At 37.6% G+C, this 133,054-nt stretch overlaps 12 protein-coding genes, 4 long non-coding RNA genes, 1 other non-coding gene and 1 pseudogene across 23 annotated transcripts; 5 read left to right on the forward strand and 13 right to left on the reverse strand.

The window, feature by feature from the left end:
* Positions 1 to 3,267: 3,267 nt before the first annotated feature.
* Positions 3,268 to 6,788, forward strand: LOC131026190 (uncharacterized). Its single transcript, XR_009102210.1, has 3 exons — positions 3,268 to 3,881; positions 5,985 to 6,044; positions 6,560 to 6,788. It is a non-coding gene; the product is annotated as an uncharacterized LOC131026190 (long non-coding RNA).
* Positions 6,789 to 7,353: 565 nt separating this feature from the next.
* Positions 7,354 to 10,874, reverse strand: LOC131026191 (uncharacterized). Its single transcript, XR_009102211.1, has 3 exons — positions 10,261 to 10,874; positions 8,098 to 8,157; positions 7,354 to 7,582 (listed from the first exon to the last, which is right to left on the reverse strand). It is a non-coding gene; the product is annotated as an uncharacterized LOC131026191 (long non-coding RNA).
* A 5,734-nt stretch (positions 10,875 to 16,608) lies between these two features.
* On the reverse strand, positions 16,609 to 18,792 carry LOC131026192 (uncharacterized). Its single transcript, XR_009102212.1, has 2 exons — positions 18,150 to 18,792; positions 16,609 to 17,211 (listed from the first exon to the last, which is right to left on the reverse strand). It is a non-coding gene; the product is annotated as an uncharacterized LOC131026192 (long non-coding RNA).
* A 1,165-nt stretch (positions 18,793 to 19,957) lies between these two features.
* On the forward strand, positions 19,958 to 20,076 carry LOC130987231 (5S ribosomal RNA). Its single transcript, XR_009089624.1, has one exon. It is a non-coding gene; the product is annotated as a 5S ribosomal RNA (ribosomal RNA).
* Positions 20,077 to 24,023: 3,947 nt separating this feature from the next.
* LOC131025725 (uncharacterized) lies at positions 24,024 to 24,830 on the reverse strand. The gene has a single exon (XM_057955516.1). The coding sequence runs from the start codon at positions 24,828 to 24,830 to the stop codon at positions 24,024 to 24,026; it is 807 nt and encodes a 268-aa protein (XP_057811499.1).
* A 3,333-nt stretch (positions 24,831 to 28,163) lies between these two features.
* On the reverse strand, positions 28,164 to 29,813 carry LOC131025726 (uncharacterized). The gene has a single exon (XM_057955517.1). The coding sequence runs from the start codon at positions 29,811 to 29,813 to the stop codon at positions 28,164 to 28,166; it is 1,650 nt and encodes a 549-aa protein (XP_057811500.1).
* A 707-nt stretch (positions 29,814 to 30,520) lies between these two features.
* Positions 30,521 to 36,341, reverse strand: LOC131026195 (novel plant SNARE 13). Its single transcript, XM_057955972.1, has 10 exons — positions 35,573 to 36,341; positions 34,834 to 34,926; positions 34,438 to 34,531; positions 33,860 to 33,897; positions 32,595 to 32,692; positions 32,183 to 32,262; positions 32,050 to 32,106; positions 31,874 to 31,966; positions 31,395 to 31,469; positions 30,521 to 30,931 (listed from the first exon to the last, which is right to left on the reverse strand). The coding sequence occupies exons 1-10, from the start codon at positions 35,650 to 35,652 to the stop codon at positions 30,824 to 30,826; spliced, it is 816 nt and encodes a 271-aa protein (XP_057811955.1). The 5' UTR covers positions 35,653 to 36,341; the 3' UTR covers positions 30,521 to 30,823.
* A 349-nt stretch (positions 36,342 to 36,690) lies between these two features.
* On the forward strand, positions 36,691 to 39,602 carry LOC131026194 (pyruvate dehydrogenase (acetyl-transferring) kinase, mitochondrial). 2 transcript variants are annotated; one of them, XM_057955971.1, is made up of 6 exons: positions 36,691 to 36,933; positions 37,987 to 38,245; positions 38,367 to 38,547; positions 38,723 to 38,870; positions 38,964 to 39,177; positions 39,322 to 39,602. In XM_057955971.1, exons 1-6 carry the CDS (start codon positions 36,691 to 36,693, stop codon positions 39,378 to 39,380), a joined length of 1,104 nt encoding a protein of 367 aa, XP_057811954.1. In that variant the 3' UTR covers positions 39,381 to 39,602. The 2 variants fall into 2 exon arrangements, with proteins under 2 accessions (XP_057811954.1, XP_057811953.1); XM_057955970.1 differs by having other exon boundaries at positions 38,964 to 39,602.
* Positions 39,603 to 39,911: 309 nt separating this feature from the next.
* LOC131026193 (uncharacterized) lies at positions 39,912 to 44,471 on the reverse strand. Of its 2 annotated transcripts, none has more exons than XM_057955969.1 (7): positions 44,162 to 44,471; positions 42,389 to 43,807; positions 41,595 to 42,281; positions 41,400 to 41,483; positions 41,213 to 41,288; positions 40,820 to 41,136; positions 39,912 to 40,377 (listed from the first exon to the last, which is right to left on the reverse strand). In XM_057955969.1, exons 2-7 carry the CDS (start codon positions 43,703 to 43,705, stop codon positions 40,165 to 40,167), a joined length of 2,694 nt encoding a protein of 897 aa, XP_057811952.1. In that variant the 5' UTR covers positions 43,706 to 43,807; positions 44,162 to 44,471; the 3' UTR covers positions 39,912 to 40,164. The 2 variants fall into 2 exon arrangements, with proteins under 2 accessions (XP_057811952.1, XP_057811951.1); XM_057955968.1 differs by having other exon boundaries at positions 43,953 to 44,367.
* Positions 44,472 to 55,201: 10,730 nt separating this feature from the next.
* On the forward strand, positions 55,202 to 57,007 carry LOC131026197 (pectinesterase-like). Its single transcript, XM_057955973.1, has one exon. It carries the CDS (start codon positions 55,263 to 55,265, stop codon positions 56,898 to 56,900), a length of 1,638 nt encoding a protein of 545 aa, XP_057811956.1. The 5' UTR covers positions 55,202 to 55,262; the 3' UTR covers positions 56,901 to 57,007.
* A 105-nt stretch (positions 57,008 to 57,112) lies between these two features.
* On the reverse strand, positions 57,113 to 60,900 carry LOC131026198 (50S ribosomal protein L3-2, mitochondrial). The gene is made up of 5 exons (XM_057955974.1): positions 60,411 to 60,900; positions 59,572 to 59,781; positions 58,761 to 58,865; positions 57,642 to 57,755; positions 57,113 to 57,519 (listed from the first exon to the last, which is right to left on the reverse strand). Exons 1-5 carry the CDS (start codon positions 60,744 to 60,746, stop codon positions 57,346 to 57,348), a joined length of 939 nt encoding a protein of 312 aa, XP_057811957.1. The 5' UTR covers positions 60,747 to 60,900; the 3' UTR covers positions 57,113 to 57,345.
* A 1,492-nt stretch (positions 60,901 to 62,392) lies between these two features.
* LOC131025727 (uncharacterized) lies at positions 62,393 to 63,810 on the forward strand. The gene is made up of 3 exons (XM_057955518.1): positions 62,393 to 62,477; positions 62,704 to 62,921; positions 63,205 to 63,810. The coding sequence occupies exons 1-3, from the start codon at positions 62,393 to 62,395 to the stop codon at positions 63,808 to 63,810; spliced, it is 909 nt and encodes a 302-aa protein (XP_057811501.1).
* Positions 63,811 to 66,600: 2,790 nt separating this feature from the next.
* LOC131026200 (late embryogenesis abundant protein D-29) lies at positions 66,601 to 67,822 on the reverse strand. Its single transcript, XM_057955979.1, has 2 exons — positions 67,033 to 67,822; positions 66,601 to 66,957 (listed from the first exon to the last, which is right to left on the reverse strand). Exons 1-2 carry the CDS (start codon positions 67,523 to 67,525, stop codon positions 66,764 to 66,766), a joined length of 687 nt encoding a protein of 228 aa, XP_057811962.1. The 5' UTR covers positions 67,526 to 67,822; the 3' UTR covers positions 66,601 to 66,763.
* Positions 67,823 to 68,032: 210 nt separating this feature from the next.
* LOC131026199 (uncharacterized) lies at positions 68,033 to 71,444 on the reverse strand. 3 transcript variants are annotated; one of them, XM_057955975.1, is made up of 4 exons: positions 71,268 to 71,444; positions 70,663 to 71,092; positions 68,510 to 70,372; positions 68,033 to 68,446 (listed from the first exon to the last, which is right to left on the reverse strand). In XM_057955975.1, the coding sequence occupies exons 2-4, from the start codon at positions 71,016 to 71,018 to the stop codon at positions 68,359 to 68,361; spliced, it is 2,307 nt and encodes a 768-aa protein (XP_057811958.1). In that variant the 5' UTR covers positions 71,019 to 71,092; positions 71,268 to 71,444; the 3' UTR covers positions 68,033 to 68,358. The 3 variants fall into 3 exon arrangements, with proteins under 3 accessions (XP_057811958.1, XP_057811960.1, XP_057811961.1); XM_057955977.1 differs by having other exon boundaries at positions 68,033 to 70,372; positions 71,268 to 71,412; XM_057955978.1 differs by lacking the exon at positions 71,268 to 71,444 and having other exon boundaries at positions 70,667 to 70,807.
* Positions 71,445 to 73,815: 2,371 nt separating this feature from the next.
* LOC131026201 (protein TRIGALACTOSYLDIACYLGLYCEROL 4, chloroplastic) lies at positions 73,816 to 76,807 on the reverse strand. Its single transcript, XM_057955980.1, has 5 exons — positions 76,198 to 76,807; positions 75,915 to 76,128; positions 75,485 to 75,836; positions 75,055 to 75,368; positions 73,816 to 74,322 (listed from the first exon to the last, which is right to left on the reverse strand). The coding sequence occupies exons 1-5, from the start codon at positions 76,473 to 76,475 to the stop codon at positions 74,128 to 74,130; spliced, it is 1,353 nt and encodes a 450-aa protein (XP_057811963.1). The 5' UTR covers positions 76,476 to 76,807; the 3' UTR covers positions 73,816 to 74,127.
* Positions 76,808 to 78,371: 1,564 nt separating this feature from the next.
* Positions 78,372 to 95,463, reverse strand: LOC131026202 (uncharacterized). 3 transcript variants are annotated; one of them, XM_057955982.1, is made up of 18 exons: positions 95,059 to 95,463; positions 94,879 to 94,976; positions 94,073 to 94,192; positions 89,591 to 89,680; positions 89,400 to 89,515; positions 89,003 to 89,102; positions 85,955 to 86,026; positions 85,830 to 85,877; positions 85,676 to 85,753; positions 85,444 to 85,563; positions 85,062 to 85,167; positions 82,324 to 82,487; positions 82,106 to 82,240; positions 79,063 to 79,193; positions 78,908 to 78,970; positions 78,741 to 78,819; positions 78,577 to 78,658; positions 78,372 to 78,526 (listed from the first exon to the last, which is right to left on the reverse strand). In XM_057955982.1, the coding sequence occupies exons 1-17, from the start codon at positions 95,327 to 95,329 to the stop codon at positions 78,590 to 78,592; spliced, it is 1,860 nt and encodes a 619-aa protein (XP_057811965.1). In that variant the 5' UTR covers positions 95,330 to 95,463; the 3' UTR covers positions 78,372 to 78,526; positions 78,577 to 78,589. The 3 variants fall into 3 exon arrangements, with proteins under 3 accessions (XP_057811965.1, XP_057811964.1, XP_057811966.1); XM_057955981.1 differs by having other exon boundaries at positions 78,372 to 78,658; XM_057955983.1 differs by lacking the exons at positions 78,372 to 78,526; positions 78,577 to 78,658; positions 78,741 to 78,819; positions 78,908 to 78,970 and having other exon boundaries at positions 79,061 to 79,193; positions 82,082 to 82,240.
* Positions 95,464 to 98,426: 2,963 nt separating this feature from the next.
* On the reverse strand, positions 98,427 to 101,324 carry LOC131026203 (uncharacterized). Its single transcript, XR_009102213.1, has 3 exons — positions 101,193 to 101,324; positions 99,272 to 99,338; positions 98,427 to 98,667 (listed from the first exon to the last, which is right to left on the reverse strand). It is a non-coding gene; the product is annotated as an uncharacterized LOC131026203 (long non-coding RNA).
* Positions 101,325 to 111,609: 10,285 nt separating this feature from the next.
* Positions 111,610 to 112,630, reverse strand: LOC131025728 (uncharacterized; annotated as a pseudogene).
* Between the last annotated feature and the right edge of the window lie 20,424 nt (positions 112,631 to 133,054).

The following is a 133,054-nucleotide window of genomic DNA, read 5'->3' on the forward strand; positions in this document are numbered from 1 at the left end:
AGGAATGGACTGGCTAGCCAAGAACTATGCCACCATCCTATGTAATGAAAGACGAATATCATTCCGATCCCCAGGAAGGGAGCCGTCACATTTCCACGGAATTAGCATGGGGAGAAAAAAGATGATCATCTCCGCTCTGCAAGTAACAAAAATGATGAATAAGGGATACCCAGCTTACCTCGTATACTTGCACGGAGAACTGGGAACTGAAAGGAGCATAGAAGATGTAGCAATTGTACGGGACTTTTCAGATGTATTTCCAGAGATTCTGCCAGGGCCACCGCCGGACAGACCAATTGAGTTTACCATTGATTTGGAGCCCGGGGCAGCTCCCATTTCGAAGGCATCGTACCGGATGGCTCCTAAAGAGTTGGAAGAACTCAAGATACAACTGCAAGAACTTTTGGAACTTGGATTCATTAGGCCAAGTGTATCACCTTGGGGTACACCCGTACTTTTCGTGAAGAAAAAGGATGGCACATTACGAATGTGCATAGACTATAGGGAACTGAACAAAGTGACACTGAAGAACAAATATCCTTTACCAAGGATAGATGACCTTTTCGACCAGCTCAAGGGAGTAAGCGTGTTCTCGAAGATTGATTTGCGGTCTGGTTATCACCAGCTGAAGATTCGACCAGAAGACGTACCTAAGACGGCTTTTCGAACTAGGTATGGCCACTATGAATTTGTAGTTGTGCCATTCGGGCTAACTAATGCGCCAGCCGTGTTCATGGACCTCATGAATCAAGTGTTCCATCCGTACTTAGACAAATTTGTCTTGGTATTCATAGATGACATCCTGATATACTCGAAGAATGAGAAAGACCATGAGGAACATCTGAGAATTGTTCTAGAAACGTTGAGGACGTAGCGCCTTTATGCCAAATTCAGCAAGTGCGAGTTTTGGCTCAACGAAGTCACGTTTTTAGGACATATTGTATCATCAGAAGGGATTAAAGTGGACCCTGAAAAAGTGCAAGCGGTGCGTGAATGGAGATCGCCTACTAACCCTAATGAGATAAGAAGTTTCTTAGGATTGGCAGGTTACTATCGGAGGTTTATGGAAGGATTTTCCAAAATTGCAAGGCCAATGACGCAACTACTCAGGAAGGGAATAAAATTTTCTTGGACAGAGGAGTGCGAGAAGAGCTTCCAAGAACTCAAGGAAAAGTTGACTACGGCACCAGTGTTAGCCGTCCCAACAGCTGATAAGGAATACGTGATCTACACAGACGAGTCCAAAAATGGACTTGGTTGCGTGCTGATGCAAGAAGGAAGAGTGATAGCATATGCGTCACGATAGCTTAGGCCACATGAACTGAATTACCCGACTCATGATCTGGAGTTAGCTGCAGTGGTGCATGCGCTGAAGATTTGGAGACACCACCTATATGGAGTTAGGTGTGAAATATTCACAGACCACAAAAGTCTGAAATACTTTTTCGAGCAAAATGACCTTAATATGAGACAAAGGAGATGGCTCGAACTAGTGAAAGATTATGACTGTGGTATTAACTACCACCCAGGCAAGGCCAACGTAGTGGCTGATGCATTGAGTCGTAAGACTCAATCTAAATTGGAAGCTCTCATCACTCGAGAGACGGTGCTCATAAGGAAATTTAGCAAAATGAGCATAGAAGTGGTTAAACCACCAGGGACGATAGCAAGCGTTGTGGCAACGGTACCTAACTTGAGGAAGACGATCGTAGAAGCACAAAGAAAAGACGGGAAGATGGAAAAACTACGGGAAACAGTAAGGAAAGGAGGCGTCAAGAATTATCAAGAAGCATCAGATAATGCTATCCTCTTTGAGGGAAGGATATGCATCCCCCACGATGATGAGCTTAAGGATAAAATCATGAGTGAGGCTCACGATACCCTTATACTGCCCACCCAGGGAGTACTAAGATGTATCAGGACCTAAAGAAACACTTTTAGTGGGAAGGCATGAAGAGAGACATAGCGTCATTTGTGGAGAAATGCCTGGCATGCCAACAGGTGAAGGCCTTACACCAAAGGCCATATGGAAAACTACAATCGTTGGAAATTCCAGAATGGAAGTGGGAGCACATCGCAATGGATTTTGTGACCAGTTTGCCCAAAACAAAGAGAGGAAACACTGCCATTTGGGTAATAGTGGATCGACTCACAAAATGTGCTCATTTTATACCAATACCGATCACACACGGGTCAGACAAGCTAGCTCAGTTGTATGTTCGAGAGATTGTACGCTTACACGGTGTACCCGTGTCAATCACATCAGATCGAGACTCGAAGTTCACATCTAGATTTTGGATGAGCTTACAGAAGGAGTTAGGCACGAGGCTAAATTTCAGCACCGCCTTCCACCCGCAGACAGATGGGCAGTCTGAAAGGACAATTCAGACCCTTGAAGATATGTTGAGAACAGTGGTGTTAGACAGAGGTGGAAGTTGGGAAGCAGTGCTGCCGTTGATTGAATTTGCCTATAATAACAGTTACCAGGCAACTATCGATATGGCACCATATGAGGCATTATATGGAAGAAAATGTAGATCACCGCTTTATTGGGATGAAGTGGGTGAGAGAAAAGTTTTAGGACCAGACATGGTCAATGAGATGGTTGAGATAGTCCGCCAGATCAGAGGGCGAATAAAAGAGGCACAAGATAGACAGAAATCTTACGCTGATGCACGTCGAACTGAGTTATGTTTTGAAATAGGAGACAAGGTCTTCCTAAAGGTATCTCCTACCAAGGGGATAACTAGGTTTGGTGTCAAGGGAAAACTTAGGCCCCGATTCGTAGGACCTTATGAGATTTTGGAGAGAATAGGCCCAGTAGCCTATAGGTTGGCGTTACCGCCAAGCTTTGGAAACGTTCACAATGTTTTCCACGTATCACAACTCAGGAAATACGTTTTCGATCCAAAGCACATAATCCACCAAGAAGAGATGATCCTTTGTCCAGACTTGAGCTATGAAGAAAGACCAGAGGCCATTCTAGATCGAAAAGTACAACAACTCAGGAATAAGGCAATCACATCAGTGAAAGTCTTATGGAGACACCACGGACAAGAGGAAGCCACGTGGGAGCTTGAAGACAAAATGAAGGAGAAATACCCCGAACTGTTTTAGAAGAAATATGCAAATTTCGGGACGAAATTTTTGTTAAGAGGGGTAGTATGTAGTGACCCGCTCTTTTATATATTTTAAATCTAGTAATGAGTGCTTATTTTTGTTCATCAGTGAATGAAAACGGTTTTTATCCTAATATGAATTCAGCTTATGATCCTGAATTTATATTGTTAAAGCAGTTAATGATATTATTTGAGAGTTATAACTGACTTAGCAAAGTCACGTTATTTATTTAAGCAAGATGAAATTAGATTTTATCTTTATTCAAGTCGTGATTTATTTCTGACTCGTGAGTTAATTAAATCTGCGGATTTAATTTAAATATTAGAACAACAAACGAATTAAATCTACGGATTTAATTTAGATTCATTTTATAATTTATCGATTTAAGCGAGAAATCACATGTCGAAATACGAGATTTATTTAAATAAACAGTATCAAGCATATACGAGCACACGATCCATCTTACAGTTACAGAATCACCGAGACAGAGAAAATACATCAATAATTCTCCTCTACATTTTTTTTCCTTTCTTTTTCTTCTCTTTTTCTTTCCATTAATTTTGTTCCCCACTCCATTTTACCACTAAATCTACTTTTTGACTTTCACCACCATTTTCCCCACCACTTTCACCACCAACTCAATTATGCAACAACACATATTGTTCCAGCCATCAAGTCTTTTCTTCCCTCACCAAAACGTGTAGAAGAAGTTGAGAAAGGGAGAGAGAGTTTCCTCCAACTCCAAATTGTAACTTGAAGAGGTATATACTAAGCTTCTTTATTTTGAATTCAGTTGCATATCATCCAAACGGTTCCCAAAAATTCTCAAATTAATTGTGTATCATCTTTCATACATTTTCTATATTTTGGTAAAATTTCAGAATATTTAGAGCTCGCATGATTTATTTATGAATTTGTAAACATCACTGCCCATCTGGAATACATTTTTGGTAAACAATCTTTGGGAGATCATAAGTAAAGTTTCAATCGGTGAAAACCTTTGAAACTTGAATATGTCACTCTAGACTCCCGTATCTTTCTTTTGACATCGGCCTCACCATTTTTGAGTAAGGGAAACAACCGGTATAAATTCTTGAAATCTAGTTCTTATTCCATGTACCATCCAGTAGATTTTACAAACCTACGACTTTGAGGTGGAAAAGGCCGACTTAAATATTTGATTCTCAAGCCTATCTTTCTACTGAATATTCACTGACATGTTGGGAACTTACTTGTTCAGTTTTAGAATTTTTGGTGAAGCTTAAAGTGGTTTTTCCGATTTATGTTCTGAATCTGCCAAACTTGAACTCTTTTTGTGCACTGAACTTTAGATAGTCATATCTTCTAAACCATGAAGGTTCTTAGAGTAAATCCAACTGGAGAGTGTTATGATCTCTCCCTAGTTTCCAGATTGACCTTTGGGGTTCCCAGTGGAGTTTTGTAAAGGGAGATATGAATTTTTAAAGAAAGCCCACTGACTTGGTTGTAATCTGGAAATATGAAATTTACAGATTTTTGCTTGTTAAATACCCATCTTTGAGAGGACATATCTTGCTCGTTTGAATTGTTTTTCATTCGATTCAAATTGGAGAATGATCCTTGAAATGTCTAGTTTCCAGAATGTCTTTTGGAGCCTCATTTGGAGATCCGAGGTAGATTTGGTGTCTGTTGTAAAACAACCCCTTAAGAGCTCAAGTTGTTGAATTATTTTCTATGTATCAAAGTTTATTTTAAAGGATGTTTCGTGAAAGATTTAGTATATGTGCGTAACAAGTTTGGGACTATTTATTTTAAATGAGGTCCGTTCTTTATTTAAATTAGGATGGACTTTTAATGGATATTTTTGGGATTAAACTATTGTTTCTTGATTTATATAAATTATTTTTAAGGACTTATAAATATGAATTTCGTAGGCCTACTGACCTACTGTGATCGACGGTTTGTCGATGCCTAACAGCTTTGAAAATTTTATAGCAAGTCCCTACATGAGTCTTGAGTACCCTGGTAAAATTTCAAGCCATTCCAACTTCGTATGATACTTCTTTAAAATGCAAAACCTAAACTGCACATTACTACTGAGAATTTCAGAGAACAGAGAAAAGAGTCATTTATTTCAGTAGCTTCCTGGGTGATCTAGCTTTCCAATTTTTTATGGTATTAACCTTATTGTGTTATTTAGATATCCACCAAAGTTGAGCCCAGTTTGACAACGTTTACTATTTTTCAAAAATACAAGTTTTCGATTGTTCAAAACTGCCGAACATGGTAGATCGTGGTAAAAACGTCATATCTCTCAAACCACTTGGAGTTTTCGACTCTATTTTTTTTTTATATGAAACTAGACTCGAAGATCTTTCTTTCGGTATGAGTCTCGAGTCCAGGAGATGTCGGACTCAGAACAGATTAAATTTTGAAGTTGAGTCAGTGTAAAAGCAGAGCATGTTTTGATGATGTTTGATTGTGATTCTTATGTGCCTTAAGTTGAGCCTTTTTATTTTATTTTATTTTATTTTATTTTTATAACATTACTTGTTCTTATTTATTAAGCCCGATTAATTATGAGATTATAAAGCGAATAAGTTGAAGTATTTATTTTCTATTGACTACGAGGAACGGGGTTTATTTAATTGACGGATTAGAACACCCGATGAGAACGGATTGATTATGATAATCTATCCGACCTCATGTGACGAGCCTTATTTAAATTATTTTATTTCGACAATTAGGATTTATAATAGAATTTCCTAGATTATTATCTCAGAATAATAATTATCGGAATATGAGTCATGCATAGTTAAATTACGCATTCTCATTAATTGAGGATTTTATTCGAGCAGTATCTTATTTATATTCTCGTAATAAAGGTCAAACACGAGATTAATAATCAGTCAAGGAGCTACTGTACCACAGAAAATTTCTATCAGGTGGGTTACTTTCATATATATCAAATGAGTTTAATGTTATGTTTGAACAGTTATTTCATTGCAAAATCTTTGAACTGAAAATTATTTCAACTGTTGTCTTGCCATAAATATTTCAATGTTTGGTATGATATCTATCTGATGTGGCTTTGCCAGTTATTATGAAATCGAATTCGGGTCCTGAGCAGTTGATAGCTATCCTGCCAGGGCTAGTGTACACCAGTGACCGTGAGTCATCTAGCGGGTTGGCCGGTCAAGTGTCCGTGAGAGGTGGCCACCTCTCCGGCACACAGTTCCAGATATGATAGATTACAAGAGAACTTCGTCTGCAGACGAACTTTAAGAATCACAAATGAATTTAGTAAGCTTGGGCCTTTTTAGCGAAAAACTCCCTTGCTGTACTGTTTATGATGGCATGACAATTTACAACTTTACGAAGCATGTTATATTTCATAGTAGGCATATGTGTCCACTGAGTACTTTTGTACTCAGCCCTGCATATATTTCTAAATGTGCAGGTTGAGCAGCTGCCGATGGTGATGAAGTGACGAGCGGGACTCTTTTGTCTTATTATGTATTAATGAACTCTAGGGTTACATGTCTTCATACATGTAATCAGAACCTTATTCCGCTGCGTACTCAGAAGTTGTATACTATTTTGGATAAGTCGGAGTTATCCGAACTTATTAGTTATTTGAATCTATACGACTAAAACTTCGTTATATTATAAATATTCCTTTTGTTAAATGATGAAATGTGATTCTGTCACGCGTGAACAACCTGAATGAAGAACTATGCCTGCTTCAGTGATTCGTGCGTGGCACTCTGCTTGCACTGCTTTCATTGGATTCTCTTCCTCTTTCTTAGCTCTTCACCATGGCTATAGTGAAATATAACTGAGTTTCTAGCTTCTATTGTTCTGCTCGTAACAGTGATCATGCATTCTTAACGCATCTAAGTTCATTGAGATATCTAATCAATCAATAAAGTATAAAACTTGAATGTAAGCATCAGTACATTCATATAAAACGTGAACTTCTCAATGTTTTAAAATCATTACCACCTTCTTTCTTGCTGAGCATGACGATGTGATGAAGTGATGAGCTTTGGCTGACTGACTCATATATACTAGTGATCATACTAGAAAAATGGGCTAACTCTAGGGTTCAGAGCAAATGAACTGCTCTGATACCACTCTGTCACGACCGAACCTAATTAAGGATAATTAAGCCGGGAAACCGTGACTAATGGAGGGATATTAGAAGCGGGGTAGAAAGGGGATAATTAAACAAAGAAGAATCACATTTCATCATTTAACAAAAGGAATATTTATAATATAACGAAGTTTTAGTCGTATAGATTCAAATAACTAATAAGTTCGGATAACTCCGACTTATCCAAAATAGTATACAACTTCTGAGTACGCAGCGGAATAAGGTTCTGATTACATGTATGAAGACATGTAACCCTAGAGTTCATTAATACATAATAAGACAAAAGAGTCCCGCTCGTCACTTCATCACCATCGGCAGCTGCTCAACCTGCACATTTAGAAATATATGCAGGGCTGAGTACAAAAGTACTCAGTGGGCACATATGCCTACTATGAAATATAACATGCTTCGTAAAGTTGTAAATTGTCATGCCATCATAAACAGTACAGCAAGGGAGTTTTTCGCTAAAAAGGCCCAAGCTTACTAAATTCATTTGTGATTCTTAAAGTTCGTCTGCAGACGAAGTTCTCTTGTAATTTATCATATCTGGAACTGTGTGCCGGAGAGGTGGCCACCTCTCACGGACACTTGACCGGCCAACCCGCTAGATGACTCACGGTCACTGGTGTACACTAGCCCTGGCAGGATAGCTATCAACTGCTCAGGACCCGAATTCGATTTCATAATAACTGGCAAAGCCACATCAGATAGATATCATACCAAACATTGAAATATTTATGGCAAGACAACAGTTGAAATAATTTTCAGTTCAAAGATTTTGCAATGAAATAACTGTTCAAACATAACATTAAACTCATTTGATATATATGAAAGTAACCCACCTGATAGAAATTTTCTGTGGTACAGTAGCTCCTTGACTGATTATTAATCTCGTGTTTGACCTTTATTACGAGAATATAAATAAGATACTGCTCGAATAAAATCCTCAATTAATGAGAATGCGTAATTTAACTATGCATGACTCATATTCCGATAATTATTATTCTGAGATAATAATCTAGGAAATTCTATTATAAATCCTAATTGTCGAAATAAAATAATTTAAATAAGGCTCGTCACATGAGGTCGGATAGATTATCATAATCAATCCGTTCTCATCGGGTGTTCTAATCCGTCAATTAAATAAACCCCGTTCCTCGTAGTCAATAGAAAATAAATACTTCAACTTATTCGCTTTATAATCTCATAATTAATCGGGCTTAATAAATAAGAACAAGTAATGTTATAAAAATAAAATAAAATAAAATAAAATAAAAAGGCTCAACTTAAGGCACATAAGAATCACAATCAAACATCATCAAAACATGCTCTGCTTTTACACTGACTCAACTTCAAAATTTAATCTGTTCTGAGTCCGACATCTCCTGGACTCGAGACTCATACCGAAAGAAAGATCTTCGAGTCTAGTTTCATATAAAAAAAAATAGAGTCGAAAACTCCAAGTGGTTTGAGAGATATGACGTTTTTACCACGATCTACCATGTTCGGCAGTTTTGAACAATCGAAAACTTGTATTTTTGAAAAATAGTAAACGTTGTCAAACTGGGCTCAACTTTGGTGGATATCTAAATAACACAATAAGGTTAATACCATAAAAAATTGGAAAGCTAGATCACCCAGGAAGCTACTGAAATAAATGACTCTTTTCTCTGTTCTCTGAAATTCTCAGTAGTAATGTGCAGTTTAGGTTTTGCATTTTAAAGAAGTATCATACGAAGTTGGAATGGCTTGAAATTTTACCAGGGTACTCAAGACTCATGTAGGGACTTGCTATAAAATTTTCAAAGCTGTTAGACATCGACAAACCGTCGATCACAGTAGGTCAGTAGGCCTACGAAATTCATATTTATAAGTCCTTAAAAATAATTTATATAAATCAAGAAACAATAGTTTAATCCCAAAAATATCCATTAAAAGTCCATCCTAATTTAAATAAAGAACGGACCTCATTTAAAATAAATAGTCCCAAACTTGTTACGCACATATACTAAATCTTTCACGAAACATCCTTTAAAATAAACTTTGATACATAGAAAATAATTCAACAACTTGAGCTCTTAAGGGGTTGTTTTACAACAGACACCAAATCTACCTCGGATCTCCAAATGAGGCTCCAAAAGACATTCTGGAAACTAGACATTTCAAGGATCATTCTCCAATTTGAATCGAATGAAAAACAATTCAAACGAGCAAGATATGTCCTCTCAAAGATGGGTATTTAACAAGCAAAAATCTGTAAATTTCATATTTCCAGATTACAACCAAGTCAGTGGGCTTTCTTTAAAAATTCATATCTCCCTTTACAAAACTCCACTGGGAACCCCAAAGGTCAATCTGGAAACTAGGGAGAGATCATAACACTCTCCAGTTGGATTTACTCTAAGAACCTTCATGGTTTAGAAGATATGACTATCTAAAGTTCAGTGCACAAAAAGAGTTCAAGTTTGGCAGATTCAGAACATAAATCGGAAAAAACCACTTTAAGCTTCACCAAAAATTCTAAAACTGAACAAGTAAGTTCCCAACATGTCAGTGAATATTCAGTAGAAAGATAGGCTTGAGAATCAAATATTTAAGTCGGCCTTTTCCACCTCAAAGTCGTAGGTTTGTAAAATCTACTGGATGGTACATGGAATAAGAACTAGATTTCAAGAATTTATACCGGTTGTTTCCCTTACTCAAAAATGGTGAGGCCGATGTCAAAAGAAAGATACGGGAGTCTAGAGTGACATATTCAAGTTTCAAAGGTTTTCACCGATTGAAACTTTACTTATGATCTCCCAAAGATTGTTTACCAAAAATGTATTCCAGATGGGCAGTGATGTTTACAAATTCATAAATAAATCATGCGAGCTCTAAATATTCTGAAATTTTACCAAAATATAGAAAATGTATGAAAGATGATACACAATTAATTTGAGAATTTTTGGGAACCGTTTGGATGATATGCAACTGAATTCAAAATAAAGAAGCTTAGTATATACCTCTTCAAGTTACAATTTGGAGTTGGAGGAAACTCTCTCTCCCTTTCTCAACTTCTTCTACACGTTTTGGTGAGGGAAGAAAAGACTTGATGGCTGGAACAATATGTGTTGTTGCATAATTGAGTTGGTGGTGAAAGTGGTGGGGAAAATGGTGGTGAAAGTCAAAAAGTAGATTTAGTGGTAAAATGGAGTGGGGAACAAAATTAATGGAAAGAAAAAGAGAAGAAAAAGAAAGGAAAAAAAATGTAGAGGAGAATTATTGATGTATTTTCTCTGTCTCGGTGATTCTGTAACTGTAAGATGGATCGTGTGCTCGTATATGCTTGATACTGTTTATTTAAATAAATCTCGTATTTCGACATGTGATTTCTCGCTTAAATCGATAAATTATAAAATGAATCTAAATTAAATCCGTAGATTTAATTCGTTTGTTGTTCTAATATTTAAATTAAATCCGCAGATTTAATTAACTCACGAGTCAGAAATAAATCACGACTTGAATAAAGATAAAATCTAATTTCATCTTGCTTAAATAAATAACGTGACTTTGCTAAGTCAGTTATAACTCTCAAATAATATCATTAACTGCTTTAACAATATAAATTCAGGATCATAAGCTGAATTCATATTAGGATAAAAACCGTTTTCATTCACTGATGAACAAAAATAAGCACTCATTACTAGATTTAAAATATATAAAAGAGCGGGTCACTACAAGCACAATCACCAACCTTATAACATTCTAACTCAACAATCATCCACCTATCACAAAAACCAAATTTCCAATACAAAATCCATCACAACACAATAATTAATTCTCATGATATTATGACTTTCTAAAGCATCCTATGTACCCATTTTTTTTTTCAATTCTTTTCTCTCTTTTCTTTTCTTTTTTTTTCAACGACTTGTAGGGTACTAGGATTTTGTCAATCAAGATCAAAGTACATAATCCATAAACACACATCTCCACAAACCAACTACCCCATAACAACAATCTCCAAGCTCCCACCCACGGCTAAACCAAATAAAATGGAAAATAAAAGGCTCAAAGGGGTGAACTAGGATCATATATAGTAATAGGACAAATATGGGATATATAGGCTAGCAAAGACGGCCTTCTACCATCTCAAAGTTATTAAGCACACTATGTGACCTCGAGGGAGAAATCAAGACAAGTTCTAGTGAGAAACATGCATGCTCAAACAATCACTCAAGAATAAGAAATAAGACTGTAAAATGGTGACAGTCAAGGCTCAAATCTCACAGCTTATTTCATTGATTGCAAACACATAGAGACCACGCTTATTATTTATCAATCATGCTCAATCACAACAATATCAACACAAATGCATGCAATTTCACAAGTTTTAAACAGAAATCATCATGAACTAGTTATCCAACAAGACTCTACACAACTCGCATCAGCATCAAGGTATCATCACAGAGAAACCACCAAAGCAAGACTAAGGGAACTCAACGACACAACAAACAAGAACAACCAAAAAGAAAAGTGCACCCACAAAGACACATCCCCCCAAACTTATTCACCACTAAGGAGAATAAGTTTGAAAAGGATTTGTGGGGCACAAAAAAAAAACTAACAAACGAAAAGAAACGAACTAACCAGAAATTAGGTTGCCTCCCAAAAAGTGCTATTTTTAACGTCGTTAGCTCGACAGAACAGCAACCCCTTTAAGGTGGCTGGTACAAGCAGTGCTGCGAACAGCTGCTCCCTGCTCCACTCTTGCCAGCCAAAATGTCTCCTTTCAACTTCTGATCACTTGGATCCTGCCAAGAAAAATGATTCTCATTAAAAGTATTTAGAACATCAACTCTACCCTTACCCGGATCATTTGCTTTCTTGGGCACTTCATCCTTGTGGATGCGGTATGGTTCATAGACATAGAAAGTTTGGCTCTCATCATGAACTCGCAGCGTGAGCTCTACTTTCTCCACATCAATCAAAGCTCTTCCCGTTGCAAGGAACGGGCGCCCCAAAATTAGCGGGATTTTGTTATCATCTTCAATGTCCAGAACCACAAAATCGGCGGGGAGAATAAAATCCCCCACCTTCACGAGCACGTTCTCCACAATTCTACGAGGATAAGTGACCGACCTGTCCGCCATCTACAGCCTCATAGATGTCGGCTTCAACTCTCCAATCGCCAGCTGCTGAAAAATAGATAGAGGCATAAGATTTATGCTCGCCCCCAGGTCGCAGAGTGACCTTCCGAAATGCTGGCCTCCAATAATACAGGAAAGTGTGAAGCTGCCCGGATCTTTGACCTTCGCCGGCAGCTTCCTCTGCAAGATTGCGCTGCATTCTTCATTGAGATTCACCGTCTCAAACTCTCCCAGCCTCCTCTTCCTCGAGATAATGACCTTCAGGAATCTAGCATACTGCGGCATCTCCTGCAGTGCTTCCACCAATGGAATATTAATATGTACTTTCTTGAAGATCTCTAAGAATTTGGAGAACTGCTCTTGCCCCCTCTCTTTCTTCTGGCGCTGAGGGAGAGGTGTAGTCACAGTTGCTGGCGAAGTAGCTTTTTTGCTTTTCATCCTTCTTTCTGCCAGAAACCTCAACAGTGACCTCCTCAGCTCTTTTTTCAATCAGCTGTGCACTCTCATCTTTTGACGTCATGGCCCCTTCCTGCATAGTTCCGCTCAGCAGATCAACCATCTTAAAATGACGCTGGGGAAACGGCATCCACCCAGGAAGACACAGATGAGGTTGAAGTCGTCGGCCTTCCTCATGGACTCTCCACGATAGCTCTCCTCTCTCCGTCTCACGAGATCCATGGCTACCTTCAGAGGTGGCTTCATTCATCAACCCAATGGCCATGCACTGCTCATTTGCATTCACCTTGGCATTGTTTATGAGATTGCCCGACTGTTGGAGTTTGTTAACGGCGGTGGCTATTTGACCCAATTGGGTCTCGAACATCTTCATTTGAGTCCCCACAGCAACGGCATTGGACTCTAGCTTTTCCATCCTCTCGTCGGACTTGGAGATAAATTTCATCAGCAGCTCTTCCAAATTAGGCTTCTTCTCCTCATTGATGACTCCATTGGTGACAGAGAAGCCTGGTGGAGCCTGAAGCGCGTTATTCGGATTCCCATAAGCCAAATTGCGATGTGGACGCCCTCCATGATGAAACTGTTGTCCACTATTGTATCCACCCTGTTGCCCATGCTGAAAGTTCCCATAGTTTCTGCCATTGATGTAGTTGGCGTCTTCTACGCCTGTTGGGATCTCCACAGCCGGCTCAGGATTGCCAACAGTCATAGCATTGATCTTCGAGTTCATCTCTGCCAGCTGAGTCAAAATAAACGCCATAGGGTCCGAACTGGAGGTAGCAGCAACTTTCTTCAAGTGAACTCTCTCGGATGGCCATTGATAGCTCATGGTGGCCATGCTCTCGATGATCTCCATAGCTTCAGAACTCCCCTTCTTGAGCAATGAGCCCCTTGCAGCTGTATCCATGAACATCCTGGTGCGCTCTCCACAAGCGTTATAGAACATGACCACCAGAGTCCCCTCATCAAAGCCATGGGACGGGCACTTTCTCAACTTCTCCTGATATCTCTCCCATGTCTCTGCTAGTGTCTCTCCATAGAATTGTTGGAATTGGAGAATCTCCATCTTTAACTTCAATGTGAGCCCGGGAGGATGGAACTTCCGCAGGAAAAGATCCGCTAAATCCCCCCATACCGAATTAGCTCCCAGCTGCAAAGTTTGATACCATGACTTTGCCTTATCCCGGAGTGAGAATGGGAAACAGAGTCGTATAATGTCATCAGGGACTCCGTTCATCTTGACAGTGCTGCACAACTCCAGGAATTGCGCCAGATGCGCATTTGGGTCCTCCACGGCTTTACCTCCATACTGGTTTTGCTGCACCATGGTGATCAAACCAGTCTTAAGCTCGAAATTATTCGCGTTGACACTTGGAGGCTCATGACACTGATACTGCGGAGTGAACACCTCATTGATGTGAGGCTGCTTCTGAGCCTCGCGGTTTTCCTGTGCCTCAATCAAACGCTGCAGCTGCTCCTTGAGAGCAAGGACTTCTTCTGCGGTAGCCATAGAACTACCTAGCAAACTTCAGAACCAAAAATCAGGACCACATGAAAAAAAAACAGAATTTAAATAAACAGAAATAAAAATCCAGATTAGTATCAAATAATTAACAGATAGTACTGATAAAAATCAGTCCCCGGCAACGGCGTCAAAAACTTGTTCGCTATTTTATTTAACACGCCGCAAGTGTACGGGTGCAATTGTGTACAGTATCAAGCAAGGTCGTATTCCACAGAGACTGATTTAACCAATTCCTATCCTAAATTATTCTACTCTATCTGGAAAACCGGAAAGATGAGTTTTTGTTTTAAAAACTAAATAAATAAACAACAGGAAAGAAAATAAACCAAGCAGCGAAGCAGAGAAACAAATAAGAGAATATTTCCCAAGACAGAGGTTTCAACAGACTCTCCTATCTAACATGTTCAATTCAATTATCAAGATAATCTCCTAAGGCAATCTCAAAACTAGTCTATACCCACTCCTGTGGCATACAAACCGTTGATTACATGCAAGGCTACCGTCCCCGGATTGCACTTCTAACATGCAATTCATAAAAGCTCATAGGATTAACGCCCTCACAGATATCAATTCCCTTTAGAATTAAATATATGTGTTCTATGTTCTTAGTTCAGGTAAAAATTATCATCTCCCGATATCAAATTAAAACCTATGATTATCCTAAATTGGTGGCCAATCAATAAAGCAAACAATTATAACAAGAACATAAAAATGAATAACAATCTCAATTAATTGAATCAAACAGTCAGAAATTCAAATCATGTCTACTCCCTAAACCCTGGGAAAAGGGATTCTAGCCACACATAGACATATGACTAGGAAAACAATATCTCAATAAAACTATAAACATTCAACAATGAAACCGTAGTAGAATCGAGAATCTTCAGTTCTTGCTCCAATGGTGTTCTCCGTCTTCTCAAAGCTCTCCAAAAGATGTAAAATATGATAAAAGGTCTTTAGAAATAAGTTCTTGGGGAGTATTTATATGCCCTAGGTCAAGTAGGACTCAAAAATACCCCAAAATCGTGTAAAAGGCTGAAAAATGGACTTTTGGGCGAAAACTCGGCGACTCGCGCGGCCGCGCGCCTAGACTGCGCGGTCTTCCAGCAAATTCTGCTCCATCGCGCGGCCGTGGCATGCGGCCGCGCGAGCTCTGACGCTTTGCGCAGTAATTTTGTTTTGGTTCATTCTCCTTCGTCCGAACTCCGATTTACTATCCGTTTGCGCTCACGAACTCCTATCGAGACGAACTAAAACTTGTATTTCAGCCAATGCTTCCAAATTCTGCTTCATTATATCTGAAAATTCGTTCAAACAACAAGCAAGTGACAAGTTCTTGACCATAAACCAATATAAGCTCAAATAAACCAATAAACACACAAAATCCTCATAACTAAACATCAAAAATGACACACCAAGAGGTAAAAATGCATGTTTATCACAAATGAAGACTTGTCTTCATTGTTTTTCACGTCAGCAGTTGTAGAGCACCAGCTGAAAATCCACCAGTCATCGTGACTGTTGAGGAGATCTTTAAACACAGCATCACTCTTCTAGGTTGATGAGGCCGATCCTTCCACACAGATCGTTGAACCTTTCTTCTGGAAGAGCTTTGGTTAGCAAGTCTGCTCTCTAAACTGCGGTCGGAATCCATTCAACAGAGATATCATTCTTTTCGACGTGATCACGAATGAAGTGATGTCGAATAGCAATATGCTTGACTCTGGTGTGATGAACTGGATTCTGGGATATTTGTAACACCCTAATCTAATTAAGGAGTTAAATATAAAATTTAAATAAATATTTAATGCGGAAGTCTTTTAAAATAATTTAAACTCACTTTTAAAATAAATATTTTTGAAAATAACTTTAAGAAAAGAAATCTTTAAATAAAATTGGTTTTTAAGGCACTTTTAAAACGATTTATAAGATATCAAAATTTTCAATAATGTATTCAAATATAAATCTTGATTTTTGAAATCATAAATTTAATAACTTTATTTTCAAAGCACGACATAAAGATATCAAAAAAATAATTAACTAATTAATAAAACTTGTACTAAGGAAAAACTCTAAATATGAAATAATATCTTTTTAGCAGCGGAAAATATAACAAAATAAAATCTTTATATAATTAAAAATTATGTATATATCCATATATATATTTTTTTTTGTAAAGATATAAATTCTTAAATAAATATTTGAAATGAATTTAAATATAAAATCAACAAGTCATGACATTAAAATAATATAACAACATTTATTTAAACAAATCACACACAAATCTCAAATAGTATAGAATTTCAGAGTTTACATATCCAAAAGATATCACATGAAATAACATAATATGTTTTAAGAAACATTTATTTTTAAATAGATGCGACGCGCCCATTCGACTCTCCACGCCTCCAATATCATTCACCTGAAACTGTTGAATATGGGATGAGCATACATGGTACACTCAGTGTGGAAACATGCAATAGTTGTCCATGTTAATAAAATGGTAACACATATTGTCATAACGTAACATAAATTCCATACGCACTGTGGCAATCCAAGGACTTTAATGTCCCGGACCCTATATATGGGCCCCTGGCGACAATATAATGGTTGCAACCCTGTAACATGAAATCGCATTGTGGCATACCAAGGACGGTGAAGTCCTGGACCAATTATGCTGGCCCCTAGCGATAAATATTTTTACAACACATACGGTAAACACATAATATTAAAATGGACAAATATTAACCACGTGCATGTACTGAAATAAATCCCACACCTGTAACTTGAGCTTTGAAAGTTAACTGCGATAATTTAAAGTTCACGTCCTAATCGCGCCGCACCTAGTCAGATAAATTTAAATAATAAGACATGAGGGCCTAATTAAACTTTAGAAAATAATTTAGATTATAGGATCATATAAAAATAATTGATCTAATAAATTTAAGTAGTAAAATATATTTTCTTATAAAAAAATTTGGGTTGATATTTAAAATCAAGTGTAACCTATTTATAAGAAAATTTGCAGCCCAAAATAGTCCATTAATCAAAGTAAAAACTTTAGCCCAAACATTTAAATAACCTAAGCCCATGCTTTAAGCCCAATACCCATTTTCTTCTTGCTTAAAAGCCCACTCTCTCTAACTCCACACACACACACGCCAAATACCCACTCAAACACACGCACACACACACTCAGCACACACAACTCACGCACACCACACACACTCAAACTCCCAGTCCCAGTAGCCCCCATTTCCCTTCTCCCTCTCTCTCTCGGTCCCTCTCCATACCGCGCCTCCCTCTTCTCCGGCGTCCCTCGCCGCCTGCCAGCGCCTCCTCCTGGCCGACAGCAGCGGCACCCGCACCCTTGTCGCCGCCGTGTCGACAGCACAAGCCGGTCAAGCCGCCTTCTCCCTCTTCCTGATCAGAGACGCACGGTCGAGACCATAGCACCGCCGCCCTGCTCCTGTCTCCTTCCGCCACCGCCCCTGCTTCCGTCCGCCGGCCGCCGCCCTCGTTGCCGCGGCAGCACCCCATCGCCACTCTTTCTTCGATCTACTTCTTCCTCTATTTCTATTTCCCCCCTTTTTCTCTATCTATTTCCTTTTTCCATGTAATTATAAGATTTATTCTATTTGATTTCCTTATGGAAATTACAGTAAAAGGATGTGTGCATATTTTGATTTGAAAACAAAATTCTGTTGTAAAGTTTTGATTTTTGGCAGAAATGAGAAACCATGAATGAAAAAGAAACTTTGCAAAAATAATTAAAATTTACCAGCTGGGATTCGTAGGGAGAATCTGCAGATTTTAGTTAAATGAACAGATGAAGAGGTGAGTTGGGGATGAGGAATTGAGGTTTAAATAGATTGATTTCGTCAAAGATTTGAATGTGAAAGAAATCAAAAATTTGCTGCCTGTGAAGAAAAAAATCAAATCTTACGGAAAGTGAAATGGTGAAAGCGTTGAATGAATAATGGGAGTTTGAAGCTGAATTTGATTTGGCTAATCTCATAGAAAAAAATGGGCTGGATAAAGTCAAATAGCAAAAATATATGCTAAATAAATTCTGGAAATGAAACGTGTATGGACATATTACGTGGCTGGAGTATCAATAAATTTGTGAGATGATATATGAAAATATTTATGGATCTGAAGAATCATGTTGAATTCAATCAGGCCCAACACGTAAAATTATATAAATATTTTATCTAAGGCCCAAATTCATATTAAAAGAATATTTGGAAAAATAAATTTCTATTTCTATAGATATAATTTATAGTTCAAAGTCACATCTAACTAGGGGCGCGATTAGATAATTCATGACATAGACTAAAATTTTAAATAACCTCACAATTTAAATATGAAATGCTTCAAAATAATTTAAATATGAAAAACAAAAATTTAAATGAATTATTTGGTTTCGGGCTGTCACAATATTGCAATAGCACTGGAGCTGTCGCAATAGATTGGAACTTCATTTTCTTCGATCCTATAGTCCTTCAACTGTTGGACTAACCATAGGAGTTGTGAACAGCAGCTTCCCGCAGCAACATATTCAGCTTCAGTCGTGGAGGTGGCGACTGAAGTCTGCTTCTTTGAAAACTATGAGATGAGCTTGTTGCCTAGGAATTGACAGGTTCCAGAGGTTGATTTGCGATCAATTTTGCATCCTGCAAAATCTGAGTCTGAATATCCGATGAGCTTGAAGTCGTCGTCAGCTGGGTACCACAATCCCAAATTAGGTGTGCCTTTGAGATATCGCAAAATTCATTTTGCAGCATCCATATGAGCTTCGTTTGGATCTAACTGATATCTTGCACAAACCCCGACTGCAAACGCAATATATGGTCTGCTAGCAGTCAAATACAGCAATGATCTAATGATTTCTCTGTATTTGGTTGATGATACAGATTTTCCTTCTGAGCCTGGATCAACTTTCCAGTTTGTGTTCATTGGGATCTTGACTGATTTCATGTGCTGAATACCAAACTTGTCGATCAGTTCCTTGGCGTACTTGGACTGATTGATCAGTATTCCTTCGCTGGTCTACTTGACATGTAATCCAATAAAGAAATTCATTTTTCCCATCATGGACATCTGAAACTTATTGGTCATGATATCAGCAAACTTCTTGCACATGCGTTCGGATTTGGATCCGAAAATTATGTCATCGACATAGATCTGAACAAGTAGGAGATCTTCTCCTTCTTTGAGAGTGAACAAGGTTATGTCCACTGATCCTTTCTTGAACCCTTGTTCTACAAGATACTCAGAGAGAGTATCATACCATGCTCTTGGAGCTTGCACGGATTCCTACGTAGGGCCCACTAGCCAGTGCCGTCGGGGTGAACTCCTCAAGCATGGAAAATAGCCCGAGAAAACTCGAAACGCTCGATTTTTTTGCCGCGCAACGCGCTTTCGAGCTACGCCAACTGCTCAACGGCGTCGGGCTCGACGGGAGCTTCCCGGGCATACGCCGTGGGTACCGTTGTTTTGAAAAAGTAACGACCATTCTATCTTTGGAATCACGCACTTACGCCTGACCGCAACAGCTATAAGAGAATAAAACACGGTGTTACTAATGGGTGCGATCATACCAGCACTAATGCACCAGATCCCATCAGAACTGCGAAGTTAAGCGTGCTTGGGCGAGAGTAGTACTAGGATGGGTGACCACCTCGAGAGTCCTCGTATTGCACCCCTTTTTGCCGCCCCGCGGTCCCCTTATGTTTTTTATTTATTCTCGCTCGTTTTTTTAGCTTTGTCGCGAGTACGGATCGAATGAATTCGAATCGCTATGCTTTACGCGTTGCACGGATTCCTACGTAGGGTCCACGTGCCAGTGCCGTCGGGGTGAACTCCTCAAGCATGGAAAATGGACCGAGAAAACTCGAAACGCTCGATTTTTTCGCCGCGCAACGCGCTTTCGAGCTACGCTAACTGCTCCACGGCGTCGGGCTCGACGGGAGCTTCCCGGGCATACGTCGTGGGTACTGTTGTTTTGAAAAAGTAACGACCGTTCTATCTTTGGAATCACGCACTTACGCCTGACCGTGGGGCAATTACTGTAGATCCGCAAGCACAGAGCGGAAGTAATTTTGCCTTACGGAGAGAGAATTTATTCTCGCCTCGGTTCTGCATCTTTTCCATTTATCGTCATTCTATTTTCTACACTACCAAATAACAATCGTAAGGTAAAATTACTTCCGCTCTGTGCTTGCGGATCTATGCTATCCATGTACTTTGTAATAATGAAATAAAGGACAAAGTTACCTACTTGGTTGAGTCTCCTAATTTATGGCATGATAGATTAGGACATGCTAATCTAAACACACTATGTCGTTTAGTGAATTTAGATTTATTGCCAAAATTGACTTTCGACCAACAAAAAAAATGTGAAATCTGTGTTAAAGCTAAAATGGCAAAATCTCCTTTCCATTCAATGGAACGATCAACAAAACCTCTTGAATTGATTCACACTGATCTATGTGATTTAAAACTTGTGCAAACAAGAGGTGGAAAGAATTATTTTATAACATTTATAGACGATTGCACAAGATTTTGCTATGTGTATCTTTTGAGAAGCAAAGACGAAGCATTCGAAGCTTTCAAAACATACAAAAATGATGTTGAAAATCAACTTAACACCAAAATCAAAATGATTCGAAGTGATCAAGGTGGCGAGTATGTTGCACCTTTTGAAGAATTTTGTTGTGCAAATGGCATTATTCATCAAATGACTGCACCTTATTCTCCACAATCTAATGGTGTTGCAGAACGAAAGAATAAAACATTGAAAGAAATGATGAATGCTATGTTGATAAGCTCAGGCCTATCACATAACATGTGGGGGGAAGCTATTCTTTCGGCTAATAAAATTTTGAATAAATTACCCCAAAAGAAACAAGATAAAACTCCATATGAATTATGGAAAGGAAGGAAGTCGTCCTATAAATATACAAAAGTGTGGGGGTGCTTAGCAAAAGTTGAAGTACCAAAACCCAAACAAGTAAAAATAGGACCGAAAACTGTTGATTGCATCTTCATAGGATATGCAAACAATAGTAGTGCGTACCGATTCTTGGTACACAAATCGGAAGTACCCGATATAAATGCAAGAATGATTATAGAATCAAGAAACGCCATATTTTTTGAAACTATATTCCCTAAGAAAGAGAAGAATTATACAAGTTCGAAAAAGAAAACTTATGATGAAATTTTGCTTAAGGATAATGGACCAACACGTGAACCAACACCGCAACCAAGACGCGGAAAGTGAACAAAGACTGCAAAAACCTTTGGTCCGGATTTCGTAGTTTATACTTTAGAAGACGAACCAAAGACAATCAAGGAACCATTGTTTGGTCCTGATGCCGATCTATGGCGTGAAGCTATCAATAGTGAAATCGAGTCAATCTTATCCAATCACACTTGGCATATTGTTGATCTTCCTCCAGGAAATAAACCTTTGGGTTGCAAGTGGATTCTTAAGAAGAAATATAAAGCCGATGTATCTATTGATAAGTACAAAGCATGTTTGGTAGTTAAAGGCTACAAACAAAAGAAAGGGTATGATTACTTTGATACATACTCTCCAGTCACTAGAATTACATCCATTAGAATGCTACTTGCTATAGCCGCATTATATAATCTTGAGATACACCAAATGGATGTAAAAATGCCATTTCTAAATGGAGATTTAGAAGATGAGATATATATGGAACAACCCGAAGGGTTCGTGATTCCCGGCCAAGAAAACAAAGTTTGTAAACTTGTCAAGTCTTTATATGGACTTAAACAAGCTCCCAAACAATAGCACGAGATATTTGACCAAGCAATGATGTCAAATGGTTTCAAAATCAATGAATGTGATAAATGTGTGTACATCAAAGGAACATCCGACAACTTTGTCATTATCTGTCTTTACGTTGATGATATGCTAATTATGGGTAGCAATAATAAAATCATCGTAGAAACTAAGGAAATGTTAAAGAAGAACTTTGACATGAAAGATATGGGATTAGCGGATGTGATTCTAGGAATTAAGATCCTTAGAACATCCGAATGAATAGTCTTATCACAATCTCACTATGTTGAGAATGTGCTTAAGAAATTCAAAGCTTTCGATCTACCTCCGGCTAAAACACATGTTGACTTAAGTATACACTTAGCCAAAAATCGAGGAGAACCTGTATCACAATCGGACTATGCTAGAATTATTGGAAGCCTAATGTACTTATCAAATTGTACAAGGCCAGACATAGCATATTCTATTAGCAAATTAAATCGGTTTACAAGTAATCCCGGAAAGGATCATTGGACCGCATTGATAAGAGTGTTGAGATACTTAAAACACACAATATCTCATAGTATACACTATTCGAGATATCCCGCAGTTTTGGAAGGGTATTGTGATGCCAATTGGATATCCGACACTAAAGACTCTAAATCCACAAGTGGGTCTGTATTTAGCATTGGTGGAGGAGCAATATCATGGAAATCTTCTAAGCAAACATGTATAGCCCGATCTACAATGGAATCGGAATTTATTGCTCTAGACAAAGCCGACAAAAAAGCCGAATGGTTAAGAAACTTCTTAGAAGATATTCTCTGTTGGGAAAACCTTTGCCTCCGATTATGATACATTGCGATAGCATGGCTGCCATAGGGAGAGCAAAGAATAGTTTGTATAACGGTAAATCTCGACATATCCGTCGAAGACATAATATCGTTAGACAATTGATCACTACAGGAATAATGTGCATTGACTATGTAAAGTCAAAAGACAATATTGCGGATCTGTTTACTAAAGGTATTAATCGTGATCAATTATATAACGCAATAAGGGGAATGGAATTAAAATCCACACGTTAAAGAACTTTCATAGTGGTAACTCAACCATGATGACTGGAGATCCCAAGAACATGGTTCAATGAGACAACTAAATTATGGAAGTTCAAGTTGAGCACTTGAAACTTTCAAAATTCATTCTCATAGATGCGCAAGTGCAAAACCTGCAGCTTGTGGTAAAAGGTAAGCCTTTTAAAAGCTTTTAATGATTCCTATAGCCTTAATAGGTGGAGTATGGCAGAATACTCTTTTTAGGAGATCACCTATATAAGTGAAGAAGTGAGGCCGCTTCAATTATCGATAACACTTAATTAAAATAAGTGAAGATGGAGTTGGGGAAGGGGGCATGTCATTGTGAGATATACTTTTTTTTCCTTTTCTTTTTGAATAAAATTATACAAGGTTAAAATTGTAACTTAATTAAATCTAGAGTACCAAATAACTGCATCATGATATCTATATTTTATATCATTTTTACTAAACACATAAATACTACATAATAAATTTCGGTTATATATAAAAAAGGAAAAAAAGGAACCCTTGAATGCACAGAAGAGCAAGCTAAGGGCGGAGCCTCGTTAAAACCTATATAGGAAAACCCTTGCGGGAAAACCCTATATAGGAAAAAGAGTGCTCTGAACAACCGACCAAGACGAGAAAAAAGAGAGCGGAGGACAGCTTCAGGAGCTCCGGCCTAACCATCGCCCCCAAGCTGCCAAGCTCGAACAACACAAAACCAGAAAACAACAAGAACAAGCGAGAAAGAACTCGCCACAACCCACCAAAAAGCCGAAGACACCTAAATACGACGAGTGTGACTATGAGAAGACATATCCACTCGAACAACATCTTTGATTTCCGCGATTTCCTGCGTCCACCAACCTTCATGGCGAGACGGATGAGCCATAATATCAGCTGCTGCGTTCCCTTCCCGATAGATGTGTGAAACCTTGAAAACCATGTCCTCAAGACGACTAAGAGTATTAATCCAGTAAGCTCGAAAACGCCAAGGTACCTCCATGCTGCGTTGTTGGAGAAGTCTCACCACATAAGTCGAATCCGCTTCAAGCCAAATCCGACGCCAACCACGACCATGAGCAATGGCAATTGCTGTTATGACAGCTAGAAGTTCCGCTTCAAAGGCAAACCCAGAACCACCTTTAATATGAAAACAACCGCACACAAAAGCACGATGGTCTCTAAACACACCCCCAGCCGAAATAAGCCCCGGAGCTGCAGAAGCCGAACCATCAGTGTTAACCTTGATCCAGCCGATGTCCGGCGGCCACCAAAAGACCGAAACGAATTCCGGAGGAGGAGCAGGCCTAGACTTCACCTCGAGGCTGCGAAGAGTGAGATAATCGCTCCAAACATTGCTCATGAAGCCAAGTTTCCGAAAATTATCTGTTTCCTTATATGTCGTCTTGACAACTTTCATTACTTTAACCGCACAAAACTCCTGGTCCTCAAAAACCGCATTATTCCTACTTGTCCAGATCATCCAAATCAAAGTGATGATTCCAATCTTCCAAAGATTCTGCAAAAGGGTGCTGAAATTGGAGTTCCAAGCAATAACCAAGAATGAGATAATGTCCTGACAGCTCATGAGCTCTTCTTTTCCAAACCAAGAAAGGAGGGTTCGCCATATAGGGGCCACCCGCTGGCATTGCTAAAAGAGGTGATCGATGGATTCAGCCTCGTTCCAGCAGATCGAGCAGACGTTAGGTGTAGTGAGACCTTGGCGCCGTAAGCAATCAACCGTTGGTAGCCTACCATGAATTAGACGCCAACAAGTCAGGGATCTGCGCACCGGGATAGCAGAATCCCAAAGCCACGAACCCCAAGAAACCTGCGGGTAACGATGAGAAATATTCGCAAAAGCAAGGGCCGAAGTGACGTTACCTCTGAGAGAGTGTTTCCATAAACGAGTATCAGCGTTATGTTGCATCTGAAGAAGAAGAATGTCACCGACGATATCCGGAAAATTCTGAACAAAACTCTCTGTGAAGTGCCAAACCCCCTCAAAAAAATAGTCAGCAACCGAGTGATTGAGCGCCTCCCACAGAAAACCCGGAATTCCCATTCTGTCACAAAGCCTATAGCCGAGCCAGTTATCCGTCCAGAATAAGGTCGAACGACCATCACCAATAGCAGAGTAAGAGCTGCTCACCAGATCAGTAATCTCATGCTTTAAACCCAGCCAAATGGAAGAGTTAGCAACATTTTTCCTAGCATGACCATGTGGGGTTAAATATCTTGAGCGCAGGACATCCGAAGCAATGTCGCCTCCTTTGATCACATTCCACGCCAGTTTCATTAAAAAGCTTTTGTTCATGAGGGTGAAAGACCTCAAGCCAAGACCTCCCTCTTCCAGAGAAGCGCAGCAACGATCCCATTTTACCGCACAAGAAGGCTTCTGATCAATGTTACCTGTCCAAATGAAATTTCGACATTTCCTATCCAGCTCATGAAGAAGCGATTTCGGCCATCTGAACACCATCATGGTGTGAACAATGGAGCTCTGAATCACCGATTTAACCAAACAGAGCCGCCCCGCCATAGAGAGATTAAGACCAGCCCACCGCGAGAATTTCTGAACAATCCTGTCTTTAATCCCCATAAACTGAGCAGCCTTGGGACGACCCACAAAGAGGGGGGCCCCTAGGTAAGTGACATGATCGCTACCCTGCGTAAACCCTAGAACACGATTGATACCTCTCTTCATCGGAGTTGCAACCCCTTTCGCAAAGTAGACGCGAGATTTTTCAAGACTACACACATGCCCCGACAATCTGCCATAGTACTCAAGAATATGCTTAATCTTCTTAGCATTCCGAACCGAAGCTTTGCAGAAGACCAAGATATCGTCCGCGTATAAGAGGTGCGTTGGAAAGTCCATACATCGACTATAACTCATAGGGACGAGGTGTCTAGAGTTCACGCAATTGATGAACAGAAAGCTGAGTAAATCCTCTGCGATACCAAACAAAATGGGAGAGAGAGGATCACCTTGACGAACCCCTCGAGTGCAAGCGAAATAGCCACTGAGACGCCCATTATAAAGGATGGATATGCGAGCAGATCTGAAAATAATGCTAATCCAAGCAATGAAAGTGTCGTGATATCCCAAAACTTTGAGAATTTTAAGAATGAAGTCCCATCTCATAGTATCAAAAGCCTTCTTGATATCGATCTTACAGGCCATGTTAGATTTGCGGTTCGTCCTGTTCATACAGTTGAAACCTTCGGAGCCCAGCGTAATACAATCATGAATGGAGCGCCCGCTTATAAATCCAAACTGATTGGGAGAGACCGTGACAGCAGCAATTCTATTCAATCTAACCGCCAAAATCTTGGAGATGATCTTGAAGAAAAAGTTAGAAAGAATGATCGGTCTCAAATCCGACACCGTGGAAACCGAGTCCGTCTTAGGGATCAAAATCAAAGTACTCGCGTTGCAACCGTTCGGAAGATAAGAATTGAGAAAGAAACAGCGAACCGCTCTGATGATATCCTCCTGAATAATATCCCAACAGGTGTGAAAAAAAGTTCCCGAAAAACCATCGGGGCCCGGGGCACTCTGCGCATCCATGCTACGAACAGACGCAACAATCTCTAAGTCCGAAGGGATAGCGGTCAGCTCATTATTCTGCTCCATAGTGACTTTCATATCAAGGTTAGCCTCCAACTCAACAATATCCACATCCTCCGCCGTTCCTTGAGAGAACAAGCTCGTAAAGTGGTCCACAATATGCCTCTCAATACTAACTTGATCATAAACATGCGCCCCACCAATAATGAGATGACCAATAAGCAAGCCAGACTTGCGATACTTCAACATTCTGTGGAAAAAAGTAGTGTTTCTATCGCCATCTTGAAGCCAAGAGATTCTGCTGAGCTGCTGCAAGTGGGTATTCTTTCGAGAAAGCAAAGAATTGATCTCTGCCTGCTTCGCGATCTCCTCATCAAACAAAGCATCAGTATATCCTTCTCTAGAAATGTGGGTTTGAGTGTTAAGTAAGCCCTGCTGAAGCTCCGCGATCTTGGTGTCCACATTACCAAAGCCCGTTTTATTCCAAACCCGAAGCGCCCCCTTAAGACGCTTAAGCTTCAACATCACTGTGAGAATAGGGCAGGGAGTGTTAATATCTTCCCTCCAGGAAGACCTCACAACCTCCAAGAAATCCGGGTGGGTAGTCCACATGTTAAGAAAGCGAAAAGACCTTCTCCCAGGAATGATGGACGGGGTGCATTGAAGCACGATGGGGGAATGATCGGAAGTGAGTCTGGGAAGAACATTCGTAGTCACAGAATTCCAGAGATCCGAAAAAGAGGGAGAGACTAAGGCCCTATCCAGCAGAGATTCAACATGTGAAGGAAGAAATCTTCGACCAGACCAGGAGAACTGAAGTCCCGTTGCATGGGGTTCCAGAAAGCCCGTGTCGTCAATAAATCTACAAAAATCCAAACAAGAGGCACGAGAGGGCATAATAGAGCTAAGACGTTCATGCGCGCCCTTAACTGCATTGAAGTCCCCCATAAAAAAAGGTGTTTCCATTAATAAAGTGGAGAAGGTCATACCAAAGATCCCGTCTGAGCAACGAGTCGTTAGCTCCATGAACCACAGCCACACGGAAGCATTTGTTCTGCCAAGAACACTCTGCAACAATAGTTTGAGCCGAGGAGAACACGATATTAGTGATAACATTGGGTTGAGCAAGTAACCAGATGTTAGGACGCCGAGGAATTCTGTTATTCTGGTGTCTCGGAGAGAGGTTAAGAGAGCGCCAAAAACCCATCGAAACTTTCTGTAAATTAATCTTGGGTTCAATAATACCCACAATAATCGGAGAAAAGGAGCGGCAATGCTCCTTTAAAAGCAGTTTGGATTCGTCCGTGCAGCCCCGGACGTTCCAAACAATCACATTCATAAGAACGTTCAAAAGTGTGGAGAAGGAGTTTCCTCCCTCTCCATTTCCGCCGCCCAGCTTTTAGCAGCCATATTGTCCATCGTGCGCAAACTCGGCCTTTCTGGGGCTTCTATAATATAGTTCTGAACCTTATCTCCCATTTCCGCTGATTTCCTGAGCCTATGTTTAATAGAGTCAGCTGCTGGGGTATGAAGGGTTTTGCCTCCACGACCGCTGCCCGGAGGCCTACCCCTTCTTTTGGCAACTTCTTGTTCTTGGATGTAAGCTTCCAATTTTTGAATTTTCATGGCATTCTCTATCGCCAGAGCTTTCAAATCTGGGTTATTATCCGTAGAAACTCCAGCTTTCCAAATTTCCGGATCATGATTCTGCTCCTCATCAATGACAATGAGATGATTTAAAGTCGAGCTGGGCTCATCCACCAGTTCGGGCATGTCCGTGCCCTTCATCTTCTCATTTATCTCAAGATCCTCTAAGACTTCGAAAGTATTGTTGGTTGGAGTCGACATCGGCATGACCGATTTCTTTGGCAAGAGGACTTTCGCCTGACATCTAGTCTCCGTAATAGTCACGGGCTCCAGTTGCTGTTTCTGCTGCCAGACCGGCCCCTTCTGAATCTCAGTCTCAGGTGAAAGTTTTTTCGAGTTCTCCTCCGTCTGCATGGGGCGTACGGTATTGCTTGGCTCAATTTTCTTCTCCGAATCAACTTTTTTGGTCTCTTTAGATTTGTATCTCCGACACTTATCAATGAGATGTCCGGTCAGTTTGCAATGTTGACAGAACGGGGGCAGCGCTTCATAGGAGAACTCAACGTAGATAGAGCTATTATCTTCTTCAATCATTAAGGATTCCCTTAGGGGTAGGGAGAGATCAAGTTCAATAAGGACACGTGCATAATGACCCACATCTCTATCCGCCGATCCTCCATCAATGCGAATTGGATTACCCAAGTACCTTCCAATCGCCGAGATAACCTCCGGATGCCACAGCTCAATTGGCAAATAGTAGATACGAACCCACACTTGCGCCATGGAGGAGAATTCTTTGTATGGATCAAACTTCGGGACCCATTCACGAAGTCGCAGTTGGCCTTGAGATAAATCGAGGTTGAGTTTCCCCTTGGCAGTTTTCTTGTCCTCCAAGGAACTGAACTTGAGGGTGAAAAAACCTTTTCCCATAGGAATTAATTGCCATGAATTCGAGATCTTCCAAATATTTTGTAACTCACCTTTTAATTCATGCACAAGTTTGGGTTTGGTGCCTTTGCGCAGCATTAATCTGCCTATGAGAGCATGTTTGAAATCCGCAATCCGTTCTTTGTAGAACTCCAGTGGAATTGAAAGAGTATCGACTCCTCCCAAGGAGGAAGCATGAAGTGCTTGGAATCGGTGGGCGGGGAGATCCGGCTTCCTTTGACGCGGTCTCACAGCAGCCGCATAGTTAAGAGCAGTAGGGGTGTTCTTCGGCGAAGACGGACCGGTGGTTTCAGCGGTGGCAGCATCCGACTGCTTAGGTTTGATACCCAGACTATCATTATTTTTAGGGTTTACTGGAGAAGATGGTGTTGCAGCCGAGTGAGGCGTGAAGTTGTTCGATATAGCAGGAAGGTTTAGAGCCGAACGGTCATGACCATTACGAGGCGAATGGCCGGAATCCATCACGGCGGCGGGCAAGGCTAGGTGGAGAGGGAGGCGGCAGCGGGCATGGCCTTAGGGTTTTTCTCAAATTAAATTCTAAACACATAAATACTACAACAATCTTACTTTATCTATAATATATATCTTAATTTTATCTATCTTAGCTTATCCTAGCATACCTATCAAACATGCTCTAAATAAACAAGGAAGCTTGGTCCTTATGCATGTTGTGACAACCTCCTACAATAACACACAATTTTCTAATAAATTAGAAAAATTAACCTTTAAATTAATTTATTTCTAGGATCCAATTGGGGTCACTTTGCAAAACATTAAATTTAATTTTCTAATAATTTCCCCCCATTGCATGTAAGTTATGTAACTAACGTACATGCTCAACAAACCCCATATATTCAATTTAAATTATAGTTTGTGGCGAGCATCATTTAGTAAGACGATAGATAATAATGAATACCACTTAATAACTTAGTACGATACATATATCCTATGGCAAGCATCTTTTGTTAGTAAAGGCTAGTTGGGTGTTAGGACAACGATACTCGATATATATGTAAATGAATTATTAAATTATAAAAGAGAAAATTCTCAAAAAAAATAAAATTGAAGTGATGAAATTCACCTACTTTGCCAAGAAAATACTGCTGATTAAATGTCGGCTTGCACAGGATCACAAGCTGTCAAATCTGAAGCCGTTCATATTCATAATATGATGCTCAATGAAGTGTGACGATGATTTCATAAAACCGAAATTAATTAAATTGTTAGTTTAGGATTATGGGATGGCTAACACAGGCAACTTTTCTCTCCCAAAATGTTTACACCAAGAATAATGGCAATGCCATTCACACCAATCAACACAAGGGAACAAGTACAAGTGAAATGCCAAGGCAAACCACCACCACAATTTACACAAACAAGTCACTCACTCATATGCACAACTCAAGCACCCACCTCATAAAGAAAATACACCAGGATCTCAATAATCTGTACTGCTCTGAGATGTCGATTTTCTACTCAAAAAATTCTGCCGGCTTTACATGCAACAATCTTCTTGTTGTAGGAGCAGGTGGAGCCAGTCCGGGAATATCCCTTATGCTTTTGTTGTTGGGATTCACAATCTGATAATATACACACAGCTCCAAATTGTCAGTCAGTTGCCATGCTTGTCATGAACAACACAACACTTCAAACATAAGATGTCGGATATAAATAACCAAAAAGAACAGAGAATGTGTGTGCGCGCGCATGTGAACAAGGCAATCCAGACTGAGATTGATGCATTAGTTCAGACACACACGAGCCATATGGATCAAAGCGATCCAGACTGAGATTGATGCATTAGTTCAGGCACACACAAGCCATACGGATCAAGATCTTCTTTCCCAATATATGACCGAGCAAAAGTTACCTAACCATTCAAGAACAAGGGTACAAAGAAAAGGCACTGTTTTATGTTTCTTACTTCATGGATAGTGACACAATCAAATCCCTCTTCTTATGCAGTTTTACTCAAATGGAAAGATGGATTAAAATCAGCAAAAAAGAGAATTGTGAAGGACAGAACAGAGGTACAGGAAATACCTTCACAACGATTATGGAAATAACCCCACATACAATCAGAAAAAGGAACAGCATGATGCATTTGTCAGTAGCCACCTGAAGAAAAAAAAACTCTAGTCTTGTTAAAGAAAGAGATAGTCAATCTAGTCCTAAAAGTTTTAATCCATTCAGATGTGAAAATGAAAATTTTGCACAAACTAGTACCACCGTCTCATGGGTAGCCAGAGAGTACTAACTTGCAAAATATCATACTTCCTCCATCTACGAAAAATTTGCCACAATTTCCTTTTCGGTCCGTCTACGAAAAGTTTGTCACTTCCATTTATAATAATCGGGTCCACACAACTCCACTCACATTTAAAGTGGGACCCTCACTCCACTAACAACTTCACTCACATTTTATTAAAACTCGTGTCGTCCACAATGTGGCAATTTTTTTGTGGACGGAGGGAATAATATTCAATAGACACAGTTCAGGTTAGAATTTTTGACGAGTCTACCTGTCTGCCAATCTCTTTTACAAGTTGTGAAGCTTTTTTGATGGAGAATTGGATTGTATCCAGTTCATTGACTACACGACCCATTTGTTCAGTCTGTATGCATTGAAAAACACGTCAGCGATATAAAGTGAAGCAGTTGAGGCTGATAACAATAGTATTCACATTGGTTCACTCACTTGGCCTTTCAAAGTAGTAGCAGTTTGCGTTCCCACTTCAATAGTTTTGTGAACAACCTAACAATAACAAGGAATTTCGAATTCCAATAAAAACCAATCTAGCATTCAAGAATGGAAGTAAATTTTGTTCCACCTGTTTGGAGCGCTCAATGGCTTGGTCCGTTTCATCCATTGACTTCATTCCAGCATCAATAAGCTGCTGATTTGACATTTCTACATTAATAAATGAAGATGAGAAGAACATTCAGCCATAAAGATCAATACAAGAACTATTGAATAGAAGATTCAAAGCTAATTGAGCAAAAAATTATACTGCTCATTATAATCCAACAGCATGGAATGTCCATCACAATCAAGTCCTAATGATGGAGCTGTTAATTCACATCTTACTAGGCGGCAATAAATAGAAGCTAAAAATTATAAACAGATACAACATCTAGCTATTCCCTTATAAGTATGACAGGGAACACTGTCTTCTCGCTTTCTCTCCTATGTATCAGCACATGTTTTCACCAAAAAAGAAAAGGCTGAGTCTGTAATAAAACCTGATGCAACTACTACATTTTCTTCAGCTGTGGGATCACTGGCACCAATTCCCATATCAAAAAGTTCAACTCTCTTGTTCCCATATGTGCTCATGTAGCTGCATCGACAAAAAAGATAGAGCAGCAAAAATTAAAACAAAGAACATACATTATTTACTGGAAGATATAAATAAAATAGCTATGTAGTATCACATCACTCCATCCCTTTTTTAGACTAGAAGAAGAAAATTATACTCACTCCGTCCACGAAAATTGTGGTCTTTTTGCTGTTTTCATGGACGGTGGGAGTATTCTTTACAGAAATGGAGTTTTGCAAAGTTATGAGTAATCCCTTAGTAAGGTTGAGAGTCTGTCGAAATACAGCCTAGCTAAATCTGATACAACAAAAGCTTTTCTACTTTAGCAATTCCATAAAAACTATTCCACGCCTCTAAACATTCCTCTCTATCTTTAAAGATTCTTTAAATTCTTTCAAGCCAAAGAGACCAACATAAGGCAGTCACTCCCCGTAAAAACTTGCCCTGCTTGCCAATGAATCCCCCAAGATTGGATAAGAACAGATCAATGGCCAAGCCAAAGAAGATTCCTAGTTGATGCAATTTAAGTCGTAAGACAGTAAAATAGAAAGCTATGAACTATAATGATGTTAGTTCTGGAACAAGGGGGATTTTTTTTCACATGATATATGCAAGAGATCATTAACGAGGCATAAGAGGATGCAAACAAGAAACTCAGATCTGCATTTGCAAATAATCCTATAAAAGTGCAGCTTCTCTCCAGCAAGTTAACATTACCTGAGTCATTTTTACATTTTAACAGATAAACAACACAAGCATGTGGTAGGCCGAAATTATGACAACAAGTATCTGAAACCATATCACAGATCATTACTCACACGAACCAGCTTCCAATTAACACACAAGCAAGAGTTGTGGACCTATCATGAAACATGTCTAAAACCATTATCATAGATCATTAAGCACATGAACCGGCTTCCTATAAAGCTGTAGACCTACTGTGAAGCATGTAATGGAGAACTAATACTGTGATGATTAGCATCTGAAACCATTTTTAAGCATAGTAACCAGCAGGTCCCTATAAGGTCATACAACAAAGTAAAAGGAAATAATGACGTAGATGTGACCATGGTTAAAGCATCAGTTCACACACTGTAGGACAAGATGCCAATTCATGTTTTACGATCCTCTTATTCAGAGCAAGGCTACATATAGATTCAAAATATTGAACTGAGATAGAGTACTTACGTCTTCCTCAAGGCTACATATGAATTCAACTCTTTGATCTGCAAGCAAAATCAATAAAAGAATACATAAATCATTAATTAAAACTAACACCAAATATTTAATCAAAAAATGTCAGTCCGTGCAGGTATTGCATTGGGCATCAACTTCTACGTGTTCAAAAACTCCAACAGAAGCACACCGTAAATATGATGAACTGCAGCTGCATCTAGAACTTAAAAGATAACTATAGGAAGCTACTAATATGATACCATCCTACCCGATGATTATTAAATTACCCACTGGCAGTGTAGCACCCATCCAGTCAATACATATCCTCTTTAACACTAGATTCAATACCGAATATATTAAAACATGGAACTGTTTCCATGAAAAGCTCCAGTACGTCAGGAAATAGTGAATAAAACTCAAGAAAAAGCTCCTATAGTCAATCTTTATCATTCACATCCTCTAGTAATGTATTCTAGACAATCTTAGTGAACCACGACGATATGGACGAAATAAAACATGAATGATTCAAGAAAACAAGATATGTTAAAACAAGAAGGACGTGAAGGTCAACTCAAAAGCACTGTAGTTACCATGGATTGCTTCTCATCATTAAGCTGCTTGGTCACCTCTGGAGGATTTCTGCTTTCCTCATCTTTAATTTCGCGATCAAATTCTTTAACCAATCTGGAATCACCATGAAGTGAACAAGTGGAGGAGGTTCAAGAGAAGCGTATCTAGGAATTCGGGATATAAATTAAAGCCACTTAACCCAAAAGTCAAAAAATGATATTACACTTTAATCATTAATCTTAGAAGTTACAGTCACCATCCTGGAAAAGCCACCTCTAAGATTTAATTACAGATTATAATAGTTAATGCATGCAACTCCCTCCCCATGAATGTTTATTAATATATTTCAAGTTTATAACTCACTCCACATCAATGAGAGTTCTAAAGAGGATTGACAGCACAGAATGTGCACTTACCTTTTGCACTCTCTCATCTTCCCTGTAAGCTCCTCCAGCTGTTTACTTTGTCTAGTTGAGTCTTTGATCTTATCCAGCTTTTGGAAGCCATTTCTGGTTAGGAATTAAGAAGTAGCTATGAGTATCTTAAATAAGATAATATCATATCACTGATAGTAGCAACAAAAGAAATCCCCAAAGAGGATGGAGCAGTGGGAGATAAAGTCTCCAATCTCATACATGACAGCAATTCATCTGTTACTTGCATGTTAGGAAACATAAACAAACGGTAAAAGCTTTAAGAAGTATATTAGATTGCAGAAGGGCAAAAAGAGCCAGCAAATTGACAAGATGACACCCCATATCATGCAATGAGAAGAAACCACGCTATTGCATCAAAACCTTACAGTCTGGAACCATAAAAGAAGATAAAAGTCTTTATAAGACAACTGCATATAGTCTGTTAGTCCATCTTTAAGCCCAGTCCCAGTAAAATGAGATACGAAAGAATATAGGAACTTCAAATGGCTCTAACTCCTAAGAAGACGTTACAGAAGACATCAAAAAAGAAAAGAAAATAAAAGAAAAGAAAAGGGAAAGAAACGTTGTTCTTGTAGTGATAAAAATGAAATTGGGGTTTATAGGCAGCAATCTAGGTGGATACGATAGATGAGGCATCTATCAAAACACATATACCCATCAATACTCTACTGAAACGCTAAGACATTGCAAATACGAGAGAGAGAGAGAGAGAGGTTACGCGAGTGCACGCATGATGTCGCGAATTTCGCCATGGATCTGCTCCATTTGAGGGTTCATCCGTAACTCCGGGTTAGCCATTTGTGCCCTAGTTCCCGTTTCCGTAGTCCGTTGATGAAATGAAAGAAGTTAATGAGCTGGGGCGGCGGGTAGGAATTTCCCCTAAACAGAGAAAGCTGAAGGCTTTACCACAGAATTCAGACCATCAGTACGAAAAGGGGCGTGAGTAAGAGGGTTTGGATTAGAGTAGCGAAAAAAGAGAATATAATTCAAAATTGGGAAAGAGAGAGGATTGAATTGAAGTAGAAAGGGGGGAAATTAAGATGGTCTAGGGCTCAGGTGAAAGTTGCAGTGAGAAAGGAAAGAGAAAGTCGAAGACAATTATGAATGATAAATTGGAAGGGAAAGAGAAGATTAGAACAATGCTGCCTGCCTGCCTGTCACCCTCTCCAGCCTACCAAACCTACTTACTACTACTATTATATTTTTCATTCTCTTCTCTTCTCCAACTCCAGCATTCCACTCAACAATAATTAACTAGAATCTAGGTTATATTATTCATCCAACAACCCTTTTTTTCTTTTTCTTTTTCAGTTTTTTACAACTAGATTGTTGCATGGACTCATGCTTACGACTACATCTCCTATTATGCTCGTAATGATAAATTATAATTGCATATTAATAATAGAATGGAGCCATTAAATTAACAAAAATCAAGTAAACCCAACTTCGAATGATGTAGTAGCATATGAATAAGTAAATGAAAATTTGTTTAGTGGGTACCTACTTTCATCCAAAGAGTAAAACTCTCTCTCTATTTCATATCCTTTTATTTCCACAAAGAGGATATTGTTTAAATCATGCGTAAAATATTTACTTGATTTGAGGACATAATAGCTAATGCTACACGACTATTTCAATCTACAATGTCTCAACTACCGAAACAAGCATGTAAATGTAAATGTTACATACTCCATAAGTTTGAGAAAAAGACAAAAAAAGGATAAAAAGCGGTTGTTATTATTATTTATAGAGAAATGAAAAATTGGAAGAGGAGAAGTGGACGATAAAACAGAGGAAGAGGAAGAAGAAAGAGGAGTGAGTGAGTGGGTGGTTTTGATGGCGGCGACGTTCAAGAAAGCGTCCAAAGATCTAATCGACGAGGCTCGAAGATGGGCTGCCATGAAACAGACTGGCGTCAGCCTCCGTTACATGACGGAATTCGGGTCCCGCCCCACGCCCCGTAATCTCCTCATCTCTGCTCAATTCCTCCACAAGGAGCTCCCTATTCGCATCGCCCGCCGCGCCGTCGAGCTCGAGTCTCTCCCCTACGGCCTCTCCCTTAAACCCGCCGTTTTGAAGGTACTTTCCCTAAATTCCTTTTTCCCAATCAGAATCTTCCAACATTCTTCTGCTTCCTTTATATTTTATTTTATAATAATATTGATTGATTTGATACTCTCGTCCTGCATAAAACTGTTGGAAGACAGAGATTATTGCTTTGTTGTGTTTGGTTTGCATCTGAAGCAATAGTGAGCTTAAAAGGGAGGGGGGAGGAGTACTACTATATAAAAGCCTCTGGGCTTACTTAATTATCCTCAATCTACAGCGGCTTTGACTAAAAAATTGTTTTTTCTAATGAAAAAGGAAAAGAGACTACTGACCCTGTCTTTTTTTAATTGCTATTAGAGGAATCTGCGTTTGCCAAAACTTAGACGACAATATTAGATCTGAAGGTATCAGTGAGATTCTTGAGATGGATACTTTATCACCTGCATCACGTCAACTCACTGCCTCTGCTTCCATTACTAATATATATTCCCTTCTTTTTGCAAGACAAAATAGATACCAGGACTAATCTCTGTTTGACAGTTTTGACCTGGCGTGGTGCTCACTGCATTTGGGATAGTCATCTTGGTTGTTATATTAATGACATTAAGTTGACTGTAATCCATAGACTTCTACAACATTTAATCTTCTACGAAACCCTCAGGCCTGCCTTAGTTAATCCCAAAGTAATTAATTTATGCTATTCCAGAAAGCGATTACTATTTATTATATTACTAAAAAGTGTATTTAGAGCGCGATATGTTCTAGTTTTTAGTCCTGGTGTCTGTAGTGAATAATTGCGTTTTTGTATTCACTGGGATTTACTCTCAGTAGTTCACTGAGGTATCTGATTGTAAAGTTACGCATGCCCTTTCTAGCTATGGACACAGGTGACTCTGTCCATGCGTCCTATAAATCTGAGTCTCTGTTCGAGTTGTTTTATATGAGATTGTAATATTCGTGATATATTAGAAGGTTAGAAACGGCCTAGTTCGTTTACATGACTTATATTTCCTAGTAACACTTCTTAAAAAGTTGCATAATGATACATGAATGTTTATTTATCCCAACTTCTTCCTATTCTAGGTAAGAGATTGGTATTTGGAGTCTTTCCGTGATGTTAGATCCTTTCCAGAAATCAAGGATAACGGCGATGAGTTGGATTTCACACAAATGATTAAGATGGTTAAAGTCAGACACAACAATGTGGTCCCTATGATGGCTTTGGGAGTGCAACAGTTGAAAAAGGATCTAAATCCTAAAATTGTTTATGAGGATCTGGATGAAATTCATCAATTTCTGGATCGGTTTTATATGTCTAGAATTGGGATCCGCATGCTTATTGGTTAGCCCCACTTCCTCTGTCGACTTGCTTGATTTTTATTGGTGCATTACTGATTTTTGGCATTGGAAGAAAACTGAGCTAAACCATTTTCTTATTCCATTCAAAATTGTGGGCAACTCAGGGCAGCATGTTGCCTTGCATGATCCGGATCCACCTCCTGATTGTGTTGGATATATACATACAAAAATGTCCCCGGTTGAGGTTGCAAGAAGTGCTAGTGAGGATGCCCGTGCCATTTGCTTGCGAGAATATGGCAGTGCCCCAGATATTAACATCTATGGAGACCCTAAGTTCACATTTCCGTGAGTATTTTACTTTTCCACTTTCAGTTTGATTAAAACCTTATAGTTGCATGATGTTTCAAATCCATTCATCATCTGTTTTTAATTCTTGTGTGATGCTTTGCCGGAACTTTTAGATGTGCAGTCTTGGATTTCCGCCCTTTATTTACTGTTTGGAAATCTGTTTCTATGGCAGTTATGTCCCGACGCACTTGCATCTAATGGTGTTTGAGTTGGTAAAGAATTCACTGCGTGCTGTTCAAGAACAATATATGAACTCAGACAAGATTGCACCTCCAGTAAGGATAATAGTTGCTGATGGATTGGAGGACGTAACAATTAAGGCAGGCTCAGTCTCAATACCTTCCTGTTATGGGATTGAGATATATACACCATTCAGTATGCTTTTATTCTGTTTGATTATCTTATGCCTATAGGTATCGGATGAAGGAGGTGGAATAGCCAGAAGCGGTCTTTCAAAGATTTTCACATATCTTTATAGTACTGCAAAGAATCCCCTTGATGATCAGTCAGATGTTGATCCTGAAACAGCAACAACTATGGCAGGTTATGGTTATGGGCTTCCTATAAGCCGTTTGTACGCCAGGTACTTTGGAGGGGATCTGCAAATTATCTCCATGGAAGGATATGGTACGCTTTCTCCACTTATGCGTCCCAATGTCAATTTGTACGACTGTAATGCACAACAGAGATGATAAACTGACTCTCTCTCTCTCTCTCTATCTCTGGTATTGGATTGGATTTGATCTGAAATTTCGTGCTCCGGCTTTACAGGGACTGATGCTTACCTCCATCTGTCGCGGTTGGGGGACTCTCAAGAACCTCTTCCTTGAGCCGATGTGGCTTAAAACCATTCTTGAGAATGATATGTAGAGACACAAGTTGACTATTCTTCCAACTGTGGATTCTCTTGTCTGCGGTCTTTGTTGTTATTTTTAGTGCAATAAATAGGGTTGAGGGGTTTGAAGAAACTGTAGCCTCTATGCTTTCGGACAAAAGCTAATTCATGGCCAAATCTTTGGTTGGCTCCTCTCAATACAATGGAGATATATGTATGTGTGTGAGTATATAACAAGTGGTTGATTAATAGATGCTTCACCAGGTGAAATAAGTAAGTGTGCAAATGAATAGTAGAAACAATTCTGCGAGCAAAACTGGAGCGCAGGGCCACTGCAAAAAATGACATTGTTGTTTTCATCCCACTTGTTTTCTATCCTCTGCATATTCCCCAGAGAGAGAGAGATTTGACTAAGTAGCATTTCGGATATGTTGATGGAATTCTATTAACTAATCAGAAAAGGAGTTGCTGAGGTTTCCTTGGTTAAAAAGGATACAAATTCCAATTCAATCATTACTTTCTAAAGTGTATTTGAAATGTACTCTCATTTAAATTATTGATTCTTTTACACTTCACGACGCCGAAGCATTTTAACTTCAAAACATAACCGTTGCAAGACTAGCAGAGCTGTAACAATTAGGCTACACTTCTCAAAGGTTACTTTTATGAATTTACAAAACTGGGCAAAACAATATAATATGTACGTTGGGACAACAAAATACAGTGCCCTAGTAAATTTTACACCCGGTTGGATCGTATAGTACCTGTATCTGTCGTGACTACTCAGTCATATCATCATCATCAATGAAGTCGAGATCTTGATCATCGCCTGAAGCTGCATCATTCTGGGCACTGTCTTCAACATCCAGAGGCTCTACCACATCTGCTAGCACCATTTCCATTGATCCTTTTCTGGAATCCCCATGTCCATCATCAAACTCGTGCAGATTTTCATATCCATCCCCATGTTCCATTTCACTATAAAGGATTTCCTGCAATGTTTTAGTACAGTAAGAATGTTGACACTCCACTGACAAGCACCAACTTGAAGAAGAAATACAGTAAGATGTGATCCGAGGAGACAAGGAATCATGATGTAACTGACATTCGGCATAGCACATCACACGAATTGTGATTTTATCAGCCTTTCTAATAATAAAATGGACAAATCCTAAATGGAAGATTTCTTGCTTTCTTGCATAAGAAAAAAGAAAATCAAGGAAAGGATGAGGCATTGTTTATCATTACAGTTTGTTATTTGAAAACTAGAACAAGCATGATCCTAATCCTAACAATATGGATTAAGAAATCACATGCAAAGTCGACACTATAAACATGCATTTTGAATTTCTTACCCAACTCACACTCATAGGCACTATAGACTACTAATAAGAAAACCATCAAAGAAGTCCTTAGTATGTGCTCAAATAGTACCTCATCTTCTTGCGATGTTTGTTTCTCTGTCTCCACGATCCAGTCATACAATAAATCTTCTTGCAGAACACTGTCGAGGGACATTGAGTTACTGGACCTTTTCCTCATCTGGCGTTCCCTTAGTCTCAAATTGTAGTGAACATAGATTGCTTCATTCAATCTCTTCTGTGATAACCGGTTTTGTCTATGTCTGTGCATCTGGTCATGTACACTCCAATTATGCTCACACCCAAAAGATGAGCAACTTTGACTCAGTATGCGTACAGCAATTCGTTGCAACTCTAAACAATTAATCCCATGTTGTTGCCACCAGGCAGCTAGAGAAAAGGAGATCGCTCTCAGTGTAAATTTACAGATTGTAGTAGTTTGGTTTGAGTATTTTGATGGTATAACCTGGATCAAGCTCTGATCTGGTACTAATTGCCAAGTCAGTTCCAAAATCAGCTTTTGCAGAGGCAAAGTCCGAAATCTGAGATATACCATATGAAATTACAAATGTTTGGGGAAAATATGCAAATACACAATAGGAAATCACTTGATTCGGAAACGGGAATAATAGATATAATGAGAAAACCTTCACCTGCATCGATGCTGAAATTCTTCTAGTGCTGTCCGGTTCCAGTTTCACAATGCAAGCATTCAGACCACGTACGACATCAGGATGCTAAAAGATGCACACTGATATTATAACACTAGCAAAAACTAGAAACTTAAAACAAAATAAACTTTTGATTGCTTTGGACAAACTTTTCCAGAAAGGACAACAGTCTCCTACCAGGATAAAATCTGGTCGATACCGGTATGAAGGATTCAGGAAGTAAGCAGCCAGATAGAGAGGATGGTGAAACAACAAATTCCAGTGATTGTCAATAACACTCCAAAAAGGTTCATATTTACGTGCATCATCACTGTGATTTATTTTTATAGCAAGCTTCGCCCTGTACATATCATTGTAGATAAATGGCATCGAGAGGCTCTCATCACTATTGATCTTTTGAAGGACTTCAAGTATGGGGTCCACTGATTTTCTGACATACTGTACCTTCCTCCAAAATGAGGAATCCATCACAATATTCTTGACCTCTTTACCTTCATCTAATTTAGAATATCTAGATGAAAGCCATTTGTTTGACTGAAACATTTTTCTTAGATCAACCCTGTGGTCGAGAAGACTTTGCAATGTAGTGAAACTTGAAGCAGACCGAGTGGCAGACAGCCTCAGAAGTTCCTCACCTCCAGTAAACTCTTTTTTCATTAAATTTAACAACCAAATCCTATTGTAAATGAATTTTGTAATTATTTGCCCTTTCTCTATACAATCCCGGACCCGGTTTAGTTTCATAAAATCTTCAAGCATTTGATCAATACAATAGGTAGCACAAGGTGTCCAAAATAAATTTCTCCTCCTCTCTTCAATCATCTTTCCTGCAGCTTGATAACTGGGTGTACTCTGAGTGATTACCTACATTCAGAGTTGCTGTCAGTCAGTTGGTATACAAGAAAACCATACCATATATGTGCAGAAGTACTATGATATACAACCATGCGAAACAGTAGGAGATTGGTTACCTGCACCACATTTTCCTCCCCCATCTCTTCTACCACTTTGTCAAGCAATTTATACAAATAGGTTGCATCGTCAACTAGACCTGTGGCATCAACTGAACAAACAAAATATACTCCACGAGGGCAGGATACCAAAATGTTGATCAATGTCCTGCCTTGAGAGTTTCTCCAACTATCTGCTAAAATGGAACACCCTGTCACTGCCCAAGAAGATTTATACTCCTCAAGGTAGCTTTTGATTGTCAGTATTTCATCTTGTAGAAATCTCCCTGATAACAAATTGCTAGAAGGTCCTATCAAATCTGAGCCGTACTGGCCTACCAACTCTAGCATTTTATGAAAATAAGAGGAGTTGGCTGCTTGAGAAGGCACTCCAGCATGGTAGAAAAACTTGCATATTGCGGAAATGACTTCTCTCCGGGACCTCTTGGATGAACCCGTTTTCACTAGCTTTCCACCTACTGGCGGTTGAGTTTTTGGTGTCTTCACAACATTAGCATCATACCTTGGCCTTTTCGGTGTCAGATCGGATCCATTACAGGCAGACAACCCTTTGGAAGTCCTCTTGAAATCTCTATCAAATCTTCTATCACCAATTATAAGTTTATCATTACCCATTGGGTACACAGCTTCCTCTTCCTGATCTTCATCTTCATTTTCTGAGTCCATGTAAAATGTCGATATCTCCTTAGTGTCAGGTCGCCTGTGCCTCCTACCTGTACGGTGCCATCTCATGTTTTCTTTTATTTTAAGATAAACATCCTCTGGTGCATTCTTACAAGGAGCAACTTCACCGGGTATCCTAGCTAGATGTTGCTTAAACCGGTTGATACCTCCACTAACAATCTTCTCACAGTAATTACATTTCACCTTCTTCTTCCTGTCATCCTGAGGTACACCATGCTCCCAACCAGGATCAACATATCCTAACGAACGAAGTGGAGTCATATTTACCGCTAAATCCTTGTCGATTGACAATTGCTTACCTTTTTTCCGATATCCAAAGTGCTCCTCCTCCTCCAAATCATCAGCAGCATTGAAGTTCAAATAGGATTGTTCCTCGTACTCATTGTACCTGGATTTCTTACCAATACGACACCCCTCTAAATTCTCCCTCATTTTGAGACGCACCTCTTCTGGAGCTTTATCACAGTAAGTTACTTCACCAGAAAGCCGGGCAAGGTGTTGCTTCAGTCTGTAGATTCCGCCGCTAACAACTTTGCCACAGTAATTGCATCTAACCTTTTTCTTTTTGTCATCTTGAGCAACACCGTGATCCCAACCCGGGTCGATGTAACCGGAAGTGCGATGCGATGCCATCTTCAGACCATTCGTCTATGCAGTCCTGCCCTTCTCACGAGCTACCGCAGAAGAATCACAAGCCTAACATTACTTCCATGTTCCTAACATGCAACGATCAATCTGAATAGGCGAAAGAGCAGTCAGCATCCGCGGCCAAGAAATCTAAGTCTAGACTAAAAGAAGAATCTTTTTTATATACAATGCATCATTGGATAAATAGGAATTGTATGTACTCAATAGAGAGCTTATATTATTATATACGTACATATTCGAATGCAAAACATCCAAATACACCCATCCACCATTATATTCAGCTACTGCGGGAAGAAGAAGAGCAAAAGGAGCTACAGTTGAGGGTAACTATAAAAGTTAATAGCATTATGATCACAACACATGTACAGAACTGGAGAGTAAAAGTTGTGGCATCAGCTAAAAAAGAGGTAACCATTGGGTTTTAACTTGAATTGTGCATACCTGAACGAAGGAAGATGGTGAGGAAATGTTGAAGAAACAGAAAATGAAAAATTGACAAGGATCGGAAGTAAGCAACGAGTCGAGGGTGAGGGAATCGTGAGTCTCTGAGTGGACGCGGAATTGGCTTCTCTATCTCTAGGGTTTCGGATTTGGGAATCGTGACTCTCTGAGTGGACACGGCGCTGCCCCCACTCCTTTTTTTCTTTTCTTTTTCAAAAAGTGTTTATATATATTTAATGGTATTTTCTTTTATGCCCTTTCAGCTGATTAGAATTTTTCTTTTTTCCTTTCGTATATCCCAAACTCTAATAACCAATCTATCTATCTATATCTATATATATATAAAAGCTCATCCACCTTCACAATTTTTTTTCCGCCTAAAACTAGAATGTAATTTCTATACCAATCACTATTTAATTCTATCTTAAATTTGGTAATTAGTAATTAATTAAAGCATTTTTTTGAACTTGATTAATAAAGCATTAAATATGATACTCCATTCACATATTAATAGTCGGTTATATATATACACATGCATATAATGTAATACATAACATATGTATGTACATATCAATGTACTTATTTTTTGTGATTTATTACATATAATATATTAATATAGATAGTTTATAATTAATACATAACATATGTAAATTTATGATTTATGTATATATTTTGTTTATGGTAATTAGTTCACACCCACAAATATTATAGTATAGTAATTAATGATTCCTCCAAATATATTCATTGTCCATTATATATAATGTAAGAATAATGAATTACATTATACCATGAAATATGATAATTTCTCACATAATTTCAATTATTCCATTATTTAAGATTCTAAACTTTTTTTTAAAATATTTATACCAATTATATTTGATCTATAGATGCTAAAAGAATAGTTTTCTTTCTCAAGCAATAATAACTTTTCTACTAATCTCTTTATCTTTATGTCAAAGCTAATCTTCTTATTTTTTTGTCAATTTTTCTACTAATATTCTTATTGTACGTAAAAGAAAACTATTCTCATAAACAATAATTTATATTTTTTCTACTAAAATTAACTTACTAATTTTAGAAATAATTTTTATTTTTTATTTTTTAGTTTGTCTTCATTTCGTCTACTCCAAATCATATTGGTATTTTTTTTGTTATAATTTTTCTATTATTTTAATTAAAATATTAGTTAATTTTGTATCTCTAAAATAGTATTATACTATATGATAGTTATATAGATATAAACTATGAACCAAAGATTAACTAAAATAAATTAAAAGTCACTTTAAGATATAAACTATGAACCATTTTTTGTATTTAGATGGTAAAGATCTATAGAGAATTCATCATTCTATTGGATGGTCATGGGTTCCAAACCCCCTCCCTCCAATCACTTCTACTACAAATGAACTATCATTGCACCCTGTGCAATACACATGAAATATTTTCGTATTTTCCTATATATGTATATATAGGATAGGGCTACGGTATAAACACATCTTAACATATAAATTATAAATTAGTTAAAACGCATGAATTAATCTATGTAGAACACGTATGAATTCCATGTGTAACTGTATGAATTGTGAAAATTAATTATTTTGCTACCTATTGGATTCAAACCCAGGACCATGAAATCATCCAACAAGGCGATGAATCAACCGTAGATCTTGATGATCTAAGGGTTGAAAATGGTTCCTATTTTATATGCTAAAAGGTATTTTTATTCTAGCCCTCTTAATATAGAAGCACAACCACTTTGAAAAATAGTAAATTATATTTTCCTGTCAAAAATCACTTTAATATTTTTAAAAATAATTATATTTTTAAATTTTAAATGGCATATCATATTTATGTATTGATAATTTTGGATCAACAATTAATAATTAATGTTACAATGGCATAACTCATGACAACAAATTAATTTTAATATTTTAATTGAATGCTATTTCTGTAGTGGCATGTAATAAACTTAAGAATATTTACTTATATACAATTAATAATAAACATGGACATATTAGAAATATACTTGTATAATTTTCTTTTACAATAATTTTCTTAATCATTGTGTAGAATTCAATCAGCCTATATAACTGGGACGAATGAAGTCTTTTGAAAAAATTCAGAGTTGTATATTATGCATCAAATATTAAAAATTCTAGAAAATCTTTTTTACTAATATACATAAATAAAGTTTTAGAAATTTTTCTTTCTTAATAGAAACCTAAAATAAAAACAGATGAATATTTTGATGGACATTTTAACTAACTAATAATGATAGTTGATAAAAATATATTGTTAATTGATATTGGTCATTGATTTAACTTACATACAACTATAAAAAGTCACCTTTATTTAAACAATTATAGTATTAGTGAGATCTCTCTTATATAAGTTAAAAAAATTATCACCCTCTAATGTAAAGACGTCTATTATATCAATTTTAGTTAATGCGTCCACAGCCGATTATCCAGTGAAACATTTCAGACCTCAGCCGATGGCCCATCGGCGACGCCGTCCACAGCCGACCTCCGTTTGACGCTGCAAGTTCCTGCTGCTGTAACTTTCCGGTGCTGCCTGCTCCACTTCCGCCACGACTCAGCCTTCTCGCTTCCGCTAGACTCCGTTCGCCGTCAGTTGCACAGTGCACACGAAGCCATCAGATCCGCTGCCCAGAGGTCTCTGCCGGCCCCTTCTCGCCCACAGATCCACCGCATAGAAGCCATTGCCGGCCACGCCCCATCGCGCCAGTGCCGCTCAACCGCGACCAGTCCTCGTCGGTCTCATCGCAGACGCCCGGGCCGCACAGATCCGCCTCCTCCGTCAGCAGCGTTGCAAGTCTGAAGCAGACGTATTCTACAGTTACATCAGTCCAGCAGCAGTGCGCTTCTTCAGCCTTCACAGCAGCAGCCAGCAGATCCGCAGCCCTGAGGTCTCTGTCGGACCGCCCTCGCCCACAGATCCGCCGCCAAGAAGCACCACGCCCACCGCGCCGTGCCGCTCACCCGCGACCAATCGTCGCTGCTGTCACGTCGCTTTGTCCCAACCGAACGGGCAGTCAGTCCTTCCTCTTTTAAAGCTAAGTTCTACTTCCTTATCTCGGGTGATGTTCAGTTGATATGGAGGCGAAATGAATTGAGCAATTGAGATAGCAAATTACCTTGAAAGTTTTCAAGCAGATGGGTTGTTCTTGGGGTTGAACGTATTGTACAATAAATGAAATGAATTGAAGGTGCCATGTTGAAACGAATGGAGTAGATTTGAACTGAAATTAGCAAAGTTAAGGACAGAGATTACCTTACAGTTGTTTTTGTTTGATTGATGTATTGTTCGTTGTTGTTGATTACTTCCTAAAAACGGTGATTAACTCTACAATGGAGCCTAGAGAGAGGGAGAGAGAGTGGAGAGAGGTGAGAAGAACAGGGATTGGTCCCAAACATGTCGAGAGAAAACCAGCAAGAAGCTGGAACCGGAGCAGTTTGAATGGAAGGAGAGATTGGAGTTCGAATGAACGTGAAGGCACTACAAGCTTTTTCTTTAACAACATCCCAGAGGATTGCAGCCTTGATTTTCTAAGACGTAAGTTCGAGACGGTTGCGAAGACGGTGGATGTATACTGCCCAAGGAAGAGAGATCTTTGGGGAAGACCGTTCGGCTTTGTTCGATTTGAAAAGGTGGAGAGGTCTGAGACTTTACTGGAGGACCTGAACAAACTTTGGATTGGCAGTTATAAGGTTAGAGTTTATAAGCCTAAATTCGAAAGGAATGATGAGAAGAGAAGGAATGAGCAGAATAGCGTCAAAGAAAAAAAGTTGAAACAGATCCAGCAATGCACCATGAAGGTATATAACAGACACGCAGGTGTCTCGTATAAGGAAGCTCTTACAGGTGCTAAAGATGATAAAGAACTTGATGACGAAACCTTACAGTTCCAGACGACGGAAGAAGACCTGGTTTGGCTTAATGGGGCTTTTACAGGTTACATTAAATCTGAGTTTCTCTGGGAGGAAGTTCGAGAGGAAATAAATAGTGAATGCGCAGGTTGTTTTAAGTTGAACTCCCTCGGTGGCAACATGGTCCTAATCCAAAGCAGCAACGAGCAGACGACTGAGGAAAATCTCAATAAGCTCAACGAATGGAGAGACTTCTGGTTGCAGTGGTGGAGGCCTTGGAAATCTGTGGATATCAACTATCAAAGAGTTGTCTGGACTAAATGGACCGGAGTCCCGCTACATGTTTGGAATTCCCGTTTCTTCAGTACGGCAAGCGCGAGGTTCGGTTTGCTTCTGAAAATTGAAGAAAAAACAAGAACGAAAGAGAGGCTGGACGTGGCTTTTATACAGATGTCTACTGGGTTCAACTCTATTGGAAACATCATGAAATGTAAAATCGACGGTGCTTCGTTCCAAATTCGGGTGGAAGAAATGCCCGATAATTTCGTTTCCCCGGAGGAGGAGGAGTGGTCTTTGGACGAAGATGCTGACTCAAAATGTTCTTTACTAGATATCTCACAGTCTCCGGCGAAGGCTTCCATCGTCGAGTCGGAAACAGAGGACGGTGAAGGAAATGATTCGGTTACTCAAAAAAACGGCGTCTCAGAACTTGAGAGGAAGGTTGTGGAAACAAATGGCCCGTTCCCACATTACTCTGGCACAGATAAAGGGAGCCAAGTCCAGATGGTTTCCTCCAAAGGGACTGATAAATCACCTTCAAATGAGCTAGAGAGTAGAGGTAGAGAGATCAGCGAAGGGAGTAGAAACGAGAAAGAGAAGGAATTTCAAAAGGAACTTGAGGGGGAGGAGTGCGATCCCTCGAGGGTACCAGATTCTCTCACTGCGGGGGTTGTTTATAAGAAAGGAACGGCGAACAGACGAGGAGGAGTTTCGAGGAAGAAAACTCATAAATCAAAAGCCACCGAAAATCAGCATCAAGTTTGGGGAAATTTCATTGCTGATATTGAATCAGAGGGAGAGATGGGCAAGAATGGAAACGGCTCGCGATCTACTGAGGCGGATTGGGAGAATTCGGACAGAGATGAAGATACAAGAACATGGCTCTTTGCCAAGAAGTTGGGTTTATCGAGCAATCACCAAGACGCGGTCATGATCGAGCAATTAAAGGAGCAAAGAGCGAAGGCAGGAGATCCGAAGGTCGTGGGTGATATTGAAACAGGTTCTTAATGAATATTTTATCTTACAACATTAGAGGCTTGGGGAGTTCCATTAAACAGAGTGATATCGGAGAATTGGTTAGGAAAAATGCTTTAGATTTTTGTTTTGTTCAGGAAACCAAAATGGAAATTTTCTGTTCCTCAATGTGTGATAAGTGGTGGGGGATGAGTAATTTTGATTGGGCTGTGAGGGAGTCAGAAGGCAGATCGGGTGGAATACTATCGGTCTGGAACAAGGATAAGTTTGTGGCAACTAGTAAATGGAACGTGACGGGGGCTGTTATTGTTAATGGGATTTGGCTACAAGGAGGCCTGCATTGTTGTTTTGTTAATGTGTATGCGCCCATGGGAACCACCGAAAAGGAATCTTTGTGGGATACATTACAGCTCATTGCTCTTCAAAACAAAGACTCGTGCCTGTGTTTTCTTGGCGACTTCAACGCAGTGCGTGATTCGGGAGAAAGGGTGGGGAAAGGTGCTGTCTTAAATCAAGCAGATACAAGGTCTTTTGACGTTTTTATTAGGCAAAGTAATCTGCTGGAAATCAGAACACAGGGAAGAAAGTTTACGTGGTATCAACCTGGTGGAGGATGCAAGAGCAAACTAGACAGATTTATGGTCAACGAGAAATGGATGCAGGAATGGCCGGACACAGTCGGAAGGGGGCTTCAGAGATCAGTGTCGGACCATTGTCTGATCTTCCTGACTACAAAAACCAAGAACTGGGGACCCAAACCTTTTAGGTTCCTTAATTCTTGGCTCTCCCACCCAGATTTTGGCGCGTTGGTAAGGAAATCTTGGGATGAAGCTAAGATTGAAGGATGGAGTTGCTTTGTGTTCAAAGAGAAATTGAAATTGGTGAAGAGTGCGTTGAAAGAGTGGAATATGAGGATTTATGGCAACATTGAGCACGGCTTGACAGATCTTAAGGATGAACTTCAGGAGCTGGACATTTTTGATGACACCTTTGGTCTTGAGGAGAGTGAGACAATCAGGAGAAATGAATTACGAGCAAAGATTTTCCTTAAATCCAAAGAAAAATGTAGTCTTCTCCAACAAAAGGCGAAAGTCAAATGGGTCAAGGAGGGCGATCTGAATACTAGTTTTTATCACAAAGCAATTGTTGGGAGAAGAAAGAAGAATGAAATTGCAGGGCTTGATGTTGGGGGTTGCTGGATCGAGGATCCAAAGATCATTAAGGAGAACGTCAAAACGTTCTTCGAGAATCACTTCAAGAAGACGACACGCGTCCTACCTATGATACCGGGAGATTTCACTGCTCGGAAAATTTCTGCAGCAAATAATGCGGAGCTGATCAAACTTTTTCAGAATCAGAAATTAAAGAGGCCATTTGGAGCTGTGACGGTGACAAGAGCCCGGGACCGGATGGCTTTAACCTCAAGTTCTGGAAAGCGTCATGGGAGATTATCAAGAAAGATTTTTTAAAGGTGATGATTGAATTTCACTCCAATGGCAAAATCCCTCGGGGATGTAACTCTTCATTCATCGTTCTCATTCCTAAAAAAGAAGGAGCTTGCTCACTTGAGGAGTTTAGGCCTATTTCACTTATTTGTAGCCTCTACAAAGTCATTGCGAAGGTTTTGGCGAATAGGATGAAACAGGTCATGGATTCAGTTATTTCGAATAATCAGAGTGCCTTCATTGGCGGCCGTTACATCCTAGATGGGGTGGTGGTTCTAAATGAAGCAATCGCGGAGGCTTCTAAGAAGAGAAAGGGGAGGATTATCTTCAAGGTGGATTTCGCGAAAGCCTATGACTCCGTCGAGTGGGATTTCTTGGATTTAATGCTTGAAAGAATGGATTTTGAGCCATTATGGAGGAAATGGATCCGAGGTTGTATCTCCTCGGCGACGACGAATATTTTGGTGAATGGATCTCCATCTGGTGAGGTGTGTTTAGAAAGAGGATTACGGCAGGGGGATCCGCTTTCCCCGTTTCTCTTTCTTGTTGCAGCGGAGGGGCTCCACTCTTTGATCACGAGAGCTGTTGAGAAGGAGCTGATTAAGCCGGTAAAGGTAGGAAATGATGACATTTCAATTCCGTACCTCCAATACGCCGATGACACGGTCTTCTTGATGGAGGATGATGAAAGAAATGCAGTGGCAGTTAAAATGATTCTCAGAGTGTTCCAGCTACTATCAGGGCTTGCCGTCAATTTCAAAAAATGCTGTCTCTTCGGAGTTGGGGTCGAGGAGGATATGATCGAGAGGATGGCGGCTGTTTTGGGTTGTGATGTGGGCTCCTTACCTTTCAATTACCTCGGTATTAAAGTGGGCAGCAAGGGCAAAAAGGTTGTTGATTGGAAATACTTGGTTGAGAAGGTGAGAAAGAAAATCGATTCGTGGAAAAATGGGAAGTTCTCTCTCGCGGGCCGTGTGACCTTGGTGAAGGCTGTGCTTCAATCCATACCGATTTATCAGCTCTCTTTTATCTGTTTACCAAAATCAATTGTGAGTTCTCTAAATGCTTTACTTGGTAATTTTCTGTGGGGAGGGGTGCTAGTAAAAGTGCGATTGCTTGGGTGAAGTGGAAGGTGCTTTGTGCTTCAAAAGATGAAGGAGGATTGGGGCTTAAAAATATTGAGTGGTTTAATCAGGCACTAGTCGTTAAATGGTTGTGGCGGTACCTTACTGGAAGGGACATGCTTTGGGCAAAAATTGTTAGGTCCATTTATGGTGAGGTTGAGTGGGGAGAGACAGGTATGAAAAACGCGGGGAAAGGTAGATTTAGAGATGGGTGGTGGCCGAAGATCGTTTCTGCGGCGGGAGGGGCGAGCAATTTTTGGTTTGTTCAAAATTTGAAGCCAAAGGTGGGGGATGGGAAGACCTTTAAATTCTGGACTCAGTGGTGGGTTGGTCAAAAGCCGTTGAAGTTTACTTTTCCTAGACTTCTCCAGTTGAGTGAGAATAAAGAAGCTGCAATCTGTGAAGTTGGGGAATGGACTGATACTGGATGGTGTTGGGATTTAAGGTGGAGAAGAGAGCTGTTTGAGAGAGAGAGGGAAGGAGTTTCGGAGCTGCTTAGCCTTCTTTCTGGTACTAATCTGTGTGCAGGTAACAAGGACGGATGGACATGGAATGGCGACACTGGGAGAGGCTTTACAACCAAGTCCGCTTATGAAGCTATTAAAGATCAAGCAAACGAGACTACGGAGGCAGTGGAGGAAACTGATACGAGTACGAAGGTGTGGAAGATCCCTATTCCAAACAAAGTCAAGCTTACCGCATGGAGAATTTTGAAGAACAGAATTCCGACGTGTGACAACCTCTTGAGAAGAAATGTGATGTTGTGTGAAGTCGAGGTGGGATGTAACGCCTGTTTTCATCGGCAGGAATCCACGAACCACGTGTTGATCCACTGTCCAAAGACCTCAAAGGTATGGGAAGCAATCTTTCAATGGCTCGGAGTTAGCATGGCGCAGCCATATGACGTGTCCTCGCACTTTCAGCTATTTACTAGTTTGAGTGGCCGGAAAAGAAATAAGAAGCTCTTGATGGCTCTTTGGTGTTGTACTACTTGGCTTATTTGGAAAATGCGGAATGAGAGTAGATTTGAGAACAAAAGATGGGAGAGTACAAACTTGTTTGGAGAAATCAAAGCTAGAGTGTGGAGTTGGGGTAGAATTTTTGGTTTTGTTAATGATGGAGTTGGGTTTCATAGGTGGATGTCGAATGATGAATCCCCGATGATTTTGTAAGCTTCTTGGTACTACTGGTGCCTTTTCGTTCTATAATATTTACTTTCCTTATCAAAAAAAAAAGTTAAAAAAATTATCAATATTATCTTTTAAGATATAAAAATATTAGTATAATATAAAAATACATTCAATATTTAAAAGTATCGATTACTTATACTTTTAAATAATTTAGTTAAATAACTATTACCGTGCATCGCACGGGAGCAAAACTAGTCTCTAGTTAACTTTCTACTTCATGCAATAAATTACAAAATACTAAGGAAAAATGCACCAAACAATCACAATCAATGTGTAATGAGCTTAGTCTAGTTACTATTCACGTACATATATTAAAACAAAACCTTGGCGCGCTCACCATTATTGCGATTCTTGTTATACTCTCTTTGTCTACAAAAAATAATGGGACAGTACATATTTTCATAAAAATAATTATTATATTGTGAGTGTAGAAAGGATCTCATTTCAAAAATAGTGTTTATAATAATGATTAATTATATTGTGAGTGGATAATAGAAGTCACCATATGATAGATAGTTTCCAAAAATGAAAATAAACTAATTTTTATAGATATTTTAAAATAATAAAAAGAGACTATTTTTTGTGGACAAAGTGAACAACATTTAAGTAACTTAGCCTTTCCATGTTACATTTATGTAATTTCATTCTAATTGAAGTATTAAATTATGTTTGATAATTTTTAAAAAAAATTAATTACAAATGTAGTGTTATTTTATTTTATTTTTATGAATAGATTATAATTTTTAACATATTTGAATAATATTATTAAGTATGACTCCCTTCGTCCCAACAAAGTTGAGTCGTATACTCGTATTCCTTTTCGGATCGTCCCAACGAAGTTAAGTCGTTTCCCTTTTTGTAATAAATTAAAGCTACTTTTTCATTGACTTTCTCTTTTATTTTACTTTTTTCATTCACTTTTTCATTTCACTTTTTCACTAAATATGAAGTAGTTTTTTAAATCTCGTGCCAAAAAAAAACGTCTGACCTGAGATGGAGGGAGTACCTTTTATCATCATCAATCAAGGCCATTTTTATATAATCTTATTTTAAAAAGCGGGCTATCTTTTTGGGATATTTCAAAACAGAATAATGGACTAATTTTGTGGGATCGGGGGAGTATAACCAATCATTGATGAACACATGCTAAATTATCATTATTTAATTAATAAAAATTATCCCCCTTGTCTCACTAAAATTGACTCGTCTTTTTATTTTATTTTTCTGTACGGAGATTAAAAATATGGTGTTAATTGAATAAAAGTGGTATGATACACATTTTTTCAAGAGTTAATTATTGTCTTTTATATACTGAGCCATTTTTAGCAAGACAAACCAAAATAAAAAGAAGCCACTTTTTGCAAGATAGAGGGAGTATTCTTTTCACTATTTTAATAAGTAAAATATCTTTACCTTACTTACACATACTCGCAAAAAAATTCACTACGAAAAGATATAATAAAAATTATAAAAAATATTTAAGTGGATATTTAATTTATGTTGTTTTGTATACTCATATTGGTTAATTGATGAAAATATACAAACTAATATTATGCACGATTAATTGTATATTGCTGAATATGTTATGAGTTATGATAGTGGCTATTTTAAAAGAAACAAATAGTAATTGATTTGTTTCCTAAAATATCTCTAGAATAAGAAAAAAGAAATAACATATTAACAAATCTTATACATAGACGTCAATTTAGTTTAGGGGTAAATTAGTGAAGCTCTTAAATAATTAATGATCCAACCATATATAAAAATGTACATTAAATTTTAAGGGTATTATGTATATACATAATATGTATGCATAGATTAATTGATATTTATATACTTATATATATGATATGACTAGATATATATTTTTTTGAAGGTGCCTAGATAGTTTATTAACAAACTTACTCATGCACACACTAACAGTTGGAATTAACAGATTTTAATTCATTAAGTTTGGATGATGTTATAAAATTAGTAAGTAGCGCATGTTCAAGAATTCAACTGATATTACTCTCTGACGTTAAAACTAAATTAAGTAACAAATTAGTAGCATTACATGCCTCCCTTTATCTAATTATCCGCGGTGCCACTAAAAATTTGCAATCGTATACATATATAGAGAGAGGTAGAGTGTGATGGATGAATATTAGAATTGATTAAAATAAAAATAGAATTAGAGATCAGTTAATTAAATAAGTATGAATTGGGTTATGTTTATAGTGTTGGCGGGGGCAGTATGGTTGGGGGTTGCGGAGGGCGTTGATGTGGAAGGAGCGCTGCAGTCGGCGGCGTCGGGATCGGTGGAGAAAATCTGCTCATACACGAGCCACGCTGAATCATGCAGCGTGGCCCTGACCCCAGTGGCTAACAACAAAAGCGCGACCTTGACTGACTACCTGCAGGCGGCCATCAAGGTGGCGCAGCAAGAGGTGGAGGCGGCCAAGGGGCGGCCGGCGGAGATCGGGAAGGCGGCGACGAAACCCCAGGAGAAGATGGCGGTGGATGACTGCAAGGAGCTGCTCCAGTTCGCGGTTGATGAGCTGCAGGCGTCGATGGCGGCGGTGGGAGAGAGCAGCGTGCACACGATCGCGGAGCGGGAGGCGGAGCTGAAGAACTGGCTGAGCGCGGTGCTGTCGTACCACGAGACGTGCATCGACGGGTTCGAGACGCCGGAGATAAAGGAGGGCGTATCGAAGGGGCTGTTGAACGCGACGGAGCTGACGGACAACGCGCTGGCCATCGTGGGCTCCATATCCAACCTATCAAAGTCGTTCAACATGAGCATCAAGGAGCTCCCCGACGCCGCCAAGTCGCTGCTGGACGGGTTCCCGGGGTGGATGAAGTCCGGAGACAGGAAGCTGCTGGCGGCCGGGGGGGAGCCGGAGCCGAACGCGGTGGTGGCGCAGGACGGCAGCGGGCAGTACAAGACCATCCAGGCGGCCTTGGACGCGTACCCGAAAGACCTCAAGGGGGGCAGGTACGTCATCTACGTCAAGGCCGGAGTGTACGATGAGTATATTACCATCACCAAGGATCAACTCAACATCTACATGTACGGGGACGGCCCCAGGAAGAGCATCGTCACCGGCAAGAAGAGCTTCACCGACGGCGTCTCCACCTTCAAGACTGCCTCCTTCAGTGTCATCGGCAACGGCTTCATCTGCAAGTCCATGGGATTCCGCAACACGGCAGGCCCCCAGGGCCACCAGGCCGTGGCCCTGCGCGTGCAGTCCGACATGTCCGCCTTCTTCAACTGCAGAATGGACGGCTACCAGGACACGCTGTACGTGCAGACCCACCGCCAGTTCTACCGCAACTGCCTCGTGTCCGGCACGGTGGACTTCATCTTCGGGGACTCCGCGGTCATCCTGCAGAACTGCCTCATCATAGTGCGGAAGCCCATGGAGAAGCAGAAGAACACCGTGACCGCGCAGGGGAGGACCACCAAGAACGAGGCCACCGGGATTGTCATCCAGAACTGCAAGATCGTCCCGGAGAAGAAGCTGGAGCCCGTCAGGATGGAGATCCCCACCTACCTTGGGAGGCCATGGAAGGACTACTCCATGACCTTGGTCATGGAGTCATGGCTCGCCGACTTCATTCAACCCGAGGGCTGGCTCCCGTGGACGGGCACCTTCGCCCTCGACACCTGTTTTTACAGGGAATACAACAACCGTGGCCCCGGCAGCACCACCGATAAAAGGGTCAACTGGAAGGGCTACGCCGTCATGACCAATAAGGATGAAGCTCAGAGGTACACCGTCGGCCCCTTCCTACAAGGAGAACAGTGGCTGCCCGCCACCACCGTCCCCTTCTCCCTCGGCCTCGCTTACTGATTCATTACCATCTTAATTATGCACATTCAAATAATTCAGCATGCATGCATGCACGCACTCTTTCTTTTCTCCATCAATAAATAAACAATTTCTTTTTCTTCTTCTCATTTCTCAGTGCAAACAATTTCCAATCCAACAAAGGGAAAAACAACACAATAATTTCTACATAACAAGCAAGCAAATGGGATGAAAACTTGAAACAAACTCTCTAATTTGCCCTAAGTATCTCATGTATTTATTAGAGAAACTTGCAAAACAAGATAATCCAGGATTGAGTTCTAATACAACTATCGCAACCCTTGGATCTCCTATTTTAATCTTGTATCCTTAAACCAAATACAATTCATAAAAACACCATTTCAAAATGGCCCTCTTCATTGAAGCTTGCTCTAATTCTTCAAAAGTCCAAACCGAATCAAAAAATCACATGCAGCAAAGCTTGCCCTCAATCTGCTGCCATGAAGGGGTCTATATCACCATAATCAGCTACTATAGGTTCCAATTGTGTTGGGTCCTCATCTTCTGCTGCAAAATAAGTAGGAAATGGAAGCAAAGCAATGTTTGGCTTCTTGTACACAGCATCTTTTATGAAAACAAAATTTCCTGTTGCGCCCGGGACCTGAAAAGTAGGACATTTATTCAAGATAGTATCAAATACAAACAAAGATGAAAATAGCATAACAAGATGTAACATATCAGCTGCTTCCAACATTGAATGCAGACGGAGAAAGAAAACATTACCTGGCCTCTCACCCACAACAAGTTCCTTGCTGGGTCAATTTTGTAAATCCAAACATTTTTAACTGTTCTCTGTTCAACACCCATATGACCAGGCATCTTCTTTCCCTTAAAAACCTGTAAGCAAAAATAGAATAGCAAATTACCATATGCAAACACCAAGAGAACCATCTGCTGATCTACATGGCCAGTCCTTAAAATAGCTTACACAAACAGAGCACCTTGAAAGTCTAAAACGGACATATATTATTAAACATCCTGCTGGTTTATTGATTCTCAAAATCTTGAGCTAGTTATTCTCCTCATCTAATGGATACTCAACTTTTACAATCGGTATCAAGTTATCACGTGATGCAAAAGAACATGATATAGGCACTGATATAGTATATACCAATGTATACCTGTCCAATTGGTTACCACTTTATAACAGTCAGATCAACCTTTTTGCTGGCCACCACATATTAGTACTTCCAATAGTACATATGCAAATAGCTCAGTGATTACAAAGGACATTCAATAAGAAAAATGGTGGAGGCAAGTTATCAACCAATGCATCAAACATTAGCAAAAGAGCAGCTTAAAACCTTTCAAAACATATCCCTTCCAGAATTTAAAAAAAAAATCTCAAATATTTCTCCTAGAGAGCACTTGTACATGAACAGATCACCAAACACTCCATAAAATATGAAAAATAAATGAACAATGTATAAGGAATGTCAAACACGCCAAAATACTCGTTGCAACTGTCATCAGTTCTCCAATTCCCAACCTAAAGGATAATCAAATCATCGATGATCTTTTTCCCTTTTTCTAAACCATATCTCTGTATATTGCACCTTTATTAAGGATACTTGTCAACTTCTTATCGATTAAAGACAGTTTGCTTCTTTATTACAGTCTAACCAAATCTCTTATGATGCAACAAAGCGCCCCGAAAAAATTAATGTGATGTTGACCAATTGATAAGAGGAATAAGATGATCCAAGTAGGATCTAAAAGTTCAACATAATAACATAAGGAAAGGGACTATGGAATAGGCATATGCTGCTAAAATTTGGAAAAGCAAATAAATTTTTAGATCCCATAAAGCTAGCCTAACATTCAAAGAATGACAACGCATACCTTTCCTGGCGCATCCCTTTGACCAGTAGAGCCAATACTTCGGTGTGATAATGATGCACCATGTGATGCAGGCATACCTTTGAATCCCCACCTTTTCATACCACCCTATAAACAGAATAAAGCTAATTTATTGTTGTTCAGGTCATGGAGAAAGGTCATTTTTCAAAAGACTGAGTCACTGACATGCATTTCTCAACATATATTACTTAAGCAAGCCAGGACAAAGATGAGAAAAATAATCAACTTCAAGGTAATTTCCAATACATGACAGGTATTATTCCATAGGAACATTCTCTGTGTTCTTGATGGGGCACAGTAATTACCTTGCCTCCGGTAAAGAGATGCAAATAGATTCTTCTGTCTAAAAATAAAAATGTATTATTTTAGTTCATATTGATGTGAAAGCCTTAGGCAAATACAAAAATAAAAAAACTCAATTGTCTTTTGTAATGGACGGACATTCTTCACATATTAAATGGTGAGAATATCAGTCACGCGAAACATCAGTTCTCCTTATACAAATAGCAATATATTATATATTAACACACACAAACAGGTAGATAAAAGAATATTGCATGTGACTTGTTCGAAGCCCTGAATTACCTCAAAGTATACAGTTTCTTCCAGTAGAGATTCGACAAGTTAATCAATTTATACAGATAGTTAAGCACATTACAGAAGTACTGTTCACCATTCAATCATCTCTGAAGTTTCCAATAGTTTCCATCAATCAAATTAAACATACTGCAGAGAGGAAATACTATAAATGAAACAGATAAAGATTATAGGCGAAAAAAGAATTCACTGTCACCTGAAACCCCTTCCCTTTTGTAATTCCGGTTACATCAACATATTGCCCTGGAACAAAATGGCGGACATCTAGTGTCGTTCCGACAGGAAGAAGAGCATCCTCAGTCACTGGAAATTCCCTGAGCTTCCTTTTCATGGGCACACCTTGAGCTCTAAAATGACCTACTTCAGGCTTTCTCAAATGCTTCTCTTTTTTTTGTCCACATCCAATCTAGCTACCACCATACGACTAAATGTTAAACCCATTGAGGAGTTGAAATCACATAAAAAAAAAAAAAAGCATTGTCCAGAGACATTTAGAATATATTAAGCCAATTTTGACAGATCATAAACTGCATATTCCACATTACAAGTGTTCCCACACACTAGGTAAGGACTGAGAAGTTGCAAAAAACAACTTTATCAACTTAGCAACTTGGGAAAATGATGTAAGAGCAAGAAAATAGGACCCTTTGAACTAGAAATGCAAACCACTCAGGCTAATGTTCAAAATAGAAACAATTTAAAGGCCATTTGTTCTTGTGTGCCAACCATCAGTAGGACAAATTGATTTATTTTTCTTTACTTACACAAACAATCAGCTGAATTAAGACATTTATCGAAACAAGCAAATAGAATGATCTTCATATTCCCCACTAGAAGTGTTCCCTGCCACTACGTGAGGATCGAACCCCTAAATAGGAGTTCCAAACATCAATTGGATCAATGCTGACGTTCAAGATAGAAACAATTAAATGCAATATACGGGTTTATAAGAAGACCGAGAAACAATTATCGGAAGGAAAAATATTGTATTGAACAAGTAGAAAGAAAAAAGGAAATTTCAGTGCGAATATGAACCTGAAGCGCACAAAGGCCTTCAGTTTCGGGAAGTTTGACTTGGGAAACGATGTTATCGTCCATCCAGAGAATGGTAATAGGAACCCTGGCGCCCCACTTGTCCCAGAGTGCCGTCATTCCACATTTAACGGCGATGGCGCCAGTACGCTTGGAATCGTGAGTCATAACGCCGGGTTTGGGCTCGATGATTCGGGGTGTGGTGGTTTCAAATTCTGGCTCGGCGGTGAAGCTCCGCAACTGGGTGGCGTTAGCGGCAAAGGATAGGGATCTCAGAGCTGGGTCAGCGGAGAGGAGGTGCCTGAGACGAGAAATGAGGCCTCTCGACGCGGCCGCCATTATCGATTGACTGATTTGTTATTGTGGAGGTTGGGATTCTGGGGTTTTAGTTCCGCCGGTGACATGAGAGAGAGACTGGGTCGGAGTTAACTGAGCTGTGCTTGTAGGGTTTTAGTGCTCATGAGCTATGTTTCTCTACTTCGCGTACTATCTTTACTTACGTGAAACCGACTCTTTATATTTTTAAATCCTAAACCCTTAGCCCTACGTACACTAATAGGAATATTTACTTTTAATAAGCATAAAGTATATATACATTTATTCGCACAAATATATACTTATGTTAATATAAGCATTTACCTTCATTCCATATAAAGTATTCCCTCCGTCTCAGCTTTTAGTATTCAATTTTCCTTTTTTGGCCGTCCCACATTTTAGTATCCATTTCTTTTTTTGGTAAAAGTAGGTGGGGCCCTTACTCCATTTTAATTATTTTAACTCTCACATAAAATGTGGGACCCTTATTCCACTCACAACACATCAATCACTTTATTAAAACCCGTGCCGTTCTCAACTGAATACCAAAAGCCGGGACAGAGGGAGTATTATATTTTCTAAACCCTAAACAACCTTAAACCCTGAACACTAAATTCTAAATCCTAATAGGAATATTTACATTTATTAAGTATAAAATATACATTTGTTAGAACAAATGTATACTTATGTCAATATAAGTATTTACTTTCATTCAATATAAGGTACTACTTATATTTTCTAAATCTTAAACCCTTAATACTAAACCCTAAACCCTGAACACTAAATCATAAACCCTAATAAGAATATTTACTTTTAATATACAATTATTATAATGAAAAATAATTATTAACATGAAGAAATGTAACATTTTTGAAACATTACTTTTCATCACATCAATAGGTACTTTTTATTACGACAAGGATTACTTGACAAAATATATAAAATTACAAGTTCTAACGAGTAAAAATAATATTATTTTTATACATATGAATGATTACTTTTTCTTACAATAATAATTATTTGATTAAATAACTAAAAGTATAAATCCTCATGAATAAAAATAGTACTCCCTCCGTCCCAATAAAAGTGGCCACTTTTTTTGGGCACGAAGATTAAGAGAGTGCTAGTTAAGCTTAAATCATGTGGGGTCCACTTATGTAATGACTTTATTAGTGAGGTAATCCCAACTACCTCTTGTAATTACTTTTTCCACTTTTTAACATTAATAAATTTAAATTTGATTAATTAAAATCTGAAATTTAAAATTAAATTTAAATTAATTTAAATTTGTAACACTTAACCAAATTCTAGAACAACCCATTTTCACAAGGAAGGCGACAAATTCTGGAACACTTAACCAAATTCTACACTATAAAAAAAATCTGGAACAACATTAACCAAATTCTGGCGGCAGAATTAACTTTTCCCATAGAAATGCAAGCCCAAATTTGGGCGGCAGTTTTTACAACCAAAAATGAAAGAGGATTTTGAAATTCCCTCTACATTCATCTATAAATAAGAGATGTTCCTATACATAACTATTCCCTTCACAATTCTAAAAAAATCACCAACAATGGTGAGCAAAAATCTGTCAAATTAACCAATAAAGGAATAGAATAGTCCAATATCTACTGCAAGATCTGAAAAATAGCAAGCCAAGTAGTGGAGCTATGAAGGATGTTGTCACCATCTTCAAGTCCTCGAAGCGGACCGTCACTCGCCTTTGGGCTGCAGCCAAGAAACAACAAAACAAAGGTGAGCAAATTTATCTTACAAGTGCAAAACCAAATGCACCTAGAAGGAAGAGAGTTCATGTAGACCTAGAGCTAATACAAAGCTTAGATCTACAAAAACGATCGACAATACGTAGGCTGACTGTGGGGATCAATCGAAGCAAAGGCACCGTTTGGAGGTGGGTTAATCAAGGGCTGATCAGAGCCCACACAAGCGCAATTAAGCTAAAGCATCGTATTGCCTGTAGCCTCGAGTGGTATAGCTTCATTATTACTCCCTAAAGGCAGAACTGCACACTCGAGATTTGGTATACCGTTAGATTGTGATGAGAACTCCACATGCCACAAGATCAAGCCAGACAGCAATTTCACTAGACTCCTCAAGAAGACAAAGCTCATTATTTGGGATGAAGCACCTATGACGCACAAATACTGCTTTGAAGCGCTGGATAGGAGCTTGAAGAATGTTATGCGATCCCCCGAATGAAGTTGTTCCGTGAAACCATTTGGTGGTTTGGTTGTTGTACTAGGGGGATTTTAGGAAGATCTTGTCAGTTGTCCCCAATGGGAGCCGACACGACATTGTGCATGTTTTAATAAGCTCTTCTCAACTTTGGACATCGTGCAAAGTTCTAGGGTTGACTAAAAATATGAGATTATAGGTATTTCATGATAACGCAATATCATAACTAAGTTCATCTATATTATGTCCTTGATAAATTGTCTGTATAAATAACTTCTAATGTCAGGGAAGAACGTATGGATCTGATGCTGAAGACATTAAGAAATTTGCACAATTGATACTTAGTATAAGGGATGGTGCAACTGGTGAGAGTATTGGTGATGGAGAAGTCGATTTGAGGTTACCGGACGATATGATAATACGAGATTCAAATAATCCTATATCATCCATAGTGAAAAGTACTTATCCAGGCGTACTGCATACCGTGTCAGATCTAGAATATTTTAAGGATAGAGCTATCCTGGCCCCTACCAATAATATGGTTTATTCGATTAATGAATATGTCATGTCCTTGATGCCTGCCAAAGAAAGGGTATACCTTAGCTCGGATAACATTTGCAAAGATGATGGAGAAGTTGACCTCAATGATGAAGTCTTTTCAGTTGAGTATCTCAACACGATCAAGTGTTTGGGATTGCCAAGTCATGAAATCAAATTGAAGGAGGGGTGCATTATCATACTTCTCATAAATATAGATTCTTCAAATGAGCTTTGCAATGACACAAGGATGATAGTCACTAAACTTGGGGCTCGCGTGATTGAAGCCAAGTTGATTTCAGGTAATAATACAGGCAAAAAGTTTCTCATTGCAAGAATGATCATGAGCCCCTAGGACTTCACAAAATTTCCGATTCGATTTCAAAGGAGTCTGTTCCCACTGAGTCTTTGTTTTGCAATGACAATAAACAAAAGCCAGGGTCAATCTCTTGCAAATGTAGATCTATACTTATTGAAGCATGTGTTCACCCACGGTCAATTGTATGTTGCAGTCTCAAGAGTCACTAGCAAAAAAGGCCTCTAAAATTTCACATGTAATGCAGAAGGACAAACGCACAACACAACTACTAACGTTGTGTACAATGAAATTTTCGATAAACTGTGAGGTAATTTTGAATATCATTTTTTATTTTATTTTTTATGTCATTTTGTAGAGATTTAATAAACTTTCTATGGTTATTATTCAAATAATTTTATTATTAAATTTTAAAAATATTATTTATTTTTATAGATTTTTTGCAGGTAAAATATGTGGAATTAAAAGAGTAGATGAAAGTTCTTTTTAAGAAACATTTCTATTTTAGTTTTACATGTATGTAGACATTTTTTTTATTATAATAGTTTGACATGGCATATTAACAGTTTTTTAGTGAATAATATCCAAGATTTATAAATATATTATAAAATAATTTCTACGTCTTTTTTTATATAAATTATAACAGCAAATGATACCCGTCGAAATTCAACGGGTTACACACTAGTCTGTATTATTACTACTACTTATTTATGTTCTTTTCTTGGTTTTTCACTTTTGATTACGAATCAATTTTTGAGATAGCCATATTGAACAATGAAATTTAATATTTGGCCCTCTTATTTTCAAAAAATACAAATTATGGTTATTCTTTGGGCGGATCGGATCGGGTTAGGCTTCGGGTTCGGGTTGAGCTTATTCCGCCATTTTGCCCTATTCCATCCAAATTCCACCATTTTACCCTTAATTTCACCCTAATTCCACCCTAATTTTACCATAATTCCACCCAAATTCTGCCGTCAAAATCACTCTACCTTCAACCGTTGCCAGAAATCTGCCACCATTCAACCGTCAAATCACTCCGCCTTTATCTTCTCCACCTTCGTCTTGTTCGCCTTCATCTTCGATTCCTTATACCAAATATGCCTAAATCTCGTAAAACCACCAAATCCAAGCGCGATGCAGATTCCGGATCTGCAGTAAATATCATGGATATATGCAAGGAAATCAACCGAGAGGAGAAAAAATCCGGCAAAGAAAGGTCGGGATGATCTGAGTATTGAAGAAGCGAGCACGGAATTCCCAATTAGGGCAGTGACTCTTCAATCCATCGGTGAAGAATCCAACCTTGAGAAGTCCGATGAAGAAGTCAGTGATGAAGAGCCTGACGATGAAGCCGACGACGAAGATCAGGAAGATTCGTCAAATGAGATAATATCTCAAAACCCTAAATTAATTGTAGCATTATTTTCTCGTTTTTAGATGTGGATCCTTTGCATGAAGATTGAATGTTATGATTGAGGTTAAATCTGATTCATCATTACTTGAGTTTAAACGTTAGAATGATGGTACATTTTGTATAAATTGGCAAATTCATGTCAATTGTGTCATTCATTAGGTAAAATTGAATCTTATGTGTAAATTTTAGCATGAAGATTGAATGTTATGATTGAGGTAAAATCTGATTCATTACTCCCTACGTCCCTGAAATAACTTTCTTTTTTCCTTTTTGGGACGTCGTTCAAATAACTTCCTCTTTCTTTCTTTCCATTTTTGGACAACTACCCCACCACTAACAATACTTTATTTATTCTTACTTTTCACTTTTCACCACTGTCAATACTAATCATAACACTTTTCACAACTTCCAATTATTATAACACTTTTTTTCCACTATCAGTACACTTTATAACTTTTCATTCAAATTCGTGTCGTCCCCAAAAATAAAGTTATTTGAGGGACGGAGGGAGTATCATTTTTTTGGAAAATTGCTTGAGTTTGAATGTTGGAATGATGGTATAATTGGTGCAAATAGATAAATTCGTGCCAATTGTCATTCATTAGGTATATTTGGCACAATTATGCTCATTTGTGTGAAATGTGATTGAATATTGAATGAATGTTAGTTGGAATTTGAAAAATTACTTGAGTTTGAATGTTGAAATGATAGTACAGTTGGTAGAAATTGACAAATTCGCGGCTCGATTGTAAAACCTACATCCACAGAAGATCAGAGGAGAACTTTCATTATCAAGAACAAGCAACAAAGAATTACAATCAAAGAGTTAAGAGATCACAGCTCACAAGCCTAACTTCAAGGCTATTGTTTTAAGACCTCTCTCCACTCTTTTCTTCAATGAATTCTACAAACTTCTAACCCGAACTATGAAGATTACAGGGAGTATTTATACAAGGAATGTGAACAAGAAACGAGCTCGCAATCTGAGCTGAAAGATAGCCCGCGCGAGAGAGAAGTTTAGCTGTTAGTTTGCTGTAATAAACTGAATTTTTGTCTTGCTTTTAAGCCCTCCAATTTCAGAGTGTTTGCAAAACAATCATTTTATTTCCATGCACTTGTACATTCACTCTTCACAAACTCCATAAATATCCCATTTTTTTTTTCTTTCTTTGTAACCTACTATTTTTGAATTCATCTTTCCCCAAATTTGACATGGTTCAGATCACATTTTGTAAACAACAATAATTCTACTCCATTTAAATTCATCAATTTCCATAATTATAATTACAATGTTCATATTTGATAGTGTTTCGTGGACACATGACGTAACTCTCCGTGACATAGTTCTAGTTGGGCACTCACATTGGATACTACTATAGTATTGTCGAAACATTAATTCAGAAATTTAAATATGATCAGTTAAACTACTATATTTATTATTGTGTTATATATGAAAATACATAGTGGTGATACAAGCAAAAGAAAAGGGTCGTATAAACAAGCAAGCAAGCAAAAAAAGATGATGATATGTGTCCACCAAAAGCCATAAATAGATAATGAGGAAGATGGAGGATTTTAGAGCTCCTCATCGCGATGGCTCGGTTTTTCTTCGGGTGATTTGAGATTAGATGCAATGGCTTCCTTAGCAGCCTCAGCCTTCTGTTTGACCGCCTCATAACCCTCCTTGGCCTTCTCCTTTGCCCAACTCAATTCCTCTTCTGTCGTCTCCTTCATCTCACCTGACTTATCTGCCGCATACTGCCCGCTTCCTGCACTCTCACTCATTACTTGTATTGTATGCAACTAACCAAATTAATTAAAGACATAAATAAATCATTTCTTACCAGTGGCGGTGTCTTTGGCTGTGTCGGCGACCTTGTCTTTGGTGTTCTTGGCGGCGTCGTAGCCGTGCTTGGCTGCGTCCGCGACCTTTTCTTTGGTGTTCTCAGCGGTGTCGGCAACCTTTTCTTTGGTGTTCTTGGCGGCGTCGACTGTGGCATCGTAGCCGTGCTTGGCCGTGTCCGCGACCTTCTCTTTGGTGTTCTTGGTGGTGTCGACTGTGGCGTCGTAGCCGTGCTCAGATGTGTCGGCTACCTTCTCTTTGGTGTTCTTGGCGGCGTCTATTGTAGCATCGTAGCCGTGCTTGGATGTGTCGGCGACCTTGTCTTGGGAGTTTTTGACTGCATCCTCAGCCCCGAAGCCAAGGCCCTCGGAGATCTTGTCTTTAGCCCATTCCGTCCATGACTCGTCGTCGTCCTTGACAGTTGAGCTGCATCCCACGGCCAGCAGCGCCACTAACACCGCCAACACTAGCTTCTTTGTGGACGTGTTCGTCATCGATCACTGAGTACGTGCAGCTACCACCACCAGCACAAGCACAAACAATACTAGCGTTAGCAGAAGCAACACCCACATATGCGGCATCAACACACAACACAACAATATCTCTCTCTCTCTTTCTCTCTCCTTCTCTCTAGACTTATCAAATACCGACTTGAATGATGATGGATGATGATAAAAGTAGATTCATCGGCCTAGATATTTATAGCTATGAAATGAAATCAATAATTGCATGAACGTTTCGGGAGGGACAAGTGGCAAGTGCCTCCAAACGTGGCCGCCGCCTACGTCCTTCACTTTCCACGTATTCACGGTACCGACCTCTTGTAATGTCTACTGTTCTCGATTATCTTCCAATACACATTGTCTTAATTCCACTTTACATACTTCTTAAAATCATTTCTTAATTCATTTCCTCAACATGCTTCCATTGTTAATACTAATAGAAAGAAGAGAGAATTGGTGCAACATACATAATCACACCTGCATTGCAAACACTACGAATGAATGGAGAAACTTTCAACTACAAAATTGATTGATAAATCTAATTACATGTACATCATCATCATCCAGTCCAGCTTCACATCTTGCTTAACAAGAAAGAAAATGAATGGCAACAATATAATAAGCTTTTCTTGGCTTGGCCTCTTCTACCACCATCAACTTCAACTCGTATCTACTTTTATCCAATCCTAGTCACAAGTTCTACTACTCTCTCTTTCTGTCTTGTCTTGTCTTTATGGAATGGAATGGAATACAATGTAAACTATAGCTCGCTCCCATGCATTTTAAAGAAGAAAAAAAATTGCAAGTCTCTATGAAATCCCAACTCAAGTGCTCCCTCCTTGCGGTTCTTCATTTGAAATCCCAACCAATAGTGGATGTTCTACTACTTCCTCCTCGATCCCATTCACCTTACTGCAGACAAAAGTAAATGTCAATCTACAAACAACAACACATGAAGGAAAATATGCTACTTACTTGCATGTCTTCTTATTGTGGCCGAGGCCCTTGCACTTGCTGCACTGCAGCTGGCGTTTGATGATATCGACAGATTCAACCAATTTCAACTTTGGCCTGCCTGGTGGGCGTTTAGTAGGAGGCGGAGTTACAAGTGCAGCCTCACTTGTCTCTGGTTTCTCCACATTTGGCATGGGGTTTATTGACTCTGCGTAGCTTGCGCGGTAACTGTCTGCTGTGAAGTATCTTGAGCAATAATCATAGAGGCTCTTCCCAAACCACTGAAGAACTGCTATAGCATGGCAGCAAGGCAATCCACTCAGCTGCCACCCCTTGCAACTACAATCCCAGTGATCAATGTCAACTGCCTCCACTGAATCACCATGCACCTCAAATGTACTGCCATGTGACTGCAACACATGGAGTGCTCTTGCTTTCGATATCTCTTGCCCAAGTTTCTCCTCCATACAAGGTGTTAAACTAGTAATCCATTGACTCGATTCTAGTCGCCTCCTATATATTAATTCCATGATCTTTCCGCGCAGCACATCAACCATCTGCGTTATAGGCAGCTCGTCAACTTCAGACACCCACTCGTAGAACTCTCGCCCGAAATTGGATGACATATGGTTATACCTAGCCCCACCAAAATATGCATTTGCCCAGTGGTCTGGCTCACTGCTAATAACCCAATTATATGCCTCTAACGAGATAGCCTTTATGTTCTCAACGCACCTCTCAAATTCGTCAACTTTCCGTGCAGATGCAGCAGCATGGAAATCTTGGATCAGGAGGCGCCTTGCATCATGAGAAAACTGCCCTTTCAGGTCTTTATTAAGCTTCTCAGCTAGACAACGTACACAATACGCGTGATGGCATTCCTTGCCAAATATGTCAAGCAATGATTCCCTTATGCCTTTCTGGAAGTCAGAGACAAAGGTAATTTGTTCTGACGTTGAGAGAGCAGATTTAAGTTGCAACAGAAACCAATGCCAGTTCTCAGCCGTTTCTTCATCAACAACAGCAAATGCAACAGGAAAGAAGTCATCATTCCCATCTGCCGCTGTTGCAGCTAATAAGGTTCCTTGATACTTTGAGTAGAGAAGAGTACTATCAAGAAAAAGAAGAGGACGGCATTGATGAAACCCAGCTATTGAGGCATGAAATGATACAAAAAAACGACGGAAGCTTGAATCCTCCTTAGTGCTGAATGCAGCGAGACTACCTGGATTAGTCTCCATTATCTTCTCACAAAAGTATGGCAACTGAGAGTATGCCTCTTTGTATGACCCCTGAAGCTGCTCTCTTGCAATTTCCTTGGCACGCCAGGCTTGCGTGTAGTTCAACTGAATGCCATAGTCACGCTTGATATCACTGGCAATGTCCTTTGGTTTATAATTTGGAGAAACTTTCAATTTCTCCTTTATAATGCTTCCTATCCACCCCCTAGTTGCTCTGTAGCCAGCTTTTACAGTGGCTCCTCCACAAGTATGCTCAGGATTCATCTTTTTTATGCATATTAATTGAGTAGTTGCCAACCTCGATGCATATATGCGCCATGGGCAACCTTCTGTTTTGCACTTGGCAGTCACCCTATGGCTGTCATTTTTCTTATATTTGTAGGTGAATCCATGGGCAATCGAGTATTTATGAAGAGCTTCACGGAATTCGGCAAAGGTGTTGAATCTTTGGTCCACACCAGTGATAATATTCTCCCACTGAGTTGCTGCTCTCCGGTGCTTCTCTTCATTGCTAAAAGAGCATGCAGCAAGTGGCACAGTTTCAATAGGCTCATCTAAAACAATTGCATCATCAGTTTGCATGAGATCCAAAGGAACATCAGAAGGAATTGCTGCAGTTTCAGACACAGTTGTCCTGCTTGACCTGCACAATCATATGACCATAAAGAACCACAGCAAGAAATGAATTTGATATGGTTGTAGAAGCTGTGAGCTTGAATTCAGTTGTACATTGATTGATAAAAATAGTTAGGTTAATCTCTTGTTTTTTTTAAATGAATTGAAACTTTGAGATATCCCAAGGCCCTTGATTATTTCTTGTATCATTTATGCTAGTTTTGCTTGATTCTTATTCCATTGAAAGGGTGGGATGAGAGAAATCCTACAATTGAGGATAAAAATACTCAATCATGATAGTTAAAAGAGTAGAATTACCTACTGGCAGTGGCAGGCATGTTGGAAACATTTCGACCAGCAGCTTCTTCAGCAATTACAAAGACCTCGACTTGGTCAGAGTCCTTAAAGAAGTTAACCATACGCTTGAGGTCTTTGTCCTTGGATATGGTGATCAAGGTCTTTCTGTTACCCGGGAGAAAATATTTGATTGCCATGCCATCAGCAGAGCACTGGAAAGTTTCAGCAAGTTCATGCTTAAAATCCTTCAATTGGGTTTGCTGATCCAGGTCCAGAGCATAAGCTTCCCCACCAGTATAAAATAATGACCCATCATCTTTATTCGTCACAAATTCCCCACCAGACTGGCATATGGCTATGATTTTCTTAGTGGCCATAAGCAGCAGATAATAAACCACAAATTCTACACACGCCAAGGACAAATACTCCACAAGATGATAATAATAATCACCTAAACACAACAGCAAAGATAAGTATTAATGGAATTCGCTCCAAGAAACAATCCCCACATAAATCTATAAAAGGGAGGTCGAAACAAATAAACACACCAGCGAGAAATCCAGAATTCACAACGGATAGAGTGGAAAAGCTAACATCAAAATAACCGAAAAGAAGAGAAAACTCACAAATAGCCGTAGAGAATTAGTCTGTCAGGAAGCATGAAATTGAAATTTGCGGAAATACAATGTTGATGCCACCACAGAAGAAAAGGGTTTCCGGAGAGAGAGAGAGAGAAGGCCATCCTCCGGGTCTGGAGAGGAAGTAGCCCGTTTTAACCGATATCGCCTACCGCAAATCCTACCCGTTTATTTATTCTTTCATCCTACGCTCCACAATAATATCTGAAAAACCCCTTCTTCTTTTATTTACTTCTTCCTTCGAAGTACTCCCTCCGTCCCAAACGAAATGGCTCATTTCTTTTCGGCACGGAGATTAAGAAATGTGTATAAAGTAGATAAAGTGGGTTGGTGAAAATTATTTAAATATTAAATATAGAGAAAGAGTGTATTGCCAAAAAAAGGAAACAAGACATTTCGTTTGGGACAACCCAAAAAGGAAAACAGAACATTTCGTTTGGGACGGAGGGAGTACAATAGATTTCTATAATATATTAAACTGATAATTTTTAATTTTAATTTGAAATTAATCTTAAAATTAAGCGATAATTTTGTGATTATAATAAAATTGAAAAGTTTAATTTTATATTATAATTTTTTTATTCCTTTTTATTTACCTTTTTTTTCCTATTTTATTTTTTTTTCTAAAATTATGAAATTTTATTAATTATAAAATATCTTATATGCATATAAAATTAAAGATCACGACAAAAACTTTAATTTAATATACTATTTTATGCAAATATTAAATTTAAAATATAAAGATTATATTTATTTAAATATTAAAACTTAAAAAATATCTTTATCCTCTTCCTTCTTGTTTTAAATAAGTTCATTTTTATAATTTTTATTTTTCTATTTCTTAAATTTTTTTTCTTAATTTTTTGCTTATAAAAAAGAAACATAAAATTATTTCTTCTGCATTGAATGAGTGCAAATGCTATTTTTTATCTAATCATTTGGAATTTTGAACATCCACATTCGTTGAGTAAGAAGCTTACTCAATGGAATAGGGGGACCACTTATGAGTAAACGTCTACATTGGGGAGACTCGTCCACTTACTCATATCCATTAGTTTTGATTTTTGTATTTTTTATTTAATTTTAATTGCACCAATTTAAATAACACAATTACTTCAAATTAAAATTGCATTAATTTAAAATTTAATTGCACCAACTCTTAACACAATTTCTTGCGTCTTCCGTCGGACGAAGACGAAAAATCATTGAACCACGAAGTCATTTTTTGGTAGAGATGAAAGAAATGAAGAAGAAATTAGAGAGAAATAGTGAAAGGGATGAATGAAATAGAGAGAAATTGGTGATTTATATAGGAGGAAAAAGAAAATTTAAAAAAAAAAACAAAAAACAGCCATTAATAGGCATTGGAAAAGAGAAAAAAAAATCGGCTGAAATAGCCGTTGGAAATAAAAAAAATAATTTTTTTTAATAGCCGCGTACATTGCATGCGCCTTTAATATTGGTGGATGAGCCTATAAAACTCGAAAAAGGCCACCCCACATCGGCTTACTCATCGGCCACCTTACTCAAGTAAGGCTCTACAAGTAAGCTTATGTGTGCGCTTTTACATTATATAGTATTTTAGTTTAGTCAAATCTTCAATAGTCATTTTGAGGATACTATAGAAAATTTAAGGATCCAAATGAATCAAATAAAATTTCAATGACCTAATTTAAGTAGAGTTCACATTTGGACAATCCAATTGAGTCGAATGAACCGATTACCAAAAAGGCAAAAACAAAGAGGAAGTTTTAATCCAATTGTCATGTTTACGAGCGTATCAAATTGTGGTATTGACATGTTATTAGTTCAAACTTGAAGTCTCGTGAAAAGTCGTTGTGACATTTAAGTTTTTTGTAGATTTATAATTGGTAAAGTATGAAGAAGAATCAATGCGAAATTCAAGTATTATTTTATTTAGAATTTTAATTTATAAAATATCATAAAATGTCAATATGTAATTTGTCAAAAAGAATTATAATAATACCCATTAATTAATTATCCAAAATATTTATGAAAAATCACAGTTCCCCAAAATCCAAAGTCACATAAGTTCAAAGGGAGATCATCTTCACCTCTCATGTTAAAAACCTCATTTCAGCGTTGATGGAGAAGGAGAATCATGGTAGGGGCTGGCACAACAAGGTTTTGGAATTAATCTGACGAAGATGAAGAAGGGTAATTTAGCCTTAGAAGGCTGCTATCTTGATGCGTATCTGAGGGTGGAGGCGTGATCATGACCGAACCCATATAACCGATATCTAGTCTATCAAGGCCTATCTAGTGTAGTAAACATGATCTTATTAAAATTATGTTCGTGGACAACTATTGATCCTTACTAATCTGAATGTACATTAACACTTTATGTAATGTAATTTATTACAAATGAAGGAGAGTTAACAAATTTTTAAAATGATGAAATTTGAGAATGTCACATGTGATGGAGTTGTTTTCTTATTATATATAAGATGATGAGTTTAGATGGTTGTTTGTTTTAATTACAGTTGTAAAAATTTGGTATAAAAATCCAACCAAATGTAAACCACCTCTCTTCATTCCATCACGCCATACGAGAAATAATACTTTGAAGTTGCAAGTGAATCCTTGTACAAGAAAATTTCAAAGGCTCCTATCAAAATACAAATGAATTTGAAAGGTTACTATCAAAATACAAGAAAGTAAGCATCCATCCTGTCTCCTCAAGTCTCAAAAAATCTAAATTCTCTTTGCTTTGAGGAATACCAAGCTACAAAGTAAGCATCCATCTTGTCTCCTCAAGTCTCAAAAAATCTAAAGTCTCTCTGCTTTGGGGAATACCAAGCTACAAAGTAAGCATCCATCCTGCTCCTCAAGTCTCAAAAAATCTAAGTTCTATCATGAATTCTCTTTGCTTTGGGGAGTACCAAGCTACAGCTTTCGCAGACGCAAGAACGTGCAACGCGTATTCAACAGCAAATACGGGATCATTCACATTCAAGTACCAATCTTTCTTCATATCAACACACACTCCACTATCAATTCTCAAGCTGAAAGGTCCAGCCATCTGCATTAACAGAGAGAGAGAGGCCAACATAAGCTTCGCATACACCACATACCATAGGAACACACATAGATTGCAAGTCTACATAACAATACAACATGTCCACTTCATGAGTTGAAATTGAAGCTAACTATGCCTTAATGACTTCACAGAAGAAACAGGGGCTGAAACTTTATAATGCCTACTACCCTCAGGCACATTATTCTCTGATATGCTAATAATTTTAGAGGTGCTTGCTTTTGAGGATTAGCATATATATATAAAAATCGTATAGGCTAATCCCTTGTTACTAAGATGGATTGGAACTTTGGGAGATCCCAAGATCCTTGATAATTCATATCATTTGAGCTAACATTACTTGATTCATGTTCCATTGAAAAGGTAGGACTGGAGAAACCCTAATAAATAAGGATTAAAAAAAATAGTCATGTATTGTATCATTTAGGAAAAGTAAATGACCCCTTATTTATTCTCCCTCCATCCACGAAAATATGTCCTATGGGAGGATGGCACGGATTTTAAGAAAATTTGTGTGTTTGGAAATAAAATACAAAAAAAGGTATAAAAGCTAAGGTTACAATTAATAAGCCGTGAAACGAAACTCCATAGGATATGCATAAAAGTGAGAAGCAGTTTGCAATATGATAAGAGGTACTAAAACATTGAGTTAAAGGCTACAATTATGAAAACAGGTGCAACAAATTTGAATGGGCAATAATGAAAAGCTAAGGTTACCTGCTGCTGGAATGAGAGGGTGGCAGAAGGAGTAATTGCCTGAATTGCTTCCACACTTGGTGGTTGAGAATTGTTAAGAGCCTGAGCCACTTTAGACGCTCCATTTAGGAATTTGGAGGCTGAAGGTATATCTAGTCGTGCATGAAAGCGGGTAAGGTCCAAAAAAGGCTTTTGGAAATTTCCAAGCTGAGCAGAAAGGGATGCAGATGCGAACAGATCAGCTGAAGCCGCATAATTTGCTCCTTTGGCGCAAAGCTTAAATGGCTCATCTTGGCTGGTTGAATTTTCACCAAGAGATGCAGTAACTACAGTGCCTGAAGTTGAAAAGCAAAGCCACACTTAGAATTCTAGAGGAGAAAACAATGGACACAAGGATCGATATCTTATTAAGCAAAAACAAAACAAGGAATGTTGAAACAAGATTGATTACCTAGCATAGCTGATGCTGAGACATGAGGATTTGAGAGAAGTATATCATACGGTTGCACCATTCTTGCCTTTGGAGCGTGACTCTTCCAAATGTGAAAGTTTTTGTTGAATGAAATGGCAGACTTAGCAGAGAGACCAGGAAGCAAAGTAGGAGGAGGTATTGGGGAGGAGAGAGAGCGTTGTCGAGGAGAACCTGCATTGTGGTTGATGCAGAAATGACAGCTAGTGGCAGAGCGGGGAGCTATGGAAGCCACATCCATAGCCAATGTGAATGGCACATCCCAGTAATTACCACCGTCGTCAACAAAAAGTGCCGGAGAAGATGCCTCCACGGTCAGATTATGATTCGGAAACTGCAACAGCATACATCATGTCTTGCTGTTTAAATAAAGATTATTACTGTAATTAATATGTACATCCGCATTGCTTGCCTTGTGATGAAGAATTGCCTTTTTCCTTGGAATTTTATCGTGAGCGTGTGCTTCTGAAGTAAGCAGCAGTGTATCTTGAGGTGTTATCAACCACTCCCAGCAGAAATTGAGGGCGTAAAATTGGGGGTCGGAAAGCTGCCTCCAAATACTCTCCGACCCTTTGAGAGAAGCTGCGAACTGTTGCACATTGAACTGTCCCAGCAATGATGTAAAACTGCAAGGAAAGAAAGGAAGATAGGTAATTTTGATCGAGAATGGGGAGACGAAGATAGCACTTACTAACCAGGCATCGCGAGCAGAGGAAGGGAGAGGGAGAGGGAGGAGGCGCTGCAGAGAGAGCCCAAGTCCATCGGAAAATGAGGGGACCAACGGCGCCGCCATGAAGCGCTGCAAGAAATCAATCTGCTTGGGCCGCGACAGCCGAGTCCCACGGCTCAACCCCAACGGAAGCGGAAGCCCCCTTCCCACCGGCCGCGCCACTCCGTCCAACGTCGCCGGCGTCGACAAGTCCAGCTCCCAGAATTCCCCATCCATCGCCCATCTTAGCTTCTTCATCGTCATCTCAATTGCCTTCCATCAACATTACATCACTCTCTCCGCCTCTTCCCAACTCCTAATTCCTATATTTCTTCTCTTTTATGTAAATTTTAGTATTTCCTTTTTTTTGCCTCTTCACCAAAATAATTATTCTCACCGAAATTGGTGCGTATTTTTTTTTACACTATAAACAATATGATCACACACACATTTACACACCTTCACATTATAATCTTATTTTCCTTAAATTTCGTGCTAAAAAAAATGCACCACTTTCGATGGGAGAGAGGGAGTACTATCACCGTCCCTACATTTGACCACAGTTTAAACAGAGATATCGATCTAACAATAAACACAATTTCCATAAACGATTTCAAATATATATCTCTTCATTCATTGCAATCTTAACACTCATTATTTTATGGTGAGATTCGTCTTATATGGGGGCGTAAATGTACCAAATTATCTGTTACTTTTTGAATCTCGACTCAATAAAATTTGCTCTTACTCGTTCAATGAAGTTCATTAGTTAAACTAAGCTTGAATTTGGTGTTAATTAGTTGTTAGCTTGTGAATAGGCTCATTGAATTATTTAAATTAAAAATATAAAATTATTAAATAAATACAACTTATATTTCTACATGAGGCAATATTTACGCTACTTATACAAAATAATGAAAATTAATAGTTGTCCTTCAAACATAGTTCAATAAATTATAATCAAAATTAAGTGTTTTGGACGAAATTACTCTCATACATACTCTTGTACGTAAAAACATAGTCTCTCTCTTTTCATTACTTTTGCATTCTCTCTCTATCTTAAAACCTAGTTTCTCCACAGCGCCTTTGCTGCTCTAAAGTATCTCTCTCGAAATATATCTCTCTCGTTGATTTCTCTCAGACAAGCCTTTCACTCTCTGATTTTCTTTGTCACCATCGTCAACATCATCTTTTCCAGAACCCAACAAATAAAAGTTCCAAGAGTTATATGAATTCTAGATTTACAAGAATTATGAGATGCAAAATTCATATCAAAGAAAATTTGGAACGAAATGGTACGAATTTGTACCATTTGTTTCAAGACCTATCGTGTCACTTGGAGGAATGAAATGGGCCAATGCACCCATTAGCCTCATCCATGCCATCCATACAAAGATCTGTCGGGACGAGGATTTGTATGAATGATGTTAATGATTCCATTTGTGTCAGTCGCCCGAGATCTGTCTTGCATATGCGAGGAATGAGAGGAACGAAGATGTAATTTCATTCCAACTGAGAAGAGTGCCCAGCGGGAGACGTTTTGCGGTGAAGAAGACAATAATCTTCACCCTTCATCCATCTCACAAAAACATGAACATTTTGTCATTTTGGGGTGTCTCACAAAAACATGAACATTTCTCTTTTGGTACACTACTCCATCACAATCCTTTTACTTTTCATCTCTACTTTTCATAAAGTGAGACCCATTTTTCACTAACAATACATTTTTATCTAACATTTCTTAAAATCTTTGCCATTTACAAATGTTTATGTTTTTGTGAGACGAAGGGAGTATAATTTATTGTAATAGTATGGGGTGAACAATTATTAATTTTTACTATCCCCGGTGGATATTTCGTACACTTTCTATATTATAATTAGTAATAATTGTATTAAGCGTTTAATAATCTTATTCATTTTAAGAAAATAATGAATATATTGTCGTAATGAAAGTTATAATACAATGTTTTAAATGTAAATTTAAATTTAGAAAATTTGTTGGAATTTAAATAAGTCTGTGAACCTTAAAGTATTCAATTTTCAAAATACCATTCAATAAATATACAAACTAACTTAATGAGTTTGTGTGCGGGTGACCGCATGGTACCCGGCCACACATCCATATATTTCAACTTTTAGTAATTAAATTCGAAAGTGTTGTTTGGTGTAATGGTTGAAGTGCATCTTATTTGTTTCAAAGGTCAAGAGTTCTAAACTTCGATCTTACAAAATTCGACAACAAAAAAATAAATCACATCCCCAGAATCTGCATTATTCCAATATACACAAGTTAGAAGAAAAATACACACAACAGTGGAGATTAGCATATCACTCATCAAGTTAGAAGAAAAATACACACAACAGCGGAGATCAGCGTATCACTCATTTGGAGCTGATTCATCATTATGTTTCTGGTGGTGGAATGAATAAGAATCATGAGCAATAGACTGCATCCAATAATTCAAACAACTTAGAATTTGATAAGCTAAACTCAAGATGACAAAGAAAATAGAATAATCCAAATATTACCTGTTCTTGGGCTCGGAAATACATGAAAGGGGTATAGTGGAGGAAATTGGAAACCCTTGAGGTATAAATATCAGCATACCTGAAGTTTTACCAATAAAACATATTTTAACCATTATGAATGATAGTATATGCAAGAAGAAGAAAAACCAAACAAAAGCTTTCCATACTTCTCAATCTGCCTCATTATGTGGCTTTTGTCCCATAAGCCTGCTCGCGAGAGAAAACCCCACCTGAAACAAGATAAGAGCCATTGTTTAAACCTAACTACAGATTTTCAAACAATCAACACATGACATCAACTTGAAGCAGACACAAACGGAACCTTCTATTAAAGAGCTCCCCATCTGATTCCAACAGGGGAGCAATTTTATGATCAAGTCTCCGCATCACAATGAGTAGCTTCTGAATGCTCTCAGCGAGTTCTTTGTCTTCCATATGAGTAGCAGCAAGGGTCTGAAGGAAAATAACATACTTGGATTCAAATAATCACATAATTCTATCTGACAACAAAGATCATTTCAACCAAGCTAGGGCAAGTCTGCATATGCACACTACTTTTCATATGTCATGTAATCCGCAATAAATGACATAACTACACACAAACAAAATACTTGTTATTATTCAAAAATAAAACACCATCTACACTTATTGTTCATCAATTACAACTCCAGCCCTATAAGATTCAATTTGATAATAACAAGTAGTTCTTATGATGCATAAGGTCAAGTTATGAAAAATGTATATCTTCTCTAGAGGAACTCCATTGACTGGTAGAGTCAAGGATACAAACCAAGAATTTTATTTCGAACGTGAGGAGAATGAAGACGTAATTTTATAGTCATATGGCATGAATGCTACATGAAGAGCATAAGCCAGATGATGGAACTGGAAGATCTAGGATGAATGCAAGGAAACGTAAGGGTCTGACAATCCTTCAGGTAAATTGACCTGTCCAGCAAATTTGTCAATAACCCAACAAAACTAACAATAACGCTAACTAAGAAACCTCCTCTGAACACAGTCAAACTATTATTCTACGGTTTCTACCAGGTCAATGGGTTTTGGAAATCCATCCTATTGGCTCTTAGCAGTAAATTACTAACTATCAACTACTTTTTTTTTGGTTTACTAACTAATCAACAACTAGTAAAGAACTTTCTTAAAAAGAATTATCAACAGTTCTAAATTTCCTGAATATCAGCTACTTCCCCATTAAAACAACCTCATCCTCATCAATATCCACTTTGTCTAACAACATATAGCCTCTTTCTCTCTGCAACCCTGCAACTTAACCAGAACTTGCATCACCTTGTCATCATTCAGCAAAACTCCTGGACACGAAGTACATCTTTGAGCTCAAAGATGGTTCCTTCCTTAGAAAATCCGATGGAAATGTTGGAGACAATATGAATTTTTGTAATGCTGTTTGGGCTCACAAATACACTAGCAACCTTTTTTCCGAGTTCATCCTGGTGTTGTTCAACAACATTCTCATCTATAGTCACACCTGGGCCGACCACCTCCTTCGTCTTTGGCACGTATTCCAGTTCTTGGAGAATCAGTCTTTAATTATCAACCTGAAGAAGTGTGTGTTGGGTACGGACCCCATGGAATACTCAGGCCACCTGGTGTCGGCCGCGGGTGCAAATGAACCTGACCAAAATATCAGCTGTTTTTGCAATGGCCGACACAGGTATCACTTTGTTTGAGGCAGGGATTCTGGGATTCACCAGCTTATACGAGATTATGGAAAGATTGCCATACCTCCCACTGACTTACTAAAGAAAGGGGTCAATTGCCCATGAGTTTGGAACTTAGAGGCCAATTTGGCATTTCAAGAACTCAAAAAGACGTCAACTTCAGCCTTCATTATGCAGATGCACATTTCTGTAAGCGATTTGTGGTGGAATGTGATGCCTCAGGCAGGGTATTATGGATGGTATTAATGCTAGAGAAGCAACCTATTGCATATTTTAGTAAATGACTCGTGGGGCGTTGGCTAGCTAAGTCAGCACAAGAGAAGGAATTGATGGCTTTGGTGCTAGCGGTGGGGCATTGGCAGCCCTACTTTCTGATTCGTCATTTCGTGGTACAAATGGATCAGTTCCGGCAATTGAGGCAGTCGCTTACTAGCTTGGTTGCTGACACAACAAAACTTGGCGACCAAGCTCCTTGGCTATGATTTTAACATAAATAGTAAAGAAAAGGTTCTCAACAAAGTAGCAGATACCCTCTTGCGCCACGAAGAAGGGGATTCAGCTGTCGACTTAAGAGTTATGTAGGTCGAACTTTTCAGGAGGTTTGGGCAGACTTGGAACTGAGGGCAGTTATCCATTCTCTTGACAAATTAGTGCTGTACTTAGATATTCCACCTCAGTGTGAACATTCCTTGGTGTTCCGGGGTATCTCCTCCTGTGGGTAAAATCATTAGATGGAGACAGGTCATCATCAGACATCAGGTTCGACAATAATAATCACTTGCATGACTTATCCGATGGTGTACTCTTATCGGTGCCTGAGGGTGTATTCTCATCACGTCAATAACACTCTCCAACAACCCTTTTTGCCATATACTCTTTGTGAGAAATATGGCAACTGGATCTACCCTTCACCAAATTCACTCCAGACCCTGAGGAATTAGTGATATTTGCTTCCCAATGTTGTTACTGTAAGCTACGACCCTTGCTGGTTTTTCGGACTACTGCAGCTATTCTAAGGGCTCTTCTACCTTTCGATTTTGTTGTCCATCTCCTTTATTGTAGCTTGGCGTGTTTTGGGCATGACTCAATCCAATGGGTTGGACCAGATTGTAAGAGTTAAAGAAAATGATCAAGAATCCAATTGAATATTGAAGAAAACTGAATGATAAAAAGTACCATTAGGAGAACTCTCCTGCCAAAGCTAACAGAGAAATACCTATTCAATTCATCTAAGTCAGGCAGAAGCCCATGTACGCGCACACACCTCACTAACAATAAATAAGCCACTAAAATTAGAAAAACAGAATTGAAAGAAATAATTCTATCGCATTATTGTGTAGATTTTTTCTCTTACATATATTAAAAATTTTATCGAGATTGTAGAGGGTCATGGGTGCAAGTATACTGATCTCTTCATAAATAGTGACCATCTAAACCACCTATTCTATAGTCCAGTATTCCCTTTTCATGACAACCAACAGTTTCAGACAATGAGAAGCATTAATCATGGAAGATCATAAATTGATAGTACATAGAAGCCCTAATTGCAGAAGATCAGCATAAATACCAGAATAGACACAAGCAACATCTTCAAACATGCACGTAAAGGTTATGTGTTCTAAAATGAATTGCCAACGATACCTCTCAAGCAGGTGGTCATAATACCTGAGCGGGACGTCCTTTACTTCGTCTTTGCAGAGCAAGGCGGAGTTGGTTGAAGAGGTCTCCTACAACCTCCTTCTGATTTATGAGCTCTATCAGTGTGGCACGATGACCTCGACTACGAATCAAAGCACTATACTGCAAATGAGAGTCAAAACTGGGGATCTGTATGGTGGTAGTACATGAAGCATTTGATACAAAGATACAGAACAATTACAAACCTCGTCTTCCAGTTCTCGACAAATTAGTGCTGTACGCCACCGAAGATGAACTTTCGATTGACTAACATCTGTATATATATGATCTCCAACATACATAATTTCATCTCCATGAATGCCAAGTGAATTCTCAACCATCTGAGCACTTCCCCCTGAGTATAATCCCCCTGACATGCAAGATAAATAAGTAAAAGTTGTTCTAAAACTTCAATCTGAATCATCTGATGCAGAAAGAAGAGAACACACACGTTTCAATAAAAATAGTATAGTTAAATATGAGCAAGTGTTCTACAATAAAATTAGTCTACTAAAAGTAGATTTCCAATAATCTATTAACACCAGTACGAGATATTCTGTTTTGGCATAGTACATTGATTTTTGTCCATTAGGTATCCCATTCCATGTAACCAGTTGACATATTGACACAAACTAATCCAGTCAACACCAAAAAGAATAATAAACTCATAAATAAAGTAAACTTTCCTTCCTCTTTTATCACTACTTTTATGCTAAGGAAAAATGAGAATTTATTCGTTGATATAATTGTAGGAGCTTCCCAATCCAACTCGAAACTCATGGTTGGCCCGAATAGGCCAAACAAAAAAAGAGGTTAGAGTCGAAAATTCATAGCCCGAACGACCCGTAAACGAATAGCTCGATAACACAATAGGATTGGCTCGAAAATAGCCTGAACTCAATGAGGTTGGCCCAAAACCCAAGTGGACTGACCCAATCACTTGAAAATTTTCTCCCTGATTGTGGAAGTTAGTACAATAAGAATTTTATTCAGATACTTGTGGAATGTGTTTTGGTTTAATTAAGACACTGCTCCAAGCCTTTCATTTTCTATAGATAGGATAGAAAATTTGTGATTGAGAGTCCGTGATGATCCGAAAGTTATACTCATAATTTCACTTCTCTTTCTTTTAAAAACATTTTTTTATGTGAAAACTAAAAAAATCATTAAGGAAAAATGCGACTCCAATCCTCATCTCTCAAAGAGAGGCTTATTAGTTGTTATGCAGGTCGAGGTTGAAATGACACTCATTTTTGTATGTATTTCTTTTTGTTACAACTATAAGACCATCATGAAAAATATATATGTATAAGTTAAACTTTTACATGAATATCCTGGCCCAATTGGCCTGATGGGTAAACCCGAAAGTTTAGAGTTGGATCGAAAATCTAGTCCAAAAAAAATTCAACTTGAATAACACGTAACCGAATAGCCCTACAACCCGACAGAGCTGGCTCGAGACCGAGTGACTTGGTTCAATTGACATCCCTACTTATTCATCACCCCTACCTTATATTCTATATCAAACTCATATCCCAACAACTTGGTAAATGGCAACCCAAAATGTTGAGTCGAAGTAGACATATTGCTGCAACAAGAAACACAAGCTCCCCTTATCTGTTGGAACCACAAATCCGAGCCAAACCAAATATGACTGTCAACGATGAAAAGCTAGTCATCAACCATGTCTCATACGCCAATTTAACCATACTATGATCTGACAATGTCGTACTAAAGTAGGTGACAGGACATTCATCTTACAATGCCGTACTAAAGTAGGAGATAGGACACTCATCTTAGACAAGACTGTTTAATCCTTGCCTTGAGACATCACATTTTACTACAAAAAATTGCTAAAATTTCTGGCTTATTGAGAAACAGCGCTGCAAAAATCACTGCCTGTTTTACCCTTCCGAAAGCCACCCATGCTTCAACCACAACAATAACTCATAGACATTTCTGCATTGATGCCAACTAGCATATTTTTCATCATGATGGAATCACTTCCCCTTAGCTTTCTTATCTAGATATTCCTTGTGGGATATCCACTGAGTAGGGCAGTCCTTAAGTTTATTAACAGAAGCATCCTCAGAATTATTGCAGCAAGAAATAGACTTCAGCCAGTTTCCATTTACTACCACTAAGTGACAGACGCCTCAATCTCCCAGACTAATAGAACAACTAGCTGATCAGAACTTTCGTTGTTTCATTCCCTCTGGTTGCTTCAAACTCCCTTTCTATCTCTCGGGCTAGATGCTTTGTCTCAAATAAATTTGTCTCTTGACGAGATTGTATTCTCAGCCTTATATCAAGTAATCCATGAACATTCCTGGACAATGATGGTCTGCGAGGCTACGAACTTGCAACTCCTTTATCACAAGCATTAGTAGATGGTAACACAATCATTCTATCAGGTTTAGTCTCCAAACCTTTTGTATGATTGATGATCAACTTATGTCCTTTCTCTAACTTCTAAACTCGGTTGCCCATGTCCATTGAGATTGCATGACAAGCTTTGCGCATATACTGCTCCAGCAGGTCAGACCAAATTATTAGAGTAAACAGAACAACTATTGAACTTGAATTGAATTGAATACTGGAAAGTGATGAAATTAATAAGAATCACATGGAACTCTGGAGAAGTTCTCTGACTCAAGCACGAACATCGCTGCTCTAATTCGATCGTGGTTATAAACTAATTCTCCCATTATCAAGCGAAAACTACTTATCCTTCCTATGGTGCAAAGCCCAAGCAAAAAACCCGCAATCAACAAAAAATATCCACACCTATCTAGCCTCATAGCAGTGCACCGAGCATGCAAATAGTTAAAGGATTCTTGACTATTTTTTTTTTTTAAAGAAAAAAAAAAAAAAAAAAAAAAGCAAAAGAATGACATCAAAGATCAATATAAGTTTGAAGGTTTAAAACATTATTTGCAATCACCTGCATGAGCCTTAAAACATGGACGCATAAGACCTTCACCAGTCACCACTTCATACAATGGGTGTGACAGCTGAAAAAACTCTGGCTTCCTGGCCGAGACTATTACCTATAGAAACAATAGGTCAATACGTATTTCGGACCTCAAGAAATCAATACTTTTAACTTCAATAGTTACACTCAGTGCAAACAACAACAAACAACTTTTGATTAACCATTGATAAGTAGATGGTCCAGAGAGTCCAGGCACATCATAGCTTCGGTGAGACAAAAGAAGTTTTTAACATCAAGTTTCAAAAGTATGCTGTAGAATATGTCTTTATTAACAAATAGAAACCAGTTTCTGAACTCAGTCAATTTTAGCAACTCAACAGGGTCCACTCACCATGTCAAACAGATCTCTCCAGCTCATGTCATTTGGGAGAAATCTATTGAAAGAATGTTGCATCATCTTTTCAGTGTAGTGGTAATCTGAGTTTGTAATAAGCAAGAGTCGTTTGCCAGCCTGTTACATATCAGCTATCAGTCTGCTAAAAAAAAAATCTTCACGAGCATCGAAATCATTGAGTAAGAACCATGCATTGCTTGAACTCTTGTAAAATGTGGATAGAATATACCTCTTTCTGGTCCAATAAGGCCAAAGGTAGCTCGGGATCAGGTTCTACAAAGAGTTCAGGTTTGGACATAATCTCACTCTGTATTTGAATCCTTTTATTAGATGATGCTTGTGAAACTGGTCATTCAAAAGACAAAAGTATAAAAGGTAAAAACCTTCAGCTGCCCTTCGACATGTGCCCTAAAAAGTGCTTTTCCAACAGCCTGAATCCAATACGTAAAGTTTAAGGAATTATAACATGTATCAAGTCAAATTCCATGTAATGCTTTCAACATTAAACCTTGTAAAGCCCTTTATAATCAAGTGGACCAAGATCTGCGGCTATAGCACCTTCATCCAATCTATCCACCATCTGAGCATAAGAACTTTATAAGTTATAAGCCATAAACAAATAATAATCAGGTGGAGCAAGGTAACTTTGCACTAAGCTATTTGGAAGTGTAATAAGTGTTACAGCATTGTGTACCAACAATGGCTACATAGTTCTTGAATAATTAACATTAGTGCCTACCTATATAACCTTTCATTTGTAAATCTTAAGTAGTGAAGTTCAAAAGGAAAGGTCTTAGTATCCTATTCAAAAGCAGCAAGTAATCAAACATGCATGTTTGAGGCACGACGTTCAATAACCCACCTTCTGACTTCTTTGCATGTTAAAAAGCAAATAAAAGCTCATCATTGCAATTAAATCATTATTGGCCACCACCATAATTATTAAAGGTTTAAAAGAGTTCATGGAGCCTGGCAGAGGACTCATGCAGGTGCCTTCCCAAAGTGAGGCAAAATAACAATAACAGTAACAATAATTGAAGAAATCATTAAATTTTTTTCTTTTTTTCTTAAATTTGGAGTCAATTACATTCTATAATATAGAGAAATAAGCGGAAGGCATACCAACCACCGAAACAGGAAATTGAATTCCTACATATCAGGAATTCTAATCGAACAGTATCTTACCAAGACTATGTTCTCCTAAATTGAGAGTGCTACAACTAAATAAAATCCAATATTTTCTAAATAAAGAAAACATATCTCCTAAATTGTATACATAATTTGTTTGCAATTTCTACACCCCTCCACCCCTGAAGCTGGGTTGTAAAAGTTATACAGACCAAGCTTGAAGTTCAAAAAACTAACTCCCTGAAGTGCAGTATTGACTTTCTCTAAGATAAAGTCACGACCAATTTTGATATGCATCATCCTATCATGATGTACCCAACTTAACTTTTAGCTATACTACAGCTGCTTATCTATTACTCAAAAAAAAAAAAATCTATCAGTAAATTTCTTAAACTGAAGCCTAAACTTCAACCTTGAGTTTTCTCAGTATTCCTGTAAACACATCCTCTAGCACATAGCAAGAGCAAGTGCTTGGTACACCGGCTCTGCAACTACTATGTGAAACCGTAGCCTGTTTCTTGCTTTTCCAAGTGATGAAATTTCTCCAAACATGTAGCAATAGCCAGTAGCCAATAGCCAATCTTCTCTCGGTTCGTTCACCTACCCAACAAGCATTACTGAAAATTTCTACACCACGATTTTCACAATTTGTAAAGAGAAACCATGACTAGGAACCATCTTGAAATATTTTAAAGTCGGGAGTATCTCATATGTCTGAAACTCGTGTTAATTGCATCTAAATGATTCTCAATTGTGTTGTTCATGGGCTGACTGACTACACTGACTAATTAACCAATGGTCGTGTCCGAGTGTGAGATAGATAGATCAATTGGAGTCCTTTCTTTACCTTGACCTTTTTTGCCGAGTCCATGGGTGTGTGTTGCAACCAAGAAAACTTGTTTCATTTAGCAAATCCAAAATATACTTCTTTTGGGATATGACAATTCCTTACTTTGATAGAGCTACCACCACTTCTAGAAAGTATCTTAGTGTCCTGAGATCTTTGATCACAAATTCAGTTGCCACTACCAGTAACCTTTTCAGGTTAAGAATCTACATTCATTTGGAGCGTGCATAACAGCACATAGCGCAGGCAATGATCATGTTGGAAGGTCCAATTTGGTATTGGAGATAAGGTGTTCTTGAAGCCATGTCCCTGTTGGCAAGTTACTTTATACCATAATGAATGCCAACTTGCTCGACATTCTATTAGATTATTTGATATTGTCTCACTAATTAACTTTGCCACTTATAAGTTGAAGTTACCTGATATGGTTCCAATTCACCCAGTTTTTCTTGTTTCCTAGTTGAAGGAGGTAATTAGGGACCATGCAGTTCCTACAATGCTACCGCATGAATTGTCAATGGAGGAACCCACTTACAGGCCAGAAGAAATTTTGCATTTTCGAGGAGCTCAGTGGGGCGAAGATTGAGCAAAGTAAGTGTTGATTAAATGGTCAGCTTGTCAGGAGGAGACAACTCATCTAGAGTACCAGATTTGGGTTTATCAGCATTGGATGAAATCCTAATAAAGCCCCCTGAGAAAAATATGGCTAATCAGTTATATTTTAATTTAGTTATAATTCTTATTTTTAGCTCATAATTAGTCAGATTCTTCTCGGACAGATGAGATCAGATAGTACTTATAACCTTGGAGGATGTTAATTAGATTATGCAAATAATTCCATTTGATGACTGTTGCTAGTGGCATTAGCCAGGCAGGGTCAACCTATAGATATCATTTTGGTTCCTTTCTTCTTCATATTGAAAATAGAAATATTCTAAGATTTGGAAAAGTCATCCTTTTGAGGTTAGTTTGATGAAACTACTGAGTCTTCCCTTGACCCTATTATTAGTGTGATGCCCCCCAGACTTTAAGCTGCTTATGCATTTTTTTATTTTATTTTTTTTTATAATTTAACAGTATTAAATAAAAAAATTTAAAGGCCGCGCCACAGGGGACTCGAACCTAAGACCTTTGACATTAGGCATTAACCCCTTACTGTTTGGCCAACACACGCACACAAAATGGTTTTCAGTTGGGAATTGATTTTATTTTATCTACAATTTCCAATAACGAAAAATCTTAGTTGTAATTTTTTTTTTTTTTTTTTGAATTAGAATTACAAGATATATCTGAAACACCACCTAAAAGTGGGAAAACATCACCGCACGCAGGCGGGATTGAACCCAAGGCCTCTCACAAAGGAGAGCCTTTGGGTGCCTCAACTTATGCATTTTCCTTCTCAATTAAGTTGTTGGACATAATTTCAATAAGAAAGATGAATAAACCAAAGGAGAAATGATGGCACATTGTTCCCCAAGCATAAACGAAAAGGCAAGAATGCAAGATAAAATAAGTAGCACAACTATACCAATTTTCACATAAATACATTCTAACAAGGCATAACATTTGGAAGCTGACTACCTGCATAAAGGCAACTGCCTCAGAAACTGAGAACAGTGTATTGAGGAATTCCCACCGGCTCTCCTTCCGTAGATCGACAAGTTCTCTCCCATATATCTCACTTCCATTCAAAGAAAGCCAATAGGTAAATATGAATTGCTTTCTACTTAAGTTCCACCAGAACAAAAATAACAACCCAGGAAAGAAGAAACTTTAACTACATTAAAGATTCAGGCTGCATCATCAAAGATTGAAGTATTAAACCATGGTGAATATTATAATCGTTCTTCAAAAAAATCTTTATTGGATCTCTAGCTGATTGATAATTTTGTTACCTTTACTCCGATTGACTTTGGAAAGATGTTTTACAATTCACAACTAATATTGAATAAGCAGATAAGAAAAGATTGAGACACACCTCACTTTTTGAGTAGACAACATTCCAGTTCCATGCATTGCTCTCTTAACATACCCAAATCGATCTGCTTTAACTAAATTCCCTTTCTCCTTATCTATAACTAGGCCTCGGATGACCTACAAGTACAAAGTACAGGAAACAATAAGAGAAGAAGAGTGCACAATGTTATATGAGACAAATATACAGCATACCAGCTCTGGGTCAAATGCAAGTCCATCAACGGGAAAACCCATATTTCTCAGATTGTCCATACAATAGTCATAAGCCCTTCCTTCCCATGCCTGCAAAGACACAATAATTCTGATCATTCAAAATTTCAACTCAAATAGCACACTTTGATAGAACCAACCAAAACATGATAGAACAATTATTGTGTTGAAGTTGTTGTAGAATATTTTGTATATATGTTTCATTATTTATCTTGTAACCATAGTTCTCCCTATATATATGTGGGAGTCTCTTGTATTCTACACAACAACATAATATAGTATTCTTCTTCTCTCCTACATGGTATCAAAGCTGGTATGAATTCTTCATCGACCGAGTTATACTTGACATTTTGCCCTTCTTTTTTCCTTCATTGACCTAGTTACACTTTACATTTTGCCCCTTTTTTTTCCTATGCGCCGCCGCTTAGGGTTTTGTTTTCTGCCGCTACTGCTGTCTAATTTTCGCGCCACCGCCGCTCTACTCATTGCTGCTACTGTTTGTTCCTGCTTTGCTTTGCCTAGGTTTTTGCTTTTCCGCCCTTCTCTTATCATGTTTGACAAATAAATCTGCTGCCTTAGGAACCACCATCAAATTGAATTGTTCCAATTATCTTCTATCGTCTCGTGCTTTTCTATTATTCTTAGGATCTCAAAAGAAATGACATCATGTTTTGTCTATTGCCCCCGCTAGTACGGATCCTAAATATAAAGCATGGAGTGCTAATGACTGTATTGTTATGACTTGACTTCTTAATAGCATGGATAAATCAGTTAGTAAAAACATTGTGTTCTGCCAAAGCTATGTGGGGTACTTTAAATGAGATGTATTCTAATGACAAGAATGTATCTCGTGTGTTTGCGTTGTATGAGAATCTCTTCTCTCATACACAAGATGGTCAATCTGTGAGCGACTACTTTTCCACTCTTAAGGGGATCCTCATTTATCATCCCTTATCATTTGATGTTGTGATACAGATCATTATTTAGTTATAGTTATATATTGTTTCTTTAATTTATTTAGTTATTTAGGCTTAAGTTATTTAGGGCTAGAATAATGTAATGGGTCATGGGTCAGGCTTTCATGTGAGCTCCAAGATATTTCTTGGGCCTCAAGTTTCTCTAGGTTTTTAAATAGTTATTAGTGAGTTAGGGTTAGGATTATCGTATTATTCTGGACAGCTTCCGTTGTAGGCCTCGCAAGAGGAGTTCGGGATAGCGTTTCTCATTGTAGGCCTCGCAAGAAAAGGGTTACTCTCAGTTTTCTTTGTTCAGTATTCATTTCAATTTATTTCTTTCAATTCTCTTGTTCTCTACTTATCTCAATCCCTTCACTCTATCATGTTGTGACACAAGGGACTCAGTGGGAGGAATTTATGGTTGCAAAATTCCTATCTGGTTTATTAGATGCTAATCTTCGACCGGTTTGGGGCATCTTATTGGCAAGTAATAACATTATCACATTATCTAATGCTCTCTCCCGTGTTCTGCATGTCACCACAAGCCGTACTGAAACCATTTTTTTCAATACTTCTATTGCTCGAGGTCAGGGTCGGGGTGATGGTGGAGGTCATGGTTATGGTCGTGGTGGTGGTCGTGGAACTAATATTGACAAAAATACATGTAGTTGCTCTCATTGTGGTCGTACCAATCACGTGTTTGAAAAGTGTTCGGCAAAGTTTGGCAAACCAAAATGGGCGACCAAGAACAAGGCTTCCACTGCACAGACTTTGTCCTCCACGGCTGGCATAGTCTCTGTTCTTTTTGCTGATTATGAGTCATTTCTAACTTCTTCAAGCCATTCCTCTACTATGGCTGACATTTTTCGTGTCCCATGGTAAGTCTTGGATGTTGGATTCCAGTTCTTCTGCCCATATTACTTGTACCAAGTCACTCTTAACATCCTTTTCTCTCTCATCTCTACCATTTGTTTGTCTTGTCGATAGCACTTATTCTCCAGCAACGGTCATTGGTGTCAAACCTACTACTAATATCACTCTTCATGGTGTCATGTTTGCCCTGCGTCTTCTCGGGCTCTCTCCGCTGTTATGTCTCCATATTAGTGGCATTGTCATCTTGGTCATTCGTCTTTTGTCAGTCTTCGAAGTTTAGTTCCTATTTCGTCTGGTGATTTTGTGAGTCTTGTGAGTTGGGCAAGCACCATCACTCATTTTTTCCTCCTCGAGTCGATAAATGTAGTTCTTATCCTTTTTAATTAGTTCATTGTGATGTTTGGGGTCCTCGTCGGGTTGAGTCTAGAGGGGGTTTCAAGTACTTTCTAATACTTGTTGATAATTATTCGCGCATGACATGGTTTCATTCAAGCAGAAAACCGAGGTCCTTATTGTACACAAATCCTTTTATCATGAAATAAAAATTCAATATTCTATTGATTTGCGTATTCTTTTCATTGATAACGCTCTTGAGTTTACCCAAAAGTTTGTTTCATCCTTTTGTAACTCTCATGGTATACTTCATCAAACGTCATGCTCTCACATATCTCAACAAAATGGATTGTTGAACACAAACATCATCAAATTTTGGATTTTGGATGTGGCTAGTACACTTATGTCTCACATGCATGTTCCTAAGTATTTATGGTCTGATGTTGTTCGTACTGCCTACTTTCTTGTAGTGTTGACTACTTTAAGATGTTCTTTCCCACTGCTCGTCTGAATCAATTTGAATCTTGTTTTTCTTGACTGTCAATCCTTTTGGGCCAATTCATCAGTTGGATGTGAAGAATGCATTTTTTCTACGGTGATTCGACTTCATTCGTCTTCATGGAGCAACCTCAAGGTATGTCGCTCATGGGAGGATGCTACTAAGGTCTATTGCTTTAAAAAGGCAATTTATGGTCCTAAACAAAAGCCAGAAAGCTTGGTTTGATAAATTCAACAGTATTCTTGGAAATATTGGATTTAAGCAACGCAAGTCGGATCACTTTGCCTTTGTGCGCAATCAAAAATCTAGAATAGTCATTCTCATTGTATATGTTGATTAAATTTTTATATCTGACAGTGATGTACTGGGGATTGAGGAGACTAAGAAGTACTTGCAACAACAGTTTGTTATTTAGGATATGGACGTCCTAAGTATTTCTTAGGGATTGAAATTGTTCACAAGTCTGGAGTTTCTTTGTATCGGCAAAAGTATGCTACATATTTTCTTAGAAAACTGGATTTCTTGGAAAGAAGTCCGTTGATACTCCTATGGATGTTGATCCGAGTGTTTGGGATTGAAGTGGAGACTTCTTGGTGGGAAACTTATCTACTTGACAGTCACACGACGTGACATTTCTTTCGTTGTTGGGTTGGTTAGTCATTTCTTGGATAAGCCTAAGCAAGATCATTGGGATGCTGCTATTCAAATTCTTCGATATATCAAGAAATCTCTGGGGGGGAAAGGATTGTTATTCAAGAAGAATGATCGTCTAAAGATTGAAGGATATTCTGATGCTAATTATGTTAACCACCTATTTCGAAAATTTGGTAACTTGCAGAAGTAAGAAACAACACACGGTTGCACACTTCTACACAGATTATTGAGGTGAAGAATCTACTTGAGGAATTGGGGTTCACTTTCAACGAACATTTACATGTGCATTGTGATAACTAAACAGCTATCTACATTGCCAACAACACAGTGTTTCATGAGATGACTAAGCATATTGAGGCTGACTACCATTTCATTCGCGAGTGTGCCTTGAGTCAAACTATTGCTACTCATTTCACTTCTTCACCCAACCAGATTGATGATATTTTCACTAAACCGTTGGGCGAAAAATGCTTTTCAGAACTTTGCACCAAGTTGGACATGATAGATATATATGCTCCAGCCTGAGGGGGAGTGCTGTATAATATTTTGTATATATGTTTCCTTATTTATCTTGTAGCCCTAGTTCTCCCTATATATATCTGGGAGTCTCTTGTATTCTACACAACAACATAATATACTATTCTTCTTCTCTCCTACATGTCTCAGTATTTTACCATTCTATAGAAGTATTTATAAACTTATTAAGTGAAGTTAGAAGCAGACCAACCTAAGTAATTTAAGCTAGCAGTTGTTAATGGATGATATGTTTTTTGGTCAGAAATATAGAATTGTAGAAGAAAGAATGAAACATTAGAGAGGATTCATCCATCCAATCGATTGCACCTATAAGATACAACTTCAAACTCTAGCTAAATCAGATAAAAAAAAGCTTTTACTTTTTATGATCTTAGTTATTGCTGCTCTATGCTTATGAAAACGAAGGACAGGAAGGACAACTATGATAGTAATTGGGAAGGATATTCATGATAAACATGTGGATACATTCATCATGATGCAGTTGCATATCACTAAACACAATTGTCTGGCCATAGAGTTCACAGAAAAATAATTGTAGAACACATGAAATGAAGGACAGCTAATTAGTTTTGATTAGGGGCAGTAGCAGGCTAGTAGCAGAACAATTATTACCGCCACATTGTAATGGATCAGTGTGTAGTCCATATCATAGCCAATAGCACTAATAGAACGCAGATTAAGTGTCCGGCTGCAAAAAATGCCACGAGAAGAATGTCTAGCAGAAAATGGATCCTGCAGAATGCCCATGAAACTAAAATTAAGCAGATACCAGCATCATAAGAAAGAAAGAAAAGAAAAAAACTTGTGTGAACAATATGTGGAGCTTGGTGACTTTTTATTCTCAATTGATGCTTTTGAAAAGGCCACAGAAGCTTTAATAATGTCTCCTAATCTAGTAAGCTTAGTGCATGGTAAATGTTAATCCTGCATAAAGAATCGCAAATGGAAGAGGCAGTATTTCTATAAGCTGCTGCAATTTATTCAACTAAAGTTTCAACTGTCACAAGCAGATAGCAGACTAGTTTATTTTAAATTGTGGCAACAAAAATCCAAAATTGGCACAGTTGTTGCAAGCTCAACGATTCTAACCAGAAGGATTTATGCATTAAAATACGGGATGATAACCTGAAAATGAAAAGGCTATTTGTCTGAACTTATAGCATCAACAAATGGTTCAAAGCTTTGTAATTAACTTACTACTTTAGTGCCGTAAAAGAAATTATTCATTAGGCAAATTCTTGAAGCTCAATGATGTTATATCCCCAAAGATAGAAAGAAAAAGAAATTTGGACGGACATTAATTCGGGACAGTGATAAGTAGGTAAAATGATTTCATACAAGATGAGTTAGCCTAAGATGGATGCGGGATCGTATGAAGAAGGAATGAACAGTGATAAAGAATAGAGGAAAAGGGAAACCGGAATGCCCAAGTGATTAAGCAAGTGCTCGGCTTCTTGAGCTTCCAATTTGGCCACATCCTCAATAGGTCCTTCCAAACCCGCCTCTCCATTGATTGCTACAAATATCATCATATAGTACTACTGTAAAGCTGCGGCATCGATTAGAGGAATGAAAATGAGTGACTTAATCAGAATTACCAAAATTGAGGTTGAGATCGCCCTTGGTGCTCTCGCCGAGGTAGTCAAAGTCCGCGGCGCTGGACGGTGTCACAGAGAATATGCCAGTGTTCCCCGCCGCCTCGTCCTCCGTAGTGGCGGACCGACATCTTATTTTCATGTTCATGACAGCCCTAGCTGAAGAAGGAAAGTAATGGAGGATGACCGAGGAGCATTGCGTTCGCCGGGAAATCCCAATATCCATACTGCTCATCCTCCACCCCAAAATTACATTTCCGTATGCAGCCGCCATTGTTATAAATTGAACTTCAAATTTACAGCTTTGGCGGCGGAGGAGGAGCCCAGGCAACGGATAGCTGCGGTGCCTCTGCCTTGTCTCTTGGGCACATAAGTCAAGCAACCGTCCACGACCCGTTAATCCCAAAACTCATGTAACTGATTTGCACGTGCCAATTTTTATAGTAGTAATATTTTTTTATTTACTTGTATAATTTATCTAAAAAATTATAGTAAGTGGCAATAATCTATCCATATAGGGTGTGTTTATTTTGGTGGTAAAATTTTCATTTGAAAATGATGGATAAGAAAAAGTGAGATAATATTATCTTTTTCTCCTTTTTTTATCATGTGTTTACTTTGTTAGAAATAAATGGATAAACAAATTGAAATGTTGGAAAATATTTTCACACCCTCCCAATAGGATAATATTATCCAACATTTGTGAGAAAATGAGTGAAAAGTGGCTGCCCGAATAAATTTTCCAGCCTGATCGGAGAAAATTATCCATCATAGGAAACATGTGAAAATGATGGAAAATATAATTTTTCTAACTTTTTCAATCAGGCCACGTTTGATTGGCTATATTGCACTGGATTAGCAAAGGTATACCTCATTAAATGTGTGTTTGATATCTCTTTCCATTTTCCTCATGGCCCGAAAATTTGTTGTGGCCCGGCCATCAATTACTAAAAACTTTGGAATATGCATCTGGCACCCCCCCCATCTGATACGTTTTCATGCCTCCTAGTTTGAAATTATTCTCCCCAATTTGCCCTTCATTTTTAACTCAGCAAATCATCAAAAACGAAATCTCCCCCCAAAGTGTGAATCTCAAATTTTCTGGAAGCCCTCTGTTCAAACCAGACGTTGTTCGCCTCTCTGCCCAGAATCAAAACACGGTGGGTACGAAGTTTGGAACGCCATTTCTCAAGTAAATCCTGCTTCCCTTTACTTTCAAAAATGTGAAATCGAAATTGTGTGCCTTATTTCACAGAAGATTATTCTTCCTATGGTTTTCGTATTCTACGAATCGTTGTGGGGATAAGTGTTTTCGAGATTTCGGTTTTTACATGGTTGAATCCTTCGTTTTGTATTTCGATTCTGGGCATAAATAATTTGTATGAAAATTTTGAGATTTTTGAAATTTTCGATTTTTGACTGCCAAATTTTACAGGAAAGAGTGTTCTTGATTGTCGGAGCTGCTAAAATCTTCGCAGAGCTGCGATGCTGATCACTATTTTTATAGCAACAATAACTGCAACTAAACAGTGTAATTGTAGTACGAAAACAGCAAGCAGAGTATCGTATCCACAGAGACTGTAAAACGAAATTACTCTATCTACTTCCTAAACAGACTCTCACAGTATGCAGGTAAAACGAATTTGAAGGTGAATTACGAACTAAGATTAACTAAATAAAAACTAAAGAGCATGTAAACTATGATAATTAACTCAAATATAAGGAAAGCTCTTACCCTAGGGATGTACTTTCACTAATCAACTACATGTATTCAACCTATTGATTCAATTACCAATTTTAATCCAACCCTGATGAAAGATCACTATATTATTCACAAGCGTCTCTAACGACCACCTATGAACGTAGATTAATTAATCCCTTTTCGCATTCAAGACTCCAAGGAATAAATTAACTCCAAATAGCACATAAAGAATAACTTCCTATAGCTTCACCTATCGCATTCAAGACTCAAGGCTAACACTATATCATGCATTCCTGAATCGGCTGAACAATTATCGCATTCAAGACTCAAACTGAACAGCTAAACATGTAAATCATTGATCAGATAATTCACAAGAAATTAAGCACCAGGAATCATGAATCACAAGTTGGAAGGCAAATTGATATCAATAAATCAAAAACACATAATCAATCAGCTATATACAAACCCTAGGTTCAGAATAAAAGAACTAGCCAGACATAATAAAATCAAACATAAACATAATTAAATTGAACGCAATTGTAAAAACAAATTGTATAAAAACCGAATTAAAACGATTGTAGCGGCTTAAATCTTCAATCTTGATCCAAGCCTTGAAAACTGGAAAGCTAAAATATTCTAAAGCTATAAAACTGAAATATGAATATTGGAAACTGAAAAACTAAAGCTGGGAACCCTAGATAGGTCAAAAGAGGACCTATTTATAGTACCAGGGTAAAATACAGAGTTTGAGCTCGAAAATAACTTGGAAAAACCTAAAAACGCGGAAGATATAAAAACACGCGTCAAAAACGGCGACCCGTTCGGCGTTCGCCGAACAGGTCGCCGAATTTGGCCTGAAAACAGCTGAAATTCGGCGATCGCCGAATTTTCTCCTCAAAGACAATTTCAATCCAGGGATTTCGGCGACCTACTCGGCGATCGCCGAGTTGGTCGCCGATTTTGCTCATAAAATCGCCCAAATTCGGCGGTCGCCGTTTAGGTCGCCGAATTTTGACTGCTGCGCGCGACGTTTTTGTTTCGGCCATAACTTTCTCGTCCGAACTCCGATTTATGATCCGTTTGCGCTCACGAACTTGTATCGAGATGATCTACAACTTCTATTTCAGGACATTGTTCCAAATTCGAACTCAATAAATCTGAAAATTCCTTCAAAGTTCGAGTAAGAATCATGTTTCACAAGATAAAGCAAATTAAGCACAAAACAATCATCCAACACTCAATTTCCTATAAAATTAACATCATATGAACATTAAAAACCATGGAAAAATGAGTGTTATCAACTCCCCCAAACTTAATCCATTGTTCGTCCTCGAATAATGAGAAGAACACAAACAATAACACGAATGGGTAAGAACTCTAGCTCATCGATGCCTCCGAAAAATAAAGAATAATGGAATTCTCAAATCTTCAATAATCAAGCACAAAATTCACCAATAAACACAACCTATAGCAAAATCAACCTTGACATTCCAAACAATTGAATCTCACAAGGTATGTGTCACAGCCCGCCCTAACTAGGGATAGTTAGGCTGAGTGATCCACGACTAGGGATGGGGTTAAAGAAGAAGGGGAAGAAAAGGGGCGTCATTTATAGCCGTAAAACTTACTCATCTTAATAAAACTCGTCATTTTTATTCATTAATACTCAATTGAAAACAGTCTATGAAAGACTGCATAAAAGTTAATTAATATCATTAATCAAGTTATACATCATATGCAACCATTCTCTTAAGACTCAAAGTATGACATAACATACTATAACATCAACAACATCTTGCAGCGGAAAGTAGCTAGACATATGTATGAAGACATATTCTAGACAGGTTAACTATTTATTAACAACCCTGGAGACTCCGCTCATTGCAGCACCATCATCACATCAGCTCAACCTGCACATTTAGAAAACATATGCAGGGCTGAGTACAAAAGCACTCAGTGGGCACGTATGCCTAGGTATAAAAATACATGCTTCAAAACTATAAATTGTCATGCCATCATAATCAGTACAGCAAGGGAGTTTTTCGCTAAAAAGGCCCAAGCTTACTAAGTTCATTTGTGATTCTTAAAGTTCGTCTGATCAGACTAAGTTCTTTTGTAATCTATCATATCTGAAACTGTGTGCCGGAGAGGTGGCCACCTCTCACGGTCACTTGACCGGCCAACCCGCTAGATGACTCACGGTCACTGGTGTACACTAGCCCTGGCAGGATAGCTATCAACTGCTCAGGACCCGAATTCGATTGCATCATTGGCAAAGCCAAAGCAGATAGATATCATACTAAAATTTAAACATTTTATGGCAAGACAATACTTGAAATAACTTTAACTCAAAGATTTTGTAATGAAATAACTTGCTTGAACGTAACATTTAAACTCATTTGATATATATATAAAACTGAAATTAACAGTTAGATCATCTCATGCATTCATTCGTATAAGAGGCCTACGACACGCAGGGGATCTCTATATACGTATAGTAAAAGTAATGCCCACCTCGTTGTGTCTCTGTATCAATGAGTAACGTCACTCTCTCCCTCAAGTCGTTACTTCCCAAAAGGACCTTCATCGTTATGAAGAATTGGTGAGAAGTTATAAAAGAAACCTCGATTAATAATCTAATCTCTTTTATGAAACATTAGTATCTCTAATGTTCATCTCTCTTGATTGTTAATCAATATAACAATTATTATCTCTCGTCATTACTCATTAATTATAACATCCTTATGTTATAATTAGCAGCGCTTCAATTAAAAGAAATATTTAACACATCGAAAAGTTCACTTTCTTAGCAGATCTATTCGCTCTCATCTCGTCTAATTAACCGATTTGAAAGTTAAACTTTCCATTAGGCATGTATTTGAGTCACGGGTCAACAAGAATTGACTATGCTCAAATTCTAATTTCACTAAAAATTTCGGCATGACCTATTCATATATAATGTCAGCCACGAGATTTCAACGAGTGAATCTCACTACGTGAACTCGTCTCTCGACTCAAAACTTAACATCTTGACATCTTTTCAACGCAAACCAAACAATTCAAAATCATCAAAACTCTTTATCAGTAAACTATCATTTATACTCGACACCAATTGTTCGAGTGTCAGATACCAACATTTATGTGCGTTAATCATAACTCTCACAACTCACACCATTTAGTCATATCGTATCATCCATCAAAACAAATATAATCAAGTTGTTTTCTAGAAAGTTTTGCTGTTTTTGTGTCATCTTTAAAAATTCATAACAACCAACTCAATCATCATAAACTCTCATACCAATTGATCTCAAAAACTTCATGAAGTGTAGTTCACTCTAAAAATGGTAGTTAACCAAAAAGGTTAAAGGTTTTTGGAGATATTGCTCCTTTAGTGCAGGCTGTCAAAGATTGACAGTTTCTGCCAATTTTGTTTAGGCCATTAGAAACCAAGGCAAACCTTAATAAAATTCCATCAAATTTAATCATCCAAAACTAAAGGTATCCTTGAAGATTTGGTTAAAACTTCACAAGAGAAAACGTTCATATGATCTGCCAAATAAACAATGAAACTCATACACTTTTACTGTTGGACAAATATGACAACAGAACAGGGCATTTTTGAAATAATAAACTGCTCTGTTTCAGAGGTCATAAAAATCGAAATCTTATGTTTTTAGAAAATTATTGGAGTCTAGTTTCGTTTAAAAAAAAACGGTGATGCAAAATCCTTCATGGATTAATAGATATAAACATTTTTGTGAAGTCTACCAATAGTTGACAGATTCTGTCAAGGATTTTTCAAAATATCTTTAAAATAGCAAACATCATCCAAAAGACATGAAATTTTGCAGCAACGAAATACACATATCATAGATAAACATACTAAAATTTCAGAGCCATCAAGCAATGAAAACTCATCGAAACATAAGCTTGAAACAGCTGTAAAATTTTGACAGAATTCCAGTTTTAATTTCGTTCAACAATTATCATCCATAAATTGTAAATCAATTAGCATGCTCATGTGATATCGTAGAACACATATACGCAATAATATTCATTATGCAACGTCTCAAACTTCACGAATTTAAATAATCATACTCTAAAAATTTATACAATTTTCGTGCTTGGAAAAATACGAATTTAATATATATCGATTCTAGCATACCCCTAAGCACAAATATCAAGTCAAAACGATCAAACAAAAATCGAAAGACAAGCTAATATGTGAAAAACGGGGCTGCCCTCATGGGTTTCATAGCTACGGTTCGTTCCGTTCTTACTCCCTTCATTAAACATGCTCAACATCTACCCAAGAACAACATACTAAAATTTCACGACGATCCGACGTCGTTTCAAAATAAAGTCGAGAATCGACGTTTTTCGACGTCGACGAAAATCGAAAAGAAAACCATCAAAACGTAGGTAGAGATCTTACCTACTTAGATACGTGATCGAAAAGATGATCGGCGCTCGTCTCGGTGCTCAAATCGGAGGTCAAAAGCTTAAATGGTATTAACGTTGAATATAGTGTGTGTTTTGGGTGTTGTGTGTGTGAGTTTGTGTGTTGTGCGTGAGTTTAGAGTGTTTGGTTGTAGCAGCCAACACTTTAATAGGGAAAGGGGCTTTGGGAGGTTTGGGGGTGGTTAGGGGTAGGGTAGGTTAGATATTTAAGATATTAACCCGTTAGTCGTTAAATATCTCGTCTCGTCTCATTTTAACAACTAACAACCCATACTCTTTGTTACTCGCCCTCTCAACCTCTACTCACTTTCATTGCACTCGTAATTCTATATAAATATAGAAAACACAAGCTCGTTCTCGAAATTCTGATAAACGAGCTCATTTCGTTTATCGAGAAATCCCGATTTACTATTCACTCGTCGTCCAAAAATAAAAACTTTTATTATTGGACTCGTATCGAAAAACTAAGAATATTTCTCGACGACGTGCACGTAAGATTTTGAAAGTCGACAAAAAGACGAAATAGCAGTATTTTACTATTCATCGTCAAAAAGTCAAAATTTTGAAAAACGTCTTAACGGACTCAGATCTCACTTCCGAGTTCATCGTTCTCATTCAAATAATTATCTCGAATTATTCAAATACTCAAACTCAAATACGGATATAAAATCCCACATCATTCTCACATCATCGAAAGAACATCTCAACATCTTAAAAAAAATAACAAGAAAACTTCATATAACTCCTCATCTCTTTACAAAGTAATCAAATAAGGGATCTATACCCTAATTACTCAAACTTAAGCAATTAAACACGTCATCAAAAGCACGGGTATTACAGTATGTGTATCACTCAACTCTCAATTTGATGGAACAGGACGTGTATGCTCTCATCGAATTCAATACAATGCAGATCACTTACCATAGGCTTGCCAATCGTCTACAATCTCCATCGCTAAAAGTGTGTCAGGACTAAGATCAAAAAGGTCTTTTTCTTCGGGTTATAATGTAGGGACATTGGTTAAGGTAGGGAAATATAGGCTAAGTGACTCAAAATAATTTAAGAACACCAACCTTATAGCTTCACAAATCACAAATCAAGTATGGAATAAATTCCATCTTCCACCCAACTATATCACCATAATCAACACAACTCAAGAGATTTAATCATCACAATGCAGAACTAACCACTCTTTTATGCTCTCTATTTATTTCCAACACACGAAGTCGATTATCTAACAACACTCTCAATATACACTCGACTTCACACTTTTCTTTTCTTTTTCTCTTTTTTTTTTCTTTTCTTTTCACAACTTTGTAGAGCTTATAAGAGTAAATAGTAGCTCAATATCATCCCTTCTTTTTTACAACCCACTATGAATATTCACCACACGAAGATCCCCATATACTTCATCACCCCTATCATCCGGCTAAAGAATAAAAGCTAAATAGGCTCAAAGAGGATAACAAAGGATAATTTTTTTTTTTTCAATGATAGTGTTTGCGAAAAATTGTGGCTAACAAAAGATGGCCTAAAATCATCTCATAATCGTGGGCACAACAGCAACCTCAACACAGAAACCATGGCAAGTTCTAGAAGATCACCACATGCAATGACAAAACTCACAACAAAGAATAAACTGTGTATGATAAACAGTTATGGCTCAAAATCTCACAGGTTTATTCAACGTCTAAAAGTAAAGGTCAAAATCACTCTAGAATTATGCAAATTAGTTCCAATTATGCTTAAATCATCAAAGAAAATCAAACTCCACATTTTTTTTTCCACAGAAATCATCATTGGCATCTCACCATAAATCTAATGGAGCATAAATCATCTAAAAAAACAAAACAAACACACACCACCAACCAAGCAAGATAAAACAATAAAGCCAACAAAAAGATAAAAGTGATACACATATCTACTCTCACCCCCCTCCCCCAAACTTATTACAGAACATAAGTTCGAAAATAAGTTTGGAGGGATGATGATATGTGTGTCACTACTCACAGAAAACACATGATCCACGGTGGTAGTATGGACAAGGCGCGAGTTCCCGCATCTTCCAAGCTCAACGCTGCACTAAAAACCCAAACAAAACAAAGAAACAAAAAGAAACTAAACGAAAGGAAAACAAAACAAAGAAAACGGCTGGGTTACCTCCCAACAAGTGCTTAATTTAACGTCTAGAGCTCGACGATACCTCAAAAACTCATGGAGGTCGGAAACAACACTCTAACCATTGGAAAGCTTTTATACTCTTGGGTGCCTTCTCCACCAAAACACTTCTCTTGGCTCGAACATCCTCTACAAGCATTGCCCCCTTCTCATTCTTGTTCCGAAAAATCCGAAATTTCACTTTCTTCTTCTTGGGGGTATGGGTTTTCAAAGACCCCCCATCATGCTCCAAAAACAAACACATCTCAAAAGTCAGAACTTCTTTTGGCTTTGGAGTTTTTTTCTTGGCTTCATACTTGGGCAGCTCATTCTTCTCAACCTCTTCATCCTCCAAATTTGCTAGAAAACTGTCAGCCAAATTAATCACTTCATTCTGGGGAACTTCCTTTAGTGGAGGCTTCTTGAAAATCACAGTTTCCCCATAGGCTCCCAATGTCATCGTCCCCCTTTGCATATCTAGCTTTGCTCCACATGTGGCAAGGAAAGGTCTCCCTAACAGCAAATGCATCTTTGGATCCTCCGGAATATCCAACACTACAAAGTCGACTGGGAAGAAAAAATCACTCACCTTCACAAGCACATCTTCCGCAACTCCTAGAGGTTTAGAGCAAAACTTATCAATAAGCTGAATTGTCTTGTTGGTTGGCTTCAAATCCCCCAGCTGCAACTTCCTATAAACTTTGAGAGGCATGGCATTTATGTTTGCTCCGGTGTCACACATCACTTTCTCAAACAATGACTTTCCAATCTTCACAGAAATATTGAAGCTGCCCGGATATTCTCTCTTTGGAGGCAACTGATACTCCTTCACTGCGAGCACCCCCTCAAATTCATTGAATGCACTCTTCTTTTCCATCACAGCCTTCACAATTTGCACCTCATTTGGCTTGTTTCTCAAGATCTCCACGGAAGGAATATTCACAGCCAGCTTCTTAAATGTCTCCAAAAATTTGGAGCTTTGCTCATCTAATCTTGGCCTCGGGAATGGAAGAGGAGGAGAAACAGAAATACCTTCATCCTCAACTAAATTATCAACCACCCGGATGGAATGACATTGCTGATTTTGCTGAGGCTGTTGATATTGGCTCTTCGGATTGAACTGAGTGTTGCTAGGAAATTGGCCTGGCTTGTGCTGTGCAGCTGCTTGGTTGGCCATCTGACCAACTTGAGTCTCTAAAATCTGCACTTGCTTGGACAGTGCTGAAAAATTATTTCCAATATTTTCCACCTGAGACTCCAAATTAGTCATCCTTGAATTAACAGTTGTCTTCATGCTAGACATCTCTGTTAACATCTGCTGCGTCATATCTTCCAGTGATACTTTCTTCGGCTCATTTATAACTCCTCCGCTAGACACAGAAAATCCAGGTGGAGGCTGCAAAGCATTGTTCGGATTTCCGTAAGAAAGGTTAGGATGCGGGCGTGCTCCTGGCTGGAACTGCTGCTGACCCTGCTGAAATTGTTGACCTCTGCCATACATTCCTGGCTGTCCTTGCTGGAAATTCCCATAATTTCTGCCAGTCACATAATTGACATCTTCCATGCCTGATGGGTCTATCACAGCTTGCTCATGACGTCCAACATTCAACTCACCAATTTTTGTAGTCAGCTCTGCCAGCTGTGTAGCCATCGCTGCCTGTTGAGTAACCATTGCTGCCATAGGATCAGAACTTGACGCAGCTGCAACCTTCTTCAATTGTACTCGCTCAGATGGCCATTGGTAGCTTGTAGAAGCCATGCTATCAATAATGCTCCATGCTTCAGAACTGCTTTTCTGCAATAGAGAGCCACCTGCAGCTGTATCCATGTGCATCCTTGTACGCTCCCCGCAGGCATTGTAGAACATTATCACGAGCGTGCCTTCATCAAATCCATGGCTTGGGCACTTTCTGAGCTTCTCCTGATACCGCTCCCAAGTCTCCGCTAGCTTTTCTCCATCGTACTGTTGAAACTGCACGATGTCCATCTTCAACTTCAACGTAAGGCCAGGCGGATGAAACTTGCGTAGGAATGCATGAGCCAAATTCTCCCACACGATATTCTCTCCCAGCTGCAGCGTATGATACCACGACTTCACCTTATCCCGCAGTGAGAAGGGAAAAAGACGAAGACGGATAATGTCATCAGGGACACCAATCATCTTCACCGTGCTACACAGCTCCAGGAAATGCGCCAGGTGCGCATTAGGGTCTTCGATCGCCTGTCCACCATATTGGCTCTGTTGGACCATCGTGATCAAACCCGTTTTCAGCTCAAAGTTGTTGACGTTCACTCGTGGGGGCTCCTGGTACACATACTGTGGAATGAACGCTTCATTGATGGCTGGTTGTTTCTGAGCCTCTCTCATCTCCTGTGCATCAAGCAGCTTCTTCAACTGCTCTTGCAGAGCTCGAATTTGGATTTGCTCAGGAGTAGCCATCGTATCTGTCTCAAATAAAAACAAAAATAAAAAAACAAAAAAACTGCAACTAAAGAATAAAACCTATAGTACTGCAGAATCCTATCGAAAATATTAAAGCAACTTCTTAACAGTCCCCGGCAACGGCGCCAAAAAGTTGATCACTATTTTTATAGCAACAATAACTGCAACTAAACAGTGTAATTGTAGTACGAAAACAGCAAGCAGAGTATCGTATCCACAGAGACTGTAAAACGAAATTACTCTATCTACTTCCTAAACAGACTCTCACAGTATGCAGGTAAAACGAATTTGAAGGTGAATTACGAACTAAGATTAACTAAATAAAAACTAAAGAGCATGTAAACTATGATAATTAACTCAAATATAAGGAAAGCTCTGACCCTAGGGATGTACTTTCACTAATCAACTACATGTATTCAACCTATTGATTCAATTACCAATTTTAATCCAACCCTGATGAAAGATCACTATATTATTCACAAGCGTCTCTAACGACCACCTATGAACGTAGATTAATTAATCCCTTTTCGCATTTAAGACTCCAAGGAATAAATTAACTCCAAATAGCACATAAAGAATAACTTCATATTGCTTCACCTATCGCATTCAAGACTCAAGGCTAACACTATATCATGCATTCCTGAATTGGCTGAACAATTATCGCATTCAAGACTCAAACTGAACAGCTAAACATGTAAATCATTGATCAGATAATTCACAAGAAATTAAGCACCAGGAATCATGAATCACAAGTTGAAGGGCAAATTGATATCAATAAATCAAAAACACATAATCAATCATCTATATACAAACCCTAGGTTCAGAATAAAAGAACTAGCCAGACATAATAAAATCAAACATAAACATAATTAAATTGAACGCAATTGTAAAAACAAATTGTATAAAAACCGAATTAAAACGATTGTAGCGGCTTAAATCTTCAATCTTGATCCAAGCCTTGAAAACTGGAAAGCTAAAATATTCTAAAGCTATAAAACTGAAATATGAATATTGGAAACTGAAAAACTAAAGCTGGGAACCCTAGATAGGTCAAAAGAGGACCTATTTATAGTACCAGGGTAAAATACAGAGTTTGAGCTCGAAAATAACTTGGAAAAACCTAAAAACGCGGAAGATATAAAAACACGCGTCAAAAACGGCGACCCGTTCGGCGTTCGCCGAACAGGTCGCCGAATTTGGCCAGAAAACAGCTGAAATTCGGCGATCGCCGAATTTTCTCCTCAAAGCCAATTTCAATCCAGGGATTTCGGCGACCTACTCGGCGATCGCCGAGTTGGTCGCCGATTTTGCTCATAAAATCGCCCAAATTCGGCGGTCGCCGTTTAGGTCGCCGAATTTTGACTGCTGCGCGCGACGTTTTTGTTTCGGCCATAACTTTCTCGTCCGAACTCCGATTTATGATCCGTTTGCGCTCACGAACTTGTATCGAGATGATCTACAACTTCTATTTCAGGACATTGTTCCAAATTCGAACTCAATAAATCTGAAAATTCCTTCAAAGTTCGAGTAAGAATCATGTTTCACAAGATAAAGCAAATTAAGCACAAAACAATCATCCAACACTCAATTTCCTATAAAATTAACATCATATGAACATTAAAAACCATGGAAAAATGAGTGTTATCAGATGCCACCAACGAAGACGTTCTGTATTGTTGTGCCCTAGTTTTTGGCGCGATACATTTATAACTGATGTGGGAGTTCAGATATATTCGTGGGCAATATTGAGAGGGTATGGTGGGCAATAGTTAATTAATGAATGGGCTTGAGTGTCTTTTAATTTAATTATATGGAAGACGTGGTGGGCTATCAAACACCAATTTTTGTTTACTAGTTTATCTATTATATGGATCAAACATAAAAGAATGGGTGATAGTATCAACTAATCTACGAAAGGTAACCATAAATTATTAATTCGGCCATAACCGTTATCCAATATCAAACGTGGCCTCAAAGTAAAAACACTCATAGTAGTAATACTTTGTCAATCCATAATAAAAAAAAAAAATCTAAATTATCTTTTTGGAATGTCAAAAAAAATTTATCTATTTTTGGACTATACTCACCACTAATAATATCTCATTTATTCTTATTTTTTTCACATTTTCAACACTCTCCATACAAATTAAAATAACACAACACTAATTACAATATATTTTCATGCACTTCCAATACGCACAACAAAATCATTTTAAAACTTGTGTCGCTCATTTCTAAAAAATTTTATTGTGGATGGATGAAATATATAAAAAGAGAGTATTTTACTTTTATCTCTCCTCTCTTTTCTTCTTCTTTTTTATTTTGATTCTTATTTAATATTGTCAAATTTAATTTATGAAAAAATATTCAATATGCATCTTAAATTAAGTTCGTGACAAGATCTTTAATATGATATAACAATCATAAAAATTAAATTAAAAATGAATAAATTATGAAAAAATTAAAATTTAAATATTTTATTTTCTCTTGATATTGAACATATGATTTTTTTCTTTTAATTTTCTTTTTTTATTTTATTTTATTTTCTATATTTTTTGTTATAATAAGATCTTTAATATATTTGTTTATTGTTTTTATATATTTTAATTATAATAATGTTCAATGCAACTAAATAGAGTGAGATTATATTCATTGAATTGACGATCCGAGCCTTCGACGTATTTATGCAAATAATCATCGAATTAGCGATCCATTGCTTGAAATAAATTTGAGAGAATAAAAATTGAAACGATAGATTTTAGGAAATTGAAGAGAGAATTATGAAAATTTGACGAAGAAAGAAATAGTATATGTAGAGGAAGGAAAGGAAATTATAGGGGAAAAAAATAAAAAAACCTATACTATACTAGTTGTTGCCATTTTCAACTGTAAAAAAAAAATCAAACACAAACGTTAATTAAGCGCATGTTGAACACGCGCCTAACCCAAAACACATTCGTGCCCGACACCAACGAAGGCACTGAGCATGTGCCCCATTGGTTCGCCAGCGCGCGGCCCTCCACAGCTGCCGTCTCGATCTGGAGCTTAAAGCTTGGCGTTGTCGATGCACTTAGAGGGTGTTTGGCTGAGCTTATAAGCTCCTTCAAAGTGTTTGGCAAAATAAACTCCTAAACAACTTATAAGCTCCTAGAGCTTATAAGCTCCCCAAAAAATAAGTTTTTATACCCCAACTTATTTTTTTATAATCTCATATGCCACAATCTTTTTACAAATATTTTTCAACTATAATTTATTATTTTCATCATATATCATTCAAGTTTATTTTTCTTCAATTTTCTCTCTCTAAAAAACTATTTTCTCTCTCTAGCAAAAAAATTCTCTCTCTAGCTTAGAAGCTTAATTATCCAAACATTTTGACAACTTATAAGTTCTTAAACATTACATCTTATAAGCTCTTGAAACATCTTATAAGCTCTTTAAAATAAGCTTAGCCAAACACCCTCTTAGTAGTGTTCCTGGTTCGTCATTTACTTGAGAGGAATTTTTCTGAACATTGAAAAACGACTTCAATGTCCTATAGATAATTTAGAATTTCGTCTTCAGTCCAAGAATGTAGGAACTCCACGCAACATTATAAAGATACAAAGTACTATTACCCTCTGGGAGAGGCAAGTGAGTGTGTGTTGTGGTTCCCCTTCCCCTTCCCTAAATATTATAGACATTAGTAATTATTTTGGTATCCTTTTTTCCAGATCACCCCCTCAGCCCTCCACATCCTTCTGAGTGTTCACGAAGTAAAAATACAACTTTGTTGTTTTATAAGAACCAAATTATGAAGAAACCTAATACTCATTATAACTTTTCCTTTCATCCTAGGTATAACATAGATTTCTTATCTAGCTTGACATCTTATGATAAGTGCTTTTAGCCCAAATATTATTTCTTTAACAGTGTTCAATTAGTTGGAGATCCTCTGAAAACCTCACACCCCTTGTAAAAGATAGGTGTTATAGTTAGAAGAAGTTCATCAAGTAAGCTACGTGTGAGTAGTGTGAAAACTAATAGAATATACGGGTGCAAATAGAAACAGATCTACATGTCTTGTTATGGGGGCACGTGCCCCCACAAATTATTTATTTATTTTTACTAATTATATATATATATATATATATATTTAATTAAAGTATATATAATAAATAAGCAAATTTTTAAATGTTCAATCCCTAATAAATATATTACTTAATTTGAAAAAGTATTTTCTGCAATAGATATCATAAAGAACTGTCTATACGATCGGATGAGAGATAAATAAACGAATGATCATTTGATTGCATATATTTAGAAAGAGATTTTTTATAGTTGATCATGCAAATATTTCTATCAATAAAAACTCGTAGATTTTTAATTCTAATAGACTTTAATTATTATATAGTAATTTTTTTTACGTATTTCATATTTATAATATGTTTATATTTTGTGCCCCACAATAAAAAAAATTGGATCAGTCCCTGGGCGCAAACCGTGCAACTTGCTTGAATCAGTCATGACCGCGGAACCCGTTGATCAGCTTAACAGAACTAGCTGATCAGCTAACTTGCAACTATAAAACAAGGAATCCAATTGTAGTGGATTTTCTCGTTCAACCGGCCATGGACGTAGGAGCAGTTGGCTCTAAACCACGTTAAACCTCTGTGTGCTTTACTTTTGGTTTTAATAACTACTACATGTTACTATTATTGCTAAGCATATAGTCATTCTCCATTATCTTTATCATACTTAGTGAGTTTGTTTCATAACTTTTGATTAAACCAAATATTGATAAACTGATTAGATATCTAAAGAAATTTTCACAAAATAAGTATTTCAAACACCACATTCCGTACATATTACGTACTATGTGAGGTGGCAAGTAGATAATGTAATAGATAACTGATCAATTCATGTGAACATGCTTATCTGGAACATGATCAATCTACTTAGCTGGCTAATTAGAATCAACATCCGCTAACTCATTATCAGCTGAATATGTTCTTTAGACACAACTTAGAAAAGCAACAAAAACTTGTACTTGGTGTATTTCCCCCATATACCAATATGCACTTGCTCGGGACCAACATGGACCCAAGTTTGTTTTATCACATTAACATTGATTAAGACCTAAAAAAAAAAACAAAGTCCCATTAAAGTCGATGTAAATTTTCCTAATCAGATGGGGCTTTTGCCTTCAACGTAAGACTACCCACAGTCGACCTTACTCCACTTTTTAATAAAATATTCATTTCTCTCTCATCCACCTACACAACCCCCAACCTAAAATAACTTTTACTCCCAATGGTGACACCAACTCAACCTACATATTTTTTCTTTTCACTTTATTTTTAAATTATCTAATATCTAAAATAAAATATAAATTAAAATTAAATATTTATTTATTATATTTAATAAAATAAAATATATATTTAAAAAAATTATAATCATACTATAACTCATATACTATAATTGATATTTAGCTCAATCACAAATGAAGATTATAAGAATTAAACACATAACTGAAATTAAATATATCAAAGTACAATACATGAAACTTAAAAATACAACTAGAAAATACAAATTACATATTTAATTGTCAGTGCCAAATTTTTCCCATATGTGCTCAATCAAATCATCTTGAAGAGTCCTATGAGCTTATCTATTGTGAACTTGATCTTTATTAGTCATATAAGCAGATAAGCTCGCAATGCGTTCAGTAGAATAGCGAAAATGTTTACCGTCTTCTGTTTGTACTCTTGTAGGTGTATCCATAAAAAAATTCAGTTGGATCATAATAATTTTAGTAGGTATCTCGTTCATCCTCGACTATCATATTATGCATGATGATACAAACCATCATAATTTTTCCCATCAAAACTTTGTCCCAAACAAGACAAGGGCGTCGTAGAAATGCAAATCGAGCTTGTAGAACTCCAAATGCTCGCTCAACATCTTTTTCGAACAGACTCTTGGTGTTGAGCGAACAACTTGTGTATGCGTATCTGTGGGGAAGTAATTGACTTGACAAATACAGCCCATGAAGGGTATATACCATCAGTTAAATAATATGCCCTATCATAATGACAACCGTTCACTACGTAATTAACCTTTGGTGCTCGACCTTCTAAGACATCATTAAAAACAGGAGATCGATGGAGTACATTAATATCATTGCACGAACCTGGTGTTCCAAAGAACGCATGCCATATCCACAAGTTGTATGAAGCAACAGCTTCCAAAATGATCGTTGGTTTTCCACTTCTCCCAATATATTGGCCGGCCTATGCATTAGGACAATTTTTCCACTCCCAATGCATGCAATCAATACTGCCAATCATGCCTATAAAATCACGTTGTTCTCCAACATAGAGCAGCCTTGCCAAATCTTCTTCATTAGGCCTTTTTAGATACGTACCACCGAAGCAAGAAATAACACCTTCCACAAAATGGACTAAAGCATCTCTTGTCGAAGATGAACTCATTCGTAGATACTCATCGACAACATCAGAAGATGTCCCATACGCCAACACCCTCATGGCTCCAGTATATTTCTGCAATGATGAAAAACCTACTCTGCCGGTGGCATCTCGTCTCTATTGAAAGAACTCATCATTAGCAGTAACAGCTTCCACTATTCGAATGAATAGCGATTTCTGCATGCGAAATCTCCACCGGAAGAGCTCTGGAGTATATGTTGGGTTGTCGCTGAAGTAGTCGTTGATCAAACGCTCTGCACCAAACTCGCGTTCCCTATCACAATATCTCCTATTGGCTGTTGGAATTTGATGTCCTACAATCAGATTATGATTGTTTAGGATCATGTTCTAGATGATGTTATCAAATTAACGATTTTGTTGATAAACTCGTTCTTCCCATTCATCAAGTTCGTTGGAATGGGAAACATCAGAACTTGAGTCTGAATCAACTGAAGAGTTTTCATTGACAGACATATTTCTATGAGAAATGGGAAAATAATAGGATATAGGTGTACTTGAGCAAAGAGTGAGATTTTTATGTTTTATTGAGATGTGTTTCATTTGGCATTTATAGAATACATACTGAAATGTAGGATAAGATAGCTATATTTGAATTGATACGGTTGCATGTGAATTGGAAATAATGTAGTGTCAGTATGCATGTGAATTGCAAATAATATAGTGTTAGTGTGACACCCAAATCCATTTTAAATTTACATGAAAACGCAAGCGGAAAAACTATGAATATAAATAAATATTTAATATGAAAATAAGAAAAGAAACATTTTATTTAAAATATTTTACTCAACATAACATTTTTAAGTATAGCTAAACTCAAAACATTTGATTCGCCATTCGACCTTCCACGCGCCTCCGGTCTTTAAAACCTGAAAATGTTAAATATGGGATGAGCATACAGGGTACACTCAGTGTGGGAACATGCAATCATTGTCCACGTTAATAAAATGAGAATCACATATTTAACATTTTCAGGTTTTAAAGACCGGAGGCGCGTGGAAGGTCGAATGGCGAATCAAATGTTTTGAGTTTAGCTATACTTAAAAATGTTATGTTGAGTAAAATATTTTAAATAAAATGTTTCTTTTCTTATTTTCATATTAAATATTTATTTATATTCATAGTTTTTCCGCGTGCGTTTTCATGTAAATTTAAAATGGATTTGGGTGTCACAAGGTGGTATCAGAGCAGGTCTACTTTCCTGTAGACTCTGCAAAATAAAAATTTTCTTAAAATGTTTTTAAGTCAAGTATGACAAATCCATTCGACCTCTACGTGCTCCGACTTCAAGGTAAATGTATTTCCAAAAGTTTTTCATGGGGATGAGTATAAATTATTTACGTTGAAAGTATATTGGAATTTGCTGCAATAATTGAAGTTATTATGAGAAAATTCAAGTTCAGTATTCAAATTATTATGTTGAAGATTATTGCAGCTATGAATTGTCAAATTTCGAGGACGAAATTTTTTTAAGTGGGTAGGTTTGTCACAGCCCAAAACCATTTATTTTCTTTACAAATTCTATTTGAAAATTATTAAACTTTTAATTTATAAAGTGTTTGAAAAAAAATTTATTTTGAATTTATGTTAATCTAGTCGTGCCCTTAGTTAAGATAATAATAATAATTTTGATATTAAAATTAGGATTTAAAACAAATCTAATTCCATAAATGTATGTATATAAATATTTCGTATATACATATGTAAATATGCATGGATTTAAAGTATATATATATATATATATATATCTATATAATTATAGTATAATAATAAATTAATAATATATATTTTACCTACCAATTTAAAACTTCCTAAATAATTTGACTTCTTTTAATATTGATATATATGTATTCATGTTAAAGACGTGGTAGTTAACTTAGAGGATTAATTCTAATATATATATATATATATAATATAGTAATATATAATTAAACTTTGTGCATGAATATTTTGATACACATAATCATGCATATGATACGTGTAAGAATATGAGGGGTTTGACTATGCAAACCTATGAACTAGGCAGAAAGCCTATAGAATTATGATTAAGCAAACCTACAAATAAAAGCTTCTATAAATAGGATATATTCAGCCAAACCAAAATATACTACAACAAAGAAGCAGAATAGTGCGGACGATCCTAGTAATAAGGTAGTTGATTTTTCTTATAGAGCTTGTATCGCACATACATATAATTATATTAATTTTTGTTGTTTCTTCATATATTTATAAACTATTGTTCTATTTTATGGAATTAGGAGCGGCACAACTAAGACGTTGATTTTGATTTGAATTATTCAAGTTAATTTTCAAGGGTCAAGTTTCAGGTGTGGGATTTATTTCAGTACATGCTGTGGTTAATCTTTGTTCATTTTAATATTATGTGTTTACCATATGTGAGTTGCATTAAATTATATCGCTAGGGGCCCGCTCAATGGGTCCAGGACATTAAAGTCCTTGGTATGCCACAATGCGATTTCATGTTAAAGTTATGGTTGCAACCAGTCGCCAGGGGCCGGCTCAATCGGTCCAGGACGGAAAGGTCCTTGGTATGCCACCGTGCGACTTTCAGTTACGAATGTATAGATCATATGTGATTCTCATTTTATTAACGTGGACAATGATTGCATGTTCCCACACTGAGTGTACCCTGTATGCTCATCCCATATTTAACATTTTCAGGTTTTAAAGACCGGAGGCGCGTGGAAGGTCGAATGGCGAATCAAATATTTTGAGTTTAGCTATACTTAAAAATGTTGTGTTGAGTAAAATATTTTAAATAAAATGTTTCTTTTCTTATTTTCATATTAAATATTTATTTATATTCATAGTTTTTCCGCGTGCGTTTTCATGTAAATTTAAAATGGATTTGGGTGTCACAGTTAGTACGCATGTGAATTGCAAATAATGTAGTGTCAGTATGCATGTGAATTGGAAATAATGTAGTGTTAGTATGCATGTGAATTGGAAATAATGTAGTGTCAGTATGCATATGAGTTGGACAAATGCATGTGAATTGGATAAATGCTTTGTCCGAATTTACTAAATACTTTGGGAAGCTAAACGGATCCAATGCTATTCAACTTTAGATGAAATATACTTCTTCATTAATTAAACATAAAACAAGTATATAACACAATTTCACTTGACTAAAATTACACAAATAGAAAGCCCACAAACTAAAAGCACACAAATAAAAAGTACATAAACTAAAATTACATAGAAAGCACATGATTAAAATACATTCACTATCCAAACACAATTTTAATTAGTTAACGTTTCATCTCTTCGTCTTCTGGAGATAAGTGCTCTTTCGACAACAATTGAAGCAACATTTTTTTCTTTCATCTTTATTGCGTTTCTTTGCAACTTCTCGCGCTCTAGATCAATTCGAGTTTTTATTAACTCAGCATCGGCATCTCTAGTGAGTCTCATTGCACGAATTTCTGCAGCAACAGCAGATTCATGAGTAGATTCAGATTGTGAGACCTTACCTTTTCATTTCCTTTTTGCCTTATCTCTTCCAATGAGACGAGTCGCAGTTGACTGTTCAGATGTTGGAGTTTCTGGATTAGAAGGGATAGAAAATCCCCCGTCTTCCGAAGTCTTTGATCTTTTCGAACTGCCACCACTTTGTTGGTCATCAACAATTTCACTTTGACGGCGAAAAACAAGGGTGGTATCATGAACATTCCACTTGGGATGTTTACTCATAACTTCATTAAATACAACCAAGTCTAGAAACTTGCTTCCACATGCTTCGTAAATAGAATGAGCTTCTTTTTCGACATCGTTGTTGCTCATCCCACTCCTTCTTCGAGCGTTTGCTTTCCTGCAAGCAGCAACCCATTTGTTTACATTTTCGTTAAGACGTTTCCAGCGACCTTTCATGGATTCAATGTTTCGTTCGTTGAGCTCATTCGGATTTTCTGCTTGAGTGTTGTGATACAATTTATGAACATGTGACCAAAGAGATTCCCCCTTTTGATTTTTTCCTCGAACGTTATCTTCGCTAGCATAGATCCAAGATGACATAAGGGCTACATCTTCTTTCACGCACCAAGCTACATTTTTTGCCCATTTCTGATTTTTGTTTGGGCGTTGAACACCCATAAACAAATTACGGGAGACATTTTCAGATGTGGAAATTCTTTGAGATGTAGGAATCTGACATAAATTTGGAGAAAATTGAGATTGATAAAATTGAGAATTTGGTGGATTTTCAAAATTTGGAAAAAAAATGAGGAGTCAGATAAGATAAAAAATTTGCAGAATCTTGAGGGGTAGGATAATCTTGGGAATTTTGATCATTTTGAGAATTTGGATAAAAATAATTGGGATAATTTGGATCCATAACTTAAAATTGAAACAAATTTGTGAAGAAAAAATTCAACGAAATGTGAAATGAAGAAAGAGAGAGATTTGGTTTGTGTGTGAAAACATGCTGAAATTGAATTCTATTTATAGAGCTAAAAATAATAAAAATTTTAATATAAATTTTATCTATTTTTATATAGAAAAATGATTATTAAATTTTATTTATCATAATATTTAATACACCAATTAAACTTTGACATGTGGCAACACTTGATGAAGAGAGAGAAGGGTGACTTGGGGGGCGGCTGACATGCTGGGTCGAGCAATTTCAATGACTTTCCATTTTTTTTTACCACTTGATTTGTCCTATTAGGGTGACCCTCAACGAGGGTCACCGTTGGGAATGGTCTAAGGCTTGCAGCTTGGGGCGAGGCTTGGTTTTATGTGTGTGTTGCATAGCAGTATGCTTGAGTTGATGTGTAATTGAAGTTTTACTGTTGGTGTCTATGAAAGACTGGGGCATTGTTTGAAATGGTCGTGGCTAAAGGTACCTTCAACTCATACTTCCTTAGTTGAGGTTGTTTGGTTGATTGTGCCTCAGCTGAGTAACTTGGGTTATCTGATCGGAGTAGTTCTCCAAAATATTTTAATTTCATGACCTCTATGCTTTTCATATAGCTTTGATCATTTTTATAAGTCGTTGAAGACTTAGGCTTCTCAATCGACTTTATAAATACAATTTTTGGTGCCACTTTGTCGGCCATTCACACTATCATACCCTAATTCACTTCTTACTTTGGGATCTCTCTAATAAACATGCATTTGGGATCTCTCTAATCAAACATGGATTGCATCAAGAGTATGGGATGCATTGTTTTAGAGAGTTGATTTTAGCTTAGAGCTCTTTCTCTCTCTCTCTCTCTCAACAGTGTATTAATCAACAAACTCAATAAGCTGACTCTTTAGCTAATAAACTTCACGAGCTTCCTGGATTTAGAAATTTCAAGATAAGATTGTTTTGATTAATAATATACAATTCAAATTATAACATTATAACTATAGGGCATGACTGGTATGCAGGAATAGAATGAGAATGGAATGGTGATTCCTGCGTCCATTCCCAATCCTATGGTTGGTACTTATTTTGTAATGGGAATCACCATTCTCGATGAAATGCCTATTCCCATGCATATGAGATTAGTCATTTCTCCCCTTCCCCATAGTGTATTCCCACAGATATGAGATTAGTATATAATAAAAGTTTATTTGTTTAATTAAATAATTAATAATAATAATAATAATAATAATAATATAATTTGATATTATTAATATAATAAATAATAATAATTGCAAAAATAAAAAAATAATATATAAAATTAATATTAATAATAATAATAACAACAACAACAATAATAATAATATAAATAATAATAGTAAAAATAATAAAATAATTTTAATAATAAATAAATAATATTATTAATATAATAAATAATAATTGTAAAACTAATAAAACAACTTTAGTAATAATAATAATATTAGTAAAAATAATAATAATTTTAATAATAGTAATAATAAATAATATTAATAGTAAAATAATAAATGATAATAATAGTAAAACAATGATAATAAATAATAAAAAAATATATAAATAAATATTATTATTATTGTGTTAATTTTATTTCATTCATATCCATTCATTCCTTGTAAATACCAACCATATGAATCATATATTTCATTCCATTCCATTCCCATTATCATTCCATTCCAAAATCAATTTCATTCCTTTCTAATTCAATTCCTGCATACCAGCCATCACCTATAAGTTATTAAATTTTGATCAGATTCAAATTATAACACTATAAATTATTTTATTTCGGCTGGATTTAAAGCATTCAAAACATATATTCCATTTATCCACAAAAAATCTGTCACAATTTCTTTTTTGGTCCATCTGCAAAAAAATTGTCACTTTCATTTATAGTAATATGGTCTACATAACTTCACTCACATTTAAAGTGGGACCCTCACTCTACTAATAATTTCACTCACGTTTTATTAAAACTTTTGTGTCGTACATAATATATGTGACAATTTTTTTATGGACGGAGGAAATAGAACACGTCAACTATTTTTTGAAATTATCAACATAATTTTGTTAATTAATAGTAAAAGAAAGAAACATAATTTCAGTTTATATATAAGAAAGTTTTTATAGTATAACTTAAAAAAGGATAAATATATTTAGTTGGTCCTCAATTTGAAAAATAAGTATTTGTGCTAAAAAAGTGTATATAACACCACTATATAAATACGTATATTATTTATGCAAAAATTAGGTAGTGTACACTCATCATTTTGGGTTCTTTCTATAATAGATAAAATTAAAATTCATAGTTTCAGTCCGAATATTAACTATATGTAACCCACAAAATATATAATTATTTTGGGCCTTGATTGAATGAAACTAAATTAATAGCCCAAACGAATGACCCAATGCAAATAAAATTTGAGTCTGTATTGAGATTTATAAAAACAAAAAAAGAAGAATTAGTAAATTACAAAAACAAAAATTAAGAAAACAGTATAAAAGAAAAATGAAAAGAAGTCCTAATTTTCATTAGCGCCGCTTCTTCCTTTTCTTTTTCATAATTCTCTTCCGTCGCCGCTATCTATTAACCTTTACCCCGTTTCCTTTGCTACAACAACACATATAAACCTTGGTATGCACTCTCACTCTCTCTCGATCGCTCGAGTTTTTTGGGTGTGTGTTGTTTTCTGCATGTTTTCAGGATTAAAGCCGGAGCTTTTGTAAACATATATATGAGAGCAAATTTTTCATTGGTGATTAGTTATATAATATACGTGGTTCATAGTTCCAGTTACCTTTTGATTTTGTGCATGGTGAGAAAAATCTGATTTTGCGCACGCAAATTAAGGCGACCCCATTTCGTGTTTGTGGCCGCATAATTATGAAGTGATTTTGATGGAGTTTCCTTCCCCGGATGCTATATATGAATCTATGATATTTGTAGGATTTGGATTTGTCAAGTAATAATCTTAATGCTGCAAATATATACATGAGTGTATCGCCAAGGAATATCTGATTTCTGAGACGAGCTACTCACGAAATCTGGTGCTGTATCATCGTATGGAAGAATAATAATATCATATTTCCTACATACTACTATCTTTTTAGTCTTATTTTTTAAGAGGAACAAAATCGTGTGATGGTGTTCAAACCCTAAACTTTTATTCTTACGCACTAACCACACTACTACTAGATCAACTCAAACACACATAGTTAATTTCTTTTATTATTACTTTGTCTATCTAATATTTTTATCCAGATATTGATTGACTAATAACGATAAAGTTCTTGTGGAAATGTGAATTAAGAAATTGTACTTCATCCATTCCATTTTACTTGATATATGTATTCCTTTTTTAATTGTACGTGTCCTATTTGATTTGATTTGTTTCCTTCTTGGATAATCTCTTTACATTATATTTCATCCGTCACACTCTAATATGCTCACTTTTTTAAGACACAAAAACTAAAAAGCTTATTTTTTAGAAGGAAAGTGGTGTGTGTGGTCCACACCAATTATGTATAATTTTTTACTCAAAATGAAAAACGAGTCTATTATAGTGGGACGTCCCGAAAATAAAAATGAATCTACTAGAGTAGGACGGAGGGAGTATCAAATATAGGATCACACATTTTTTCATTACAATTTTGTCTTCCAAAATAATTACTCTATAGAAAAGAAATAGGTCGGTCAAGTGCATAAAGTATTTTATTTGAATTTTGTTTAAGAAAAGTAATGATTTTGATCTTGTTCAATTTTTTTTCTTTAAAAGGAGGATCCATTCCGTGGTTGAATTAGAAGATTGATTTCATGGGCAGATGATTCCACAGTGGTTGCGTTGATTTGAAAATTGAAATAGGTATTGATCTCGTGAGGGAGGGGAAGCGGACAATAATATGCACGCCAATACACACACTAGAGCACAGGCAGGAAATTTTGAAAAGGAGATATGTCGGCAAAATTTACGTTGTTGGAAGGTTGAACGGGCCCCACCCCTGCAGCATGAAACGATCAACGGTTATGTGGGCCCGCGATTAAAAGCCCAAGCACGTGTCCCTTACGTGGCCAACTGCCATTAACGGACAACTACTCCTCGTCTTCGCCCTTGTGTCTGCTGTACTACACTCCTCTCGTGGCATCACCCAATTGGGAATCTTTATCACATTTCTTCCTCTCTCCCTCACTCTACCTATTTTTTCTCTTCAATTTTACTATCAAATTAATATACTACTACTATAACATCATTCAATTTATCTACTTCATCGTATTTTAAAATGATTTTCATTTTTTTCCTGCAATTAGAGCATTACTAAAATATCCTACTAGGTCATCTTGCAAAAAAAAAGAAAAACTAACAAAAAGTTGAATGATAGTATAAGTTGAGAATTTGAAAAAGGAACTTTAAACAATTGCATTATTAGACCATTTAGTGATTTTTTTTCTTCCGAAGAATGAGTAAGAATAACGCCAATCAGGAACCGAATGTGCAATGAAGAATCTTAGTTAGCACGAAATACATGGATAATTTGGTTCATGTACCATGAATATAAGTGTCTAATAAAAGATTGATTTTGTTTTCGTTAATTTTGTAATATTAAATCTAAAAATTGCGTCACAAAAGATTCGAACTTGACACTTTAATTTCAAACGTTAATCACTTTAGTACTAGACCAACGTGTATGCCCACTCATAAAAAATTGAAAGTTCTAGTAAACAAACTATTTTAATATCTAACTGATTTTAATATACAGAATGACGTATTCATCAAGGTTGTATATCTTTCTTCAACCAACTTACATTAATCAATTTGAACTTCTTCTTAGAGATACACGCATGAAAACACACACACTAATCTCTTTAAACGAACGTCTTACCAACTTATTTATGTTTCATCACCATTCATTTTGGACTTTTCGGTTGTTCTAACCATATAATGCAGATCCTATAAACAGCATTTGATTTGCTTGATTCTAGTCAAAAGCGTAAAAGTAGTGGACTATTGGGTAGGGTGCATGTGTGGTTTTAGTCAGTAATTATATTAATGCAAGCTCTAGAAGATAGTATTATAGAGAGATTAGCTAATTTCCGTTGGACATACAGAGATTAAAGGTCGCCCCACCTATCATGAAAAGGTTAGGGTATTAAATAAAAAATTAATGAAAAATCAACTCGTCTAAAAGAATATAATATATCGCTTGTATTGTACTCCCTCCGTCCGCCAAGATTATGGCAAATTGCTTGGGCACGACATTTAATAAAATTGATGATGATTTTGATGTAGTGGAGGAAGGGTCCCACCACTTTATGAGATGTGTGGTTGAGATTGAATTTAGGGTGGGTTTTTTGTAAATAAAGAGTGTTTGTAAGGATAAAATATAAAAGTAAATGGTGGGACCATTGCCATAAAAGGAAAGTGACATAATCTTGGCGGACGCCCGATATAGTAATTGTGCCATAATCTTGGCGGACAGAGGGAGTAGTATTTAAAAGTCGCAAGATGTGGTCATGAGATAATGAAAAGTCAAATTTTGAGATCCAAAACTAACAGAGACTACACTATGTATAGGATAATCATGTGACTCGTTGCCACCTCTGCCAAGGACGAAATTGAGATATTTGGATTCGTGACAGAATTCAAAGGATTCATTACTCTCCCACGTGGTCTGTGTAAATGAGATTTATGTCTAAATTGTGCGGCACATGTAAGCATTACTTCAAATGCAATTTATTATTTTCTCCGTCAACCAAAAAATTATTATAATTTTTTTTAGAGTAGTGCTATTTAGACAAAATTTGTCTGAACAAAAATAAGGTTAATTTTTTTTAAAAATTAATTTATTTATAAATTTTGATTCAAGTTTGAAAGGATTTAATTAGTTTTATTGTTTTTTCTATATTGTAATTTTTTCATAATTTTTTAACATTTTTTTTTATTTTTTATTATTTTATTTGTAGTTTGTGTACTTTAAAAATAATAATAATTAAAAAAGTTATTAAAAAATTACAATATAAAGAAAACAATAAAACTAACTAAATCCTATTTTATTTTGAATCAAAACTTTTAAATAAATTTATTTTATAAAATATTTAACTATATTTTGTTCGGACAAATTTTGTCCAAATAGCATTATTGTTTTTTTTATTCGTTCACGAAAGAGTAGTAGAGTTCACATTATAACTCATCTCTCATTTAAAGTGAAATCCTTACTTTATTAACAACTTCGCTCAAATTTTACTAAAATTCATGTCGTCCACAAAGTAATACTCTATTTGTTTCATAAAAGTATGCGTAATTGTTAATGACACGAGTTTTAATAAATCTTAGGTGAGCATGTTATTAGTGGAAAAAGGTGCCACTTTTATTAGTAAAAAAATGGTCCAAAAAAAAAGTACACACTCTTTTAGAACGTATCAAAATGATAAAAGTGCACATTCTTATGAGATGACTGAAATAATTTTTTTGTGTACGGAGAAAGTATTACTCTTTATGTCCACCACAAGTGTGATGTAGATGAGAGTACACATGTTTTAAGAAAATACTAGAAGATGTGTATAAAGAGTGTAAAAAGGGTCCACCAAAATTAATTTATTAGTAATTACCCCCTTTGTCCCTCGATTTCATATTCTTTTATCATCTTAGTTTGTCTCCCAATTTCAGAATCCTTTTTCTTTTTAGTGAAATTACTTCACACAATTTGGTGAGACTCTTACTCCATAATAAGCATTTTAATTAACACCCCATAAAGGTAAGATCCTTATTTCACTCACAACACACTCAATCATTTTATTAAAATCTATATTATTCTCAAAGGGGCATGAAATTTGGGGGCAGAGAAAGTAATAAATAATTTGTGTGATGGGCTTTTTGTAATTTTTTTTATATTGACTTTTTGTAATTATTGTGTGTGAATGAGGATAAAAATAAAAAGGTATACGTCATAAATTAGAAAGACTACGCTTAATGTGAGCGAACGAAAATGACATAAAAAATCCACACTTATCGTGGACGGATAGAGTATTTATTATGAAGTACTCCATCTGTCCATGAAAAGTATGACACTTTTGTCATTTTTGGCGTCCATCAAAAGTATAGCACTTTACTTTTTAGAACATGATCTCACATTTTTTTTTAAACTTTTATCCTTACAAGTACTTCTTATTTATAAAAAAACAATCTCAAATTCAATCTCAATCACACATCTCATAAAATGGTGGGACCCTTTCTCCACTATATAAAAATCATCACCAATTTTATTAAAATTTGTGCCCACCAGAAGTGTTATACTTTTGGTGGACGGAGGGAGTATAAAAGAAAGAGATAATTAATTTTTAAACTTAAACTTAGATATTATTAAAAATTATACTCCTTACGTTTTGATTTTGTTAGGTCCGGAGGGTCTCGAATAGGTGTATGGGTGGGGGGGAACACACCTATGGGCTATTTTTCTTTCCTCTAAAACAGAGGGATCTCAAGATAGAGATCAAAACAAAACTTTACAAGCAAACTAAGACACCTGTTAACAGAGAAGAGTTTTGACCAACATGGTTGACGACTGATACTGAAATACTCTTCAGTAAAGAGTTATCAGTTAAGTTACTGGAACTTAACTGATGCACGTTAAGGCTTCAACTGAGTTTGCTAAAACAGAGATGATATAAATCTTTCTGACTATCAGAGGATAGATCAGTCAGACTGATATCATACGCAGCAGAAATAACTTTGTTTCGTAATAGCCTCGGTTGAGCACGTTGTTAATCTTAGGTTTCTCTTTGCAGTTAATAATAATTCAGTTTATCAAAAGTAAAAACACAAGTAAGAATGTAAAACTAAAAGCTGTAAAGAACACAAAGACTTTTACGTGGTTCGGAAAATACTTCCTACATCCACGATCGGTTGATCAGACCAACAATCCATTCCGCAAGTGCTTAACTGGTGCACTGCAAACCGAACCGTGTGCTTGCCGGGTGCACACAACCGTACCATTGAAGATTCCACTCTTCAGTACCAACACTTCACTCGCGTTGGATTTCTCACTCCTAGCACGACCTTGCACTAGGATCTCACGGAGTCAGAGTACCTTCCTGAACTTCTTTACCACTCAAACACTCGATTCTATCCCTCGAAAGGAGGTTTGAAAACTTGCCAACTAAACTTCAAAGAACAAGTTCTTTGGAGCAAGTTTGACCTAGGCTTCTGGGTAAACAGAGGTTTGCCTAAGGTCTAAGAGAATGTGTGTAATCAGCAGTGACTGATTTTGGCTATGGAATTCTCTTCTTCGATTCAAGCTTTAGGAGGTTAAGCTTTGGGCTGAGTAGCAATTTTGGCAGAGCTTCAGCTTGTGTTGTTGAATCGGTGAAGATTGAAGTGATCCTCGAGCACTACTTATAGGAGAGATTTTGAATAGATCCGTTGGCGGAGAACGTCTTCAAGATTTCTTCCGTTGGAGAGCTTTTTGAATTTGGGCTGAGGCTTCAATCTTCGAGGTTCCTTGTTTGGTGAGAACGGCTATGTTAAAGAGCAGGAGATGCGACGTCTCTGATAAAGTAGCCACCAAATAGGAATGACCTCTGCAGAGAGATGAAAATCCTGAGATCTCTGCATTTAATGCGGCTGTACTTTTGGAGTACGTGGCTTCCTTTTGAACGTTGGAAGTTCAGTCCGAGGAAGAATGTTTAACTGATACTTGTCTTTAGTATCAGTTCGCTGAATCCACGTGGCACGCATTAAGTAATCAGTTCTGAACTGATTCTTCAACTGATACTTCAGTTGGTAACTTCAGTCTTCAGTCTTCAGTCCTTCGTTCTTCAGAACCGCAAACTAAACTAGAAACGAACTCTAACACTTGAGTTCAAACTTGTTCTAGTCTATTACAAATTAAACCTAAGGATTTTGGTATCATCAAAACAAAACAAGATATTCCATGGGGCTCTTAACAGATTTGTTGTAAATTTTTCCTTACGTTTTGAAAACATAGCAATAATGTCCTTACGTTTTGATTTGTTGTAAATTTTTCCCTCTATTTTTTTTAGTGACAAATGCTACTATGAGCTCTGCCTAGCTCATGATGTGAGCAAGTCAGTTCGGCCTATACCCTATCCAGAATTCGATTTAGATTTGAAGTTATGACCCATTATAAAAAGTATTGTCTCCGTCCCAATTTAATAGTCCTGTTTCTTTTTAGCACCGAGATTAAGAAATTTATTTTTTGGTAGAAAAATGGTGTGGTCCACTTTGTTTTAGCCATTTAACTACACTCCTAAAATAAGAAAAAGACTATTTTAGTGGGACGTTCAAAAAAAAAAAAAACAAGACTATTAGAGTGGGACAGAGGGAGTAATAGTTTATTGCAAATAAAAGCAACAGTTATTATAAATAAAAGTAAGAATTATTGTGAATAATGTAATTACTATTTTAAATAAAAGTAATGGTGTATTCCAAATAAAAATAACGGTTCTTATGATTAAAGGTAACAATTTTAAAAGTGACATTGTTCCAAATGAAAGTCACAATTCTTGATTAAAAGTAATAATTGTTCTTAGTAAAGTGATAACGGTGATGAATAAATGGGAATAAATGAAAGTGACAATTATTGATTAAAAGTAACAATTGTTCTTGGTAAAGTGATAATATTGATGAATTATTATTATTATTAAATTGAGGTTTATTATAAAGTGAAAAAGAAAAAACATCCCTTGAAAGCACAAGATGCAGACTAAGGGCACAAAACTTAAAAAGCGAAGGAGAACAACTCAAAAAGGAAAGTCAGGATCATTATCCAAATCATCCGACCAACGCCTATGGACGACATTATTCATTGCAATCATACTAGGCCTATTGGTTACGTCAACCACAAACTCCATCGGTTTTTTACCCATTTCTTCCGCATTCCTGAGACGACTTTTAATACAACCTTCCGGAATTGCATGTATAGGCCCTCGTCCCTTTACCGAGCCCTTTGGACGACCACGTCCGCGCTTCTGCTCTGAGAGCAACTGCATCCCCTGATTAACTTGCTCCTCTAACCTAATAATACGACTCGCCATGTCATCCGGAGAAGAAATGGATTTATTATCAAAATCAACTTCCTTAATCGGCGAATTAACCCGCTGGCTCGCTGAATCTTCTGCCCCAACTACCGGTTGTTGCTCTACCACAGCTCCACTATTCGTTCCAGAATCCAACTCCAAAGTTCCCTCTACATTCGAGCCCTCCTTATCACTAGCCTTGTCCGTGTGAGGCGACCCATCATTTTCTTCCTCATGTAAAGGCTCTGCTTCATAATTGGAGTCCGCAATGATAGTCTCATCCACTTCCTCATCCTCATCCTCATCTAGCGCTTGATATCGGTTAGTATCCCCCGCCAGAGGGAGATCATTTTTCTTAAAAGGTGCCGCGTCTAGAAGATCTGAACCTGATAGAGGTTTAAGAATATCAACTTTGGGCTGCCATGCAGGAGTCGGACCCTCTCCCTTATCAAGATTCTTCACAACCATAGCAGGAGGCTCAGTGATCTTTTGCTTGCTCGTGGCCCTATCAGCTCTCCGGCATTTATCCGTTGAATGACCTGTAAGTTTACAACGCGAGCAAAAAAGGGGCATAGATTCAAAACCAAACTCAATGTAGAACGATCTATCGCCGTCATCAATGTACATCGAGTTGAGAATAGGCAAAGCCATGTCAAGTTCCACCAAAACCCGCGCAAAGTGTCCCACATGACCAGTTGCGGAGGCATTATCAATTCGCATAGGATGACCAAGCACACGACCTATACCAGCAATAATCACCGGAGTCCATAACTCCACAGGGAGATAATATATCCGAACCCATACCTGAGCCAGAGACGACACTTCCTTATACGGATCGAAATACCTAGTCCATTCACGGAAGTGTACGTGGCCGATTGACAGTTGGAGAAAAGAACTCCCCTTAGCTTTCTTTTTTGCTTCCATCGTCAAAAATTTAACAACGAAGAATCCCTTAGCCATGGGCACCAGTTGACAGTCGGCGCACTGCCATATGGTTCGAAGTTCATGAGAGAGGTCGGCGAACGTGCGTGGCTTGTCCCCTTTACGTTGGATAAGTCTACCGATTAGTGCAAATTGAAACTCTTCCAACTTTGTTTGATATTCCGATTTGGGCACTGAGAGGGTGACAACCTCTCCTTCTCGCTGTATTTGAAGGCCTCGGAGGCCATACGCTGCAACATCCGGCTTCTTAAGGGATTTGGGTTGGACTTTATCAGCTACTTTGGCAGCGAAAGAAACAGCCGGAGCAGAACCCGACACCTGCGCTACTGAAGTCGGCAGCGGCTGTATCAAACCAGGGATGGCCTGGTGAGGCTCACCGATCAAACTCTGCGCCGGTGAAAAACCCGACGAGCGCTGTCCAACAGCCACTGCGCCGGAAGAAAAACCCGACTTTACGAGAGGCGGGTGCTGAGACGGAACATTGGCAGGGGACTGAGATCGAGACCTGTCAAAATTAGAAGAGACCAGGGGAAGATTGAGGCCCCCCTTGTCACGATGGACTTCCGGCGAACTCGAATCCATCACCGGCAGGAAGCGCCGGTGGAGAGTCTGGAGTCGCGGCCGGCCGGAGAAGAGCCCTCGCGGTGGGAGTCGGTGAAGAGCCCTCGCCGGTGGAGAGTTTGGAGTCTGGATCGGAGTAGAGCCCTCGCGGTGAGAAGAGCCCTCTGGATCGGCAGGCCCGTCGTGCTATCAGCGCCGCCCACCGGATCGAGAATCCGAGCAGATGAGAGACCGTCCTGGAGTCGCGGCCGGCCGGAGAAGAGCATTCGCGGTGGGGAGTCTGGATCGGCAACTGGACGCCTGGATCGCGGCGTGCTCTCGGCGGCGCTGTGCAGGTGACGCTGGTTCGTTCCAGAGTACTGCGCAGCAGCGGTCAGGTGCAGTAGCTGCGCTGGAGAGGAAAACACCGGCGCCGATGGCCGGTTGGAAGAGCACCGGTCGCCGGAGGGCCTGGAGGCGTGAAGCGTGAAGGCCGGACTCAAGAGTCAAAAAGCCACAACTCGGCGTGCTGCCAAAGTCGCGGCGTCATGATAATATTGATGAATAAATATGATGGTTCATACGTAAAAAATAAAATAAAAACAAAAAAATAGACGAATCTGGGTTGAGTGTCGAGGCAGATTAGACCCGAGCTCTGAATCATTGGAGTGTGCCTCTCTTTTACACAAGTTAGGAGCTGCGATTTAAATATTTATCGGACGTTGAAATTCAATATTGATTGAGTACTTTTGAAGCCCGTTATTTGAGGTCTAGAGACACCTCCCGTGTTTTCCATTTTATTGTCAAGCGTCCTAAATTGTAACTTGAATTATTGAAAAGCTTTAACTCTGGCACATTAACTCTTGACTCAAATATTTAATTGTTGAATGTCCGATGATAAGATTAACAATACAAAATGTATCGATTTTGAATTTCAATGTAGAATGAACATTTAAGACAAAAATTCTCATGCAAACACACACACTAATAGAATACTCGTAATTTCATACTCCCTCCATCCCCCATATTTATGCAACATTTTTTTTGTACGTCCTCCAAAATTTATGCGCATTCTATTTTTGGACATTACTACACACATAATTTTCACAATTTTATCCTTATAACTTACATTAGTTACCCACAATGTACTTAACAATATCCTTAATGTAGGAATATTTCTTCACTATCGATATTCTAATCAATTTCTTATTAAAATTCGTGTCAAAAACACCTATGAATATTATAGAGGATGAAAAGAATAGTAAATATTATAATAGGACACTCGTAAATGTCATATCAAAAACTTTACAAATAAACATTTGAGGCAGAATTGAAATATGTTAAAAATTAGGTACAATTTACAATTACAACAATATCTGAAAAAAAAAATTACTATTAAAAAGAGAAAACATGAGGCCTAGAGAATAAAGGTGAAGAAGAAGAAAGATTTGGAGGTAGGAGAATAAGAAAGTGGAAAGGGCAAGTGGGGTTTGGCGGGTGAAAAAAAGAAAGAAAAGAAAAGGCATGTTTCATTTTCAAGGGATTCACACTTAGGTAAAAGCGTGGGGCCTGGAGAGAATGAGAAATTGAGTATAAGTAACCCGGCAGTAGTAGTAGGATAGCAGCAATGGGAGTAGATAATGTAGATTAATGGTCGTAGGAATAGGGATTAGATGGATAACAGATAATGAGGGGTGGGGCCCATCGTAGGCACAAGGCAAGACCACCCTCGATTATTCAACCAACAACCGGTATACGGTCTTTGTGTGTAACGTCAGATCTGATGTGGATACCACGCATAACTGACGTGTGGGTTCCCGGTGGGGCCCGCGCCATTGACATCGACGATGACGGTTACACCGAAGCGGCGCCCGGATGGATGGATCAGCGCCACGTCTCCACCCGTCAATGCCTAGGGAAGCGAGCATTAATTTCCTAATTACGAACAAGATTAGCTAATTCCGGTTCAACTCGAGTCCCATTGCCAAAAGTGGCCCGGCCAGCCAGGTGCAAGGGGTGGGGCCCCCCATCTACCGTTGGTATAAACCAAAAACGAGAAACAGCCAACAGCTACTTTCGAGCATGAAAAATAGTTACGTGAATTAAGAAGCATTGGGGCCGTAGATGAATTCGTGTTTGGTGGCTTTTTCTTGTAATATAAGGATTCACTTTTTTCTTTTTATCATCTCCAACTTTGACCAAATCTCTCTCAATTTCTTTTCCCCATTTTCTATTCAACTTTCGGAAAGCCGCTATCCACAACTTAATCTATTTAGGAATATCCTTTTCTTCTAACCTCCGGTGGACCATCACCTCACATTTACCATTCGCATTCGCATTCCTCTACATTGACACCTCCAAAGTGTTCCCAAAACATCGGATTTTTCTTTCTTTGTTTCCTTTCCCCTTCTTCCTGCCCATCAAGCCAAAATGTCTCCAACGATACCTTTGCCGCCCAAACTTCTTTCATTATTATCATTATACAGCTTTTTAATTCACTACAATCTTTATTTTATAATGAGAAAATAAAGACTAAATTAGACACCTATACAGCTATACTATCTTTGACTCCATTGGTCAAGTACTAATCCACATCACTACCGACTAGACTAAAGTGAAGGTTATGTTCACTTTAAAAATATTATCCTAGCATTTTGTTTATATTCAAGTGCTGCATCATGCATCCGGGCGAATGAATATTAACTGTCTAACGCACTAGATTTAATTTTCTGATATTTAAAGCATGGTTTCATTCAAAATTTTATTTTTTATGAGAAAAGAAAATAACAAATAAATTTAAAAATTATAAACAAATCAATATACTTCACAAATAATCGTATTTAATTAATATGGTGAAAATCTCTCACCCTTCAACATTTTGATAAATTTACAATATTAAACAAAGAAATTAAAAGGTCGCGCCACAGGGGACTCGAATCCAAGACCTTTGGCCTTACGCATTAACTTCTTACCGCTTGGCCAACACACGCACACGCACCATTCAAAATTTGAACCCAAACAAACTTGTATATTCATAAAAATTACTTATTTTATTCACACTTGTTCACATGTAGGAATGTCAATCTAGCCCAAAATATGTGGGCTGACCCGATTAGCACGCCAATCCGAGTGGATTAAAGCTAAAAAATTTCAACCCGATAAAATTACAATCCGAATAGCTCGTAAGTGAATAATCCGACACTCAATAGGGTTGGCTTGAAATAATATATTTGCCTGATTATATAAAATTTGTGTTATTTGATTTTCAACTTCATTACTTTGATTCTGGAAAATTAGTATAATAAGATATTTTTTTCAAAATTTTGTGAAATGTATTTTGATTGAATATTAAAAATTTAATATTAGAAAGTTATACTCATCTTTTCACTTCTCTGTATTTTTAATCCAATATTTAACATCATATATTTAGATTTAAAAATTAAAAAATTATAATTATTTAACAAAAATATTGCATCTTTATATCTCTAAGAGTTGCATATCAGTTTATTACTCCCTCCGTCCACGAAATGAGTACCCATTTGTGGACGGCACGGGTTTTAAGAAATGTATGGAGTGTAGTGTGAATAGTTTAAGGGTCCCACTTTTTGAGTGTATTAATTAAAGGGATGTGTGGGGTACACTTGCCAAAAAGGGAAATGAGTACTCATTTCGTGGACGGACGAAAAATGAAATATGGATACTCATTTCGTGGACGGAGGGAGTATATAAGTCGATGTTGAAATGTCATTTATTTCATGCGTGTATTTGTTTATTACAAAAATAAAATTATTAAAAGAAATATACTCCCTCCGTCCCACTCCAAATGTCCCATTTTCTATTTTGGGTTGTCCCACTCTAAATGTCTCATTCATTTTTTGGCAATACACTCTCTCTCTATACTTAATATTTAAATAATTTCCAACAACTCACTTTATCTACTTTATACCAACTTTATCTACTTTATACATATTTCTTAATCTCCGTGCCCAAAAGAAAGGAGACATTTGGAGCGGGACAGAGGGAGTATTAGTTAATTTTTTAAAAAAAAATTTTCGAGCCCAACTAGCCCGATTGGCTAGCCTGAAACCCAAGCATTTAGGGTAAGAGTTGGAAATTTCTAACCCGAAAAATTTTCAACCCGATTAGCTTGCACCCGAATAATCCGATAACCCGATAGGGCTAGCCCGAAACCCAGTGAGTTGGCCTGATTGACATCCTCATCCTCATTCTCAATTCTTAACAGGGGCGGAGCCAGGCCCCTAAAGATAAGGCCTTCTTTTTCAAAATTTTGGTGGGGCAAAAATTATTATTATTATTTTTTTTATAATTAAACATGTATATAAGAATATATTAGGTATATTAAGAAAAATTGAGGAAGGAGGGAAATTGCCCCTCCTCCTTTGGCGGTAGCTCCGCGACTGATTCTTAACACATTTAGCATTTAAAACGGAACATTTCTCTCTCTCTCTCTCTCTCCATATATATATATATATATATATATATATATATATATATAGAGAGAGAGAGAGAGAGAGAGAGAGAGAAAGAGAGAGAGAGAGAGGTTCAATTGAGAAAAGCAAATATTTGTAGAATTGATAAGTAATCATAGCCATTTATTTTATGTAATCTAATGGCTACCAATTTCGTTGATTTCATGCAAATTTTGTAACTGAAAATTTTGACGAACATGTTAATAATTTTGATGAACGCGACATATTTATTTAATATGTTTACTCTAGGATTCGACTCTCATGTTCATCAAAATTATTAACATGGTTATCACAATTATTGATTTGTTCAACATTTAGTAATTTTGTAAAATATTTCATTTTTCAAT

This window comes from Salvia miltiorrhiza, chromosome 5 (assembly GCF_028751815.1).
Source record: "Salvia miltiorrhiza cultivar Shanhuang (shh) chromosome 5, IMPLAD_Smil_shh, whole genome shotgun sequence".
Lineage (NCBI taxonomy): Eukaryota > Viridiplantae > Streptophyta > Magnoliopsida > Lamiales > Lamiaceae > Salvia > Salvia miltiorrhiza.

Bases quoted from the DNA above. Each gene is read 5' to 3' on its own strand.
- LOC131026193 (XM_057955969.1), bottom strand. From the start codon at position 43,705: ATGGCATCGCATCGCACTTCCGGTTACATCGACCCGGGTTGGGATCAC. The intron at 42,282-42,388 runs GTAACCAATCTC...CTCTGAATGTAG, and splicing joins GGGAGGAAAATGTGGTGCAG to GTAATCACTCAGAGTACACC. The intron at 41,137-41,212 runs GTTATACCATCA...CCTTTTCTCTAG, and splicing joins CAGATCAGAGCTTGATCCAG to CTGCCTGGTGGCAACAACAT.
- LOC131026198 (XM_057955974.1), bottom strand. From the start codon at position 60,746: ATGGCGGCCGCGTCGAGAGGCCTCATTTCTCGTCTCAGGCACCTCCTC. The intron at 58,866-59,571 runs GTGACAGTGAAT...TTCTGTTTATAG, and splicing joins CAAAAGGGAAGGGGTTTCAG to GGTGGTATGAAAAGGTGGGG. The intron at 57,520-57,641 runs GTAATGTTTTCT...CCTACTTTTCAG, and splicing joins TGTTGTGGGTGAGAGGCCAG to GTCCCGGGCGCAACAGGAAA.
- LOC131026199 (XM_057955975.1), bottom strand. From the start codon at position 71,018: ATGGCCACTAAGAAAATCATAGCCATATGCCAGTCTGGTGGGGAATTT. The intron at 70,373-70,662 runs GTAATTCTACTC...ATGATTGTGCAG, and splicing joins ATGCCTGCCACTGCCAGTAG to GTCAAGCAGGACAACTGTGT. The intron at 68,447-68,509 runs GTAAGTAGCATA...TTTTGTCTGCAG, and splicing joins CACAATAAGAAGACATGCAA to TAAGGTGAATGGGATCGAGG.
- LOC131026200 (XM_057955979.1), bottom strand. From the start codon at position 67,525: ATGACGAACACGTCCACAAAGAAGCTAGTGTTGGCGGTGTTAGTGGCG. The intron at 66,958-67,032 runs GTAAGAAATGAT...GTGAGAGTGCAG, and splicing joins AGCCAAAGACACCGCCACTG to GAAGCGGGCAGTATGCGGCA.
- LOC131025726 (XM_057955517.1), bottom strand. From the start codon at position 29,813: ATGGATTCCGGCCATTCGCCTCGTAATGGTCATGACCGTTCGGCTCTA.
- LOC131025725 (XM_057955516.1), bottom strand. From the start codon at position 24,830: ATGAGCTGTCAGGACATTATCTCATTCTTGGTTATTGCTTGGAACTCC.
- LOC131025727 (XM_057955518.1), top strand. From the start codon at position 62,393: ATGAAGGATGTTGTCACCATCTTCAAGTCCTCGAAGCGGACCGTCACT. The intron at 62,478-62,703 runs GTGAGCAAATTT...TATTGCCTGTAG, and splicing joins CAAGAAACAACAAAACAAAG to CCTCGAGTGGTATAGCTTCA. The intron at 62,922-63,204 runs GTTATGCGATCC...TTCTAATGTCAG, and splicing joins TGGATAGGAGCTTGAAGAAT to GGAAGAACGTATGGATCTGA.
- LOC131026197 (XM_057955973.1), top strand. From the start codon at position 55,263: ATGAATTGGGTTATGTTTATAGTGTTGGCGGGGGCAGTATGGTTGGGG.
- LOC131026201 (XM_057955980.1), bottom strand. From the start codon at position 76,475: ATGACGATGAAGAAGCTAAGATGGGCGATGGATGGGGAATTCTGGGAG. The intron at 75,837-75,914 runs GCAAGCAATGCG...ATGCTGTTGCAG, and splicing joins AGGCAATTCTTCATCACAAG to TTTCCGAATCATAATCTGAC. The intron at 74,323-75,054 runs GTAACCTTAGCT...CTGTTAATGCAG, and splicing joins CCCTCTCATTCCAGCAGCAG to ATGGCTGGACCTTTCAGCTT.
- LOC131026202 (XM_057955982.1), bottom strand. From the start codon at position 95,329: ATGGCGGCTGCATACGGAAATGTAATTTTGGGGTGGAGGATGAGCAGT. The intron at 89,516-89,590 runs GTATGCTGTATA...TTGTACTTGTAG, and splicing joins TTGCATTTGACCCAGAGCTG to GTCATCCGAGGCCTAGTTAT. The intron at 78,971-79,062 runs GTTCCGTTTGTG...ATCTTGTTTCAG, and splicing joins GGGGAGCTCTTTAATAGAAG to GTGGGGTTTTCTCTCGCGAG.
- LOC131026195 (XM_057955972.1), bottom strand. From the start codon at position 35,652: ATGGCTAACCCGGAGTTACGGATGAACCCTCAAATGGAGCAGATCCAT. The intron at 34,532-34,833 runs GTAAGTGCACAT...TGGTGATTCCAG, and splicing joins AAGATGAGAGAGTGCAAAAG to ATTGGTTAAAGAATTTGATC. The intron at 33,898-34,437 runs GTAACTACAGTG...TTTTGCTTGCAG, and splicing joins ATGATGAGAAGCAATCCATG to ATCAAAGAGTTGAATTCATA.
- LOC131026194 (XM_057955970.1), top strand. From the start codon at position 36,691: ATGGCGGCGACGTTCAAGAAAGCGTCCAAAGATCTAATCGACGAGGCT. The intron at 36,934-37,986 runs GTACTTTCCCTA...TTCCTATTCTAG, and splicing joins TTAAACCCGCCGTTTTGAAG to GTAAGAGATTGGTATTTGGA. The intron at 38,548-38,722 runs GTGAGTATTTTA...TTTCTATGGCAG, and splicing joins GACCCTAAGTTCACATTTCC to TTATGTCCCGACGCACTTGC.